This window comes from Ptychodera flava, chromosome 12, assembly GCF_041260155.1.
Source record: "Ptychodera flava strain L36383 chromosome 12, AS_Pfla_20210202, whole genome shotgun sequence".
NCBI classification, from domain to species: Eukaryota; Metazoa; Hemichordata; class Enteropneusta; family Ptychoderidae; genus Ptychodera; species Ptychodera flava.
Window position 1 is genome coordinate 14,859,377 of NC_091939.1, and position 111,096 is coordinate 14,970,472.

Consider the following 111,096-nt stretch of genomic DNA (forward strand, 5'->3'; position numbering starts at 1 on the left):
GTTGTACAACCAAATTACATCGAACAGCGTGAAATCGTGCAGGAAGGTCATCGATCAGAAGAGGCCATCGTCCGAGTGGTTTCAAGCTCACCGTTGATGTTTGAGACACGAGGAAACCACCAAGCATCCACTGACAACATCAATGTTATTGGTACGGGTTCTCTGATCTATCAGGCATATCCCACTACGAGGTAAACAGCTCTGTGAAGTTTACATATTGTGAATATCTGTGAGAAGAAATATGTCATGTATCCACTCATTAGTATAGAACCATAGTCATTTGAAAACGGTACATTGTTAATGCACAAATGGCTGGCACAGTTTAGATTAAATGAGCACGACCGTTTCGTCATCGTTAGTTTAAGACATATGTGAGGACCAAGCGATTTACTTAAAATGTGATGTTATTTGGAATCCAAAGCACCAAGTACCAATTTTCGTATGTACGAGGTCTATGTGTACAGAAATGCATACGAAATTTCTCTCATTCTATAATTAGAACCCTGTGACCATGTTTCTTCCGGGCTCGATCACATATCAGCTCATAAAGTGGTGCGAAACACGCGCACAAGCTACGAATTCCTTGCAGCTGACAGTAGCATTCGTATTTCCTCACCATTATGGCTGTGAACGAGGCTGGGCTTTATGATACATGTAATGATATTTTGTCATATGTGTAAAAGCACTTTATAATATACACTGAAGTGCTGTTATGAGAATTGCAAAATACTGGTTTCATTGTGTAAGAATTGTTTTCAGTAAACACATGAAACTGCATATGTTTTAATTTTTCAGATGTAAATTAGCATTTCCTGAAAAGTCGTGAAACGCAACGACGTGATCTTGTGGTATATAACAAGGTGTTGAACTGCATTAACTGTTTAATGGGAAAATACTAAGATAGCGAATCCCTCCAAGTTTAACCTGTATGAGGCAGTGGCGTATTGACAATGAAAATCGTTACGAGAAACTAAATTGATGCGTTTATTTTCGAAGAAAACAACCGTTACAACGCTTGTGTGTGTATTTGGTTGGCAGAAAATAATTTGCTTGCTATAAGATTGTCCAGGCATCCCTTTAAAGTGTGACAATTTTTGAAAAATATTAAAGCAAAGCGAGTTATTTCAATAATATTTACATATCTGGTTTGCTATATATCGGAAACGTACCAGAGACAGAGTTGTGTTTTCATTTACTTATTACTCTAGAGACAATTTTCTATGATATATAAATTTACATCGAGGACTCGAATTAGTATAATTACACCCATGTAAACCAGTGCTGGTAATTTACTGTGTAGGGACAGTGCAGTGGTTGCGAGTTTCAATTCGCGGAAGTAACTCTAGGTTCAATTGTATCACAGTAATGTGTATAACAAGAGAATATTACATTGTTGACAACAGTTAATAAGTGTACTGGGTTACAAGATGGTTCTAATTTTCATAGTCTAGGGGATATAAATTCACATTATATCATGCATTCGTTCTGACTGACAAAATATGTATTCACTTCTCATACATCAACCCTTGTGGAAGGCGCTTATGCTTGATAGTATCATTCCATGTCTAGAGACATAGAACAGAGAGGTTGAAAAGTGTAACAAGATGACATGGAACTTATACTGAAAATGAACCAATAATAAATTTTAGCAGCAACGACTTAGAGCTCTATTTGTTAAAATATACCAAATTCATACGAAATGGTGTCGAAAATCAAATTCATTATTTTCTAATCGAACTGAGACTTAAAGGTATTACAGTCATATATTTACTGTCATCATGTAGCTTTTAGAACGGAGTATAAGACGTACTCTATTTGAGAAATGTCCTACAATGTAAAATACCACAGTACTATAAAAACAAATATTACTTTTAGTGAATCTTCAAGGCAAATGATCGGAGTTATCAAATATACATGTACTCCTTAATTTGTTATGTGTAGCTTTAGAAAACAAAAATGTTGGGTTGATTTTGCCTATCTTTACATCATTACTTTCCTATTAAGTTTTGTCGGTGTGTATGTCAGCCAAGCTCTCAAGTTTCGAAATCGTCGGCGTAAAAAGGTGAAACGCGCCTTGTCACAGGCAAATAGCCTTGCTATGTATCTCAGTAGCATTTGGACACTGCTTAGTCGTATCGCAAAATCTGCCAAATGATGATGCATTTCAATCAATGAAACTTTTGTCTTCAAACGACGTGATTTTGCAGCTTAGAATAGCCTCCACTGAAGCATTTTAGCAGAGTAACCAGAGCTCGCTTTAACAAACATACTTTTGCGTGTTTTCTCAAATTTTTATCGAGGGCGTGCTCGAGTTCTTTCCAGAATTTCTCTTCTTCCTTGATTGACCCATTTTCCGGCCACTGGATGTATGTGATAAATTTGACGATGCGGTTGATCACTTGGGAATGGTTTGCCTGGTCAATGTTCCCTTTGACGATTGGAATGAGTTTCTGTCTTCTGTTGATCCAGTTGTCAAGGGCGATTCTGGCTTCATGTTCACACATGCCACTCTCCAGGAAATTCGGAGAAATCACCAACATTGAGGTACGGCTGACATCAAAGGAGTCTTCTATGTTGTCAAGAATAGCTGTTAAATGCGAAGGAGAAAACAATAAGAATAATGAATAAAAAACGTTTGACAATTAAAGAAACACAAAAAGTACTGGTAACAGTAATCTGGTTTAAAGTTTGCAAGTTTGTTCAAAACATGAAAAATGCTCCTATCTAATAATTCAATAACATCGACATAACAGTTTTCCTTTTATCATGGTTGAGGTAAAAGGTTACATAAAACTATTTTGATACAAATATGCATTTCTCTACTTCAACACGAAAATTCAGTAAAATCTCGATCGGATTCGAACTCACAAAGTTGCCATCTATTAACCCAGTGAATATATCAACAGTCAAAACCGCTTAGCTTAATCCCAAACTCTGAAAAGGTGATTCGATAACTGGGCTAAATTGCTGCAATTTTCTGACCACCACCGCGCCTCACATCGTATAACTCATAAGGCATCTGCTCATGCGTATTCGCTAATCGTACATAGCACAAACTTAAACAACACAATTAATACATCGCTAGATTGGGCTTCAGATAACCTGAGGGACAAGCCTGCCTGGCGCCAACCAGCAAAACTTAACGCATGCGCAGGGTATAAAATTTAGCACAATTCCTGATCGAATTTGCACATGCCATTGCCAATTTACGGCACACTATTCACCAAGTAATGAATGACATCTGCAGTCAAATGCGCTTGGCTAAATCCCCACAAATCATCATCGTTGGAGATGTAATGAATTTACATATCTCAAATAGTCATCTTCCGTACTTTTTCCAGCTGTAAAATTTCGATGATGCAACAAAAGTCTGTAGTTCCCAGTCTTTTCAAGATGCTGTATAATGGCTTCGGCGAAGTCTTCATCCCTGCTGCTGAACACAACAAAGGCGTCGTATTCCCTGTCATCTGTAAAAAATTAGCCTTGACAATAAGTTTCCTCGGATACTGTACGTTCTGATTACTTTGTCGTCAGTGTGTCGTTAGTCAACATGAGGAAGTTTTCGGTAATCATAGTTCATCGATCAATTGATTGACTGCTCGATTGATCGATCGATCGATAGTTTGATCTATTGATCCCAAATAGCCCGAGGAACAATTGTCTTTCTGAAGGGCATGTCGCTATGGTCGCGTTTCCAAGTCCCTATTCTCTGACTGTGAGCTAACTAACAATGCGATACACTTGTTTCAAATTTACCATCCTTCGAAGGTGAGTCCAAACCCTACCCGCCATGCATTTGTACTTCAGCTTGGTAGGGGTAGGCTGGCAGTTTTTCCTGTCACCTCACTAGCAAAGAGGTTGTCCCCTCACCCATCCAAGGGTTTTACTGACTTCTTTTACAGTCTGAGAGTAACTAAACCGAACAGACGGTGAAAAAGAAAGCCCGCAGACCACACAAGCATGATATCCTGCCCCCTCATTGGATATGCCATTATACATTATAATCTGATTTGTATTGACTTTACACCATCAACAGTCGAGAAACCTGACATTATCGCTCCACGAACATCGTGGGTTACATAGCTTACTCTGTTGACAGATCATATAGGAGATTCATCTCACCGACAGAAAACGTCTTCAAGAAGATGTGCTAAAGATACAGACCAAAAGACGCCTATAATAATGTAACATGTAATTACCAATAAGTAAGCTACCTTCCGCCAAATAGGAAAGTAATGCGATTCCAAATTGCACATAACTGTAACTTCATTATTCTTAATCGTTGGTGCGGTGCAGTGCAGTGTAGGTGCGTGGCTTTCAATGTGCTGCTACAAAAATCAATATTAATCATATCTTACCATCATAATGATCAATATCCATATCAGTCGACATTAATAGGTACAATTGTAGCCTGTAGCGGTATCCAAGATAGAAAAATAATGGAAGGAGAAGAAGCAAACACGCAGTAGTTACCCCAATAATGAGACCTACGGGCAACTTGCTTGGATCTGTACGATGAGGAAAATAAGAGAAAATGTAACAGTTAACAACTAAAGTCATGTATAAGTATACTTTTACCCAAACGGGTGTACAAGCATGGTTGCAGGCAGGTAGGTACGCATATCGATAGATACATTGATATATACTTGATCATATAATCACAACATGCTCATTTCATGTCACCATTCACCAGAACACGTCACGTGATGAGAAAACAGTTACGTCTAGTCGCTAATTTTTCGAAATAGTGACGTCATATGGTGTTTTTTTCAAATTGTGTTTACCCTAGGGGAATCTTCTTTGATAAAGTGACAACAGCTTAGAATCGTTTGCAGCTTGAAACAATAACGGGTGATTGCAGAATAATGACCGCCCAGGATGAGCGACAAGCCTCTAACTAAATCCAAAACATATTTCATTCCAACTGCGCAGCAATTTAAAGCAATCTTGCAGCACGCTATAGGGAGACAGCAAGAAACTGTATTTGATACATTGCATAGAAATATTGAAAAAAATATCAACAGTTGCAGCTTCTGTCCCGTTACAAGGTCTGCTTGTTGTTGTTGCAATGAAAATTCAAATATATTCATAGATTATTTTTTCAAAATAAAGGTCATGAAATGCATCAAAATGGTTCTAGAATTTGTTCAATTATTACTAACGTTTGAACCTTTTGATGACATTAACATGTTATTCAGTTATCATTGAATTACCTATCCAACTATGGAATCTGAAAATGTAAAAAATAAGAACTAAAACATTTTCTGGTCTCCCGCCGTATACGCTGAACAAAACTTTCAGGTCCCCCTCTACTACCCCCCCCCAAAGAATTGTGAAGTCCCCCTGAATTTCTCTTGCCCGACCCCTCTCAGTATTTGTGAATGCAGTTTTATTGCCAAAGAAAAACCAAGGATGTTACACGGTATACTTTGAACTGTTTTGCCTATGTTTGTGAAGGAATTTGCACTATTGTTGCTACTGTGGAAAATCACTTTGTATGAATCAGTATAATGTATTGTTGCAGTGCCTATACATCAAAGCGCTTTAAAACAATTGCATAGAACAGCATGAGCATGTGATGTCTCAAAAAACACCCATAATCTAGGCTTTATTCAGGCTGTAGCACCCGTTTATCCCCCCTCAAGTCCCTTGTTACCTAAACTGTTACGACATAACAGCAATAAACTGCTTCAGCATCGTTATACAACTAGGTTTTGACAGGTCAATTCGTACAAACACTCGCTGCAACTCGTGCACGTATGTTGTAAACTGGTCTAAATCTCATTGTATACCCATAACTAAGCGGCATTTAATGACTAAACATATTGACACATGCAAAGATACATAGAACCGTATATGGATACATACACAGATGGATGATAGATATACATACATACATACATACATACATACATACATACATACATACATACATACATACATACATACATACATACATACATACATACATACATACATACATACATACATACATACATACATAAATACATACATGCATGCATGCATGCATTCATACATACATACATACATACATACATACATACATACATAAATACATCATGCATGCATCAGCATGCATGCATACATACATACATACATACATACATACATACATACATACATACATACATACATACATGCATGCATGCATGCATGCATGCATGCATGCATGCATACATGCATGCATGCAGGCAGGCAGGCAGGCAGGCAGGCAGGCATGTAGGCAGGCATGTAGGCAGACAGGCATACAGAGAGACAGACAGGTATACAGAGAGACAGACATACATACATGCGTACATACATAAGTACGTACATATATACAATAAAAAGGTTACATACTCATGACTCTTATTCTAAACCTGCAATGGACAGTATTGTTGGCCAAGTCCGTGGCTGTGTATTGGACAAATGTTGTCCCTATGACGAAAATAGTGCCTGGTGCATGATTGCTGTATAAAGTGACGTTTTCTGAGTTGTCCTTCACCGTGGGTTCTAGCCACGTCACATTGGTTTTTGTCTCTCCATTCGTGACAACTTTTGTTATTTCTTCAGGACATCCTTTTAACGTGGGTGGAATTGTGTCTACGAATCCGAAAGTCAAGGCGAAGGATTTCAATTTCTGTTAGTAATACCTATCCTTGAGACGAACAGATTGCCAGATATTTATTTGTAAGTCAACAAACTTAGATGGAATCTTCCCTTGGAAATAAGGGGTTCAAATTCTGAGCAAAACGATTGAGGGACTCATTGCAAAACTCAAATAGCAGCTATGTAGACTCCCTCTCACAAAAAAGTTCTCAGTTTGCATGAAAAAGTATGTGTCCATTTCCAAAAGCAAATTCCAAAAGGGAACAAAACGTCAAGCGTTGGGAGGAGGGAGGGAGTGGTTCTTCTCAAAGATAAGTATGTATTGCTTCTGATTTTCTAAAAGATAAGTATTCCTAACACAAATGAAGTCTTTGAAAGCATTTTCTATTTCTATCGCACAACACTGATCTTTAAGTAAGACGGATACCCAAATCAGAGTCCAAATATCAATAGAGCTGGAAATGACAACAAACAATTGGAATCTGTGTTGACATAGATCAATTTTGTACCAACGCAAAGCTTGCCTCCCTACTACTGTGATGACAAAGCAGTTTCTCATAACAGTTTCAAGGGGTTCAAGTTTGAACCTAAGTTGTGACCTTGTCAATGTACTGCTTTACCAAGGAAACAAATGACAATTTGCAGAACAGCTCATTCTCTGGTCTGTCAACATGAGTTGAAGAGGCTGTAAGAGGGTCCTTTAAAGTCGCCTCTGGCTTAGTGGGTACACATTACTCAGACATTTCTGAGCTGTAGTCGCTATGCAACTTGCCTGTAAATCAGCCTTCGTCCACATACTAGATGCTCGGGACGAAGATAAAACAGGCAAAGGAGATGAGGAGGGAACCAAAAAGGTCATCCTACATTCGAGACATCATTAAAGTTAAAACTAACTCCTTGTACAGAAGAAGCGTAGTATCAGAAAAATAGTTGCTTACAGAAGTAACATGCTGCCAACCCAGAGAAAATGCTAGAAAATGCTACAAGTACTATCTTCTGACACCAACAGAACAGGAGAAGATGAAGCTAACCCTGAAACTTTCCTATGGAAAATAAGAGTCTCCAAACTGGTTTAAAGCCATGCTTAGTGGCAAGGAAATTCAAAAAAATTATAATTTACATGCAACCTAAAGACAATGAGACAATAGGCTGACATCCGTTGCAAAAAAAAAATAATCACGATCCATTAAAAGAAAAACAGCTCGAAAACCGCACTGAAGAACTAAAAAAAAGCAGTGACATACATAGGAAAAGTAATGAGGACTTTTCTGTACAAGAAAGCTTAGTAGCAAAATTCCTGGAGTTCATTCACAACAAGAAACCTCTAAGAAGAATGGCTACATACAACAGAAATTGTTCTGTAGAGTGATACAAAGAGTCAGCTGTTTTTTAAAAAGGAGTCCCTACGCACTTGTTCACGAAATTGTTACCCCTTATTTAAAGGAAAGGTTCAAGCTAGGTTCATTAATTTACATAATATTATGTATACCTGGCAATCCGTGTTTGTCAAAGGTCGACAGTATTACGTATTAGAAACATAAGTGCACTTCTGTTCGTAATGTTAATAGTTTGTGTGAACTAACATTTCCCGAGGAAAATAAGAATTAACGACAAGATTTGCAAATGTGAAAGGTCGCTAGCTAACATTTTATAGTGTCAATCAAAGGCATATTCCAAGATAAAAAAGTCGCCTGCTTTTAAACAAAACTAACTATTGTTTGAAACTGTACCTATATGACAGTGTCTCCCAGTCCAGCCAGAAGTGCACAAACAACCATAGAATCGGTCACAGGAAGTAGATGAACCAGCTTCACAGTCACATGACATATTACACTTTTGTCCATAAAGATTTTCAGGACACTCTGTTACATAAAAAGAGGTAGACGAATTTAATCGTTCAGAGATTCACATCACCATAATTTTGTAAACCTAGCATAACATAAATCATACTCTCCTTATCCGTCATTATTCAAGAAAGCCAAATAGCACAACTACAAGCGCTGTAGTTTTCTTGTAATTTGAGATTCGTTGCAAAATATCGATAGGAGAATATTCCGTGAGTAATGTACTGCTTTGAAAACACCAGCGCTATTTTGCACGAATCAAACGTGCATGTTTGTCTGAAGAGGTTTCATCATAAGACTACATACATAACGTATTTTCAAAATCATGAACTTAAGCTACACTTATGCAGCTCGAACTTATGTAGCTACACTTATGTAGCTGGAACTTAAGCTACACTTACGTAGATCGGTTATTGAACCAATCTATTTTGAGATTGGGGATTTGGCCGAGCGGTTTTGTCTCTGACTTCTCCACTAGGTGACTTGGTACCGTACGTTGTGAGTTCGAACCCGATTGAAACCACCGTATTATGTACAAATGAAGTCAACATTAACGAGAACGGCGGAACCAGGTTCTACATAAAAACAACAACAATAGACGAAAAAGTAGCTCGATTGGCTAGATTCAAGATGTGCGAAGGAAATCTAACAAAATAATTGTTTGCCTTTGCATTCCAAATATAGAATGTACACCATAGTGCTTTTTACTGTTCCTAATTTACAATAATTTGTAGTTTTATGATAGTCAATTTAGTAGTCCTGGGGGGGGGGAGACAAACCCTTGCTATCGACGTGGTAAGGCCCTGTGACTGCAGATTTTAAGATACAGAGTGTCACCACAGCAGGAAAAAAAGGTCGTGGTCAGAATGCTTGCAGTTCCAAATAGCAAAAAATAAATTCCAGAAAAAAATAGCAAGAAATTCCTTGCCGTAGAAGAAAAAGTAGAGAAGGAATTGGACCAACTGAAGTGTGGGGTGTTTTGTCCTAAGTAAGACATGGTAAAATGGGTAACACCGATTGTACCAGATGCAATGAATTCAGGTGCAGTACGCGTATATTTGAAGACTACAGTCAACCCAGTACTGGAGGTAGATCGTTACCAACTACCACTACCAAGTATTGAAGATACCTTTGCAGACCAAGCAGGTGCAAAACAATTGATCTGCATCATTATGCATCACGCCTATCATCTGATGGAGATGGATTAATTCTCAAAAAAGTATCTCACCATCAATACAGAAAAGGGGTTATACTGATGCTTTTGATTAACATTAGGCATTACCTCCGCACTTGTAATATGACAATGGTCCATGAATCAGGTACCGCAAGGAGCTATCGCGCTAAGTGCATCATAGATGACATGATCATCAAATGAGGAACTGACAACATTTATATCAGTCAATATTCAAGAAGCATTGAAACTTGGAGAACTGTGAATTCTTCAAAGATGAAACCGCATTCTGTTCTCATTTTATTGACATACACGAGCTTCACATAGCAAAAGAGCACATGAAAGCCGTGACTGATGCAACAAACCAAAACGATGTCAGCCAAGTTCGCTCTTTTCTGGAGCGGAATTGATAAATTGATAATTACTATCACGATAAAAATTTCTCCCGGATCAAGCAACTATTTTGCATCTACTGAACGAAAACGGATTTGCAGAGAAATCTGTAAAATCTTAAGAACCAAAATCCGTCATGAAGGGATAAAATAGAATAGTACAGAAGAAAGTAGAAAGACACTTGATGTCTATATAGAACAACATAATATTCTACCATTGGAGAAACCCCATCAACGTTATTCTTTAGCAGACGAATTTCTCCTGAAATCAGATCTAATCAAAATGTGCAAAAAAAAACAAGTAGCAACGAGACAGACTGCACATGATAGTCTACTTGACAATAGGAAAGAGTTTATGTCATTCAGAAGCAACAGCGAAAATGTAAAGTGGATACCAAAAGTAGTCACTGAGAAAGAAGAACCTGTATCATTCAAAGTTAAGACAGCTCTGAATGACATTGTATGATGTCATGTCGATCAACTTGATCGACCTCAGGTTCCCATCACAATAGACTACAACACGGACATTCTTGGACAAATCCTCCTGCTGCTGTCACCAACCCCATTGTATCAGGGGAAATGAAATAACTGAATGCATCGAAAACATTGGATGGCACGGCATCAGCAGGAATGACACCGGGAAGAGCTACAGTGAAGATGGATCCAGCAGCGATTGTTCCGTCACCATCCAAATCGATAAAAGGGGGACATCCCTTAAGTTATAGAAAACTTCAAGATCAGTACTTTCCAAATTTGATATATTTTACTGTCACAACGCTAGAATAATTCATCCAATCAATCAGGCATGCGAGTAGTCATGTTCAAATTCTATTCTGGTATATTACATTGCATTGTATCTTAAAAATGACGTATAGGTCACTCTTATAATAATGATAATGAAGGTAAGTTCTTAGTTTAACCAGTTGCGTGTTTCGTGGTCTTGTCGAAAAGTACACAAAAATACAAGAGAATTATGTTATACATACTTGTGATGATGTTTACTGAAGCATTGTATATGTTACCATCTTGATCTTTTGCTTCACATGTATAGATCCCTGCCATATCATCAGTAATTCCTCTGATGCTTTGAAGGGCTGAGATTCTAGGGAAAACATAAGATAAATGCAGCACAAAGAAAACTCAACTGATGTACCAGAGAATGAGTGTTATTGATATACAGAACAGGCAATAATTAATTAAATAAATGGATTAGACAAGGCACGAATGATTGAAAACAATAACTGAAAGGCATCAAATACTAAGAAAAAGGCCCCATCAATATGGATTTGTAGTATAATCGAAGTTTTTGACTCTGCAACAAAGCTTCAAGGTGAAAACCCAAATAAAGGTATATTACAGACGGATAATATACTTTTGTAAATCAAGTTGGGAAATGGTGCTCGTTTTTGTAATGACTGGTATTTGTAAAAAAATATATAACAATCATAAAAAGCTGAATTTGTATGTGTCATCTGACAGTTTCTTTCAGAGGGATTGAATAAACAGTAGGGTATGAAGTAAACAGTGAAATTAACGATTTGATTAAACAAACTTTGAAGTTTTTGAATTCGTAAATGTTAATTTCAAAATAGTGACTTGAAACCTTTGGAACAGAAAGTTTTCTAAATGAGGGACATTTGTAACAATGCGTCAGCAGAACAATCTCCGTGATACAATGGCATTCGGACAGATCCACAAGGATTGAGAATCTGGCGATGGTTATAATACACATAGTGAAAAGAATGCCAGCCGTAACATTTAGGTAAAGTGAATATATCTGCCATAGATCTTTTTAATTGCTCCATATATATATATATATATATATATATATATATATATATATATATATATATATATATATATATATATATATATATATATATATATATATATATATATATATATATATATATATATATATATATCGCACAAGCATAAATACCCAACGGTCTGATACCTTATGAAGTATCCCATCTTGGTAACTTTCGAGTAACTGTGATTAAAATACTCGCCATTGAAAGACCATAAAATCATTTTCTTCCACTCATCATTCTTCTCTGGCAATTTAATATTCTTAGTCGTACACTTAAAAAACAGCATCACAGCATATTCAATTTCTTCTTTTTCTTTTGAGAAATTTCAACTATCGGTTTGGCTAAATTAGAATATCAACAACAATAATGACACCTGATTACTAATAATAAAACGATTATAACGAATATATATACGGATAGTTTTCAATCGGATTCGAACCCACAACACACGGCATATATATATATATATATATATATATATATATATATATATATATATATATATATATATCTCGAAGTATACAGATGTCGTCGTGGGAAATTACTTTGCTCGACGCGGAGAGCAGAGCGTTATAAATAGTAAAACAGCTTTTCGGAGATACAAAGATTGCATCGCTTGCTTTTGTTAAAGTAGCTCGATGCTTTGTCAATAATTAACCACGAATGTCAAAGACTTGGTCCTTGCTTTTTAAGTTCCATACAAAACTTTGACAATTCTGTACTATTTTTGTATTTCTCGTTACGGAACGATTGCATGTGGTTAGTGAAGCGCGTCTTGAAGGTGTTATCAGTGAGACCGATGTAAACCTTCTCCGTGTTGTCCTCCGTTGATACTTTGGCCTTGTAAACCACACCTTTGACTTGACAGTTACCCTTCAAGGGGCATGTAGATTTGTCCCGGCAATTACAATCAGCTGGTTGACCCTTACGCTGATCTCCGGTGATTACCCTTTTATCATGCGATTTGATTATACTTGCCATATTCTTTATACAGCTGTAACTCACTTTAATTGATTGTGTTCCATTTGAAGATCTTGTGAAGTTTAGACCACTTTGGACAGTGTTTGTCATCGAATTTGAATACATTTCTTGCCGATATTACTTTCCATATTCTTGCTTAAAAGGTGGTTGGTGTGACGTTTCCTGTTATTGGTTCTCCTCGCTGATTGGTTGGTCTAGACTTATTCATTTTGTTCGGTGTATCCGCTCGTCTTCAGCGCCGTATTGTAGTGGCTTTTGTATTTACCAAAGTTTCCCTTATATCTGGATATTGTTGAGAGACGTTTGCTTATTGCGTCATGTATGTGTTTACTGCTTGTGGACATACATTGTTTGTGCGTTTGGTTTGCGATACGGATATAACTTGCCGTCATTCACATTAAATGTCACATCCAAGAAGTTTGTTATTTTCCGGTATGGCTCAATTGTGATCTTAAGGTCAATGTCACGAAACACCTTTATGATTTCCTTTTTGATCTTCTCTACCTTGCTGGCCGTGGTATTCTTGAGTAAACCAAGCCCGTCATCCCGGTATAAGCCGATTGGATCTTTATTATTCTTCTTGACAAGTGTGCTAAGGATATACAGACCAACCAGCTCGCATATATATATATATATATATAATATATATATATATATATATATATATATATATATATATAATATATATATATATATATATATATATATATATATATATATATATATATATATATATATAATCATGTATTCACCGGATTGGCATCATGCAGTTAATGGGGTGTATACAATACATGTATTTGCTGCACATAAAACAACAACCCTTTCTTTGAATCTAAGGTCTGTATTGAGTAAAATAATGATATGGCAATGAAATTCATGGTAGTTTAACGGTAAGAATTCATGATACAACGTAAAAAACTGTTAGCTACAAACAATAATCCCGTGCATGAAATGGTAGCACACACATCGTGGATCAGCTTGCAGCATGCAGCAAAGCAATATGGCGGTCATTGTGGACTATTCTATTATATTGAGCAGGGGCCACAGAAGGTTAACAATGGAATGTTACAGAAATAAAAGTACAAGGACAAAATTTAGTTTTGCCTGCCGTTCCAGTAAATGAATGTCGATGTCACATCATTTTAGCATCTTTAATGATTTTTTGCTCTTCAAGGAAATTGTAAACGCTACATAATTTACAACACTATGCTTATGCTTACACACCAAGCCTAATAAATAGTATCTCCATTACAGCTCTTCATTGGCTCAAACTATAGGAAAGTGCACTAAAGTCCGCCCCCAGGTGTCTTTTCTCAGGACAAGATTCTTCTTGCTATGGTTTATTTTATTTTAATACGTTTAACTATGATATATATTGCCAATAACGATTTATACTTAGTACCAACCTTTTTGCAGCTTTGGTGTCTTTGTCTTATGTTAGCGCTGGTTTTTATAACGAGTTCTTTTTTCGTATTTGTCCTTTGACAATCTTTAGCGAAGTTTTGTCACTGTGTTGCATCTATTATCTGACCAGTTTGATTGCCTAATTCGCCAAGCAAGCAAGGGTAGTAATTTAGTCTATTATCTGATGAGTTTGTGTGCCTAATTTGCCAAAATAAGCAAGGGTAAATTACTAATCTGTGGACGCTATCACCAGATTATCACCGGATTAACTCTGACAAAGTCAACAACGAGTGCACCAGCAAGTTATAACAGGAGGAAGGGCCGACATTCTCAAAAGCCGTGTCCAAAGAAACCTATTTTATAATAATCACTCCCCAATTTTACGAACGCCAACAGTTTTCTGACATGTTCAAATTGGGACAGACCAATTTATGACTTCGCCGGTTGCTTCTTTGAGCTGTAGAACACTAATCAAAGCCGTGGAGTCAGTGTCCCGATGTGGTCCGTCAGACCGGAAGCCGGAACTAGAAACCTTTGACCTTGAGAGAGTTGAATTAAAGCCCACATGATCGACAAGAGTAAACAAAATCCCCAAGATACTTTGGGATGTGCGATTCGAAAGTCAAGCTCATCGGTGTTTATAAACACGGACATGACAATCTATGTGCTTTTGACGACAGCCGGTCATCGTTTGAGGGAAGAAACTCACCGCTTGTTGCATAAAAGCTGACTAGTCGGCAAAAGTATTTTCATGCCTAATATCCTCATTGGTTTCAAGACGAGATGTTTTGTAAAACTGCGAAGACACATTGGAAGCACAGTAATACTCAACCAGGTTGATCTATACGTTGGGGAGATATTGATTCCACAGTCTTTACGAACGAAAACGGGAATGTTTAGGTCATAGCAAAGACGATAAATCTGTCAGCTGAATAAAACGAATGTTTTAGACATCATATGTTAGTTTTGAACATGCGTGCAACCCTGCGTAACAATGTAATAACTATCTACAAACAAAACCTTTTGGACATATCTTTTTATGTCAACGTTTGGACACGCTTTAAAAATGCATGATATAGCATACTGTATGTCTGACTGTCGGGGAAACACTTCTTGCGCCGCTGTCGGACTCAGTCGCGCGATCGCGGTGTCTTTCCCTCGCACGTTCGCTTTCCCAAAAATGTGTTTTTTGTATAAAAACCCCAGCTTTACAGTGAAGGATGTTAGACTTCGAAGTTTATGCAATCCATCATCATCTAGCCACTGGCTCGCCTTTATATACGGGACTGTGCTCGGAGTTCAATACAATTTGACGAAGGGTTCTTCGATTGAGAAACTGTATCACACAGATGTGTACATCGGACACAAATGCGAATGCACTGTTTTTTTTCGCCCGCGTCGGACCTAGTCGCTGTCTTTCCCTTGCACGTCAGCTTTCCCGACAATGTGTTTTTGTATAAAAACAACTTTACAGTCTAGGATGTGAACCCTCGAAGTTACTAATACACTTGTCGATTTGATATGCGAAGACACACTGATGACCAGTTATTTATTAGGGAGCTTTCAGTAATTACAGGGGGTGGCCGGGGTAATTTGGGCGAGTGTCACTTTTTAGAAAACAGTTCAAGGGGGAGGGTCACTTTTTATAAACCTATCTTGGGGGAGGGTCACTTTTGACAGAAACTGATTTTATGGCCAAAACTTTGATTGTCCGTGTGATATTTCCTGAATAGGAAATCACCAACAAAATACGTAAACATTATCCACAAGTTTCACAAGCAAAGAAGATGCAGTGGTATCCTACATTAAACACCTTGAACAGTTAAAACTGATAAAAGACAAGAGACAAAAACATATGCAACAGGTGGAAAAGTGTATATCAATTATCAAATGTACATAAATGCAAAGATATTGTCAGTTTTATATTTGAAAAAAAATTGTGCATAGTTCTCTCATAGACCACCATGTACAGTAAATCAACTTTTCAGTGAAATTCCAAAATCAAATTTCTTGCACAACCATGGACTTATAACCACTCTAGTTTAATCAAAAACATTAATATAAATAATCAAGCGCACATACATGCACAGATTTACCTAGTTGTGTATTGGAAAAAAATTATTCATAGTTTCATCATAGACCCCCATGCATAGTGAATCAACATTTCGGTGAAATTCCAAAATCAAATTTCTTGCACAACCATGGACTGGGAGGTCCTCTTTTCCGACCTGTTCGTTTACAAATGAATATTCAAGTTTGTTTTGCCTCCTGATTGTTTATGAATACATAATATAAAGTGTCCACTAGTTTTGCGGAGCACATCTGGACACGGCTTTTGAGAGTTTCTCCCCTTCCTTTAGTTATACCTTGCTGGCGCGTTCGTTGTTGACTTTGTCAAAGTTAATCCGGTGATAATCTGGTGACAGCGTCCACAGATTAGTAATTTACCTTGCTTACTTTAGCAAATTAGGCACTCAAACTCTTCAGACTAAATTACTACCCTTGCTTGCTTTGGGGAATTAGGCAATCAAACTAGTAAGATAATAGACGCAACACAGTGACAAAACTTCGCTTAAGATTGTCAAAGGACAAATACGAAAAAAGAACTCGTTACAAAACCAGCTCTAACATAAGACAAAGACACCAAAGCTGCAAAGAAAGGTTGGTAGTATAAATCTTTATTGGCAATATATATCATAGTCAAACGTATTAAAATAAAATAAACCATAGCAAGAAGAACCTTGTCCTGAGAAAAGACACCCCACCCCTGGGGACGGACTCTGGTGCAATTACCTAATAGATACTCAAACATAGACCAAACGACCTTGAAAGTGTCAATGTGTGGTCAGCAACATCAGCTGTTTTTCGTAAATGTGCAGGCCAAGGTTCTTCTAAATCTTCGGTTCGTCAGTCAGCAACAACTTCGTATTAGTGATCGTTGAAGTCATGAGTTGAGACTTGTTGGCTTTGTGAAGTTAAAGGTGCCCTTCTAAATCCCAGTTCTTGCATTAGCGAATGTGAATAGCCCATTAACAGTTTGTCATTTTTTGTTTTACATTGAATATTTCATCAAGTTACTAATATATATATTAGATAAATCTGATAATTGAGTGGGGGCTTTAACTACGGAGGGTCTTATACAAGGATGTATAGCACTTTTGAAAATCCTCTAAAAATGGGGGGTCTTATACTCGAGCAGGATCTTACAATCTAACGAATACGGTATATATATATATATATATATATATATATATATATATATATATATATATATGTTATGCGTCTGAGGTTCAATATCGCATCAAAGCTAAATAGACTACTACTATTGCGAGTATTCACCAGTTTACATACTATGAATTCGTTTCTTATAGTCAGCAAGGCTGGCTACACTTGTCGGATGGTGGTGTAAGACTGATTAAATTTAAGGCACGAGCTTGCATATGACACGTTGAAAGAAGTACATACGTGTGTGAATACATGAGTTATTAAATAGTTCAGCTCTAGTTATTCGTAGAAAGAGAAAACATATGATATTATATCACATGACGTGTTTGGCATGCGTACATTGAAGAAAGGGTCCTCTCTCCTGATACCCATCCTAAATGGTAATATTGATTTCAAGAAATGTCGCATGCATACCAGCGATTCGGGAGAAATATTAAAGAGAGACCTACCGAACACAACGCAATCCTTTAAACAACATACTTGCAATAAAGATATTAAATACTTGCTATATGGATACACTTGTATACACAACACTTAAAATGCATATTTCAAAAGTTTAAAAGAGACCTACTGTTAAATATAGCTACCTAATAAATAGATAGAAGTAGAAAGAGCTTACGGATGTCACAGGCAGGTCCCAACCATCCACGTTTACACTTACATGCACCATTAAAAACATGACAAACTGCATCATTTTCGCAAATGCAGTGCTTTTCACATTTCTCGCCATACGTCCCCTTTGGACAACCTTTGAAATAAAACATTAAAAAACTATTTAACTGTTGTTAATACACAGTTTTATTTAGTAATGGTCCGTACGTTAGTAAAACCTACTTCTTCTTCGTGTAAACTCAATGTCAAGATGAAACTTCTACTAGTACTAGCCAATAGTATATCTATAACACTTTTAAGACGACCTAGGTTTACCAACTATATTAATGGCGTCTTTCGTTTGTTGTAAGTGTGTTCTTTTGGAGTATCGATTTAACTTATAGCGGACAACATATACCAGACTAACACGTGGTATTCAAAACTGGATTAAGTGGAGATCACATGAGGTCGACGATATTTTTTAGATTATACCTTACCTACGTACTCTATCATGAAGTCGACAGACTTCTCTGGTTCATTTTCAACATGTAATGCCCCATGAAAATTTGAATTTGAAGGTAATCTGGTGTCGAGGTTTTTGACCACTATTTTGAGCAATGCTAGCGGGCCTTCATAGCCATCGTAATCGACGCCATTGAACCACGCCTCTTCAAACAAAGAATCTGCCGGAAATTCTTCCTGTTCCATGCATTTAATGTCACAGTATACATACAAAGGAAAAGAGGGTGATTCAATTAAAGTATCAAATTATAAAATATAAATTTTAGGAGAAGAATGAATGTGAAGATTTTACTGCTGCCTACCTCTGGTATTGAGATATCTTTGCGATTAATCAGGCACTATTTTGGGTTTAATGTAAAGTTGCAGCAAATGATCAAAACTTCACATTCTAAATGTCCCCCTTTATTGTACTTCCGTAACCTGTTGAGGTAAACAGATGAAACGATATGACACAGTTTACTTACTAGTGAAAGGTTATTTGTCTACACTTACATGACCGAATAATGATTTACTTACGATGGAAATATCTAACCAGATATGAACTGAAAATGCTCACGTGTTTCATACAGTTATGTGTAAATTTGAACCTTTGCCACATGTTTGCAACTTCATTGAAAGTATTATGATCAACATAATGAACAATAATCACCACTGATTAATTCTCAAAGGTCATGAAGTATACAAATATGTAATTAGCTGAAATAAAAATATTAAAGTTCTTTGACTGCTGTCATTTATATAGCAAGTGTAATTACCGTTGGCCAAGTCCTTCAAGCCATATATGCCGAGCTGTGAAAGCTCATTAGATATGCAAATTGTAAATTAGCTGACATGAAATGTGAAATGACTTTCGATATTGTTTTAACCAGGTATAATCATCAATGTTGTCATGTTTTGCCAACTTTGATCAAGTAAATCCCAGTATATATCCCTAATAAGCAAAGTTCATTAAATATGTAAATTAGGAATTGACTTAAGTAAAATGCTTAATGATTGTCAATAATGTTGTATCATGGTATCTGCAATATATGTAGCAAGTTTTGTCAACTTTGGTCAAGTCAATTCAGATATATATCTCTAATTAGGAAAGTTCATTAACATGCAAATTAGGAATTTGCTGAAGAGAAAATGATTAATGACTTTCAATAATATTGTATTACAGTGTCTGAAATGTACATAGCAAGTTACATCAATTTTGATCAAGTCAATTCAGATGAATATCCCTAAGTATGAAAATTCATTTAATATGCAAATTAGGAATTGGCTGAAGTAAAAATAGCGTCAATGACACTGTAGCTCCCATCCTGGACTATTTAGTGTTTGTTCTCGTTCAGATATTTGAACATGTGTGAAAGGGATAAAGTGCATGAAGTGAAAATACTTAAATGAAATGTACTGGAGACAGTGAAATATGTTTAATGTAATTATTCAGAATATAAAATGGAAAAAATACAGAATTAGATATATCGAATACTGTGATACAACCATTAACTCAACAAGTCATTTACAATGACATAGTCCCCACTTGTAATAGGAGTACTAGTCTTGATAGGGCAGGAAAATGTGGTCATTAAGAAGTATCATTGGAGTGTATATGTTGAGATCTATGGGCACATAGGTCTATGTCGTTGTTCCCAATTTGAAACACATGAGGCATGTCTAAGTTACGGTTCTAAATCGGAAAAAAGATCAGACCTCTAGCAGTATTGGCCAGCCAAGAAATACATATGCGCATTATAAATGAGGTACAAGATGTGACATCTTAAGGTCTAATATCCTATCAAAATTGGAGGGTATAGAACTTGTGGTTACTGAAATATGCATATATATGTATGATCAAGGTCAAAGGTCATCAAGGTCACATGACATTTTCAAAAAAAATATATTCCTAATTAATCCCTATATGCCAAAAAATCAGATCTCTAGCTCTATTCGCTTGCCCAGAATTAGATGTGTACATAATTAATGAGGTAAAGCGTGTGTTGTCATAAGGTCTCCCATCCTACTAAATACAAAGGACATAGCACTTGTGGTTACTTATTTATTGACATAAACATATATTTTAGGTAAAAGGTCATCGAGGTCACATGACATTTGGTCAAAAAAATTTCTCTCCTATAGTTATCCCTATATACCAAAAATCAGACATCCAGCTCTATTGGCTCACTCAGAATGAGATATGCGCATAATTATTGAGGTACAGTATGTGGCGTCATAACGTGTCCCATCATACCAAACATGAAGGGTGTAGCACTTGTGGTTACCGAGTTATGGAAAAATATGTATATTGGAGGTCAAAGGTCACCGAGGTCACGTGACATTTTGTCAAAAAAATTGTATTGCTAAGTTATCCCTATATACCAAAAATCAGACCTCTAGCTCTATTGGCTCGCTCAAAATTAGATATGCGCATAATTAATGAGGTACAATGTGGCGTCATAAGGTGTTTCATCATACCATACATGAAGGCTGTAGCACTTGTGATTACTGAGTTATGGACAAATATGTATATTTGAGGTCAAAGGTCACCGAGGTCACGTGACATTTTGTCAAAAAAATTGTATTGCTAAGTTATCCCTATATACCAAAATCAGACCTCTAGCTCTATTGGCTCGCTCAGAATGAGATATGCGCATAATTAATGAGGTACAATATGTGGCGTCATAAGCTGTCCCATCATACCATACATGAAGGCTGTAGCACTTGTGGTTACTGAGTTATGGACAAATATGTATATTTGAGGTCAAAGGTCACCGAGGTCACGAGACATTTTGTTAAAAAAAATTGTATTGCTAAGTTATCCCTATATACCAAAAATCAGACCTCTAGCTCTATTGGCTCGCTCAAAATTAGATATGCGCATAATTAATGAGGTACAATATGTGGCGTCATAAGGTGTTTCATCATACCATACATGAAGGCTGTAGCACTTGTGGTTACTGAGTTATGGACAAATATGTATATTTGAGGTCAAAGGTCACCGAGGTCACGTGACATTTTGTCAAAAAAATTGTATTGCTAAGTTATCCCTATATACCAAAATCAGACCTCTAGCTCTATTGGCGCGCTCAAAATTAGATATGCGCATAATTAATGAGGTACAATATGTGGCGTCATAAGCTGTCCCATCATACCATACATGAAGGCTGTAGCACTTGTGGTTACTGAGTTATGGACAAATATGTATATTTAACCCCTTGACTACCAAGGCCAATGTATTCCTACATACCAGGCCCCTTATGTAAATATTGATAAAATCTGGGTGTGGTCATTGCATGAACACTGCTTAGAGTAAAAATTAAGTAAGTACCTATAAACCATATATTTTCTGAATCAGCATGAAATTTCCACTTTTTCATACATAAATTTTGTATTTCCAGGTCACGTGACTGATCACATGACACGTCATGTGACCAGAGTTGGCAAAGAATATGAATATTTGAAGCAACAGGAGGTGTTTTGCATCCATAAAATGATGCAAATTTGAATACAGTTGCAATTTTCATGGCATTGTCTATACATATATGTAATAATAACTGCCCTTTACTTTATTTATAGATGTATCTATTTAAGATTTTTCTCACAAAAGGCAGAGTAAATGAACCATAAACATCAGCATCAGACATGATTCTGTATTTGAAAATCAACACATTTTATATTTGTAAACACCTGCTTTAAGTCTTCCTTGCAGAAACATGCATCTAAAATGGTTATGATTTATCAAAAAATATTTCACAATATTTAAAAATATATTTAGGGAACAACATATCACATGACCAAACACATGACCAGTCATGTAACCAGTCATATTGATAATATGGCTGCTATAAAATTTCCCTGGTTCATAGTAAAACACTGTATTTCCTCTAGTTTCATTCACGATTATTGCTGTTAATAGAACATATTTACATATAAATCATTTGTTTTCAATAAATAAACATTTCATTTCATTAAAAAAAACCCAATAAACATCTTCGCGATCGTCCGTACTTCTGAAAACTGTAAACAATCAGCGCGACGCTTCAGTGATCAGCCTGACCTTTCAGGGTCGAGGTCATGGGTCACGACATTTGCTTCCGGATTTTGGCCATATTCGGACGTACGGGGGCGCAATCACATTCAGGCCAGATCGGAATACATCAATCTTAGTTGCGCTGCGTGCAGGCGCCGAAATTACGGATTTTTAGCGACAAAAACAAAGCAAATACGCCTATTTAACTGTGCCGGATATTTCCGGCACTCAAGGTATATGGTAATTCAATATGGCGCCGGAAATATCCGGCGCCATAGGTAGTCAAGGGGTTAAGGTCAAGGTCACCGAGGTCACGTGACATTTTGTCAAAAAAATTGTATTGCTAAGTTATCCCTATATACCAAAAATCAGACCTCTAGCTCTATTGGCTGGCTCAGAATTAGATATGCGCATAATTAATGAGGTACAGGATGTGGTGTCATAAGGTCTCCCATCATACCAAATATGAAGGGTGTAGCACTTGGGGTTACTTAGTTATGGCCATATATGTATATTTGAGGTCAAAGGTCATTGGGGTCACATGACATTTTGTCAAAAAAATTGTATTGCTAAGTTATACCTATATACCAAAAATCAGACCTCTAGCTCTATTTGCTGGCTAAGAATTAGATATGCACATAATTAATAAGGTACAGGATGTGATGTCATAAGGTCTCCCATCATACCAAATATGAAGGGTGTAGCACTTGTGGTTACTGAGTTATGGACATATACTCATATTTAAGGTCAAAGGTCATCGAGATCACATGACATTTTGTCAAAAAATTTGTATTGCTAAGTTATCCCTATATACTGATTTTCACTTTGTTTAGTGTGATTAGATATTATTTTAGCTGAAAAAAGGGTCCAGGGAAAGTAAGGAAAATCCAGTATTCCACATGCAGTGTAACAATTGGCTGAAAATATAAAATTTCTTTCAGTCTCTAGAATCCGAAACCGAATCCGAAACCGAATCCGAAACCGAGTCTAATTTCAGCATCGTCTAGCCAGAGTGTAACGTGGGGATAGAGCCCTCAAACCACAGATACCGGCTTCCCATAGACTACCATGTATCAGAAAAATTAAAACTGTGATAACTTCATTAATATGCAAGCCACGCTCACCAAAACCTTTTCAGTTCTAGCCATTTGAATTCTGAAGATGTCTACCAAATTTGACTGAAATACGTTCAGCCGTTTTTGAGAAAATGGACCAACAGACAGACAGACAGACAGACAGACAGACACACAGACAGACAGACAGACAGACATCGCTACGACATATGCCCACGTGTGTGAACACGTGAGCAAAAAATGGTGTATAGGAAGGCCAACGCCATAAGTTCCAGTAAGCGTTGTCTTGCGACATATTGCCAGCGAAACAACAATACAAACCATATGGCAAGTTTAATCATTTCAGCTGAATATCACAGCTTGTGGGTTTTTAACACAAAAAATTATAACCTTTTACCTTCCCCTATTACGGATATTATTCTGTCGATGCATCGTCGTATCCAATATAAATGTGCCTCCGATAGAAGCATTTCAGTTTAATTGATTGCCAGTACTTTTGATAATGAATATGAAAGAAATGGAACAAATTTGGGGAACAATATATATATTTGTAGGACCGTATCTTGAATTCCACACTTCATTCAATGTCTATGGAATTACTTAATCAGACGTACTAAGTTGGCTTTTCATGATTCTCCAATAATACTTGATACGTACGAATCATTCTTAAAAGTCAATACTATAAGTGTGCGGCACGATTTTGCGAGAGGTCTTGAAGGGCAGGAGGATTATTAGGCGCCTTCGACTTAAGGGTTCTATTGACGACAAGATATTTCTGATGGTTATTAACATCTGTGGATCAGAAATTTGTACACCCATGGGGATTCTTTTTGATAGATAAGCTTACATGACTGATCAAGTTCAATGTAGCTTGATTATTTAATCATTGTTTTTAAGGATGTGGGTGCCGTACGTTGTGAGTTCGAATCAGATCGAGAATTTACTGAATTTTCTGCAATGGTTGGATTGTACTGAAGGTGGACAGAATTGTCCCGAAGGCTGTTTGAGGCTAAGATTACAGTATAAACAATGGACGTCATTAATTGCCATCTGTACATAACTGGGGAGATTTTTAGAATTTAGTTCCATAAGTTGAGTTTCCGTTATATCTTGAATACATTTTTCAATGCATGCAAATCTTATAAGAAGGTAAACCGTTGATCAATTCTCGCTCAGACCACAAGGTGAGTTCTGTCACATATATTATCTGTCATAAGATATATGGACAATTGATTCATCGTCATATACCAAAGCTTGCACACCTAACAATGGAAATTGGGTCTGCAAATGCGATATATAGTCATATATTACCCACAAATTCTTGTTCTGCCACTGAATGCCAGTACTTCTTGCAGAGCCATATAATTGCAAACCCATACATAACATTTGCGATCCTATCAACCATGCAATGATATGTATGTCAGACATGAGTAATTCAATCTCGACGAAAAAACGTACCGTTTCTAGGTAAAAGCTGTAATTAATTTCCATGCTTCCTAAGGTGTCCACTGTTACCTTGAAATTAGAGCTCTTCAGATCAAGGTTTATGAGCCGATAAGACTCCCGAATGGGAAAAAATAATGTCGCCATACCTGCAAAATTAAAGTATTTATTCAATAAATGTGCGTTTGTGGCTTAGGGATCTGATGTGTTGACAATTAAAATTTTTCACAGTTATCAAAAGCACGATTCCGAAATTGTGTACTTAAGCAATGGTGCAACTTCCTTTAATGGTTGCATCTATCCTTTTATTCATTGGTTGACATGTTCGGTTTACGCTTAGGGCTAAGAACTATATTTCACTTAAACTTGTGGCGCAAAGTTATTGAATTAGTATTTCTTTGTAAGTGACTATGAAAGCAGAGAACGACTACTAGAATTTAATAATAGTCCATGCTGCGCTCTCCTAACACCTGAAAATCGATATCATGAACAATGATGTTGGCGATAATCTTAACAGCATTATGTGTGCTAATGGCCATGTGAGGGATGAATTTATTTTTAACGAGCTGAAAGTGGTATGAATGGAGCTTATCGGACATAGACATCTTTTTGTATTGAATGCTTGTAACTGCGGGAATCAGTAGTGTTAGGGTTAGGGATAATTTTCATAGCTGAAGACTCCAAAGAATGTCCTTCTGGTTCGTTTAGAAACGTCTGTGTCACATATTAATCCTCACTCATACCTTGAAACTAAAGTCTCACAGATTTTTGAAATAGCAATTTATTTTAAATATGCAAATAAGTAGTGTTAAATAAACACAACAACGAGCTTGAATGAGATGAACTCAATTTGTTTTTTTTCTGATAAATTTACTCTTCACACTCACTAAATGTGAAGAGATTGTATCGTTCAATCAAGTGTTGTTCAAATTAAAGCCGTGCTTTCATTGCTTACATTTCTCATTGTCGATGTCCCCTTTAAAACTTTTACCGGTATGCTCTGCTGCCATATCGTTCGTTGACAATTTCGAAGGCCCAAAGTAGACTACAACCGGTGTGTGCTATGGAATAATAATAATTATTACATATGTACCACAGATTACTTGCATCGAAGCGCGCGCGTACTACCGGTATTTGCACTGCAGTGCAATACCAAAAACATTATGCCATTCCTTTATGTTAATGAGTATTTACCAATTTTGACCCGGAACTATTTTTGTTTGTAAACACAAAAATGTCGTCTACAAGATTTCATTTCACTTTGGTTCGATGCTAGTTATAGTAAAATGCATGGCATTACCGATTAAAAACTACGACAAAGAAAATTGTCTGTACTTATTATAGTGTGAGGATGATTTTTATTATCCGGAAGAGCAGTTTGTTTGTCAGCGAAGCAAAAACATTGACAACTGGCGACGTCTGTTTCTAGCCATGGATACACGGTGGCCGCCGTACCACGCCACGGCGGCCATCATACATCGAAACACACGTAACTGCGGACGCAGCGGAGCCAATTAAACAGTTAACATTTTCAGAGACGTTTTTGCCAGTAGTTTTCTCACCGGACATTCCCTGTTTACAATAGAAAGTCACCTTTGCATGCAGTTTACTCTGTGCTTGTGAGTCCTACACGCTAATGATAACAGTGATCGCTGTGCAAGGTAGCCCCGGGAAGGTAGCCTAAACACTGAAATTTGATCGTTCGACAAGTTACGTTTGCCGTATCTTACTCTTAAATTTCCCGTAAAAATCTTCGAACTGTTATTTGTATCGATCATTTAGAAGAATTTCAAGCTCAAAATGTGAAAAAATCAAAAGCGTTCCATATTCAAAGTTCTCTTCGTTTGGCTATCTGTGGCTACGTATGTATGTGTGAGCGATCGCAAGCAGAGTTCGAGCCCTCCAACGTTCCTCTTACGTCATCCTTGATAAACAAGTAAACAATAGTTTAGCCAATCAAAATAGAGGGTGTGGCGGCGCTGACCAAAAATTAAAGCTGATTCGATGCCTCATTACAGTGATGTCAATGTTATATAACTCCGCAGGGTCGCCCTGAAGCTTTGACAGACAAGTAGTACGCACGACTAATCGTCGATTCTCTCGATAAATGATGCAAATAAAAGACAGAACATATGTAATAATAACAGAACCCCATGGCCGGTGAGTGCAAGCGCGCCGTACTAGCGGTATTTGCACTTGTGCTGCGGTGTATTCGGCTGTCCTTTCACTCCGCTTCGCTCGTGAAAGGACTGCCGCCGAATACACCGCAGCACTCGTGCAAATACAGCTAGTACGGCACGCTTGCACTCACCGCCATGGGGTTGTGTCATATTATTATTGTTATATAAAGAATAACATGATAATCATAACCCGAATAATATTATAAAGGGCTCGGCCCTTGGTGTCGCGCCAGGGGTTTTAAGATTAGAAATTTTATTTCCGCCTGAAGATGCGCAGTCGACACTTACATTGTCAATAACACTATTGATTCCAGTTAAGTGTAAGAAAGAATAAAATAATTAATTGTTACTTGCTTTATCCATTAGTAGGACCATCACACATTGCGTAAACAGTAACTTGAAACACCAAAACTACTTGGTCATTCACTGATGTGCACAGTTCGCTTTGTCAGACCCAGACCAGGGCAGATATAAATTTTCTGTTTAATTTGTCAAAAAGTTAGACATAAATGGCAATTTTTGTACATAACATTTGCATTTATCATGATAACAATCCACTGTGTTCAAAAAGGGACGTATTATGCCGTCATTATCTTTGCCGTAGAATTGTACTACCCAACGTTCAGTTTAGCAAGCTGAAAAACCTTTCTGCATGAAAACTGTCTAATTATTGACACAGAAGGCGCTTTTCTAAATATGAGTTTCATCCAAGCCTTCTTAGCGTGAGTCCTCGTTCATATGCAGGACAGATTTTTCTCTTTTTCTTTTTTTTAATCGTGATGGTAACGATATTTTGTATCAATAACAAGGTGGAAAATATTTAGTGGGTAATTGCAGCGATATGTTTCATTGATGGCAAGTGAAAAACTCATACTTTGCACGTTTGTCTCTTTAGGACCCGTGGATGCGGTTTGCAATAGACTCTGCCTAATGAACGTGTCTAACCAAAAGTGTTATGGTCAATATTGGAAAGGTCCTTATTCATTCAGCTGATTGAAGTTTATCCAACGCACGTGTTTTCATGGCATTGAGCCACAGTACAAAAACTTTCCGCTGACTTCTAACACAGAAATGATAACTATGTAGAAAACAAACATTAAAAACATATTAACATTTCTTCCTGCCAACACATGCTCATGGTTGCAATTAAGCTGGATTTTGTTGTCCTTATATTATGCCCAAAGGATCATCCTACTCAAAGCCATGTCGAAACTCTACTAAATCAATAAACCATACTGAAACATGGTGCCGCTGGTAAGAAGGAAGTAATGTACACATTGAAACGTGGATGCATTTGACAAGCTAAATTACAACCTGAACAATCTCTACTAAGAATAGGAAGCGCTGACAAACCAACATACGTGTTTGAACGAATCAAAAGATGGTCGAGTACTCATTATTTAATGCACATAACTTGTTCTATATGTTTAAGATTGTACTTACCACTCTTTCGTTTTATGTCTTACGGATAACTATTTATCTTTTAGCATGTTTTTACTCAATTACAGTCATAGCGGTAGACAATGCAAGAATCCAAATCTTCAGCGTCCACGTCGATCGCGACGTTAACGATGAAAATCACAAATCAAGTTGTATCAGTCTACATTCCAGAACAAATGGACGGAAACACTCTGTATCCGCTAGTTGGAATATCTTGGATACAGAAAGTCCAATCGTTGAATATCTGTGGGCAATTGGAATTGTCAAAGGTGACGTAATCATTAAGACTTATTCTAGCAAGGAGAAGAATCCCATTACAGTTAAAACTAACAATTTCATTCTGAATTACTGAAGCTGAGTTGAACGACTCCCTATAACTGTGTAACAGTAGAGTATGACCTAGACATCTTAGTAATTCCACAATCGAAAACATAAAAATAAACTTTTATTTACGTATCAATCAATCCATCATTTCTACAACACTTTCTATAATAGTCTCTTTCATATCATTGATCTAAGTGTCATCTAACAGAAAAGAAGATGATGTTTGAGAACAGCAAACTTTGCGTAACATATACATAGTGATATTCTGAGGTACATTTTTTTAATTTAATTGGTCGCTTGTGCTGTCTTCTTCCAAATTCCTATAGGTGGTACGCAAATGCAGTCATTCAAGTCTGTCGGTCGTTCGTCCCATGCCTTCGCGGACGATCTGCCACTCAGCCATGGAATACCTATACATGTGACGGTCACTGCACAAATGCCGCTGATCTCCGTTCAGCGTTCTATTCACAGCCGATGATAGTAGATGTGACACCACCAAATATCTGTTGTATAAAGGTACACTTGGAATAGCCTATTTCTGAATAACACTTTATCTTGGTAACATTGACGGTCACAATAAAAGTTTATTATTTGTTATAATCCGATAAGTGAAACAATAACGTGCTCATGTGTACCTTAAAACTGTTATTACATCATTTTCATTTAAATGTGATGGCTATGTTTTTAAATTAATTATTTCCTCAGGCTGTTTGGGATATTTTTCAAATTTTACACCTCACTCTGCCTGTCGGCCGAAGAAGACCAACTCCCATTTCCTCAAACCATTCCTTGATGTATATTCGTTTCCACACGTTTGTTGGTATATGTGACAAATGTGGTATAGCTTCTACGGAAAAGCATACACAGTGCACTTTCCGCCGCGAAGTGCATCATGTAATTGTTGTGAGATTTTGATCGACTGGGGAGGAACGGAATTGAATATTGCATTTTTTGTTGTGGATGTATTCAAGTACTTCTACAATTCCTTCGTTTTCTTTTAGAATGGCTCACAGCTAGGAAAGGATTTGACTTATCAGACTTCATCAGTCATTGCTGTTCAGTGGAATGTTTCTGATCCCGAAAGTAATGTTGAATTTTGTGAATTGGCCCTGGGTAGGTAGTCCAATGACTTCGATGATTTGAATTTCTTATTGGTTTACGTTGATTTATTTGATCAGGGGGTATTATCCCCGTGTTTTTATTTCAGGATCTAGTCAGGGTTTCGGAACATTGACACCGTTTACTGTGACAAATGACCCATCGTTCACGGAGGAAAGCGTCGCGGGAGTGCTCAACCACAGACAGAAAATATTTGCTACGGTTCGTTGTAAGAACTTTGCTGGGTTGTACAACCAAATTACATCGAACGGCGTGACAATCGTGCAGGAAGGTCATCGATCAGAAGAGGCCATCGTCCGAGTGGTTTCAAGCTCACCGTCGATGTTTGAGACACGAGGAAACCACCAAGCATCCACTGACAACATCAATGTTATTTGGAACAGGTTCTCTGATCTATCAGGCATATCCCACTACGAGGTAAACAGCTCTGTGAAGTTTACATATTTTGAATATCTGTGAGAAGAAATATGTCATGTATCCACTCATTAGTATAGAACCATAATCATTTGAAAACGGTACATTGTTAATGCAACAAATGGCTGGCACAGTTTAGATTAAATGAGCACGACCGTTTCGTCATCGTTAGTTTAAGACATGTGTGAGCACTAAGCTATTTACTTAAAATGTGATGTTATTTGGAATTCAAAGCACCAAGTACCAAGTATGTACAAGGTCTATGTGTACAGAAATGCATATGAAAATTCTCTCATTCTATAATTAGTACCCTGTGACCATGTTTCTTCCGGGCTCGATCACATGTCAGCTCATCAAGTGGTATGAAACACGCGGCACAAGCTACGAATTCCTTGCAGCTGACAAGTCGCATTCGTATATCCTCACCATTATGGCTGTGAACGAGGCTGGGCTTTATGATACATGTAATGATATTTTGTCATATGTGTAAAAGCACTTTATAATATACACTGAAGTGCTATTATGAGAATTTATTGTGTAAGAATTTTTTCAGTAAACGCATGAATCTGCATATTTTATAATTTTTCAGATTGTAAATTAGCAATTTCTGAAAAGTCGTCAAACGCAACGACGTGATCTTGTGCATTTTAACAAGGGTATTGAACTGCATTATCTTTTTAATGAGAAAATTAATAAGATGGCGAATCCCTCCAAGTTTAGCATGTATAAGGCAGTGGCGTATTGACAATGAAAATCGTTACGAGAAACTAAATTGATGTGTTTATTTTCGAAGAAAACAACCGTTACAACGCTTGTGTGTGTATTTGGTTGGCAGAAAATAATTTGCTTGCTATAAGATTGTCCAGGCATCCCTTTAAAGTGTGACAATTTTTGAAACTATTAGAGCAAAGCGAGTTATTTCAATAATATTTACATATCTGGTTTGCTATATATCGGAAACGTACCAGAGACAAGAGTTGTGTTTCCATTTAGTTATTACTCTGGAGACAATTTTCTAAGATACATAAATTTACACCGAGGACTCGAATTAGTATAATGACGCAGCCATGTAAACCAGTGCTGGTAATTTACTGTGTAGGCACAGTGCAGTGGTTGCGAGCTTCAATTCGCCGGCAGTAACTCTAGGTTCAATTGTATCACAGTAATGTGTATACAAAGGAAATATTACATTGTTGACAACAGTTAATAAGTGTACTGGGTTACAAGATGGTTCTAAATTTTCATAGTCTAGGGTAATAAATTCACATTATATCATGCATTCGTTCTGACTGACAAAATATGTATTCACTTCTCATACATCAACCCTTGTGGCAGGCGCTTATGCTTGATAGTATCATTCCATGTCTAGGGACATGGAACAGAGAGGTTGACAAGTGTAAAAAGATGACATGGAAACTGAAAATGAACCAATAATAAATTTTAGCAGCAACGACTTAGAGCTCTATTTGTTAAAATATACCAAATTCATACGCAATGGTGTCGAAAATCAAATTCATTATTTTGTAATCGAACTGAGACTTAAAGGTATTACAGTCATATATTTACTGTCATCATGTAGCTTTTAGAACGGAGTATAAGACGTACTCTATTTGAGAAATGTCCTACAATGTAAAATACCACAGTACTATAAAAACAAATATTACTTTTAGTGAATCTTCAAGGCAAATGATCGGAGTTATCAAATATACATGTACTCCTTAATTTGTTATGTGTAGCTTTAGAAAACAAAAATGTTGGGTTGATTTTGCCTATCTTTACATCATTACTTTCCTATTAAGTTTTGTCGGTGTGTATGTCAGCCAAGCTCTCAAGTTTCGAAATCACAGGCAAATAGCCTTGCTATGTATGTCAGTAGCATTTGGACACTGCTTAGTCGTATCGTAGAGTTATATCGCAAAATCTGCCAAATGATGATGCATTTCAATCAATGAAACTTTTGTCTTCAAACGACGTGATTTTGCAGCTTAGAATAGCCTCCACTGAAGCATTTTAGCAGAGTAACCAGAGCTCGCTTTAACAAACATACTTTTGCGTGTTTTCTCAAATTTTTATCGAGGGCGTGCTCGAGTTCTTTCCAGAATTTCTCTTCTTCCTTGATTGACCCATTTTCCGGCCACTGGATGTATGTGATAAATTTGACGATGCGCTTGATCACTTGGGAATGGTTTGCCTGTTGAATGTTCCCTTTGAGGATCGGAATGAGTTTCTGTCTTCTGTTGATCAAGTTGTCAAGGGCGATTCTGGCTTCATGTTCACACATGCCACTCTCCAGGAAATGTGGAGAAATCACTAACATTGAGGTACGGCTGACATCAAAGGAGTCTTCAATGTTGTCAAGAATAGCTGTTAAATGCGATAGAGAAAACAATAAGAATAATGAATAAAAAACGTTTGACAATTAAAGAAACACCAAAATTACTCGGAACAGTACCCTGGTTTCAAGTTTGCGAGATTGTTCACAACTTGAAAAATCCTCCTATCTAATAATTCAATAACATCGACATAACTGTTTTCCTTTTATCATGGTTGAGGTAAAAGGTTACATAAAACTATTTTGATACAAATATGCATTTCTCTACTTCAACATGAAAATTCAGTAAAAACCCGATCGGATTCGAACTCACAAAGTTGCCATCTATTAACCCAGTGAATACATCAACAGTCAAAACCACTTAGCTTAATCCCAAACTCTGAAGAAGGTGATTCGATAACTGGGCTAAATAGCTGCAATTTTCTGGCCACCACCGCGCCTCACATCGTATAATTCATAAAGCATCTGCTCATGCGTATTCGCTAATCGTACATCGCAAAACTTAAACAACACAATTAATACATCGCTAAACTGGGCTTCAGATAACCTCAGGGACAAGCCTGCCTGGCGCCAACCAGCAGAACTATTAACGCATGCGCAGGGTATAAAATTTAGCACAATTCCTGATCGAATTTGCACATGCCATTGCCAATGTACGGCACACTATTCACCAAGTAATGACATCGGCAGTCAAATGCACTTGGCTAAATCCCCACAAATCATCATCGTTAGTGATGCAATGAATTTACATATCTCAAATAGTCATCTTCCGTACTTTTTCCAGCTGTAAAATTTCGATGATGCAACAAAAGTCTGTAGTTCCCAGTCTTTTCAAGATGCTGTATAATGGCTTCGGCGAAGTCTTCATCCCTGCTGCTGTACACAACAAAGGCGTCGTATTCCCTGTCATCTGTAAAAAATTAGACTTGACAATAAGGTTTCCTCGGATACTGTACGTTCTCATGACCTTGTCTTCAGTGTGTCGTTAGTTAACATAAGGAAGTTTTCGGTAATCATAGTTCATCAATCAATTGATTGACTGCTTGATTGATAGACCCATAGATTTTTCGATCTATTGATTTTTCCATTTTAACAAATTTTTAACACGAGCAAATGTGGTAATTCTTATCCATTCAAAGAGAAGAGGGAAAATTGTCTTTCTCAAGGGCATGTCGCTACGGTCGGGTTTCCAAGTCCTTATCCTCTGACAGTGAGCAAACTACCATAGGCGATACACTTGTTTCAAATTTACCATCCTCCGAAGGTGAGTCCAAACCCTACCCGCTATGCATTTGTACTTCAGGTTGGTCGGGGTAGGCTGGCAATTTTTCCTATCTCTACACTAGCAAAAAAGTTGTCCCATCATCCATCCAAAAGTTTTCTGACTTCTTTTACAAAGTAAACTAACCGGTGAAAAAGAAAGTCTGCAGACCACTCTGGCGATATGTGTCCTACCCTCTCATTGGATATGCAATTATACAATATAGTCTTATTTGTATTAACTTTTCACCAACGAGAGATAAACAACCTGAAATAATTGCTCCACGAACATTGTAGGTTACATTGCTTACTCTATATACAGATCATAGGAGATTCATCTCACCGAAAAGAAACTGTGACACTGTCCTTGTTTAAGAAGATGTTCTAAAGATATAGACTAAGAATACCTCTTTAGTAGCATTCGCTTCATTTTGTGCGTAAATCAAACTATGTAACAAAGCAACGGCTAGACAAAAAAGACGCCTATAATAATATAAAATGTAATTACCAATAATTAAGCTTCATTCAGCCTAATAGAAACGTACTGCGATTCCAAATTGCATCCAGTATCTGCCATTACTGTAACTTCATTATTCTCAATCGTTGGTGCAGTGCAGTGTAGGTGCGTGGCTTTCAATGTCGCTGCTACAAATATTAATATTAATCATATCTTACCATCATAATAATCAATATCCATATCAGCCGACAATAATAAGTACAATTGTAGCCTGTAGCGGTATCCAAGATAGAAAAATAATGGCAGGAGAAGAAGCAAACACGCAGTAGTTATCCCTATAATGAGACCTACGGGCAACTTGCTTGGATCTGTACGATGTGGAAAATAATAGAAAATGTAACAGTTAACGATTATAAAAGTCATTTATAAGTATACTTTTACCCAGACGGGTATACAAGCATGGTTGCAGGCAGGAACGCACATCGATAGATACATTGATGTATAGTACATCATATAAACACCACGTGTTCATTTCATGTCACAATTCACCAGAACACGTCATGTGACGGGAAAACATTTACGTGTAGTCCCTTTATGTTCGAAATAGTGACCTCATATGGTTTTTTTTCAAATCATGTTTACCCTAGGGAAATATTCTTTGATAAAGTGACAAAAGCTTAGAATCGTCTGCAGCTTGAAACAATAGCGGGTGATTAGAGGATAATGACAACAACAGCATAGCAATTTAAAGCAATTTTGCAGCACTCTTTAAGGTTCCAAGACAAGAAATTGACCTCTTTAATCTAACAATTCTCTGTTGGTTAATAAGCTCAGACCCCCGTAAGTAGTAAGGAAGTATTGGAAACTGAGACGAAAAATCTACAAGGAGGGTAGGAAAACCCTCACACCTCCCTTCCCCAGAACTACTCGTTGCTCCAATATGCGGTAACCGTGGAGCAACCCCCCTGCCGGAACGGGCTTTGTCATTGATATGGCTAACAGATGGTTATCTAAAAATAATCCAGTGTGGTATGTATAGACATGAAAGCTGCTGGTAGGTCCCCTACATGAAGTGAGGGTGACCTCTGCAACAGCTAGCGCTGACGTCACCGCAGATTACTCAGCCTACAGGAAACTGACGTCAGTGTTTTTCCTGGTATTTCAACATCTGTACAGAAAGAAATAGCCACATTTCAATAATGGACGGAGACTGGCACTTTCAAGCTCTACAGACGGAGTCCAGCAGCTCTGAATGAGCGAATTAGGCGTGTGTGATATAGTTATTGGAACCAACACTGAAAGAACCGGGAGAATTTGAATGGTTGTTATATTTGATGACCAGTGGACCCATCCTCTACAGTGCGCAGCTACTTACCCTGCTGGAACCGTAGGGATGTTGCACAATACCTTTTCCAGTATGACTTTCGCAATACCGTTCCGGTTGCTTAGCAACTTGTGATGTCATGACTGAGATGTAACATTCTACAGTTTTCAGAAAAATCGTTCCGATAGGTTTCTACAGAATTTTTTCTGAACGATCTCGTTAACTAACTTTCATATCCATTTAATCCATAATGTCGTAGGTATCGTTCCAGCGGCGGACTAAATCCTTCTTGTTTTTGTATTTCTAGTGCCTGCTTGAAAATGTCCTGAATAAGTTCTGAGGCGTTTTCTGTTGTTGCGCCTTTTTCTTGTATTTGTGTAAGCAGCTGTTTATATTGAACGTAATAATGTTTATATTTCTCTCGTCTCTTTGCTACACCCGTTTTCCTTGTATCACATCAATAATAACACCTGGTATAGGAGTTAAAGCTAAAAGAACTGGAACTGTCGGAATTGCTGCTATGACAGCAGAACTTACAAGAATTCCCTTAGTCACATTAAGAGCCATATCAATTCGACCCATCAATTTGTAACTTCGTCGATATGCAGCGCTAGTTCTTTCGATATAGTCGGCCAATTGTTCAACGCTTTCAACAACTGAGACGTGCATTTTTTTTACTGTATATGTAAGGGATGATAAAAAATAATTGTAGTAATATAGAAAGACAATATGGCAGAAGGAGGAGAAGATATAGAATTCGAGAATTTAGGTGAAACAAATTTGGATGATGATGATGCTGCTACTGCTGAAACATCTTTTACCGATGATGCCTTTGCAAACACCGACCCTTTAGTGTATAGCCCAATGGTGGATAGTTTGATTGGAAAGAGAATGGAAATTACAAAAGATATGGCTGAAGGACTCTTAGACAAATATAGGATTACTAATCCGGTTGCACGAACCGAATTGATTTTAAATGCTAAGATTATTGGTGGTGAACTGTATTATAAAGAAATCAGAGTTACAACAGATAAAGGAAGTAGATTTTTAGAGAAATCTACGTTAAAAAAGAGGAAAGGAGGACCTGAATTTATAAATAAAGTATACACATGGAGTGGAGTCGAATATCACTCTAGCGCAGAGCCCGAATTTGTAAGTTCAACATTGTATTCTGAAGATGTGAAAAATGATAAAATACCGGCTGAGAAGATGACGCCAGAAGACATGGGTGTATACAAAGATGAACTGACATTCTTACGGCAAGATGCTTCTGGTAATGCAGATAAAATACAAGCTTTTGAAAATAAAATCGAACAATGGAACAATCTAAACCCTGAATATAGAGCTATTAATGATGAATTAAGGATTGCGAATATGCGTCTTGGCGAGCTTAACAACGAAAAAGTTAAAATAAGGCTAGAGAAAAGAGAAGTTGAAAAACAGTTAGAGGAAATTCCTGTAGAACGGGCCCAAGCAAAAGAAAAAGCTGAAAAACTACTAGCTGAACTTATAACAAGAGAAGCTAAAATTGACAATCGAATTGAATATGAAAATGGTAAGATTAGCGGGGCACGTGAAAGTCTCGCTACGACTAGGTCTCTTCGTGATGTAATTTCCGATCCAGATTTGTCACTTAGGTTGAAACTGACAGAGTTATTTAAGCGGAACGGTATTACAATAGCGGCATTACTTACTGCCCTTGGAATGACAATATCAACGATTGCCCTAGCTGTAACTAAAGGAGGAGGAGGAACTGGAGCAAACACAGGTGGTTCAGGTCCGCCCAAAGGCTCAAGCGATAGCTACACAAAAGCGAAAGAAATTGTAAAGCAATTTGGTGAATGGTTAAAAACATTGGCCGCAAAAAGTGCTGCTGCAATACCAGGTTTAATTGGTTCACTTGTCAGTTTTCTATTAAAAACAGCGGGATCGGTGGTCGGATTTGTTGGAGAACAGCTATGGATATTTTTAACTGGATTAACATTAGTCATTATAAATAAAATTATGTATTAATATATGGCCTCGCATGTTTGGTGAAAAGAATATTGCAAAGTTTCTTTCTAAAAATAAAGACCTGTTTGGTTTCTCTGTCGAATTGGAATGGTGTAAACTTCGGCGGGTAAATCGACATATCCTTCGGGCAAATCCAGGTGTCCGACTCAAAGATGATAATCTATATCATAACATATTAGCTTTCATTAAGGAATGTCAAAAGACTAACTTCTTTAAGCGACTAGACTAATTCATAAACGTCTTTCAGGAGATTGACAATGATGAAATGGAAGTCCAACATTTACAAGAATATTGGGTTCTTCGATTGATTCGCGACACAGGCAATCGATTTATCTTTCAGTCAGACGGAAATATTTATGTAAAGATGTGATTTATTTTCTTTTTTCTTCTACTATATACATTACACGAAAATGGGGTACGATAGTTCATTATTACCAAATTTCACCAACCGAATACCAAATGGAACGAAGTCAGAAAGAACTCATCATGTGATTGCTCATAATCCAAGTGAGGCAGATCCAGGCCAGACACTTATCATACGATGTCCGAAGTTAGAAAGCGGAGTAGTACTAGTTCCAGATACTTTCGACCTGGTTTTTGATCTCGAAGTAACGGGACATGAAGATAACCGAGTAGTACAAAATGTTGCAAAAAATTTGGTGGAGCGTATGGTTCTCACATTTGAGGGGCAGGCACTTTTCAATTTGAATAAATATAACCTTATTGAATGTTATCGCGATCTCTTCAAACATAAAAAGGAGAGAACGAACATGACACTGTACGGAATTCAGAACGAAAATCTAAGAAAATTGAGAAGTGGCGCGACCGATGCAAATGACGACAGGCTTTCAAAATGGGACGATATTTTACTTTTCGACGCGTATAAAACAAAATATGCTATTCGTCTGTCCCATCCCCTCATAACAGGCCATGGAGTTGCATATCCAAAAGAGTTAGGGAGTCATATTGAATGGGAAATTACGTTGGCGCCCACCTCCCAATTACTTGTCAGTAATAATGTTGTTACACCCAATTATAAATACAAAAACATTCAAATGGAATACGAAACATTAAGTGATCCCGTACTCGCGAGAGATACTGCTGGTTATTACAACAGTGGGAAAAGTTTTCTCTACGAGCATATACATTATTTTAGAACAATCCCATTCAAAGAATCAACCACGGTTATCAATGAAAATATAAATGTACCACGACGTAGCATTAGAGGTATCGCTATACTCTTCACTAAAAATCAGAATCAGACAGAACTGAACAGTGAACTTTTCTTTAACCCATCCATTGAATCTGTGTCTGTATCAATCGAAGGCATTGCAAATAAAGTGTACGCTCAGAAGATGATACCAAGACAATTTTGGCGAGAGGCACGACGGTATTTTGCTGAAGATAAAGATTGGTGTGAAATTGATATAGATGAAGTCGATTATTTGAAGAATAAATTCTGTCTGTTTATCGATCTGCGTAGTTTTAAAGATATTGAGTTTCATGGAAATGGTCTTAGAGTAATGAACACAAAGGATGGAATTCAACTTGAGATAATAAAAATGGACACTTCAGTAAAAGTTGGCGACGACGCTCGAGATGATAATATATTTGCCCACGTTTATGTTATTAGTGATGCAATGGTCAACGTTAAGAATAGTAAATTAGATTCTTTACAATTTTAACCATGACCCGTCCTATCGGCCATGTTTCTGCCAGCCATTCGCCCGTGTCCAGATTATATAACTGCACACGTTTGATATCATTTAGCGCCATCATGATTTTATTACAGTCTTCGCTCCTAATCTCACCGGCTTTCCGCACAAATTGTGTAAACTGTGCCTGCTCGGGCTCCTTCCCAGTTTCAAACAGATCCTTATAGTCTTCAAAGTTCAAATGTTTTCTAACACAAACATCTTTTATCCCTTTATTTTTTTCGTCTCCGAAGTTGGAGTCCGAAAAGCATACACTTTCGAGCGTATGCCGACAAAATCAAGAATAGGTTCTCCATTCAACTCATCTTTAAATTTACCTATCACCTTTTTATTAATCTTCGGAAAATCGGGGCCGCTCATACCACTAGTATCATATATAGACTCATTACCATTCTATTCTACATCTTCCTTAACTATATCATTGAAAGTTGTGTCTGGGGAAGGAAGAGGCACACTGTAAACAAAACTGTCAGTATCTATGTAGGCTAATCGTATTCCAGGGAACTGCTTTCGAAAGTAATTGTAATGCATATCATACATTAGCAGCTTAGAAAGTTCGAGTACTGCTGCGCCAATGAAAACTGGCTTTTTATATTCATATTGATCCCTTTTCAGTTCCAGTAGGACACTGTCGCAGGAATCGCCATCCTCTTCCCTAGATATAAAAGTTCTATACTTCATATTTGGTATATACTTTTGGTATTTATCAGAACTGCCCGAAACAAATTTAAAATTTCTGTACTTTCGAACGTCTTCTATTGTCTTACCGAACATCGCGTTATTCATCAGCTTATAGAAATTCTTTTCAAAATCTGTCTTTCCCTTTGCCCTCATTTTAGTGTTAAAGTCAATATATTCCGCAAGACACGGCGCCTCTTCAAAAGCAAGCGCCCGATAAACCTTTTTCAGATGCATTCCCATCCGAAGATAGAATTCAAGCAACTTGTAGTGTAAGACGTATCTCTCTCTGTCCAGGAAACTCGTAATCAGTCGAGTACCGTGGCCCGGAAAATCGAAGTGATGCGGCGCGAGTGGTAGATCAGAATGTTCTTCATGTAATTCGGCTGGATATTCTAGATCTACTTCTAGAAAACTTGGAGGAAAGGTAGCGCCGGGTCCCCAATCAAATCCTGCTCCGCCATTCTGAGCAGACCATTCTAACAATTCTTCCATCGTCATCCAATGAAGTCCACCCGTTGGCATTGGTTGACTCATTGCCCAACCATAAAGATTATTAGCATCGAGATATTTTATTTCGGTTAACGGTTTCTCCGGATCGTAATCCCCGCCAGCAAAGGCCGGATGATTTGTCTGTAAATAATGAATATTACACTGGCTGATACCACCTCTAATTCCCCGTTGTACGAAAGTCATCTGCTCAGCATCTTGAATGAGTTTAAATTTATTACCCGTGTAAAGTAACATAGCATCCCATGTCAAGCCGGGCGCTGACATATAGTGGGCTGGATCTAACTTATATATGTCTAAACATGTGTTTCGGAAATTTTCGAATATATTTGCAAGAAGGAGAACGTCCGTCTCACAATAGAATTCCATATAATCTTTAATCGTCTGACATCCCACTTCATCCCACACCTTCAATGCGTGTTCGTGGTCAGACTCTGAAATCCCCTCTTCCTTTAGTTTGCTATGAAAATTTTTTCTCTCCGGGAGCTGGTCCTCTTCTAGTCTGTCAACCGAGTCTAAATATTCGTAGGGGAAGAAAACTTTTGCCCGCTAAATCTCTTTGTACGGAAGTGGTATCATCCATCCATCCTCTGGCACTGTCTTTGCCAACTTATCCAACGGATCTTTCATTAGTTGTAAACTATCCATAAACTTTATCGAAAAGAAACGTTTCACTGTCTTCCTCTTTCGGTTCGGCCACTCTCTGCCGACAACAATTGAAGCACTAAAGATAAATGTTTTCATAAGACCCATGATTCCATTGGCAGTTTTAGCTATTATTTTCGGCTCTGGGCCGCCGGTATCGAATTCGTGTAACTTTTTTATAATAAAACTGCTATCATACCCCTTGAAGTTGTGAAAGTAGATAGGAATGGTTCTCGACGGACGACACTCTTCACAATAAAAACTCGTTCCGATAGGATTTTCTGCTCCTACCCGGTGTGTGGCATTCTTGTCACATGCAATGCAAGTCTGGTGCTTCGCCTCTTTCATCGGTTTTATTTTACAATAATATATTCCCGAATAATACCCAGCCATTTCCTTCATTTCCTTGAGAAATTCTGTAACACAATCTGTACCTGTGAATGTTTTTTTATCAAAAATTTCCGGCTCGCCTTCGGGGCCCCATCGTTCAATAATAACATACGAAAGACAAATTGGAATGTGCAGGCCGGTATCCTTCTCAATAATTGCCTCAGTATCTGCATACACGACGTAGGGGCAAGGAACCTTCTTCTTATGTCCTTCGAATTGACACACTTCCTGAGGAAAAACTGCCTTAGCCATGTCTGTTCCACAATACATCTGGTGTATTTCCAATTCTTCTTTCTCTGCAAACCCTTTCCCACAACTTAAACAACTACACTTCCGTCTGTGCTCATTCTTACGATCATTACGAGAATTAAGAAGACGATTTAATGAAGTAATTGGCACGAAGTGACCGTCTCCGCCCGCGGCACTTACTATTAGTAAGATATTGGCTATTTGCGCCTTTTCGGAACATGCATCATTGTTACCATGATATATGATTGGTATGTCGCGCGATTCAGTATCATTTTCGTGAATCAACCATACTTGTAACTTAACTCTTGGATTTTGCCGCTCGAACTTCTCGAATATGGATATATCTTCTATAGGTGTAGGAAATGGAATACCATCCCAACAGTAATCAGTAATAAACTTGGTGTACGTATTCCAGTTATTTCTTACCTGACCTCCCTTCTTCTTGCAAAACTCCTTGTCACCTAACTTTATACTTGCTACAACTGAGTATTGGAAGCAGCGGCCGGTGTCACTACCATCAGGGCCATAAGGAAGAATCAGATTACTGACACAATGCTTATTTTTTAACCATTCAGGCAGTTGAATCGGGCTATCGCGTGTCGAAGGGATGCCGGCCCCCAGTCGAAGTTTTAACAGAATTACTTTAAAATTAAGGATCTTATCGAGAACTAGACCAGAACCCTCAACATCTTCAATATTTTCAATCAAACTTTCGTAACGAATTATTAATTCTTGTTTCATCTTAATAGTCTCCCGTTCGCCGTATTTTGAGTATATAACAGGCAATTTACGAATTTGTGGCTTTCTTTTCTCGTCTTTGGGATCTAATAAACTGACTTCCATCATTGTTAAAACTCGATACATCTTTCCTTCTCAGCCATACCTTCGATATCAATCTTAGCGATGTCCTTGACTCGCTCGACTTCAGGAAAATCTTTTTCTAAATCTCCCTGTCGAATGCTACACGTAAGCGGTGCTGCTTTTTATGATAATAAGTTGTAAGCTTCCGAAGAAAATCGGAATGGCCCCCTTTAGCCTTCCATTTCTTTATTAATATATCTCTGATACCATTGAAATCTATCCTCTGTTCTCCATCAAGGGATATTCCATAAGGAAATGTTTCCCGCCGAATCTGTTATCTCTGATCGATACATAGTGTATAGGTAATTCTGAGTATCTAGCCTCTATTTAAATCGAGTTTAAGTATATCGGATAATTGACTTATCTTATATTCATTCACGACTGGCTCCATTGTACTGGTCTTATATACTATACTAAAATTTTCTTAAAGAAAATATTCTACGATGTGTCATCAAAATCCACTATAATATTTTTGGCAGCATTTATTTGTTTATATATCTCGCCTAATCTTTCTAAGTCGACTAGTTCTTCCGCATCTTGAATTTCTGGTTTATTAGCCGCGGCACAAAATAACCTCTCAACAGTGAAAGAAAGAGCACGTTTATTTAAGCGCGGTTTAAATGCTAAGAATTCTATCTTACTACCTTTCCTGATATTACGAGGTACAATAGCAGGATTTTCTAGGACTGGCAATGGACTCACTGCTTTAAAACCGCAGTCAATTTCTTGAACCATATCAATACATGTAGCGAAATCGTGAGCCCCTTTTACTTTATCTGTGCCTCGCTCCCTCGCTTCTGATACACTTTAGATGGATTGTAAAATCCGGTAGTATTCTTGGAGTGAGCGGCCAGGCTTGCAGCATAACTTTTAGCGGTGGATGCATCGAAACTTTCACCTAAGGTACGGAATACTATTAAATCGGTAAACTTTTGAAGACTCGGTAGCCAACGGACACACATTTCATCGCATGTAGCGGATCTTTAGAACCGTATTTAGGTCCGATATTGAAAACCACTTCTAGCTCACTGTCTACATATATAATAGGATCTACCAAAGATTCACCAAATATGAGTTTGCCGTCACTGATTTGAATATTGTCTTCTCCGGTTTCAAGTATTTTTATATATTGCATCTGAAATAGAAAGGATTGCCATTGTATTATCGTATATCTTTATTAAAAAAATTTTTCTATTTTATATATATATATAGCATAAAATGTCATACATATTCATAAATGGACCAACTGGAAGTGGTAAGAGTTACGATGCAGTAAATTTGGCGGCGTCTCACGTACCAGAATTTGACACTAGTTTTTCTAGCAACATTGCCGACTTTTATAATGGGCGTGTCGTTTCGATTGCCGATTTTCAGAATCAGTTTATAGAACATACTCTTAGTTTACAATGTCAGGCTGGGAGGGCCTCCCCTTCAGAACGCTACATTATTTGTGACTCTTCCATAATTCAACATCTAACTTTTTCTAGAATCCGGGGCGTTTCCGTGGCAGCGGAAGAAAAAAAGATTGTTTCTAGAGCATTTGACCATTTACATAGTTTCATTATCATATTCAAAGATATGCCTTGGGATTATTGCAGGCGGAATGTGTTGACTCGAGCCAGACAATATGAAATAGCTGCCTTAGAAGAACTAGAAGAGATTCATAACAAGTTCAAACAGACTTTCTTAGAAATTTGTAATGACTACAGACTTCCATGTTTGGTAATTCATCAATCTCTTACGCCTGCCCTTCTCAAGAATATACTTAATCCAACAATTGATACCGAGACAGTCGGACCAGTAGAAGAATCTCCACGAGCTTTTGACTTTGGAATTGCATGGAGCGGCGGCAGCCAGGGATTTTTAATAGACGGTTTCGGCAAGGAGGAACTTGAAAAAGCTTACTATCCACCTGGACAAGAACAACTAGAACAACCTCGAGTCTCACTCAAGAACCTACACAAACTTCTTAATGCTTGTGAAACAGTGTGTGCTTATAATGCTCCGTTTGACTTACGGGCACTTGATATGATGAAAAGGCAAGACTTTGAAGTTACTTGTCTATGGCTCATGTCAGTTGTGTACATTATACTTCAACCAGAACTTATAGATAAAGCTGAAAAGGGGGGACTCGAAAGAACGGATAAGGGCAACATGCACAGTCGCTTTGAAGATCTTGCAAACTTAATATGTTCAGGATCCTCCCCTGTACCACCTCATCCACATACGGCCGAAAAAGATGCAGTAAGTGAACATTACTTACGACAGTACATGATAAATACTTGGCCAGGTGGTTGGAAGCGGGGTGGTAAACTGACACTTTCGGCTTTCAAGAAATTAAGACTTTTTCCATGGTACTTATTGAATAACTTTCGTAAATACTTACGTTAGTACTTACGTTAGTACTTGCGTTAGTACTTGACAAGTACCAGCACAGGAACTTACGAAGTTCTAATAACATTTTCCTCTGGCTCCCAACTATTGAAACTTTCCGGATAACCTTTCCATTTTATCAGATAATATTTCTTTCCTCTAATTTTTTTCGTCTTCAAAATTCGTTCTACTCTGTACAGCTCGTCGGCACGTTCCGAAAGGGCACTCTGCAGTTCATCAGAATAGAAAGTGCCGAGTATTTCCTCTCCATTCAGATCTTTTATTTTGTAAACTGGTGGCGTTCCCAAGCCAGCTGCGTACACAACTTTTGAAACCACGAAAATCTCCTCTGTCCAATTTGGTAAATATCCTTTCTTGAAAGTGGTCTTGTATTTTGTAATTCGGACCCGTTCTCCCGTTCAGGGTTAACTCCCATGGCTGCCAACTCAGGGTAAAGTGTATAAAATGCCTGCCAATCGTTGTCCTCTGTTACGTCGACAGGTTTCATTTTGATACTTCCGTGTACGGTGTTATTGTAATTCTCAAGAAGTTCTGGTAGAATGGAGAGCCAGGAACGTGTCTGTCTGTATGTAAAGTATTTCCACATCATCGTCTTAAGGGTCCGATTAAAACGTTCAACAACGCTAGCTTTTTTGTCACTGTAGGTGTGAAACCAGTGAATGCCTGACTCCTCCAACCACCCCTGCATTTTTCGGTTCGTAAATTCCCGCCCCTCATCTGTCTGAAGTTTGTCGGGTTGCCTCCCGGATTTCTTAATCACGTCTTGTAGCGCCTGTAACGTGTGCGAATGCTGCAGGGAATTCCACGAGATCAGCTTGCCAAAACTCGTCTATCGATGTTACGAAAACGCGCCGGCCCCTTCGGAACGCGCCACGAGTACAAGGTACCGGTTTATGAAGATTATAAGTTAGCTGATTATAAGTTATAAGATTATTAGTTAGTCCTGTACCTCTTTCTTAGTGACGTGGAGTCCGCTGGGCGTGCTGCGTCATATAATTTTTGTACACCTCCAAATCCAGTTTTCGGGTTGTAATATAATTCTCTAAGAGTGCCTTCGGTGTTGTCGCCTTCGGGGGTGTCGCCTTCCATGATTAGCTATATTATACGAAAAATTTTATGTCGTACGGATGCCGTAAATGAAATACTAGTTTACTGAATGTGTATTTTTTAATTGTCTGACCAAGTCCGTGGCCTCCCGTTCTGACACCTCCATTCCATATTCTTTAATAATAGTTTTGTTGTCTGTCTTGCTCGGTGTGTAAAATAGTACTAACATCTGTATGTTTTCCCTAAATGGTTTACTAATACTAGTATATTGTTGAGTCAGAACCCAGACAGATAGTCCGTCGTGTCTTGCGCTGAAACCAAGTTTGACTAAAACGTCACTGCGCTTCTTCATATCTTTGGACGAGGCGCAGTCGTCGAGGATTATTAAAGTGTTCGTGCCGGCCCATTCCTTATGTACGAAGGCTAGTGTATCATCCACAGCATCGAGTCCGACCGGAAACACAAACACATTGTCATCGGTGAAAATGAATCTTTTATTATACGTTTTATTGTTCATGAATGTCGGACAAATGAAAACTATATATTCAAATTTCCTTAAGTACGGACCGGTGAGGAGATCCATTACATATTCAGTTTTACCTGAATTTGTCGGTCCAGTTATAATCATGTTGAATGGTACAGTTGCATACATCGGATCTATATACTGTACATAAATGTAATGAATATTGCTAAAGATAACAAACCAATTTTGCCGTATTCGTGAATAGGGTCTGCGCCGGTCACAGATGCTGCCCGTTCCGATAGGGGAGGCCCCCGACTCGTATCATTGTGAGTCGGCCCGGAGGGCTCGTCCTGCCACTTCACGGGATCCTCTTCCCCTTCCATCTCATGTATAGCACTTTCTCGAACTTCCGTGTTTATATCACCATTCACCCCGAAGACCATAGATTCAGTTGCGTATTGCAATTCATTATTATAACCCGAGATTGCCGGGCCCGAAAGAATGACCATTTCAGACGGTAAAGAAAGTAAATTGGGCGAGACTGCCATATCAAGTTTGACACCAGTATTCATTATTGTGTCTTGATATCGCCTATAACTAATTACTTTGTCAGTATTGCGAATTTCATCTTCGAGGAGAACGCCGAATTCTTTTCTTACTTGCTCTGCACTGCCAGTATCGCCCACAATGGTACTGCGAATATTAGCTTGTGCACCGAGTATGCAATATACGTAGGCTTCAAGGCTTTCATTGAGGCAGGCGAGACCGGCCTTTGTTAGTCCCGAGTCTCCCTTCAGAGGGATGAAACTATTATATTGTCCCTCCGATCCATCATTTCGGAAGAAATAATAGTGTGGTCGGTCTTTGTCGGACAGTACATGTTTTTTCTTTCCAAAAATTGTATGTGTATAGAAAACGCCTCCGTCGTAAGAGAGGAAAAGTCTGACCGTTGTATATCGCTTGGCTGTCGAACGGGGCCACGGTTAGTGTAATATTCATAACCATAACCAAGACCTGAGTTTTGGCCTTTGCGATATCGAAAGTCGGACTTCGTGGGACTTCCAAATTCTGTACATAGAAGTTCATATTGGACGAGATTGTATGGATTGTCGCCGGCTTTGAAGGTGGGGGTATCGGCTGGAAGTGCAACGCCCATTTCATGAAGAATACGACGTATTGTAAAATATACATGAAAACGACAGAATGATCGTATTTGTGGTGGCCCTTCGGAACCGAAGAGATGGTCAAATGATATACCACAACCAGTAGTGCTGCATCATACAGCGAAATTTAATCGTTGGTCCCAATATTTCATATGCGGACCGCCTAGCCATATATTACTTTCTTTTGCTGATCGATGAGTGATTACATTATCTTTAAATATATCCCGAGGATGAAAAGTAAATTTATCTGTCAGCGTTACATATATTTCTAAGTCCATGAGAATAGGTTTTATTCCCCCATTCGGTTTGGGAGGAATATCAGCATGCTGTACTGTCGGTACGCTCGTCTTATTCAATTGAAAAGCAACTGGGAATGCGTCTGTACTCATAATTCGTGTTTCTATATACAGATAGATTTAAATGGAGGAGAATTTCCAGGAATCCCTGTTGGAATCATTCTAACATTCCAGACTATGTTAATACTTTATTTCAGATTCAGGTTTAAACGAATTTTTTATTTTTTACTAAGAATAGATAACATACTGCAAACAATGGAGAATTTAATAAAGACATCGGCAGCGACAAATACGCGTTCCGAAGGGCCTTCGGTGCCTTCGGACGCTCGATCCATAATAGAGACGAAACGTGAAAAAATACTCTGTGTCATCGCAAGTGGTCAAAGTAAGTTATTTTTTGGTAAGGAGATTTCAGTTGCTGACGTAGAAAAATGGGGAGATGAAACGGTGAATAAAGCTTTTAAAGTCTATGAAGCGAAATACAGTTCTCTTATAAGTGATAATATCACTCAAAGTTTCATAGATCTAGGAGCCCGTGCAATAAGTCAGGTAGTTCCAATCGATGACCGAGATAACTATGCCACTGATCTTAAAAAGGATTTTATTCTAAACAGTGAAATAAAACGATTATCAGGACGGATAGCCTACACATGGGGGCCCGTGATTGCTCTAGTTTCCACCGGTTTAATTACGGGTAAACATTTAAATTTTAAAAAAATCGGGCTTAATATAATACCCGAAATAAATGGATTCAACTTCGCAAGCACCGACTCAGCAAACGCTTCCGCCAGGGACTCCGTCAGGGGCCCCGCCGACTCCGTCACTGACACCGACACCTCCTACGCCACAGCGCAACATAGAGAAAATTACATTACCGACGAAGCATCCAGGGAGAGTGGAAGCCGGGAAGAGATTAGCGGAATGGAACAGGCAAAACAAACAGAAGAAACGAAAAGCAATGACTAATGATAGCTCGGCGATAGCGACTGAAGCAAACTGTATAGGCCTACCGCCTACAACGAAAGAACAGTGTGATGGCTCACGCAATAGCTGGTATAATAAATGTTATCTTGTTTTAGGAATTGTGGCGGTTTCATTGACTGCATTAGGGCTATATTGGGGGCGTGCTCGGCTAATTGTCCCATTCGGCCTCCCCAGAAAGCGAAAAAAACAGAGCCCGTAGCGGCTCCCTCCAGAACCCCTACCGGAACGGTTCCGAGGGGAGGGGAACCCAGCTCCTCTACATTGCATGAGATGGATTAACTCCCCCATATTTTTTATTTTTATTTTTCTATTTTATATACTTGTCAGCAATCATGGATACTAAAACAGTTGTAAACACAATGTACGATGGTATTGTAATCGCAGGACTAGCGATGGGATATCTAATGATCTCCAGCAAATTTCTGAAAATAGATATGGGCGATCCAAGTCGACCAAATTTGACTCGATTGGCAAAATTAGGTGGTGCGACTGCTGCCGCGGTTGCGACTAAAGATCTTCTTGAACAGAAAAATATTATTCCTGCAGAACCTTATACTTTGTAATGTATATACAGTAAGTATGATCATTTGGATCGACAGCAAAACAGGCAAACCGGTTACTGTTAATTTTGACCCTTGCATTGACATGACACAGTTTACGAAGATAAGACTTTTACAGTGTTCACTTTTTAATTCATGGTATAACATAACGAGGTCAAATATGATATTAAAATATCAAGAAAATGGGCAAGCGAAGAAGACTAAATCAATACGTCCAGGTAACTACAATATTGATACACTCAATAAAGAAATCGGGTTGCAGCCGAAAATCAAATTTGAAAAACATCTTCCAACAAACCGCGTTCTTCTAACTTTGGCTAAAGATGTTAGAGTATTTTTTAATGCTACGGGTAGCTTTGCTAACCTCGTCGGCTTTTCAGATAAAAATGAGGACAACCCCGTGGAAAAAAGTACTATGAGTCCGAAGACAGCAAATTTCTTAACAGTTACTAAATACATAGTTCATTCAGATGTCGTTGATGTTACTGGAAATTATGTTTCATTTGGCTCTGGCGAATACATACAGGGAAAAGTATCGGACTGTTTACAAATACTTCCCATCCAGGATACAAAAGAAATAAGTGAAAAGGTCACCTATGATTTTAAAAACGGAGCACTTTCCATGCCATTGAGAAAAGGTTCAGACCATATGAGTTCAATGCGTATTTGGATAACAGATCAGGATGGAAACATGATCAATTTCAATAACTGGCCAACTAGCTTTTGTATTGAATTATTGTAGTTAACGGTGTAACATAAACCATCCCACGACCAATCCTCCAGCAATATAAATCATTTCATATTTCTTTTGCTCAGGACTGGGCTGATAATAATCTGAGAATTGAACTGCCCCTTCGGAACGGTCTGACGTAGAGTTGGCAACCGCTTCTGCTTCTTCCAGGATTTCTTCATCTGTATCTCTTAATTCAACTGCAGCATGCGCGTCCTTTGCTTGATTTTCTCTTTCCCAGTCAGCCTGTAGTAATCTTTTTTCTGACCAGACGTTGCGATCATGTTCAAATTTTTCTAATGCTTTATCATGTCGGACTTTCTCTTCAATAAGAGCGTCACCATTCCCAGAAAGCTTTTGTCCGATAATATTTCCCCCTGTGAATGCAGTTGCATTTAATACAGCACCGAGAACTGTCATTCCTATAGCTGAAGCCATGGTTGTGTATATTACAAGGTATTATTTTAATTTTCACTGTATATAGGTCCCTACGGAGTATGTCTGGTCCAAGTAACTTCGGTCTAGGTGCAATTCACGTACAAAATCTTGAGCTTGAAGATTTAAGTGATGTTAAAGTTAACAATAATACTAAGATAGCAGGTAATCATAATAAGGATTACGTCCTTCGTTATAAGGACCGCGAGAAACAATTCGTGTTATCGCCAGCGACAGCACAGAAACATGAACATGCTGTAGAATTTTCCGAACTTAAAGACATTGATGAGTCCATAATAGACGCTACAAAGGCTGCAAATGATCCTACTCCTTTTGCTCTGACATGGGATGGGGATAGTCAGAAATTCATGCCTTATAATGTACCGCGTAACATCTTAGATATATTGGATAGTGAAATTGTAGGTGGGGTTGATGAACTGCCTGGGACTCCGAATGTCATTTATTTTGATAGCAATGTAAACAAATATAAATTGTCCGATTTTCGCCTTTATCTTAAGCCTAATAACCCATACATTACACTACTCGGTATACCGGTTCACCTTAAAATTAGTCCTCTTAATACAATAATGAAGGCAGATAATACACTGCGAAGGTGGATAAACGAGGGGGAGAATTATTGTTCATATACAGCTAGCAGGGTTCCAGTAAGATTATTTTGGGACACCACTTTAAAGAAACTGGGTTTGAAAAGTGTGGGGGAGGAGACAGCTGAATTAACTTTACAGACAGCCAATCAACAGATGACTGATAATATGAAAATAATTGAGCATGGTACAGTTGTTATCAAATGTATAAAATTAGGTACAGGAGACGAGTTTGATGATTTAGTTGGAAATATTGCTTTAAAAACAGATTCAAGAACGAGTTGCACTATTTTCATAACTATTGATAAAGATCGAAAAGATTTAGATATTTTTACTCATACTCAGGAAGAAAGTAGTTCCAACAACATTTCATTTGTTAAAAAAGATACAACTACTTACACTTTAGATATCAGTACCATTTATCTAAAACGTCTCATATTGTTTGAAGTAATGGTCTTCCGACATATTTTAAGTTCAGAGGAAAATTCTAAAATTTTATCTATCGTGTGAACAGTTCGTACCGATAAGTAGCCATATCAATGACAAAGCCCGTTCCGCAGGGGGGTTGCTCCACGGTTACCGCGGAGCAACGAGTAGTTCTGGGGAGGGAGGTGTGAGGTTTTCCTACCCTCCTTGTAGATTTTTTTGTCTCAGTTTCCAATACTTCCTTACTACTCCCGTACATTATTCATTTTCTGAAAGCCTAGATATAGGGGAAGTTTCTGGTAATCACAGTGTCACCATTGTTTACATAACTATCACGAGACAGATAATTTGTATAACCTTTCAAAATCGGTTTTCCCAATGTTTTGTCTAAATACTTCAAAATATCTGACTCAAACTTGCTGGAATGCAAGCTGTCTCAACGCTCTTCAATAGTGTGTCTCAGATTTTTTACATCTTGCTTAGTATTTATTGAGCACAATTTTAAAGAAATCAACTAGGGTTAAATTGACCACTCTGGACATTTTTCAGGCATAAAAATTGTTTAAGGTTTAAAAAAATTCTGAGACATACTTTGGAAGATCCTGTAGATAGCTTGCACTCACACAAATTTCAGCCACATATTTCAAAGCATTGAAAAAAAAACATAGAAGAAAACCGATTTTTGAAAGGCTATGCAAATTGCCTGTCACGGATAGTTATGTAAATAATGGTGACACTATTGTAACCAAATGTTCCCCTATATCTAGGCTTTCCAAAATATATAATTATAATTGCTAGAAAATTGTTGGCTTAAAAAGGTCAATCTCTTGTCTTGGAACCTTAAGGAGACGGCTAGAAACTCTATTTGATATATTGCATAGAAATATTGAAAAAAATATGAACAGTTGCAACTTCTGTCCCGTTACAAGGTCTGCTTGTTGTTGTTTTTATGAAATTTCAAATTTATTCATACATTTTTTTTATTTTCAAAGTAAAGGTCATGAAATGAAACAAAATGGTACTAGAGTTTGTTCAACTATTATCATTAACGTTAGAACCATTGGATGACAAAAAATGTTGTTCAGTTATCATTGAATTACCTATCCAACTATGCAATCTAAAAATGTAAAAAATAAGAACCAAAACATTTTCAGGTCCCCTGCCGTATATGCTGAGCTAAACTTTCAAGTCCCCTCTACTACCCGTAGAATTGTTAAGTGTCCCTGAATTTCTCTACCCCCCTACCATTGTTTGTTAATGAAGTTTATAGCCAAAAAGAAACCAAGGACGTTACACAGTATACTGGGAATTGTTTTGCTAATGTGTTTGTGAAGAAATTTGCACTATTGTTGCTGCTATGAAAAATCGCTCAGTATGAACCGGCATAATGTATTGTTGCAGTACTTATACATCATATACATCATAAAATATAGAACAGAATGAGCATGTGGTGTCTTATAAGACACCAAAAATCTAATCTTTTTTCACCCGCTGTAGCACCCGTTTATCACCCCTCATGTCACTGTGTTACCTAAACTGTTATGACATAACAGTAATAAACTGCTTCAGCATCGTTATACAACTCGGTTTTGACCGGTTAACTCATACAAAAACTCTCTGTCACTTGTGCACCGATTTAAATCAGTGATTAAAATCTAATTGCATACCCAACACTAAGCGGCATTTATAACTAAATAAATTGACACATTCATAGATACATAGAACATAGAATATATGACATAACAGTAATAAACTGCTTCAGCATCGTTATACCACTCGGTTTTGACAGGTTATTGTAAACTGGTTTAAATCTCATTGTATACCGATAACTGAGCAACATTTAATGACTAAACAAAGTGACACATTCATAGATACATAGAACCATATATAGATACATACAAAGATGGATGGAATGACATACATACATACATACATACATACATACATACATACATACATACATACATACATACATACATACATACATACATACATACATACATAAATACATACATACATACATATATGCATGCATGCATGCAGGCAGGCAGGAAGGCAGACAGGTATACAGAGAGACAGACATATATACATGCGTACATACATACGTAGGTACATATATACAATAAAAAAGTTACATACTCATGACTCTTATTCTAAATCTGCAATGGGCAGTATTGTTGGCCAAGTCCGTGGCTGTGTATTGGACAAATGTTGTCCCTATGTAGAACATAGTGCCTGGCGCATGACTGCTGTATAAAGTGACGTTTTCTGAATTGTCCTTCACCGTTGGTTCTTGCCATGTCACATTGGTTTTTGTCTCTCCATTCATTACAACTTTTGTTAGTTCTTCAGGACATCCTTTTAACATTGGTGGAATTGTGTCTACGAATCCGAAAGTCAAGGCGAAGGATTTCAATTTCTGTTAGTAATACCTACCCTTGAGACGAACAGATTGCCAGATATTTATTTGTAAGTAAACAAACCTAGATGGAATCTTCCCTTGAAATTAGGGGTTCAAGTTCTGAGCAAAACGGTTAAGAGACTCATTGCAAAACTCAAATAGCAGCTATGTAGACTCCCTCCCACAAAAAAGTTCTCAGTTTGCATGAAAAAGTTCGTGTCTATTTCCAAAAGCAAATTCCAAAAGGGAACAAAACGTCAAGCGTTGGGAGGAGGGAGGGCGTGGTTCTTCTCAAAGATAAGTATGTATTGCTTCTGATTTTCTAAAAGATAAGTATACCTAACAGAAATGAAGTCTTTTAAAGCATTTTCTATTTCTATCGCACAACACTGATCTTTAAGTAAGACGGATAGCCAAATAAGAGTCCAAATATCAATAGAGCTGGAAATGACAACAAACAATTGGGATCTGTGTTGACAGAGATCAATTTTGTACGTACACAAAGCTTGCCTCCCTTCTACTATGATGACAAAGCAGTTTCTCATAGCAGTTTCAATAGGTTCAAGTCTGAACCTAAGTTGTGATCTGGTCAATGTACTGCTTTACCAAGGAAACAAATGACAATTTGCAGAACAGCTCATTCTCTGGTCGAGGTATGTAAGGGTGCCGGAAATCGACAAGTGCGGGGCCAAAGTGAGGGCCAGCACAATCAAAGTGCGAGCGAATGTGAGGGCTTGAAGTGAGGGCTCTCACAATCGAAGTGCGAGCGAATGTGAGGGCTTGAAGTGAGGGCTCTCACAATCGAAGTGCGAGCAAATTTGAGGGCTTGAAGTGAGGCTCTCACAATCGAAGTGCGAGCGAATGTGAGGGCTTGAAGTGAGGGGCGCCTTGAACCGATCAAATTCGGGCTCAGACATACGAAAAATGAGAGTCAAAGTCGTTTTCAACGTTGAATAAAAACTTACTATCTCCAGAACAAGGTCGCGGCGCGGCACAGCTCTGTGAACAGTTGAACGGCTGAGCGCGGAACGAGTACACAATGACCTGCGTACAGATCATGACCCATTACATCACTTCCGTCTTTTTCGTTAACCTTTTCGTGTTTGTTAGTCATTGCATTTCAAATATCACAGATATCCTTTTTATTATAAATAGGCCTACCTGCAACTCAAGCGAGCGATACTTCTTCTGGTACCATTGTAAGCTTACGACTATAGCGCGACTGATAAATGTGACTTCAGTTAAACCAGTTCACGACCTGGGCACGTGAACTCTGATACTGATCCGACATGACGTCGTATGCGGAGTTTTTGCCGGAGAATTTTCGAAGAAAGAGGAAACTTTTTTGAAGAAATTTTAGAGTGGCTTGTTGTTCACCAGATAAAGTAAGATCATGGGAAAATGTATTTTTGGAGACTTGTCTGGTTCTCTATGATTGATTTTTTGAGGATAAAAAAAATTCAATAGCTACTAAAACTGAGAAATCAGACAACAGCAAATGACAAATTCTTTTTTACGTTTGTACTGACAGTATGCTTTTTATTTTCTCTGTACACAAAGTTTGATAATCATTTCAAAAGATCAATTTCATCAGAATATCAGGGGTCATGAATGCTTGTAACCTTTACATTTTGTTAACAATGATGGATATTTTACCTCAATAAAGAATGCCATTTTGGTCAACGAGCCCTTGAATATTGTTCACTGAATCAATCCCATGGTCAATTATATTGTCACAGAAATCATAGCTATCTCTGTGTAGTCAGCGATTGACCAGTCATTAGATAGAAATTTGACTGTCTCCTTTGTTTCATACTATATAATCAGAAAGCTCTGCGACCTGAATTGCATCACATTCATACGTTGATTGTCTGTAGCGGAAATGATTGTGCCGTCTCTGGCTCTGAAACTTTTAAGCCAACGACTTGATGATTAGAACAAGCAATCTATCGGCGAGCAACACATCGCGACCGAATCACTTGCTGTAAAACGAATATGCATCACCGTCCTATGCATGCATCGTGAATCAGCCTTGAGATAAACATAAACTCTGTGACAGGCATGTAGGATGCCAAAGACATTTTGTGCATTTACGTTTACAACAACCTAGACTTAGTCGATCGTAAGGAAGGTGGTGTTGAAACATATTTCAACTGAATGCAGTGGCTATTTCCCAGTAAAATACGTAACATTCTCTCTCTCTCTCTCTCTCTCTCTCTCTCTCTCTCTCTCTCTCTCTCTCTCTCTCTCTCTCTCTCTCTCTCTCTCTCTCATGTGTCAATATCGGGTGTGGTCGAAATGATCATTGCAGTTTAATCTTGAAATTGGTCAAACGTCATAACTAGACACTTAATTAATTATTGTCATGGTCTGGAGCAAGTTATCAGCTTGTATAAAAGTCGGAAGTTTTTGCTTCCGAAGGGGCGCACGCGTAAAATACTGAACGTGTAACTAAAACTCACCGTTGAAAATTTTCAGACATTCAAAATTAAGCCGGTTGTACTGTCAAGACAGAGCAATACTGCCGACCTCAAAGACTCCGCGTATTTTTTCAACCTTACCAATGCAGCAATGGCGAGAGTATGAGTCTAAAAATATTACATCACGGTATTTTCGGCTTGAACATGCCATCGACCCGATGAACACGTTAAATTCGGACACCTGAACCCTGACGCTACCCTGACGCAAACCTGTAAGGTGGTGAAATCTCCGATATATATCGGATATTTACTTGCGATTTGACAAAATCTAGTATCGTCTAGTATCGAAGCTAGAGTCATTTCTCAGAAGTCGGGTTTGACCAGAACTGTAAGGTGGTAAAATCTCAGATATGTATCGGATATTTACTTGCGATTTGACAGAATCTAGTATTGTCTAGTATCGAAGCTAGAGTCAGTCCTTGGAAGTCGGGTTTGACCAGAACTGTAAGGTGATGAAATCTCTGATATCTATTTACTTGCGATTTGACAAAATCTAGTATCATCTAGTATCGAAGCTAGAGTCAGTCCTTGGAAGTCGGGTTTGGCAAGAAGTGTGAGGTGGTGAAATCTCTGATACATTCGGATATTTACTTGCGATTTGACAGAATCCAGTATCGTCTAGTATCGAAGCTAGAGTCAGTCCTTTGAAGTCGGGTTTGGCCAGAACTGTAAGGCACAGGGCAAGTCTAGTATCGTTTAGTATCGATATTTGTGGCGAAGGGAAATTCGTCTTGGTGTGACTGATGGACAGACAAGCAGACACGATGTGTTCTGTAATTCTGCTACAACACACATTTTATTCCGTGGTTCAACTTCTAAGCTTATATATACACCAAACCATAGACCCTCGAGAAAAACGGGACAGGCAACTGCTGTTTTTTTTTTGTGCGATCTATCTTGGAATATATTACGTTTATTTGCCAAGCGGTCCCCGACAACAATACTTCGTACTTAACACTGAATCTCATTAACGATCAAACTGACGTTCTGAATATGTACACTTTGCTCTTGCAAGCACGTTCCGAGTAATGACACACAGAATTTTGAGGGTTTTTTTATACCAGTCATGGTGAATGTTCTGGTAACGATGAAGATCACAGTTTTCTCGAGGGTCTACGACCAAAGTTAAATGTCAAAGTCGACATAAAAAAAAACAACGGAAAGGTCAGATTTGCATGTTATGGCTTCATTTAACTAACAAATAAACTAATAGATAAACTGACGCTGTGAAATCGTCATTAGTATGTGTACAGAACCCTGGATAATAAACAGGAAATATATTATCTGTTTTGCATTATTTCTGTCGGATTTCCATTCCCGACAATATTAGAGTCCCCAAATCGCCGAAAAATATAGGGTAAATATCGGAGATTTCACAGATCCGGCATGCCGAGGCACAGGGCAAGTCATTCAAGTATCGTCTAATATCGATATTAGAATCCCCAAATCGCCGATAAATATCTGGTAAATATCGTCGATTTAACAGACCGGGCGTGCCATGGCTCCAAGCAATTTATTCTGGTATCGTGTAGTATCGATATTACAGTCCCTAAAAACGCCGGTGAACATCGGCGGTTACACAGACGCGGCTTCCCATGGGACAACCGCAGTTCATTCTAGTATCGTCTAGTATCGATTCTATAGTCCCAAAATTGTCGATATGTCAAACTTCGATACTAGATTATAAATACCCGTTATTTAAAAATTGTGCAAAGTCGCGCCTTCATGAGTGTCGAGAGACACTTGAGATTTTGAACGACGTGATCAGTCGTGTGTCATTATTGTCATGGCATTAATTTCAATAACGATAATCCTCCGATGGGCTTATCTTAAGTTTAAAAGCTTTACAAGAAAGTGTTTTTCAGTCCTGACAGTGTATAACCTAATCATGGCGATGACTGATGTTTTAATATTTCTGCCTGTCGCACATATAGCGTTTGATTTCACTTTGACAAGCACTTTGAATGTGCGATCCCTGCTCGATCAGTCAGTCGCCGATTTTAAAAATCAGCCAGACATTATATTCTTAAAGAAACTCAACGATGTAAAGATAACAAAATGCCTCATTCATATTTTTACGGTGTTTGACAGTTTTTTCCGTCAGGGACGTCATGTACTTTATTAGCCGTTCGCTCATATCGTGAAGCTTCGATCGATGCTGTAGCTCCATGCATGCTCATACACAGGGCTGCGCCGTTTACACTCAAGTGGAGATCGTATCGTGCTTTAAGCAGTGACTTTGATCACAAATCTTCATTCGATCAAGGTGAATTTAGTACTGATTTTCGTAAGTCTCAACCCTCAAATACGCTCTCACTTTGATTGTGAGAGCCCTCACTTCAAGCCCTCACATTTGCTCGCACTTCGATTGTGAGAGCCCTCACTTCAAGCCCTCACATTCGCTCGCACTTTGATTGTGCTGGCCCTCACTTTGGCCCGCACTTGTCGATTTCCGGCACCCTTACATACCTGTCTGGTCTGTCAACATGAGTTGAAGAGGCTGTAAGAGGGTCCTTTAAAGTCGCCTCTGGCAGACATTCCTCAGACATTTCTGAGCTGCTGTAGTCGCTATGCAACTTGCCTGTACATCAGCCTTCGTCCACATACCAGATGCTCAGGACGAAGATAAAACAGGCAAAGGAGATAAAGAGGGAACCAAAAAAGTCATCCTACGTTCGAGACATCATTAAAGTTAAAACTAACTCCTAGTACAGATGAAGCGTAGTATCAGAAAAATAGTTGCTTACAGAAGTAACATGCTGCCAACCTAGAGAAAATGCTAGAAAATGCTAGAAGTACTATATTCTGACGCGGACAGAATAGGAGAAGATGAAGCTGACCCTAAAACTTTCCTATAAAAAGTAATAGTCTCCAAACTGGTTTCAAGCCATGAAAACCGCCAAGAAAATTCCAAAAAATTATAATTTACATGCAACGTAAAGACAATGAGATAATAGGCTGACACCCATTGCAAAAAAAATAATCACGATCCATTAAAAGAAAAACTGCTCGAAAACCGCACTAAAGAACACAAAAGAGCAGTGACATACATAGGAAAAGTAATGAGGACTTTTCTGTACAAAAGAGCTTAGTAGAAACATTCCTGGAGTTCATGCACAACAAGAAACCACTCAGAAGAATGGCTACATACAACAGAAATTGTTCTGTCGAGCTACACACAGAGTCAGCTGTTTTAAACAAGGAGTCCCTACGCACTTGTTCCCGGAATTGTTACCCCTTATTTCAAGGAAAGGTTCAAGCTAGGTTCGTTAATTTACATATGTATATCTGCAAATTCGTGTTTGTCAAAGGTCAGTATTACGTATCAGAAACATAAGTGCACTTCTGTTCGTAATGTTAACAGTTTTTGTGAACTAAGATTTCCTGAGGAAAATAAGAATTAACGACAAGATTGGCAAATGTAAAAGGTCGCTAGCTAACATTTCATAGTGTCAATCAAAGGCATATTCCAAGATAAAAATGTCGTCCGCTTTTAAACAAAACTAACTATTGTTTGAAACTGTACCTATATGACAGTGTCTCCCAGTCCAGCCAGAAGTGCACACACAACCATAGAATCGGTCACAGGAAGTAGATGAACCAGCTTCACAGTCACATGACATATCACAGTTTTGTCCATATAGATTTTCAGGACACTCTGTTACATAAAAAGAGGTAGGCGAATTTAATCATTCAGAGATTGACATCACCATAGTTTGATAATTTTGTAAACCTAACATAACATAAATCATACTCTCCTTATCCGTCATCCTTTAAGAAAGCCAAATAGCACAATTAAAAGGTGCTGTAGTTTTCTTGTAATTTGAGATACGTTGCGAAATATCGATAGGAGAATATTCCGTGAGTAATGTACTGCTTTGAAAACACGAGCGCTATTTTGCACGAATCAAACGTGCATGTTTGTTTGAAGAGGTTTCATCATAAGACTACATACATAACGTATTTTCAAAATCATGAACTGGAGCTACAATTATGTACAAACGAAGTGAACATTAATGAGAAGACCGGAATCAAGTTGTACATAAACAATAACAACAATAGACGAAAAAGTAGCCCGATTGTCTAGATTAAATGTGTGCGGAGGAAATCTACCAAAATAATTGTTTGCTTTTGCATTCAAAATATAGAAACTTGCCGATTAAGAATGTACAGTGTAGTGCTTTTTATAGTTTGTAGTTTACAATTTTAGTTTTGTGATGGTCAATTTAGTAGTCCTCAGGGTAAGACAAAACCTTGCTATCGACGTGGTAAGGCCCTGTGACTGCATATTTAAAGATGCAGAGTGTCATCACAGCAAGAAAAGAGGTCGTGGTCAGAATACTTGCAGTTCCAAATGAAGAAAGGGAGAAAGCAAAAAAAGAAAAGCAGAAGCAAGAAGGTCCTTGCTGTAGAAGAAAAAGTGGAGAAGGAATTGGACCAACTGAAGAGTGGGGTGTTTTGTCCTGAGTAAGACATAGTAAAATGGGTAACACCGATTATCACAGATGCAAAGAATTCAGGTGCACTATACACGTATATGGAGATTTGAAGACTACAGTCAACCCAGTACTAGAGGTAGATTGGTATTAACTACTTCTACCAAGTATTGAAGATACCTTTGCACGCCAAAAAGGTGCAAAACATTGATCTGCATCATTATGCATCATGCCTATCATCCGATGCAGATGGATTAATTTTCAAAAAATTATCTCACCATCAATACAGAAAAGGGGTTATACTGATACTAATGATTGACATTGGGAATTACGTCCGCACTTCTAAAATGACAATTATCCATGGATCAGGTACCGCAAGGAGCTACCGCACTATCTGCATCATAGATGATATGATCATCAAATGAGGAACTGACAACAATTATATCAGTCAATATTCAAGAAGTATTGAAACTTGGAGAACTCTGAATTCTTCAAAGATGAAACTGCATTCTGTTCTCATTCTATTGACATACACGAGCTTCACATAGCAAAAGAGAAAATAAAAGCCGTGACTGATGCAAAAAACCAAAAAGACGTCAGCCAAGTTCGCTCGTTTCTTGGGCGGTATTGATAAATTACCATCACGGTCGAATTTCCCCCCGATCAAAAAACTATATCGTATCCACTCAACAAAAACGGATTTGCAGAGAAATCTATACAATCTTTAAGAACTCAAATCCGCCATGATTCAAATTCAAATTCTACCATTGGAGAAACCCCATCAACGTTATTCTTTGGGAGATGAATTTCACCTGAAATCAGATCTAGTCAACATGTGCAACAAAAACAAATAGATCAAGCAGCAACGAGATAGGCTGCACATGATAGTCAACTTGACATTAGGAAACGAGTTTTTATGTCATGCAAAAACTACTCATATAATAATGATAATGAAGGTGGTTCTTAGTTACACCAGTTGTGTGTCTCTTGCTCTTTTCGAAAATTACACAAAAACACAAGAGGATCATGTGATACATACTTGCAATGATGCTTACTGAAGCACTGTATAAATTGCTATCTTTATCTTTTACTTCACATGTATAGATCCCTGTCATATCATCAGTAATTCCCCTGGGGCTTCGAAGGACTGAGATTCTAAGAAAAAATAAGATTATAATGCAGCACAAAGAAAAATCAACTGATTTACCATAGGATGAGTGTAATTGATACATGTATATAAAACAAGCAATAGTTAATTAAACAAATGGATTAGACCAAGCATGAACGGTTAAAGAAAATAACTTCAAGGTATCAAATACTAAGCGAAAAAAGCCCCATCAATAAAAAAGTTTTCTTGGTTAGGTACATTGTACTGGATTTAACAATGCGTCAGCAGATTATTCTCTGTGATACAATAGGATTCGGGCAGATACACAGGGAATGATAATTGGTTATAATACATATAGTGAAAAGAATGCCAGCCGTAACATTTAGTTACAGTGATTCAATCTGTCTTAAATATTTTAATTGTTCTTTCCCTCTCTGTATGTGTGTGTGCGTGTGTGTGTGCGTTTGTCTTAGAACCATACATACCCAACGGTCTGGTAACTTATGAAGAATAATATCTTGGTAGCTTTCAAATCATTGTGATTTAAATATTCGCCATTGAAAGACCATGAAATCATCTTCTTCCACTCGTCATTCTTCTCGGGAAATTTAATATTCTTAGTCGTACACTTTAAAAACAGCAACGCACCATATTCGATTTCTTCTTTTTCTTTTGAAGAAATTTCAACCATTGGTTTGGCTAAAATAAAATGACAACAATAGCAATAATAATTATATTTATGTAAAAATGAAAAAAATTATTCTAATGAATATATTACTGTAATAATTATATATATATATATATATATATATATATATATATATATATATATATATATATTAGTACTAACATTGCATAATTATATATTATATAGAATTATATATGTCTCATATAGAGCGCGCCAGTGAGTGTGAAGCCTTTCACAACTAGCAAACTAGCACAGTAATGCATTATATTAAAGTGGCACTCCCACTTGGTAACATTTTTAAAACATATGTTCTTGAATGTCAACGGTCGATATTTGACGTGGCAACTGCGCGCGGATCGCGAGATATTGATAAACACATGTAATTTCCCGAACGTATTTTTAACATCCCGAAGTTTTACCATCGTTCCTGATTATGACACGAAATCCTGCGAAGGTTTGTTGTTGTACTGATTGACGATATTCTAGGGAGTCCATAATAAGTTCGAACGACGCAATTAATTTACCTCCCACTGCGAAGATTTTATATACAGCAGTATGCCTTTACCTCAGGTAAGTTTTTTTAAACTTCTCCTTAGTTTTTGTCGTTTTCATTATTCCAAACTTAAACTTAAACTTAGTTTTTGACGTTTTCATTATTCCAAATCAGTTGCATTATATTTTTAACCAATACCACATAGATATAATATTTTTAGGTGTAAAACGTTATCCGCCTCTGATCGGACTACATTTTGTCGTCTTCCAGATATCGCGCCAGCAGACAAACAGACAGACAGATAGACATCGCTGCGACATAAGTGCACGTGTGTGAATACATGAGCTAAATAGTTCCGCTTAAGCTATTCGTGGAAAGAGAAAATACATGATGGTATATTACCAGAAGTGTTTGGCATGCGTACATTAAAGAAAGGAAAGCATTCTCTCTTGATACCCATCCTTAATGGTAATGTTAATCTCAACAAATCGGGCATGCATACCAGCGATTCGGGAGAAATATTAAAGAGAGGCCTACCGAACTCACCGCAATCGTTCAAAGAACATACTTGTAATAAAGATATTAAATATTTGCCATATGGATACACTTGTAATGCAGATACCCAACACTTATAATGCATATTTCAAAAGTTTAAAAGAGACCTACTTTTAAATATAGATACCACATAAATAGACAGAAGTAGAAAGAGCTTACGGATGTCACAGGCAGGTCCCAACCATCCACGTTTACACTTACATGCTCCATTAAAAACATGACAAACTGCATCATTTTCGCAAATGCAATGCTTGTCACATTTCACGCCATACCTTCCCTTTGGACAACCTTTGAAATAGAACATAAAAACTCTTTTAACTGATTGCAATAAACAGTTTTATTTAGCTGGGGTCTGTACGTTAGTAATACCTATTTCTTCTAAGTGTAAAGTCAATATAAAGGTGAAACAACTAGCCTACATAAATTCTATGACACTTCTATGACGATCTAGCTGTACCATCTATTAATGATGGCCTTCGTTTATTGTAAACGCGTTCTTTTGGAGTATCGATTGTAGTTTATAGCGGACAATATATACTATAGTTACACGTGGTATACAATACGGATTGAAGGGACATAAGCTCTAACTTGTGGCAAGTTTTTCAGTATTCAGCTTCTGTATATCAACTACCTATGATGGTGTCTGACCCTAATCCGTTTGTCATGCTGAAATTCGAGTATTTTTTGGTCAACACAGCTAATATGTGTGTAGTGATCATTGTTTATTTTTACAAATGAATGCTAGTCCAGACTTGAATACAATATTCAACAATTACAATGTAGATTATACTCATATGGGTTGTGTTGATATGCTAAATACTTGGCATTAAATTACAGCTCAGGGATTCAAGGCAGAAAGTGTAGGGCTACCACAAAACAAAAGTTCTGAAAAAATAGCCAAAAGATACAGCTTATGGAGCTTTAAACGGGAAGTTACATGAGCCTGGGCGCACAATAGGGGGATTACTGATGACACAGCCATTTGCATGCACTTGGCTGAATTTTTTAATTCTGATAGAATCGCTTTGAATAATCATGATGGGCACTTCGTGACATATGCAAAGAGGGGTCAAATGGTCGTACAGGGAACACATTTTGAAACGTATGCGTTCGACGACGAAAAACAGAACATATTTCAGTTTATTTTCGACTCAAGGTTAGTCGCTATATATATTCATAGACACCATATGCAAGATTCAATGACAATGGATGACTGAAACATGGCAACATTGTGGGATTCTGGGACCAAACGCAGGACGTCCGATCTGTAGCGTGACTTTCTTATATTACACTTGCACAGATTTACGATAATCCAGCTTACAGGGGAAATTCAGTTTAAAAGGAGATCATATGAGGTCAACGATATTTATTGGATTATACCTTACCTACGTAGTCTATCAAGAAGTCGGCAGAATTCTCGGGTTGATTTCCAACACGTAATGTCACATGAAAATTTGAATTCGAGGGTAATCTGGTGTCGATGTTTTTGACCGCCATTTTGAGCAATGCCAGCGGACCTTCATAGCCATCATAATCTAAGCCATTGAACCACGCCTCTTCAAACATAGAATCTGCCGGAAATTCTTCCTGTTCAATTCATTTAATGTCACAGTATACATACAAAGGAAAGGAGGATTATTCAATTAAAGTATGAAATTATAAGGAGGATTATTCAATTAAAGTATGAAATTATAAATATAAACTTTAGGAGAAGAATAAATGTGAAGATTTTACTGCTTCCCACTTCCGGTATTAAGATATCTTTGCGATTTATCAGGCACTATTTTTGTTTTATGTAAAGTTGCACAAAATGATCTTCATTGTATTTGCGTAAACTGCTGAATGTGTACAATAAGAGATAATTGTACTCTCAGGGTAAACAGATGAAACGATACGACACATTTTACTTGCCAGTGAAAAATTATTTGCCTACATCTACATGACCAAATAATGATTTACGTACGATGGAAATACCTAATACGAAGGGGAACGGCATAAGTTCCGCCAAGCGTTGCCCATTCGACACTGTGTGAGAAGAGCCTTCGGCTCAACAGTCTATCGAGTTTAAATAAAGTCTAATAATAATAATAATAATAATAATAATATTAGGTGTCTTGCGACATATTGCTAGCGAAACAACAATACACACTCATTTCAGCTGAATATCACAGCTCAAGGTTTTTTCACACAAAAATCATAACCTTTTATTTTCCCCTATTGTGTCACAGATATTATTCTGCCGATGCATCGTTGTATCCAATGTAAATGTACATCGGATAGAAACATTTCAGTTTAATTGATTGCCAGTACTTTTGATAATGAATATTTAGAAACAAATTTGAGGAATATTTGAAGAATCGTATCTTGAATTCCAGAACTTATTCAATCTCTATGAAATTACTTAATCAGACGTACTAAGGTGGCTTCTCATGATTTTTTCGAAAATATATGACAGGTACGAATCATTATTAAGCGTCTAAACTAGTTCAGAACTTAGTAACAAAAACAACGTCATAAGTATGCGGCACGATTTTGCAAGAGGTCTTGAAGAACAGGATCATTAAGTGCCTTTGACTTAATGTTTCAATTTGCGACAAGATATTCCAAAAAGTTATTAAATGTGTAAACTCGTGAGGATTTTATTGGATAGACAAGCTTACTTGACTGATCATTTTCAAGGCAGCTAGGTTATTGCTATCACACTTTTAAGGGTGTAGGTGCCGTACGTTGAGAGTTCGAATCCGATTGAGAATTTACAGAATCTTCTAAAATGGTTTGATTGTACTGAAGGTGGACAGAATTGTCCAAAAGGCTATTTGACGCCGAGATTAGAGTATAAACTTTATTTCTCACTCCATGCAAATCTTACAAGTTGGTAAATCGTTGATCAATTCTCGCTCAGACCACAAGGTGACTTCTGTCACATATCATATCTTCTGTATAATATGTGAACAATGGATTCATCGTCATATACCAAAGCTTGCACACTAAACAATGGAAACTGGGTCTGCAAATGTGATATATATGGTCATATATTGTCACAAAATTTCTTTTTCGGACATTGGATGCCAGTACCTCTTGCAAAATCATACAATTGCAAACCAAAATATAAATTTATGATCCTATAATATATACGTATGCTCAGATATGTGTAACCGTATCTCGACTAAAAACTTACCTTTTCTAAGTAGAAGCTGTAATTTATTTCCATGCTACCTGAGCTGTCCACCGTAAGCTTGAAATTAGAGCTCTTTAGATCAAAGTTTACATACTGATAATACTGTCGGATAGGGAAGAAGAGTGTCACCATACCTTCAAAAGTTAAAGTAATAATTAAATAAATTAGCATCCTTGGCTAAGGGATCCGATGTGTTTACAGTTTGATCAAGTCTGTGATTTGTGAACCTTTGAGTGGGATGAACGCATTTATTTGTGTTCTATTTTCACGTGAAACGCGTGAGTAGGGTGAACGCGATGGGTGGGCTGAACGCTATACAGGGGAGTTTCTCCCGGAATCACAGACTTGGCTTTCTTGAACGATCTGCCTTGCTATAAATTATTGATGAGATGACCTTCCTATTTACTAATCTATTGATAAGTCTGTGTCAACTAATCCTGACCAATACCTTGAAAGTGAAGGCTCACAGATTGTTGTAAGAACAATTTATTTCAAGGGGGCGCTGCACCAAACACAGCGTATTTTGCTCAAAATAACCTTTTTTCCAAATGTTCGTATAATTTCAATTAATTTGTTAACTCGAGATTAAAATATTTGTAGGGTCACCTTTTAGCTTGTCAAGCAGTCGTAAGGTGCGTAATGAAGAAGTTTTAGTTCATGAAAATGTATGCAAATCATCTATTCCTGGCTTCTCTTTTCTCAAAATTTCAAGATTTCCAAAGAATTTAACTCCATTTTGTCAGGGTCAAATTTTCTGAAATTTTCATATTATCTTCTTTGAATGCTATATCACTAAATGACTATTATGTTTGGCAATAAAGTTCTTACATTTTGAATAAGAGGCATTTTAATTTAATTTTGTTAATCATGTTTTTAATCACTATTTTGACTGCCAGTCTTTCAACCCATGACATTTTAGAATGAGGATAGGTAATGCATAATAAAATAGTCTTTTTTCTACATGTACTCTTGTTTCAAGTGAAATAAAAAATTAATATACACCCCTTCAACCTTCGAGTAAACTATTGCTATCATACTTAACTTATGGTGGAGCTGCATCTTGCCAATACAGTTTTTTAAAGGAATATTACTTATCAAAAATGACAAGGCAACCCCCTCATACTACATATTTTCAAAAAGCAGAGACTGTAAAGTTTAGTATGGTAGCAGCAATTTACTCAAAGGATGAAGTAGGTGTATATTTAAATTAAAAAACCTTAGTTTTGGTATTCACGATAAAAATTAATTTAATTCAAAAACTTGACACTAATTTTTAAAATGTAATATTTCACTTGAAAGAAGAGTATATCATTATCTATCCTCATTCAAAAATTTCATGGGTTGAAAACTGACCCTCAAAAAAGTTATTAAAATCATGATTAGCAAAATGAAAATGCCTTATATTCAAAATGTAGGAACTTTAATGCCAAACGCAATAGTCGTTTTGTGATATAGCTTGAAAATTTCAGAACATTTGACCAGGCCAGAGTGGAATTAAATTCTTTGGAAATCTTGAAATTGGGAGAAGAAAGAAGCCAGGAATACGGGTTATTTGCATACATTTGCATAAATTAACACTTCTTTATCACACAACTTATGACTGCTTAACAAGCTAAAATGTGAACCTAATCAATATTCTTATCTTGGGGTAACAAATTAATTAAAATTGAATGAAAATTTTCAAAAAAGTGATTTTTGAGTACACTACGCTGTTGGGTGCAACGCCCCCTTAAGATTCTCTGCTTTTTGAAAATAAATAGTATGAGGCGGTTTCCTTGTCATCTAAGATGAGAAATGTACCTTTAAAAATCTGTGTTTTTCGATAAATTTAAATTTACCATTCACACTCATCAAATATAAAAAGATTGTACTATCAATTAAAGTGTTGTTCACATTTAAGCCATGCTTTCATTGCTTACATTTCTCATTGTCGATGTCCCCTTTAAAACTTTTACCGGTATGCTCTGATGCCATATCGAACACTGGCAGTTTCGAAGGCCAAAAGAAGACCACAACCGGTGTGTTCTATGGAATAATAATAATTATCATTGTTACCCATAATCTGATGAAAATAAGTCCGATTTGCACGAAAATGTTAGTGTATAAGTATTTTGAGTTGAACGTAATAAAAGTGACAATATATAATTTACGGGGGTTCTGAGCTTATTAACCACTAGAAAACTGTTGGCTTAAATAGGTCAATTTCTTGTCTTGGAACCTTAAGGTGTGCTGACTGGACAATGAGAGAGTAAGGAGCCGATGGAGTTGTCAATGGATACATGAGGTTTGGTGCCTATAGACACCAATAAATAGTTTCTAGGGACTTGCCAGTTTCTTCAGCCTGAGAGAGCGGGAGCGGTGTATTATTATTTTTTGCCGACGCCAATAAGTGACTGAAACTCCTCCCCATTCCAACTTTCGAAAACAGAGTTACTCCTATTCCAACTTTCAACTTTCGAAAACAGGGTGACCCTCTATTCCAACTTTCAACTTCCGAAAACAGGGTAATCCCCACGACAAAGTAAAACAAAAGGTTGAGAGAGAGAGGTATGTTGTAAATATTCAGCCGTTCTGTTTTAATGAAATTATTGACATATCAGATGTAAGATAGGAATTTCAAATTTTCAATCTTAAAGTTTGAACACAGTGTTTTGAATGAGCTGTGAGTGTATTTCACTTACCAGAGCTACAGTTGCGTAATATACATTCAAGAAACGGGAAAACATACTTTAAAGAAAGGAGAATACATACGAGTCCTGTTTGTGGTTCCTTCGTTGGCATCTCACAAGTTTCATTGTAATAGGGTGGCCATCCATCAACATCTTCAAGTGTTATGTCGACAATGCACGTCAAGTAACTTGTGTTCTTCATTCATGCGCGCAAAGGAACAATCCCGTAACAACAAAAGAGAATAGGATATGTTACTCATTCAGCTATTTGTAAAATTTAATCGTCCACCTTCCAGCACGAAATCGCTGTCATGAAATGTTGTTGAGAAGTTGTATAAGGTATGCTTTATACAGCATATGTCTTCTTTGCGTCCTTCCTTCCTTTATCGCTAGGGTTCAAGTAGCTTATATACGTCATGCTATTACACTCCAAAATTGCAACGTAACATTTAGAAATGTACATACCAATATACTTCCACAGTGAAAATGCAAAGTGTCAGTATAAGGTATTTAGTATTCATTCAATTGATGATATTAGCAAAACCATAATCTTTGTTTGCCTGATGAACATCACAGTATTCACAGAATGTCTATTCTATGGCCACATAGGATGTAGCCTTACTCTGTGGTGAAAACGCCGAGGATGTTTTCCGATCTAACTGAAAAGTTTACCCGCTCTATGAAAAATCAACCATAAGAAAATCACTCCTTATGACTCATCGACAATACTTGCCTGGTTGTTTTTGAGTAGAATTGCTAGGGTGTATTCTGGCTCTATGATTTGATCAAGGTACCTCTTAATGGAAATATCACCTGTTTCCGAATCCAGTTGGAATCGATCATTCTGTTGCGATACAAAAACGTTATCATTCGTTACCAGATTATCCTAATCAGTAAGGAAGAAAAATTTATTATATCAATCCCATCCGTTCGTCTCGAAACGCCATGCTTACAAACATGTATGCATGTATCCTTCTATCCAGCGATCCAATCATTTGCCCGATATTGGACTTGATTTGTTATGGGAAAATATTTTGACGCAGCGGCAAGTAGCAGAATGGCCATGGTGAAACTCTTTTGCTGCCTGTCGGGTCCATTTTGGAAGTTTCCTGCAATTACTTAGTTCATCTGTAGAAACCTGTATAACAAATTTCAAAGCTATAAGACCAGTACTTTTTGAGAAACACATTTTGACCAAAAATGGCAAAAATTGCCCGAAAAATACAAAATTGCAGATTTCATCAGAAATTCAATATATATTACTTAGTTCATCTGTAGAAACCTTTTTACCAAATTTCAAAGCTATCAGAACAGTACTTTTGGAGACACACATTTTTTGACAAAAAATGGCAAAAATTGCCTTAAAATGCAAATTTTAATATTCCTGCACAATTTGAACAAATCTGAAATAGATCATCCCTAAGTATCAAAGCTATCAAAGCTATCTGACTGGTAGTTTTGAAGAAGAAGATTTTTAAAGATGTTTTTACCAAAAACGACAAAAATTGCCTTAAAACTACTAATATGCAAATTTCACCACGATTTGAACAAATCTAACTGACGTCACCCTAAGTAAACTGCATATCAAATTTCAAAGCAATCGGACAAGCGGTTTTAGAGAAGAAGATTTTTTTACCAAAACCAGCAAAAAATGCTCCAAAAATAGAAATATGCCAATTTCACCCAGAGTGACCTGCATATAAACTTTCAAAGCAATCAGACTTGCGGTTTGAGAGGAAAGGGCAATTGTTGACGGACGACGGACGACGAGGGACGACGACGGAAAATCAACCTATTTGATAACCTCCGCGTTGCTGACAGCGGAGCTAAAACACAAACATTCATATACGGTAGGTAGCTGGGTAGGTAGGTAGGTAGGTAGGTAGGTAGGTAGGTAGAGAGGTAGAGAGGTAGAGAGGTAGAGTTATGGACACATAAGTGTATGGGTACATGGCAATACACTTTTGAATAATGACATGACATGATACAGTTATCTCACCTTATTTCCGTCCACTATACTCAAAAATTTATAATCAGAAAATGTGGTAACATTATCCATAGTAATTGGAGTTCCAGAGGTTGCATGACTTGTTATGTTTAAAGTCTGTAAAATTTTCAAAAACATTTCATAAACGATCTCAGAAATTGATTTCCCATAATATCACACATTTAAAACATATCGGGGCTGCTTAAGTTCCTGTGATAGAGAAAACAGAAGTTGCTGTTCGCTGAAGCTTATCGGCTGTCAAGTTTTCACAACTTCCTTATTACATGATAAATCTTCATGTTTATGTTCGAGCACCAGAATCTTTCAAAATAGTTGTGTTTTTTCCTTGTTACCTTCCTTCGATCAACACTTCGCAGATATTTTAACTTATAATAATTAAACGGAGTTCAAAATTAAGACAAGACCCTAAATCAGACACAAGCGCGTTCAGAATAAACGATTGCATTAACAGTACCTCACAATATTCTCGTTATATTTTACACTTCATGGAAGTTGTGTCTCACACTTGCGATGGCTATTCTTGACAAGGAAACAATCTTTTCCTTAGCGCCCATGTGACTTATTCTCAAGGGGATTCACACCGGAGTGCTACACAGTTAGTGTCATTTCGAATTTTTCATAAGTTAAAATTCGTGCTTGTCGCACTGTCAGTTTGCTCGCTTTATATTATTCACGTTTTTGGAGTCTAAATCCATAAAAATCTCTACATAAATATTATAGCTACATCTTGCGCATTATTATTTGCTCGAAGAATAATGGATGTTATGCCATATAAAAAGATTCAGTTTGAGGTGTATGAACACTTAACTTTGTTACCTGGTTACGAGGAAAGGTAAAGACAACTTGGTTGACAGTAGTGTTCTGAAACGATACAATGCAATCATTAAATAAAACAGACAAAGATAAACGGAAACGGAAAAAAAAATGACAGAGAGAGACACACAGTCACAGATACAGGTTGAATCCATCTGACGATTGCCATAGATCTCAATCGATGTTAAGCATCATATTTCCTGTCTACTGCCTGCCACGGAACAATGCTTGTTATATTTTATCCAATTTGTTTCCTAAACTTGTGGACACAGAACCAAGAATCATTGGTATTGAATACGTTTACCTTGCACCAACGATAAAAAAGACTGATTCAGAAAACATTCAATGCGTTCAAAAAAATAAATTTGTCTAAAATGCAACGCTTGTCTGAAAGGTTACTCTTAAAGTTACAGGACCCTGGGCGCACAATAGGGGACGCGGCCAGTTGCATACACTGGGCGGAAGTTTTTGAATTCTCATAGTATCGTTATGACCGTATAATAAATTGGAATAATCATGATTAGCACTTTCATGGTCATATATTCACAGACATCATATGCAATACGGCTAGTTTTCAATCGGGTTCTAACCCACAACATACGGGCATCAGTCGCCTAGCGGAGAGGCAACAGAGAGAACCGCTCGGCCAAATTCCCACTCTCAATAAACAATGAACATCTAAAACATGGCAAAATTATGGGATTCTTGAACTAAACACGGCACGTCTGATCAGTAGCGTGGCTTTTTGACATTTGCATAGATTTACGATAATCCAGCTTTTATAGGGAAGTTCTTGTTTAAGCTCTATAGAATAGTACACAAACAATACATCTTTCTAAGTACACCCATAGGTTTTTTTAGAGGGTCTATGGTACACCTTACCTCAGGCACAAGGATGCCAAACGAACATGGCAATGTTGAAAAACGATCGCCATAAGAGCCCCTGAAGTCTGAACCTAGAATAGCACGAATATATTTATGAAAATGTATCTAATTAACATTTTTAAACATTAAATGGCGGTTAATAGAGTTCGTGAGATGGTCAGGTCACATTTCTTGTATATTAGGGATAGCAAGACCTGTACATGATCATGATATCACGGATACATGGAACACGCATTCATGGCATAAAAGTGCAAAACATTTCAAAGAATAACCTGAAAACGCTGACATTTCTCTCAAACCGAACAAAAATTATCACCGTAAGAAACAGCATAATGGATAACATTATTCTTAAAGAACATACCTGTTTTTAGAAGAAGGAACAGTATTAAATTTTGTGTAATAGAAGTACTTCTTAACACCATGATGGCGAGCAATGTCAATGAGGATATTAAGAAAAGATACGCGCATGCGTGCGCTTGTTTTGGCAACATTTCACAACTGAGATTGCGCAATACAGAATGCATGATTATTCTCCACTGATATGGGCCATCCTCATTTGCATGATTAACTCATTTTACAATTTGCATGGATAACATTGTACCATCGAAGTTTTAGCATTACATAAAGTAGAGATAGGAACCTCATGTAAAGTACTGTCTAAGCCATGTTTAAGTGGCAAATTTTCCGGAATCGCACGAGAGTACCATTGGCTTCATGTCGACAGCACCAGAGCCGAAATAGCTTATGGAAATACCAATACGTCATGTGAGCTTAATTTATGATGTATATATTACTCTCGTTAGCCCTTGCAACGACAACCCACTATAGCAAATACTATGTCAGTATTGCATGATTGCCGATCGCGTATACTTTTGCCAGGTGATTTAAATAATTTGTTTAATCACATGTGCAAATACCGTCGCCCCCATGAAGAAAACTTTGGATTGCTTGAATCGTTTCCTCGTATCTACCTTGTTGCACACAAGCATAAGGCCCTACAGGAAACCATAAGGTCTATGATACAAGTAACAGGGACTCTGGGAGTTTACTTGCTCTACTTTGACAGGTGCTGCTGCATGGAGGGTAGACTTTGTACACTCGTGATCGTGGATATACAAGAAAATATGTAGTTCCGTATGAATTTTATAATCGTTACTGTGAGCGGGGGCAACAGTATGAGGGCAATGCCTGTGATGTCTGTCATGAAAAATAACACAACATTGATATGAGTTTCGCTACTTGACATTTGGGAGCATATAAAGCCATTTCAATGCTTTCGGTACACATGTTCTCACCGCTGTCGCGCCTATGACAGAAAAGCTGATTATCTATAAGTACACCATGGTTTTATGAAGAAAAAGTGTAGTAAAGTGTAGCCTATTTTGGAGATGTTTTCGTCTGAAAGATACCGAAGATCTGTCAACTGGGGGTTTTAAAAAACGCCAAAAGATGCCTATGGCCTGGTTCCCGCAAAATCGTACTTTCACTTCCACATTTACCCAATTTGAATATTCATGAAAAATGCCCTTCTGCGATTGGCCAATACAAGGGTCAGAACTTCAGCAAACGTCTCTAATTTTAGATTGTACACGCACTGGAGATGGCGTACTGACATCGTTGGTGACTCACGTGCTAGCTTAGACTAACAATTTCATGTACCAGTTGTATAGGTAAGAAAAGTTCTTCCAATAAGATGAGCAGTTGAAATGTTCATAATGTCATTATTGTTCACACAGCATGAGTACATGCGTTTTGAAAGTACACGTGGCATTGCCGTTACACGTACAGGCTGAACCTAATTACATTGTGTCATTCCTTGAAATTCATAAAAAGGCTACTTGCTAAAGTTGCCGTGAAAAACGTATGCATAGGCTCGAAAATCACATCGCTAGTACGAGCGCACCCGGAGCATGTAATGTGGGTGCAAACCTGTCATAGGTGCCATTGCGGCATATGCCCTTTGTGGTTACGTCTGTTGACCTAGGTAATTATAATAAGTTGTGGAAATTATGGACCATGGCATGCATAATTAATTATGAAATGCAATGAAAGGGCTTTTTAAAGACAGGATGTGATTGGCTAATTTTGACCTATATCGCGTAATTTTTCTTGTAATCCATGTGGGTTCATACTCCCAATAGAAATAGACATAGAATTGCTACAAATTGCATTGAAATAGCTTCTTTTACACATGAAAAACAAATTTGTCATTTTTTGGTGTAATGGTGCACTTTGTAAACATTGCATGTGGGCCTCAAATACAGTAGAAGTGGGCGGAGGCCGAGTGACTTTTACGAACTTATGACCAAAAGTGTTGTGATAACAACCGTAAAAGCACCGTTACTCATGCGATAACCTACATTATATCATACAAGTATCTTGATGGTACAAATACTACGATCTGATTGGTCGAGACGCGAAAAGAACCGTGGTATATTGGCGATATACCACGGATGCCATAGCGCGAGCTCTCAGCTTGAGTAAAAATTCGTTTATGACGTTCCACGCCAAAATTTTAATATACTGTTAGGATGTAATAGCAATAAATCACACCCAGCGACGGTATACCACTCGATTTTGACCAGTTCACTTCATATATGCACTCGCTATGGCTCGTGCATATTTGTCGTGCGTGAACTGGTCAAAATCTCGTGGTATACCGTCGCTTGGTGTGCTTTATTGCTTAACTAATCATTGGTGTAATGGTTGTCACATTAACATATTTCTAATATCAGAGCTTGTAGTTCAAAGGTTACGCACAAAGCGCAGAGGTAATTGAAGGTGATTGGCAAAAGTTGGTTCCTTTGACTGTTATGCCGTGTTCAGCTCTCCGTGGATGTTGGACCTAACTATACATGTATGGTAGAGCAAGCTTATCGGACGCTGAAGGTTTCGAAGCACGTATAGAGAGAGATAAGTGTGCTGCTGTAGTGCAAATTGTTTTCAATCAGGCAGTGAGGTGAGACGTCAATATTACAAATTTTGACTCTGTCAGGTGATTGGGTACACATCTTTGTACAACGTCACATCAATTTCTAATTTTCTCGGACACATCATCATGCATGAAGTAGCAACGTGTTCAATCTAGGGGGAATACATTCAAAAGCTTTGAGTACTGCCGTAAACCCTTCACCCACAGACTATGCAGCAAATAAATTCAATCGATTACTGTTTACATGGTAGTGCGCACAACTTATTGCAGGAGAGGGCGTGACGTGACACCTCAATGTGAAACCAGACAAAATTACGCAGTATGGAATTCCATTTCAGCTTTTCAGTAGCGTTGCTCAATGTTAATAATGTTATAGGTAAAAAACGTGAAGCAGAATGCTTGAGCAAAGCAAATGACCTCCCTTCTTCTGTTAATTCAACATGACAGCAATATTAATAAACATCCAGTACGTGACAGCGATTGTTCAAAGTTCAAACTAAGGTAGAACGCGCCTCGAGGACAGATTTTCGGACTCTGAAATTTTTACAATTCTTATCTTATCTACCGCTTAAGGGGGCTCATTTTAAAGGTCTTTGAATAAAATCGACTTCCGTCAAGCAGGCAAATTGGACCATCAGTTTCGGGACAAAGCATTGAATTTCCCCGTCACCTTTGGCAACGCTGGTAATCTCGCCGTCAATTGTGTAATTTTATATTATTCATACAATGCTCGTGCCAATCATCAATATACAAAAGCTATTGGCACGATCATATCGTGGCAGTAGAGTAGAGAGGTGTATAGTGTCAATAATCACTACACACTTCAACCCTGAGGAGTGCTCGAATTGTCAACAATGCCGTTATTGATACAATGTTCCAAATTCTGCTGTCAAACTTTGCTTCTAGCATCCATGGAGACAAATATATTATCGGCTATTCTTTTGAGTGCGCACACTCCACGTCGTGCATGTCAACGAAGCAGAATGAAAGGCCATATTTTATCTTTCGGATATGTTGTATCTAGTAATATCACTCATTCGCAAAAGATAATTTATCTTTTGCGAATGAGTGATATTACCAGACACAACAATATATCCAAATTGCCAGCAATGAAATACCCATCAATTAGCCAAAAATCATGGTTCAAGGTCGTATTACATAGTTATTGTATAGATAAATGATTTACAGCACAGCAAGAATATGAACAAAGTACATGTACACATAACATAGTCAAAGTCGTGACAAAAATATTTATGGACCTCCAGTAAAACAACCGATAAGTGATGTCAGGTGTCCCGAAAGGGTAAGCGCATTCTGCACTACATGTGGCACCCGCCAGATCTTAATATTTAAGCCAAATAGGAGGTACATGGTCACAGTGTGTAGACTGATATCATTGATGCTATCAGTTATCATCTGTCTGAGAGATACATTATAATTGTCAAAAAGCCCATGACACCTGCCAAAAACGTTTTGAATATAGAGACAGCCTTAGTCTTGTGTATTCTTGAGTTAAAAGTTTGCAAGTGAGTTGGCCATTTCTTCGCCGTGGGTAAATTTTTCAGGGAAGTGATCGCTTGAAATCAATTTGTTTCAAATCAGATGAAGAGATGGCGGCGTTTCCATTATTTGTTGTTCACGTTGGCTGATGGTTGCCCAATTGCCTCAAGATTAAATTAGAATTTTGCAAAATCCGATATGGCGGCCAAATCACGTGACCGATCCAAATGCCTTTGCAAACTTGAAAGAGATATTTTGTCAAAACATTTAGTCTATAGTTATCCCTATTTACCGAAAATCAGACCTCTATCTCTATTGGCAAGCCAATACTTAGATATGCGCATATTTAATGAGAAACGGGATGTGCCATCATAAAATCTCCAATCATACCAAATATGAAGCGGGTGGCACTTGTGGTTACTGAGTTATGGATATGTATATTTGAGGTCAAAGGTCATCATGGTCATGTGACATTTTGTCAAAAAAATTGTATTCCATAGTTATCCCTATGTACCGAAAAATCAGACCTCTATCTCTATTGGTCAGCCCAGAATTAGATATGTGCATAATCAATAAGGTACAGGATATCTATCATTAAGTCTCCCATCATACGAAATATGAAGCAGGTAGCGCTTGTGGTTACTGAGTTATGGACATATTAAGTATATTTGAGGTCAAAGGTCATCGGGTCATGTGACATTGTGTTAGAAAAATTGTAATCCATAGTTATCCCTATGTACTAAAAATTAGACCTCCAGCTCCATTTGGAAGCTTATTATTAGATATATGCATAATAAATGGTAGAGTATTTTGCCAGGGTCAGAATAAGCCATTGCCATAGCTAAGCTGCATAGGTATAGCACAGGTCAAAGGTCATTGAAAAATGTGAAAATCAATTCTTTAAAAATCTTCTTCTCTAAATCGAAACGGCCTGTGATCTTGAAATTTGGCAAATATGAGCCTTGACCTATGGTCTACAAATGTTGCTCACAGTACTTTGATTGGTTAATTTGCATGCAAATGAGATAAATTTAAAAGTTTCAGTGGAAGATAACTGCTGCGTCATATGACCAGTCGTCATGGTAACAAAGTAAATAAATACTGTCTTTGAGTTTTACCTGTGTGTAAATTGCAAGTCATTTGGTGCAACGGCTTTTAATTGGAGCCATGATATGTGAAAGTAGGTCAAAGGTCATTCAAGGTCATCCAAAAATTGATAAAGTTTTTTTGGTCCGGTACTTACCCCTACGAACCAAGAACCAAAGAAGAAGAACATTGTACTCGATTAAAACCAATAGGGACCCAGCCGGTAGGCTTGGGCCCCTAATAAATTGAAGAAATGAACTTCAGCAGACTGTATATCCTCTACTCCGTTTTCTTATCAACCATTTGTTTTGTATTTTTCCCTGAAAATTTTGTGGTTATTTCCGGGGCAAATCCAAAACAATAATAATGGACATTGCTGATATTGATTAGGAAAATCTAATCAAATCTAATCTAATCTTATAGCAAAAAGTCATGAATCTTCCTCTGATTCAGCCTCTCGCTTTCTTTTATCATTGTTTTCATGTATCAAGTCTTTTTAAAGGGAATATAGAAAAACAGTTATTTTCGACAAACATTTCATACTTTTACTAAGATCAGAAAATCCCAAAACAGATCAGCATGTGTAATACATGATGTTACAGTCCAAAAGAAAGAGTTTTGCATGTTTGTTTTTGTTTGCTTTCAACGCGTTTGTAGATTGAAATAATCTTTGTAGATTGAACAAGGCTAAAACTGAGAGGTCACATAGACTACAAGCCAAATAATCATCATGACATGACACGAATATTGTTTTACACAATGGGTATACTTTATAATTCAGGATCATTCATTTCAGAAGATGCCACCGAAGAAGCCTAAAGATTCTGGAAAGAAAAATAAGAATCCCCAGAGAAGCGGGAGACAAGGTAAATGTGAGTTTTTGGGCATGCGATCGTGAGGACTACACATTGATGCTTTAGATTAATGTACATGATACATGTTTAAGGAAAATTAATAAAAGTTATCTCACTTTTTCTTCCCACCTGCACATTTTGAACTTGCTGAAATATTTTTCTAAATAATTACATTACAAGATCCAAAAGGCACAAATCGCTAGTAACGTATTGAAATCACTTGACTCACACGTTTCTGTGCAGTGATAAATAACTGCTCTACTATAAAGAGGAACTCAAGAACACTCTTCATTTCACACTTTCAAAATAGACTTATCGTGTCTTTGACGGAATAGTTTCTGACTTTGATCGACGATGTTTACCTATTTGAAACACACTTTACGTTTCGTCTGTACAAAATGTGGTAAGATAGTCAAGTGTGATAAGAAATAAATACACACTTAAAATGCGAAACTGGTATTTCTCTTACTCAGTTCAAAGGACAATTGTACTAGGCTGACCTATCCGACATACGCTTAACCACCAACAGCTATTCAGTTTTTAAGGGTGTTGTTTGTTGTTGTTGTGCTTTGCTTGTTTTTGCATCGGATAGATTCTGTTTATATATTTGTCTTATGTACGTCAATATTTGCGTCTTTGAATGACGTTGGTTTTTTTTTCCAAACACATTTTAGGTTCCGTGTGTACAAAATGTGACAAGATATGCAAAAGTGATAAGGCATTACATTACCACTTCAGGGCAATGCACGAGAAGAAAACCGGACAACTACAAAACAGGCCTCATGGTAAGAAATACTCACTTTAAAATGCGAATCTGGTATTTCTCTTACTTAGTTCATTATGACAATTGTACTACTTTTGAGTTGCGAGCTGACCTATCCGACATACACTTAACCACCAACAGACATTTTGTTTTTAGGGGTGTTTTTGAAGTTTTTCTTGTTTCTTGTTTGTTTTTTGCATCGGATAGATTCTGTTTATATTTGTTTACGTTCGTCAATACTACACGTAGTACACATGCTCTTCGTTAATTTTCGGCAAATTCGCTCTTTACATTCCGAGATGTTCCTGTTAAAACATGTTAATGTAAACAGTATGCCCATGCACAAGCACTATTGATAATGTATCAATTGGCATTTCCATTACGTTTGAAGTAAACGTAAGCGGTAGTGCTACCTCAACTATCAAAATTACGGTTCAGGTCCGGTAGTCACGCAGGGATTTAGGTAGGAAGTCACTTTACAACCATTCGAATACGGTTGCATGTAAGAGCGACTCATTATCTTGTTGATAGAGATGTTACGAAAGTGCATCAAGTGCTGATTATCGGCTTTATGATTTTTGATCGTGTTAACGATATTCAAGACTTCTTTATGGTGCCGCCACATTTGACATCCAATACAGAGTTGCAACAGAATATGTCGACTCCTTCAGCTCCACCCTCTCCCTTTTTTAACCAGAGGTGCACATAGTATCATGAACACGTTCGTTTTACTTCGTGTGTGTGAGTTTCTTGAATTTGTTATCATATAAGTACTAAACAATTTTTGGTATTTTTAGTACCTTGTCTGACGGCTAGGTCATTTTAAAGGAATTATGTTTTACTTGATCAACAATTTACCTTTTCGAACCGTATTTTAATTTTCTGACCACTTCAAGAACAATATTTCATAAGTATTGAAGTCATTCGATAAATAACTGCTATAGATACTCATACTATAAAGAGCAACTCAAGAAAACCTATCCATTTTATACCCATACAATAACATTATATTGTCTTGAGTGTACAGTATTTCAAAGGAACTATTTGCGTCTTTGATCGACGATGTTTTCCTTTTCTAAATACATTTTAGATTTCGGCTGTAATAAATGTGGCAAGATATGCAAAAGTGATAAGGCATTATTTGACCACTTCAGGGCAATGCACGAGAAGAAAACTGGACAAAGAAAAAACAAGCCTCATGGTAAGGAGTACACACTTATAAATGCGAATCTGGTATTTCTCTCACTCAACACGAAGAATAACTGTGTACTACAGCTCTTTTGAGATGACAGCTTGCAAGCAGGCTGACCAATCCGACTTTCACAACCATCATTAGATGATTTTTGTAGTATATAGATTAGTGTCTAAGTTAAATTTAGTTCTTCAACACGATATGTATATAGTCAACTTCCTCATTATAATTCCCGAGATACTACTATAGAAATAACGGGCGACGCGCTGACCATTAACGTTTATTTGTGGGCAAGGGCGAGAGGAAAGCCAAAAATTAATTAACGGGCGAGGCTTGCCGAGCCCGTTAATTTGGCTTTCCTCGAGCCCGCGCCCACAAATAAACGTTAATGGTCAGCGCGTCGCCCGTTATTTCAATTATATTATCAGCGAACCCAAGAAAACCGTCAAAATTTCCGAAATTTTCAGGAGTGAACGACAACTGGGCCCAAGAAACTGAACAATGCGCGACGCACTGTCACGCGCGCTGTAAATAATTGGCAAATCCGTTGATGTTTTCAGAAAAAAAAGCATCACAACTTGACCTACAAGTGCTCCATTTTATTTTGTGATTGGTTATGATTTACGTTTGAGCTGTAAAGTTACGATACTTTGAGATGTTAATCTTATTATTCATATTCACGGGCATGTAAACAAACCATTACTGTGCATTTGTGGTCAGTCACGTGGTTCAGCTCGACCAATGAAAATGTGACGGACAGGGCATGGTAATATAATTGCATACAAATCTGGGTCATATGATTGAATTGGGTCTACGTCGGTAAATACGCTAAACCCACTAAAACAAGTATTGGCAAACTCCCATTCTGAGAATTTGTTTTCCATTAAAAACTATTAAGGATGTCCTACATTGCAACAAAGGTTAGGGAGCCTTCAGTAATTACAAGGGGTTGGCCGGGGACATTGGGGAGGGTCACTTCTTAGAAAACTGTCCAAGGGGGAGGATCACTTTTTAAGAACCTATCTTAGGGGGAGGGTCACTTTTAAAAGATGATTTTACGGTCAAATCTTTGAATGTCCATTAGATAATTCCTGAATAGGACATTTCCGACAAAATACATTGATTCTTTTAAATACATACACATTATCGACAAGTCACAGGCAAATAAGATGCAGAGGTATCCTATATTAAACATCCACTTGAAGAAATAAAACTGACGAAAGACGAGAGACAAAAACATGGGACAGATGGCAAAGTGTACATCAATTATCAAATGTCTATAAATGCACAGATAATGTCAGTAATATGTCTTATATTGGCAAAAATTGATCATAGTTCTCTCATAGACTGCCATGTATAGTAAATCAACATTGCGGTGAAAGTCCAAAATCCAATTTCTTGTACACACATCCATTTGTAACCACCCTAGTCTAATCAAGTACATTCATATAAATAATCAAGCATACATAAATGCATAAATTTACCCATTTTTGTAGTGGAAAAATATTTATAGTTTCGTCATAGACTACAATGTATAGTGAATCAACATTTTAGTGAAATTCCAAAATCCAATTTCTTGCACACACATCCATTTGAAACCACGCTTATCTAATCAAGAACATTAATATAAATAATCAAGCGTACATAAATACCATACAAACATTTACCTATTTTGGTATTGGAAACAAATGATTAGAGTTTCATCACAGACTAGCATGTAAAGTGAATCAACATTTCAGTAAAATTCCAAAGTTCCATTTCTTGCACACAAATCCATTTGTAACCAACCACTCTAGTCTAATCAAATACACTAATATCAATAATCAAGCATACATAAATACACAGATTTACCTAATTTTGTATTTTGGAAAAAATTATTAATAGTTTCCTCATAGATTACCATGTATAGTAAATCAACATTTTCGATGAAATCCAAATATCCAATTTCTTGTACAAACATGCAAGTTTTACTTCCCACTTCAAGCAAAGTATATTTACACACATTATCAACCATATATAAATATACAGATATTGCTTGTTGTGTCGAGAAAAACTGTCAATAGTTTGCCTGATAGACTCCTATGTATTATGATTTAACCACTTTATTAACAAGATTTATGATTAACCACTATATAAGCCACATCATGCCGCCTTATAGTTGCGCAAAATATGGTGACCTTCCCGCAAATGCATGAGCCTACAAAAATGCTTGTGTGATAAATTGCAACCCTCCCTCCCAAAGGTCAGCCCCCCTGTAATTAAACTAATTGTTATATAAATTAGGTGATACTTTTTTTAGTTATTCCTGGGGAGAATACTTCAGTGATTAGGTGGAGGGTAAAGTTTTAGAATGCCTGATAAGTGGGAGGGTCACATTTTACAGTACAGGTGAGTACGAAATTCCCCCGTCCCACCCCCTGTAATTACTAGAGGCTCCCTTAACTAACATAGAATGGGGCCCTGCCTTACACAACACTTAGTATGCCACTGCATAATGTTCACAACACTAAGTATGTCATGCACAATCAAGTACTGCTGGTAAGCCATATACTAGCATTTTCATCATGCAAACTCCGTTATACTTTTTAAACGTTCAACATAATAATAATAATAATAATTAATACAAGGCAGTATTGCTTAAGGCAATGAGTACTTGGGCGTGATAGAGTAATTTTGAGGACAATATATACAACTATTCAAATATGGTCTTGAATTCCTCCTGTCAATTAGGCATTTGATTAACTGGTTATTAAACGAAGCAATGACATGACAACGGCAAAATATGTCTAGCAACTTTTGTGGAGTTTGAGGCAGGGGTTCTTTATTTATAGTGGAAATTGCTTAAACTCCTTAAATATTCAAATTACAGCAAATTTCTTTTGTTCTCGATGGTAGATGTCTAATATTTAGATGGGCATATTTAGATTTTTACCCTATAGTTATCCCTATATACCAAAGTCGGACATCCAGCTCAGATTAGATATGCGCATAATTGATGAGGTACAATATGTGGTGTACATAAGGTGTCCCATCATACCATATATGAAGGGTGTAGCACTTGTGGTTACTGAGTTGTGGACAAATATATATATATATATTGAGGTCAAAGGTCATTGAGGTCACGTGACATTTTGTCAAAATAATTGTATTGCTAAGTTATTCCTATATACCAAAAATCAGACCTCTGACTCTATTGTCTCGCTCAAAATTAGATATGCGCATAATTAATGAGGTACAATATGTGGTGTCATAAGGTGTCTTATCATACCAAATATGAAGAATGTAGCACTTGTGGTTACTGAGTTGGGGACAAATATATATATTTGAGGTCAAAGGTCATTGAGGTCACGTCACATTTTGTCATAATTGTATTGCTAAGTTATTCCTATATACCAAAAATCAGACCTCTAGCTCTATTTTGTCAATCAAATTCAGTAAATTTACCTTACCTAGATGAAATTTTGTCTATAGGCTGAAATTTCGCCGAAGTTTGACAAAATTGCATCGATTTTTCAGGTTCATATCCGACATTTTTGAGTTTGAGTGCAGACAGAAATAAGTTTTGAGGCAGCATGGCTGCGACCCCATGTTGACCCCTACCTGCGTACGATGCTATGTGCTACAGCTAACACACAGCATCGCACGCAGGGCTAGCGATAGCCCTGCGTACGATGCTGTGTGTTCCGCTACAGCTAATAGCCCCGCTCACCACAGCCCTGCAAAGACCCGTACGTAGAGTTGGTGACTTCAAATCCATTTTTGGACTTGACGTAAAAGCCAAATTACTGCCGAAATTCAGCGTTCTTGGGCCCAAGTCGTATCCCTGCCTACCTCAGCTACTCGATCGCTTCCAAAAATGCCAGTCTTTTATTCTTTTTTCGTAAATAACCGTCGATGTCGGCAACTCTCTCGCTAGCCCTGCGTACGTACGCAGTGTACGCTGTGCATTCCCTGTGTGCGTTCCTAACACACAGCGTACACTGTGTACGTACGCAGGGCTAGCGAGAGAGTTGCCGACATCGACGGTTATTTACGAAAAAAGATAAAAGACTGGAACGTAGAGTTCAGCTCGCTTAGAGTATCATAACATTCTTCGGCCTTCGTTTAGATCGACCCTAATCTCTCCCATTTAGGAAATAAATACACAAGCTACCTTGACAAAACTTCGTGCACCATCGATCCAGGACCAAACGCACTACAAATCTGTCTTGACGTCATCATTTCCTTACATGGTAATCGGCATGCCGTATTTTTTAGCAAAGGAGACACAGAATACGTCGGAGTATTCAGTTTCAAAACGTATTACATTGTGTGATGTTGTCAAAAAAGGTAATGTTACTGCAGTAGTATAAATTACAAAACACAAAAGTTCAAATCAGTTTATTTGGACTGGCTTTACCCAACATTTCATATTGTTTCTTATGCCAGATTTGACCACGTGCTTACTGGCGACCCCTTTACATGCAAATTTGTGTCAAATGGTGTGCTCTCCTGGAAAAACAAACGTACGATTTCTATATGAAGGAGGCGAAATTTGCCCTCAAAACTCGAAACCACCCCTTTATGGGTGTACCTAGCTATTTTGAACGAGCTTCTCGAATCTGCAGCTCTATTCGAAATGACGGTCTGGTTTTCTCAGCTCAAGGATAAGTGTTCTCCATCGCTGTGGGCATTACTATTCTCAACTAGGGGTGCAGTTTCCAGTCGTAATGTTTTTCATTGTATCCGGGATATAAAACCTTTCGTTTTCACAATTTTAGTTTGATTAAAACTAGTCCACATCTTGTCAGTGATTAAACATGTTTCAAGTTTAAATGTTAAATTCTGGTCTCGAGCCCTCTTGTTCGACCAAACTGAATTACCCCTCCCACTTTGGCTCGTCCAGTGGGTGTAGCAAGGGTCGTGCCATCGCCTAGGAAACGGAGGGTGCATTAATTGTTGCATTTCGATGCACATTTTGATTATATTCAGAAGATTTTGTGGCAAAAACTCAGATAGAGAAGCATTAATATTCACATCTCACTTATTCAAGACTGGCTGAGAGCAGCACTTCCACTCAGTTAACATCATTACGCCATTTATTATGCCAAGAAAGATGAAGCCAAGACATTTTGCCCTCCCTGGTCTCAGCCAGAAATGGTTATACCTTACAGAGTTTTTTCCCACGGAATGAAAACAAATGTACTTGGGCTGAGGCCCAAGTACAATAAGTATTATATAGAAATAATAACGCGAATAATAATAGGTTCAATTTCCGTGAAAATTTCACCATAAGGGTATTTTGGGTCGAAAAGACCAAATATGATATCGATTTCACTGCCCCATGTTTCCATGGTAACCATTTTAGGGGTTGAAAATTTCAGTTTTTCTAATATCCCATGAAAAGTTACTTTGATTGATATGAAAATTACCTAGTGGGGGAGATCGGGTCAGAGAACACAAAAACCAGACTTATCTTAATGTTTTGAATTTCCATGGTAACTATTTTGGGATTGAAAATGTTACTTTTTCCCTAATTCCTGTTAAAGAACGATTGATTGATGTAAAAATATTGATAATAAGAGAGGGTTTTTTTAGCACACCAAACAAATCACACTCATTTTAATGTGAGATAAAATCCAGTAACCAACAGAATATGTTATATCAAAGGGATATTTGGGTTAGCAAGACCAAATATCCAGTGTAAAAATCCAGTAATCAACAGAAATATTATACCAAAGGGTTATTTTGGGTTAGAAAGACAAAACATGATATCCATTTTTACTGCCCTGTGTTTCCATAGTAACCTATTTGCGTTTTAAAATTTCAAAGTTTTTCCAAATTCCATTAAAAGTAATCCCAGTTACTATGCAAATGCTCTCCTCAGTGTATTTATCACAGCATGAACTCCATGTCCATTTTGTTTTATGTTGCCTTGTTAACCATTTAGGTAACCACAATTTTTTTATTTAAAACCATGCATATTTTGGATCAGGGGTATCTTTTTCGTTAACCAGACAAGAAAAGGCTATTTTACGAGATTCTGCTAATGAAGTGAATTTTCTAGTCTTTTGATGTGTACACTTGCACACCTTTTATACCCAAGGAAACAGGTATAATGGACGACAGTGGGACTCAAATGTTTTGTAACCTATTAACAACCCGTTTCACTCTCAGAGTTGTATGCAAATTTTAAAAGTCGCCATGACAACCTGAAAACAACATGGCCTTTTCAGCACTTATACATACTGTAGCAGAGCTAAAAATCGGCCATTGGCCATCGTTTCCTTTGCCTGTCTTTCAAGTACGTCAGTTCAGATATTGAAACTTTGTTGCAAAGTTCCACCGCACGGCCGGTCGTCTTCGTAATTTCCAGAACAAAGTCACATTATGTGTCCAGACTGCATTTGTCTACCTCGTCCTTACGTGACGAACGGATCTTTCGACCTTTCGGCTTGGTGGAAAACGCATTTATTGATTCGCCAAAGGCCTGTGGATTCGCTTATTTTTGTACAAGTGCTACATGGACATAGGAAAAAGTTCGACTCACCCTAGCCCTCTCTATTGTTGAACACAACCACCGTCCATGATGAGATTTCTCGAATCAAAAAGTGTAGCCGTGCTCGAATACAAATGTCTTCTCATTAAATTACGTCATTCTTGATATACAAGAGTTAGCATTCCAAATCTGTCACCCTGTTTTTTTTCAAAGTTTGGAGAAGGGCGGCATTTCCATCTGAATGATTGAACGACGTGAAACGCAAAATTCCATCGCATATTATCCGGCAATATGTACACTGTACAGTAGAAATACTGTATACGCTCCAGGTACGTATAACAGTATATAAGCTTATACTCCACAAAATGGCCACAGGCGGCGTGAACTTTCTGAAAGGATTTCCTAATTCTAAACGTCCTACTTGTTACCTTAGAGACTCACATGTGATGTCCTGAAAATTATTCTCTGCAGTAATTCCAGTTTCTGTCAACATGCAAAGCTGAACGACATGATTATAGCACGAGACGTAGTGTACAGACTACACATTCACGCGCACGTTCACTCAATTGCGCATGCTCATATTGGCAGACTACACTGGCAAAAGAGTGCGTATGCGTAAAGTTATATTTGTAGCACAGATCTCGCGGAAACTCATGCCTTTGCTCTATTCCATCCAAAACTTCCTTGATTACTTACATTAATGCACATGAACAAAATAAAACCAACAACGTCAGCATAGGGAGAGAGTTTATGGTTTTCGCCACAACTACAAATGCCACGCTGAAGATACGTTTACAAGGCCAATTACACTGGCATAGACTCTCCACAGTCGCTGTGCCTTGTTTTGTGCACGCCCATGACTGCCATGCCACGATGGGCCTGCATTCGAAGGCTACGCTGTGCAGCTCAGCAGCTGTGAGCACGCGCTGTCAGACACAGCGACTGTCAGTTTTTGCAAGTATATGAATATTCATAAGGGTAGTGATGTCAAAAGGAACACCTAACTGGGCGGAGAGAATATACGTACGACAATTAGAAGTCACCCCTATTGACAAAATTAAAATAAACAACACCTCTTTTCAGAATTCTAACAGCTTCAATGAACTGTTATTAGATTTCTATATAATACTTATAGCCCCTAAACTTGTAATAATAATAATAATAATAATAATAATAATAATAATAATAATAATTTATTTTTCTAAAGCGATTTCCATCAATAAAATATCAAACCGCTTTACAATAAAATACAAGATGAAAATACAATTATAATAAAAGTACCATAAAATGCTCTGGTTAAAATACAACAAGTACATTAAAATACTCCGTTAAAAATACAAACTCTACAATGCAACATGATACGAACATCAAAACGATGACTTAATCATAGTACTTTCTGAAGAGATATGTTTTCAGAGATGTTTTAAAAGAGGCAACAGATGGTGACAATCTAATTTCTTTTGGTAAGGCATTCCATAAAGTGGGAGCAGCATTAGAAAAAGAACGATAACCAAAGTGTTTCTGTTCCCAGTTCACCGGCTCCAAAATTGGTGTGAACGCTGAGCGTGTAAACCGTTTAGGAACGTGAACTGTGATAAGATCAGAAAGATAAGCAGGTGCTTGATCGTGCAAAATTTTATACACAAAAAGAAGAATTTTGAAATTAATTCTAGCATGGATAGGCAACCAGTGAAGCTCACGCCTCACTGGTGTGATGTGTTCATGCATTTTTGTGCGTGTAACTAGACGAGCAGCAGAATTTTGAAGTAACTGACGTTTACAGAGGTATTTGTCTTCGATACCGAACAGCAAGCTGTTGTACCTGTTGCAGTAATCGAGACGTGATGTTACAAAAGCGTGCACAAGTCTTTCAGTGTTTGTACGATCTAAAACATTTCTAATACGACCAATTCTATGTAGAGCGAACGATGCACACTGACATAATTTCAAAGTTTGAGTACTCATATCTGCACAGCAATTTAAATAAACACCAAGATCACGTAACATAACATATTTAGGTTTGTTCAAAGCTTGGATCCAGCAGGTGAAAAGCCATTAAAAGCTTATGAATGTAGGTTGTTTGACCAAATGGCTCCAGTGTCTAAGGAATGAAAGGTATGAGAAACATTCATCAACTGTTATATATTATTGACTGAATACACGGGTTTATGTACCCGAGAGCAGGTGACAATTTGTCCTCCTGGCGTCGGACAAATTGTCTCCTGCTGGGAGGGCACATAAACCCATGTATTCAGGCAATGATATTTTTATTACATGCCTCTTCACAGTTAACGCTACATGACTTTAGTTACATGAAGGGCATTCCCTTGTTATCTCTAGGTACACTTTTGATAAGTATTATAATCATCAGTCAGTGTGATAAACAACTGTGTTAAATATATGCTTATCTCTATAAATCAAAAAAAACCCTATAAATGAACAGCGTTACGTTCCACACTTCATCTTATATGGATGCTAGAATTACTTTGGCGTTGATCAACGACGTTTACATGTACATATTTGAATCGTATTTTAGATTTCGTCTGTACTAAATGTGGCAGGATTTGCAGGAATGAAAAGGCATTATGGGGTCACATCAAGATCTGCAAGCACTTGAAGAAAACTATACCAGAAGAAAACAGGCCTCAAGGTAAGCAATATACACTTACAGATAAGGGGTCTGGTATTTCTCTCGCTCAACCAGAAGGACAAATGTTAAGCGTGACGCCTTTATCAACCATCAGCAAATGTTCTGTGTTCCTTCATCTCTGTCGCTAAATGGTGATCCATAAATGATTATGCGTGCCGTCAATCGATAATAAAAGCTAATTACAATTTAATATATTAACAAACCTAATGTACGACTTCCTTTTCTTTACGAAATGATGCAGATCCAATTATGAAAAAGTCTTTCATAAAATACAGGAACATTCGTCCACCAAAGCCGATATTCGATTATAAAGGTAAATTACAGATTATTCTAACAAGCTCGAATTTAATCTTATCTTATCGTATAATATTTCGGAAGCTTTAGGGATGTACTGTCACTTTCAAAGTGTTTGAGTATTATAAAGAAGAGGTACAAATATGTTTGTAATCCCATCTGTATGTTTTTAGCTGTATCTAAGTGGCACGTTGATAGTAAAAAACTTTGTAGATGCCAAGAAGTTTAGATATATGCAGTTCTTACTCTTGAATACAAGTCAATTGGACTAGTAGAGGTTATAGCAACTGAAACATTTCGTGTGTCTTGTTTCAATGAGACATTCTCTATTTCAAAGCTTTTTTCGAACGACAGAAATTCACGGAAAACTAATATCGTCTTTCCAAACTTATTTTGTAAATAAATTTTTATACATATTGGAAATAATTACACCAGGTAACCCTTTGAGTGCTGTAATTGTTCTCACCAAAATTTTAGTGCAACATTTTTACCAATCTGTATGAATTTTTCTGTAAATGTTTGATAATTTTGGACCAAATGGACATCACATTTCATTGGCTACAGTTTGTTATCAAAATTTTGACAAAAATCTGAAAAAAAAATTGATTGAAGTATATTTTCTAAAGGTGACAAAAATTGACTTTGGCGCACAAAGGGTTAATACCCCTTAATAATGTGATCTCAATTTAGCCTTTGATCCGTTAATTATAGTTCTAGCCAAGAAGAAACGAGAGAAGAAAGAAGAATGGAAAACTATTTCGAAAGAAAGAAAAGGCAAGTGCAGTAGGCTCTGTTTGTAATGCAGTGTTCATAACACGATTTGAACTAATTTGAGATAATTGGATGATGATGAAGTAATGTCTGTTTAATCTGTAAATGTAAGCTGATCTGCTTTTTTTTTTTAGTCATACACTTATTTTTATGAGTAATTTGTAAAATTGAAATATTTAGCTATAGGGCACCTAATTTGTTTGGAAAAAATGAAGATCCAATTATCCCAAATTAGTTCCAATCGTGTTAATTTTAAAAGTGGGACATTTTCAAACATTTTGAATAATCCAAGCATGGGCATGTCGATTTTAACATCAACTAATCTGAAGTTCACCCACTGTCCGTTTGATAAATTCCATGAGAATGGAGGAAGTTGGGAAATAATGAAATGAATTGGTGCTCATCAAATTAGGATTAGGCGATATATACTACATTTACCATGCTGAAACGACCTTTTCACTTCCATAGAGTAATATGACTTTACGGCTCTGATATGGGTTCAGGCCCGTAAAGATTAATATTTGTGTGTGTACATGCACACATCTCAGTGTGTATACTTGTATCACATGGATAATATAAAAATTCTGTCGCTCTAAATAGGCCAAACTTTCGCTACTTTGCTCCGAATCATGTAAGATTGAGAAATATTATTGAACTTATACATCTACTTTTAATCTAGAAAAGAAGAACAAATACGATGAAAAGCCAAGAAGAGACTATGCGTTCTCAGAGGGGCCAATCACAGGTATATTCGCTTATCATATACGTCTAAATATTCATGGACACGATACAAAAATCATGTGGCCAACAGAACACATGTTTATACCACTGGTCGTTCTATAAATCGATTAGCTCCTGGAGCTCTATTGAACAGGTTGTAATCTGTAAGGTCAGTCATGTATAATGTACATGTAGTAATTCCTACTCTTTGAATGAAAAGAAAGTATTACGAATTTTAACAATAACTCCAATAATCAGCTAATTTTCTACTACAGTTTAGGCGTATTATTAACGTCCTCATTAGCGCTCCTCAGACAACTGAGTCACCCTGTAATATGTACAATTGTCATTTATTTAGACTTGGGATTGTTCAACATTAGCGACTGTAGAAAGCTCTCGGCCAACTTGTTCAAAAGGCGTCGTCAGAAAGACAAAGGAGACTGGCAAATAGATTACAGGGGAAGTACGTATCTCCTGGTCAGTATAACTAATTTAATTTTACATCAGTTGGCACTTCCAAAACTATACGCTGAAGAATGTTGGCTCATTAAAAGTAAGAATGTCGTACAACGAGTTGAAAAATACATATGGTGAGAATAACTAATATTACCGCCTAACTTTTTTCAATTCCATCGCATGAAAATATACTCAACAAATTGATTTTGTGCAGCTCATATTGCTTCTGAAAAATATCAGTCTTCATAGATGTAGAGAGTTCATTAAGACTGAAATATTGTCAGTGCTTATCTGCCTAGATTTCTAAACCTTCCTCTTTAAATAATCTTCAAATATATGGAAGAACAATGGGTTACCGATCAAGCAATGAGGATGCATACAATTGTATTCATCACGAGCACTTGGAAACCATGACATTCTTGTTGACCAGTGGCAATATTCCTCACCTATTGACTGTTTGAGAAGAGTTTCGCCATTGTTCGTAAATTTTGTACGACTCTGAAATTACAGGTCTAATCAAAATTTGGCCATCAAACCACGAGGCATACTGAAATACATGTTGCTAACTTTCGAGTATTCTGACTAATGACGATACACAAAAACTTACAGGGTCAGCGTTATTACTTGAGATGTAGATGTTTGAATATGATGTCTCGATTATTGAAGGTTTATCGCAAATGCTAATAAGGTAGCCTAACATCAAACCGATTGAAGTGTTTTTGCAAACTAGCAAATACTCTCTCTATTGATTACGAGAAGGAGATTTTTGAACACCTTCTTATTGGCATAGGTGTTTCGTATATTGATAGTCATTACAAAACTGCAACACTGACGGTCCGTTAGTTGGGTTAAATGGAAATGTTCCAAAATCAAAGATGTCAACTTAATCGGTCCTGTGGTTCTTGAGACCGGATATTTACTATTGTCGCCTGGTCACATGGCCGTTTCAACGTTCATGTGTACATTCATATAGGCCCTGAACCCTGAGCAAAGAGGCTTACATGGGATGGTTTGCAGTTTCAGATTTACCAATAATTAGTAGAAGAAGAAAGAAAAGAAATGGGATTACTGGAGGTCAACAAATAGAGGCCAACGCAGAGTATAATGTGACCCCTAACAATGAAGGTTGTCTGTTCTTTTTATATAATTTTATTAACATTGTTTTCCTGCGTGAAGTCTTCTCCACATTATCAGATGACGATCATGCCATGAACTGATGACTGAGTAAGATCTCTTTGTGGAAGAACTCGGACAACTGTTTTGATATCTGTGATTTGATGCATTTTATCTTTTTATTACATAAATCTATTGTCATGTTAAAGTCACACCTAAAAAGTGTTGTTTATAAAAATCATGCTTCAGCAATATCAGCCACGTTTCACGCAGACATCGACCAAGACCGACATCGAGTCTCACGTGCCGTTTTTTCTTTTATTTTGCCTGTTTATCGTTAAATGTAGCAAGGTGTAAACGGTTTTTTAAATATTCAAAATAATACTTTTCTAACTGTATCTTTGGGAAGTTTCAAGAAGAGGAAGATATTACAATGACATAATTTTGCATCTCTACTCTTAAAACAAATTGAATCGGTTGTTCTTTACCTTAACGTATATTTCTCTCTCGTGTTAATCATCATTCTCTGACCGACCCATTACTCGTGAGCCAATCGATCTTATGACAACACATTCATGTAACTGGATTTCTGGCTTTGTAGATGTTAGTAGTATATCTTTAAATTGACTTGAAGTATTTGTATTTGCATTCCTTGAAAAGCAGATAAAAGATAAATTAAAGAAAGTTTTTCGTCAGTTTACGAGCTAACCCTCATTTTTAAATTCTTGTTGATTTTAAGGCTTAAATTATGTCAACTTCTGAGATGACACCGTCTTGCGAAGATTAAGAAATGTGGTCATCTCAATTTCTGGCGATAAGTCCAAAATTTTTAGTTGCAGGGATTTATGCAAAAAACAGTTTCGACAAATCGTGTTGTGTTACCTATATTCCATATAATAAAGCAACATGGCGGACGAACTCTTCCGGCCTTACTTTGATAGATGCAAATTTCTATTATTGTCTTACTGACTGTAAAATATGACCATCTTCTTAAGTTATTTAATAATCAAGCTTTACCGGCTTGGAAATCAGTATACACGACGTACAAGGCTCAAAAGTGCTCCGATCTAGGGCCAAGCATGCAATCGAATACTCATTCCTTACAGCTAATGCCACATTATAGGTTGCTAGGTCTAAATGCACAAGAAACTATATTATATAAATAGAGCAGCTTTTACCGAATAATTGATCTAAAGTAATAGCGAATAGAGCTTTCACCTCCCTTACGCTCAACTTCTCTCCTTTTCCTCTTTTCTTACTGACAAAGATTTAATTATTAGAAAGTCTTCCACAAAACGCAGGAATATTGGTCCACCACCAGATCCAATTCATGATATTAAAGGTAACTAGAGAAATTTTATGGAGGTTAACATTATATAGGATCTGCTTCTGAGATAAGAAATACCTTCGACGATGACACAGTCGTTGCCGATGATCTACGATCAGTGTTTTTTTTTTAAAACTAGTTCAAATGGCGCATAAAATGACTTTACATAGCCTGGCCACCGTATATCTCGTATGTCTCAAAGTTCTGACGAGAAAACAACCGATCACCAAAACTGGTTTGATTAACTTAATAGTTATATGACATGTAAGCACTTAAAGCAAACTTCACAGCAAAATATATTCGGTGTTTTTATCACCCTTAGCTTGTCTGGTATGTGATGGGTTGTGCTATTGCCGGAGAAATTTGGCACCTTACGCCATTGTTGGAGACCCAAGACGTTTTGATACTCAGGGGCCAAAGAATCGACAGTACCGATGTCGAGATGACTTTCTCAGGAAAGCATATGTAGGGGAAAGATTAAGCAACTCTGGTGAGTAAATTATATAATTTAAAAATTTCTTCAACTAATATACTTTATTCATTTTTATTCCACAAAAACATCATGAGCATGAAATCCACTTCAAAATTAAGAGGACGCCTGCTAAGAAAGGGGTGACGGGTAGGGACATATTAGGTGTTTTGGACTTGATCGACCTCATCCAGTTTCATATTGCCCTGTCAGGGTGACGTTTGCAGTAAATTTAAATATGAGCATTTATATTTATCGTCAAATGTCTAGCCATCACGGTGCCCGTCAAAAGTCGACTGCTCTTGGTTGTTCGCCAAATATACTTGCGGCATGCGAAGTAAACATAAAACATGGCTTTCCACTCTTCGCTAACGATATTGCCGATGGCTCGGATAAGGAGGGCTTTGAGGAAATCGGATATCTTTGTCAGCCAGTCATAATGGAATTCTACCTTCTACCTTCAAGTATAATCTTCAGCAAAAACCTGAAAGTATGCAAAATTCGAGCTCTCAGCTTAAGCAAAAATCCGTTTTTGACGTTCCGCACTAGAATTTCAATATACTGTTATGATATAATAGCAATAAATCACACCCAGCAACTGTATACCACTCGATTTTGACCAGTTTACTCCATATATGCACTCGCTATCGCTCGTGCATATATGTCGTCAACCGGTCAAAATATCGTGGTATACCGTCGTAGGGTGTGCTTTATTGCTTAAATATCACTATGCGTATGCAAGCGTCAATGCTGTCATACAGAAAAGTAATTCACAAGGCCATAAAATACACAAAACTGCTTACAGCCCTTTCCAGAAACTTTGATCAGAGATAGTGCCATTTTCACTTAATTTTGAACTAAGAGAGCTTTACAATATTTCGTACAAAGAGCAGTTTATCGTTATATATTGTAGGATGCAACTATTAATCGCTTAGAAAAAACATTTCTTAACAGAATGGGTTTAAATGTCCGTTAAGCCGTTAGGTAAAATGATTAATTCGAACGTCGAAGGCAGTCAGCAACATGCTGAAAAGTGATGCGACAAAACTGTCAATACAAATTTTTGTTAAGTTTTTCCCGACAAGCCTAACTTTCATTTCCTTTGACTATAAAGAGTTTGTTGACAGTATTTTACTAATATAATATCAATTCGGTTATCAAGTGTTATGCTTCTTAAGGACAGCCTCCAATGCAAGAAACGTTGTAAAGATATTATTTGCATCAGCATCGTACAATAATGCATGCTAGATTATTTAGTGTTCTCCGTCATTTTTCTTGTGTACAATTCTATGTCATACAATGTTAAAATAATCTATAACTCAATGACTTTTGAATGATCATTCAAGAACGTTCCCAGGATCTATAAAGAGCAGCATCAATCTACCTGTTAAATTACATAGTGCGATCGTGTACTTTTTGAATTGTACGCGACGCGTGATTACATAGGCCACACAGTTTACATAGAAAACATCCGATTAGGAGTAAAACCGAGAAATTCAGAGTAATAAATTCAAATACAATTAGAAATACTGCATTAAAATACTGAGACGCAGGTGTCTTTATGGTAAATAAACACGAAGGCATACACATCAAAAAAGAAGTGGGAAAAGTTCAATGGATAAATATTTCTGTGGGATTCAAAAGTAAAGCAGGCTGGTTGATAAAGGAAAAACAATGCTAATTGATAACCATTGAATGGAAAATTGACCATAATGAATACTGTAGACGGATATAAAAATGAGAATTATAGAAAGCGGGAAAGCATTGACTAACCTCGGACGGAGCAGAAAAAGTCCCTTTTAGGTTGAGGTGCTGGAAAGGAGTGTGACAAAAGACGTGAGAACGCGCCCTTTAGGTAAACGGACATTGTGTAAATCAGAGGGCACCCTAGTCGGAGTGAAGAAGTGAAATACAATGAAAACAAAACACTAGCAAGGGAGAGGGACAACGGGTGCATGAGGGGTATCAACTATCTCTTACGATAATACCTTTCGGTTGTTAGTGTTATAAGATATGTTACCGATGACATCATGTGTTTGGCCAGTAGGGGTGCTCGCATAAGTACAGTTTAGATGATAAAGTGACAGTGATTGCAGTTACCGCAGCGCTCAGTATGACTTGGTTTTGTAATTAAATGGTTTATTAAGGCTATCTTTGACAAGAAGGTTTGGAGGTGGGCGGATTGTCTGAAAGAAGTTATTTGAATTTCCCGTATGGATTTCTTGGTTTTATTGTCTTTGGTATTGTCCTAGCTCAACTAACCGAGAAATAACTGACCGTTTTCTTTCTTTACCCACAGCTTTCTAGTTTCTCTACACCATCTTTTACTATAATTTGTTATTTTTATTTATTTTACCAATTAAGCTTGTCCAACGTATAAAAAGTTGTGGATTGTTGACCGGCATTTGGCAGAACGTCTAGGAGCGCCTCACAATACATCTCATGACAGGTCAACAAAGAGGAATAGACCTCGTTTTAAGCACATTGTTTGTCTTAGTGACTTTCCTATCTTCAGGGAACGCTTATCAAGAAATAATCGTAAGTAATAAACTTCATTTACGTCGAATATACTTCAAATATCTTCTCCTATGAAACTTCTACGAAGCTCATGGCATTGCATGAAATTTGCTTTACGTCCCGAGGTATGACTAAAATGTCTGCCTTATGTAAAAATATTGTGTAAGACATGTTTGATGTGTGTTGTTTTTAGTGTTTTTAATATGCCGCAATGTTGCGTTAAGGAGCAGTGCTCACAATTTGCAGTTAGCTTAACTTAGTTGCACAAGCGGTACGTATATGGGAGGCTATTAAGATCATCTACCGCATGCCCGGATATTTGTATTTATGGCCTGCTATAGAGCTATCTTGAACAGATGCACATAGGCCTATTATCATTAAATTTGGTATGAAGGAATGCAAGGATATATTGGAAGGACGTTTTTGTTTTTGCTGGAGTGATATAAATACGAATAAGGGCTTCAAAATTCGAAATTATGAAATTATTGTCACACACCATTTATATTTTTCAGGTCCTCAAATATAGCCGCATTCACGTTTGTTCAAATTAGCATAAATTTTGCGGATGCAAAGTCATGCGTTCTTCATTTACGTCGAATATACCTCAAATATCTTCTCCTATGAAACTTCTACGAAGCTCATGGCATTGCATAAAATTTGCTTTAGGTCCCGATGTATGACTAAATGCATGCCGGAAAATGCCGAGAGAGTTTGACCGGTTAAGAAGGGCTTGACTACGCAGTTTCTGCGTAGTGAAGCTTCATTACGTATTCATGGTGACCCCTGGCCAGCTGTCAATAACTTTGGGGGCTTTTGTCTTTTGGCCTGCTTTGCATATGCGTCGTTGGACACGACCTGCCAATCACCCAGGTAGTCAATTAAACTATTAGTTGACTGTTTACCGACCCAATTAACACTATCCAGCAGTATCAGTCATATTTTAATCGCGTGGCCCGGGTGGGCACAACGTAGGAACGCGTGTATTTCTATGTGTACGTTTCACTTGTGGTGTTGTTTGTACCATGGAGGTAGGAATGTTTGTACCATCGTGCGTTTGAAGTAAGCTTATTTGTTTCACCTACAGCATTACCTTCAAGGTGACAGGCTAACTATTAATGTTCAGTATCATTGCACCGAGTTCTGCCCACGGTGAAAACCACCTGTTTTGCCACGGTCCCTCTGTGGAGGGACCGTGGTTTTGCCTACTAATTACTGCCCGTCGCTGCCCGTCCTGAATGTAGCCTATCTATAGCTACAGTAATCAGTCAATATATAATACCCCGCGCCTTATAATTTTTATATAAACCACAGTCTCTCTATCCACGAGGGACTGTGTATAAACTTATAAAATCATAGTCCGTGCCGTAAAATTGTTGACTTTCGATGCGATATAGAGGTTGATCGTTGAATCGCACCGGCGCATCCATATTACTTGCCCCATAAGCTTACTACTCTGTAGAGGGTGGGTAGATGGAATTCCTGGGCCAAAAATGAACACCGGGGCGAAACTTTTTGTGAACCCATGTGAAAACATAAATCATTTATCAGTTTTGATATATACTCCTAAATTGTAAGTTTGATCATGGAGGTACCTCCATGGTTTGATCAAAATCGAGACCACATTCAAGGGCTATGCAGACTGTCCATGTACGCACACACAGTGACAAGAAGGCGGCAAACACCTACTTACCAAGCACATCGAATCGGCGAAAAGAAGCATAAAAAAGCTATAGGCTCATCGCCAAAACAAACGCGCCAAGCGCTAACAAAAACCCATACCAAGCGGCCCTTTTCAGGGCCACCAAACACTCCAAAAAGAGAACTACCCAAAAAACCATAAAATGACATAGAACACACAAACACTTAAAAGAAATAACAAAAATCGTACACATAAAAATAACGTGACAGAAAAAATGGCCGTGGAAATAAATCAGCTATTTCCAAAGAAAAGCCGACAACAACATGAAATTCAACAACAACCTATCATCGCTCAAACTATGAAACTCCGAAAATAGTACTAGGCAAAGGCCTTAAAATTAATTCGGACGCCAACAAAACCAAACAGAATAAAACCACCTCAGGATTTCAACAAATAAAGTCGTAAAATGTGACTACGCTACATCGTGAGACACAAACAATCGCAACAACACAAATTCAAAGAAAAGTCAAATTGGGCTCCACAAACAACAAACACCAAAAACTTGAAAGCTATCTGAAGCTGCTAAACTCGCACTTCTAGAGATACCCTTTCAAACAAGGAAACAAAACATGTCGCGTGCTAAAAGAATCGCGATAAACCAGCTTGCAAACAATAGACAAATTTCGGGGAAAAAACCCTCGACAAGGGTCGGGTTTTCGTCATTGTCAACACAAACGATTACGTACTCGAATGCGAAAGGCAATTACGCAACACTCAGTATTATACACAACAAGCCAGAACAAACAGTAAACAAAGTAAACGAACTATGAATCAAAATGTACGAGAACAAGCACATCAACCAGGATACTTGTGAGTATCTTGATCCAATAAACATAAAATCCGTACCCCAGTGGTACTTATTGCCTAAAAATTCACAAACCTCCGCAAAAATCTAAAAGACACACCAGTCAAAACAAAATTTACCGAAGTAAAGAAACATAGAACAAACAAACCGAACCACCAAACGGACTCACAACGTGACCAAAAATTAATATACTTGCCTCGCTAATCGAAAAGCAAGACCACTAAAATGCATTAAAATAAATTTTCACAAACACAAACTAAGGAAAGAATCTACACCGCGACTGATGAGAAACCACAACCGGGTTTCGAAACGCAAGCGTCAAAGGGCGACTCTATCAACTTTTGTAACAACATAGGTCCGGCTGCGTCTCGCCACAAGCTTTCCCCAACACAACATTCCCCACACAAACAAAACATTACCGTACACACTATCCAAACTTCTCTACAAATATCCAAAGCGAAACAAACATTTTTATTAACACACACAATCGGATAAGAATGTAGGAACACATTTTCGAAACGAATCAAACACAAACTCGACACAAAAACATTTAGGATAGTTAGATGGGGAGCCTCTTTCACATTTTTTACATCTCGCTATACTGTCTATGATTCTAAAAATAAAGTCATCTGCCACTTTTTCTGTATACGCGGTTTGGCAAAACTCATCTCTTCAATCGAAAGTCGGGCGATTTCATGGTTCTTTGGGGTACGTCGAGCTTAAGGAATGTGGTTATATTCGCGATGTTTTATTCGAAATTATTTATTTCTTCTAGGGCAAATGCACGTAATTCATGCTGTTGGAAATACTGGCCGCTCATAAACAAGACAATAAACTCGATATCTGTGCATCTTTACTTTTATTGTCAAAGTACCATCGACACCCCCCAAAAAAACAAATGGTTCAGTCCACGCGTGGGTTCAGTCCAGGTATTTGCAACGCAAGTCACCTAGGCGACGGTAATCCGCACCACTTATCACCATCGGGAAGGTACTCCTCCCCCTATACCACTGGCGATCCCACCCTCAAGGCACTGCGTCATTCGACCAAGCATTGTTATTGTAATTTCCTTCATAAATTAACAGCGAGGTCAACCGGTCAAACTCTCTCGGCATTTTCTCTCATGGTAAATTAAGGAACAGTTCTGCCCAGTTTTGGCCAAAGAACATTTTGCCTCCCTAAGTAAAGGTCACATAGCTTTCTCAATTTATGATGTAGGTTCCCGGGGCTGACTTACTATTTTACAAATTGATGGTGAAATCACCGAACGTAAATAGGTTAATTCCTTATTCAATTTTGACTCTTTAGGCAAACACCTTTTCCTCTGAAACCATTTGTCTGGTAGATTCACGTTTAGGTTTGTCCTAAAATGACTTACTGTATTTTCTATGAATGATCGTAAAATGAGCATTTATGAGAGTATTTTAGTCAGTATTGATATATTGTAAACAATTTTTTCTCAAAAATGCAGAGATGTACAATATTTGCAAGATCCTTGAGCGATTTCATTCCATTTGAGTAAATGATTGTGATATTTGCATAAATTTTCAAAACCAATTTCTCAGTATCTCACAAACTTCATATCTGATAGGATCGTACATTGTTATTGACGCTATTGTTAACCAATAACATGGGTTTGAAATATTACTTTGCATGAATTCATCATAAAATAATACGTTTCGCCAATCTACATATTATAAGCAGAATTATATCACGCGATCTTTAAGCGGTTCAACGTAATTGACTTAAGTTAATAGATGCTTTGTGTCAAAATAACCAAACTAAAGTATATGTTCCGCAGTGTTTTCATATTTGCCAGATTAATACGCATGTCATTCCAGTCTACACATCGAGGATAGCAAGCAATATTTGCAAAATAACCTTACGATCAAAATTTATATGTTTCTCTTTTACTGAAGGCCTACGTTCTATCTTAAAGGTATACTGTCACCTGTTTTGATTTTGCCACAATTACCATGGAAAGAGAAAATGTAACCCATCACAGATTTTAAGCGGGTGGCCGCTTTTAAAAAACAGCGCCCTCACATGGGCATTTTGAATACCAAGGAACGCCCCTTTGACCATATATGGGCACATTTAGATTACAGGTGACTCTATACCTTTAAGACCTACACGCATCTTCATGCGAATTAACTGAATGTTTCCCTGAATTTATCCACTTATGTAGACCAAGCAGGAGCAACATGTACGTATTGCGGCAAGGTGTTTATCGGGCATGTGGAAGCTCAAGACCATCTTCAAATTACTCATACGCAGAAACGACCTAAACAAAGATGTAAGTATCAATCTTAACGTTGTACTTATAGTATGACGATGCCAAAATGAAAATTTCATCCAATGACTTGTTTAAATGTGGTGGAACGGTCACTTGAGCAAATATCTCCAATTAATTGTTGGCTTTTTGATCAAGTCATTTTAAAGCCACTCGCTTTCTTGGCCGAGCTCAGTATTTTCAACTTTTCCTCAAAACCATTGATTTGATCACTTTGAGGGTTAGTATGGATGTTCCTTGAGAAATGGAATCAGAATTGCTGTTATTTTGTGGCGATACATGCTTTGTATTATATTTAAAATTTTCTTCATTCAAATATAATTAGGGACACAAACCAACCGGGCGCTGGCCCCTATTGGTTTCGTTCGAAATCTTCTGCTTCTCCTTCATGGGAATGACAGAGACCTTAGTCGGTACTTAAGAAGACTCTTTGCTAGCACCGTAGGTTGTTCATACTGGTCTTAATCTCATAGGCGATCAGGTGGAATTTTATGTAAAACGTGAGGTCTTTTATTTTCAATGACCTATATAACTTTTTTCAAATAACTCTTTGTCCTCTGTTTTGGTTTCGCAAACTTTGTTACTGCTTTCTTCTTTTCATCGGAGAATTTCTATACAATTTGCATCTTGCCTTATTTAACATCGTGTTTTCTTTCAGACACCACTGATATTTTACTCATTTCCAGCTGTCTTCTCCATTCATCAGTTACTTCTGTCTCGTCATGGCTTTATACCATCGCTTTTGCAGTTTTCTTTCAAGTTCTTGCTGATCATTACCTTAAATTTCCCGCTGCTGTTCCAGTACATCACGGATCAATTTATAGATATTACAGTCCATTTCTTATTTTAAGTTTCATCGTTTTTTCAGTTCAACATTTATTTATTATATCTGTATTTCTTTTTGTTTTATTTTATTCAACAGTGGCAACCACTTACAGACAAGTGAAAAAAAATACAAAATACAAATCTAATCAAGACAAAATTGAAAATGAAGAACTACATATACAAGGGACATGCAACAGATTAAAATCACATAGACAAGACTGCAAAGACATTTGTTTCGTAAAGTTGAAATGAATTGCAAAATACATCAATATTACTTTTACTATTAAGCGAAAAACGGGAAATGCGACAAATGAATCCGCTCTTTGTAGCATCGACTCTATTATTGGGTATGTAAATCAGGCCCCTTCTTCTGGCACTTAAACGATGAACGTTGAAGCCAAAGAAAGAGACACTATCTATCTGTACATTTAAAAATGACAGAAGACTTATTCGCAGCACTACACAGTCAAAAATATCCCTACGAAGATGTAAATGTGAAATATTATAAAAGTGCAGAGTAAATCACAGTCACAATTATACAATACACTGCTGTCCTTATGAAAGCGTTTTAAGAAAGCGTTTTTGGATTGATTCAATTCTCATTGCTTGGTGCACTGTGATAGAATCAAAAATAACACAAGTAATCTTTAATAATAATAATAATAATAATATTTATTTCTTATAGAGCGCATTACATTTTAAAAATCTCAATGCGCTTTACACAACACTAAAAAAAGAGGTAAATTATAAATAAAAATTACGAGAAAACACCAATAAAATGCAAAGAGGTAAAATTTTAAAAAGTGTCTAGGAATAAAATGATCTAAAAAGATAAGTTTTTAACTGACTTCTAAAATTGTTAAAAGAATTAGCAAGCCTTATCTCAAATGGTAAAGCATTCCACAAATGGGGAGCACATACAGAAAAGGCTCTATTGCCATAAAAAGCCGTGTTGCAAACAGGCTGATGCAAAATGATCGCACCACTAGACTGGGACCAAGTGTACGACCAGTATGAACTGACTGTAAGCATTTCTGCTAGATAGTCGGGGGCTTGGCTGTAAGAATTTTGTAAGTGAAACAAAGAATTTTAAAATCAATTCGTTTCTGGACTGGAAGCCAATGTAAATTTTGTAGTACTGGTGTTATGTGGTCCCTTTTCTTCTTTCTGCTAACAAGCCGGGCGGCTGAATTTTGAATAGCCTGGAGTTTACGTATTCAAAATTCGGAAGACCAAAAAGAAGACTGTTGCAGTAATCCAAACGTGATGTAATGAAGGCATGAACAAGTTTCTCCGTGGTACGTTGGTCGAGAAGATCACGAATCTTTCCTAACCTCCAAATCGCATGTGATGCTGATCTACAAATATTTGTAACATGGTCTTTACCCTCTGTTGGTCAAATAACTATGAAACCACTTTGACAGATCCTCATGAAAACAGTAACACTGTAACTTATGAAGAAACGTGATTTACTTCATCAAATGCTCTGCTGAAATCAGTGTAAATAAGCCATTACTATTCGTCTCAATATTTTCAGCATTTTGTCTGATCTCATTTTTTGCCAACTCTTCTTTTGATTTGATGTGTAAGCTTACTTTCCTGTACAACAGATTGATTTTAATATTAAACGTTCGTATGGAAAATTAAAATCTTTTTCAATTCTTCTTCCGTACTTTTTTGTCGCTCCTAATCACAGAAACTGCTGCAAGAATATTTACGAAACTTTACACCTTATTCGGGGTAGGGAGGACTAGTGCAATGGAACACTTGCACTTCAATTGGTCACATGACCTTGGCGGCCATATTGTTAAACCATACCTTGAGGTTGCGTGTCGTACCTACACCTACATTCTACAACAGTATTCTGTCTTGAGATGGTTCTGCATGTTTCATTCAGATTTCTTTGGCAACATAGGCGGCAAGCGAAATGCCTTACCAATCAAACACAATTATTCTGTGACAATAAAGGCTTGGTAAATATATATCCATGGAAGGAAACAATAATAAATACGTTTGTAATGAAGTTACAACTTTACTGTAAGATTGTGCATTTATTTAAAGGTAAACTCAGTATGGTGTTAATGATCGGGTACCAACGATGAGTCAATTGTAGAATCTACATAATGCATTGAATAAGATGACTTACACTACACAATATTTAAATGAATGAGGGTGACGTGCGAGTATACACACAACTGAGATGATCTCGATTAGTGATCTATAGCCACAAATCACCTCTTTCCCTGTAAATGCGGACTCTGTCCCAAGGTGTAAATTGTTATGACTGAATGGCGTCCTCTAATACACAATATATAAGTATTCTGACGTTATTTTAGTTTCCGTAAAACAATAATCTTTACAATTCTTACATTCATCGTAAAAAAATAACAAAAACAATATGTTGTTTGCATCTTGTGATGAAGAGGGTTTAATGAGGTTGTCTTTCCGTTTCAGCCTGTGGTGATATTCCTTTTTAGTGACGGGAACCCCGAGGAGGGATGTTCGCTTCAGGCAGTACACGTAGTGGTTCATTCAGTGTTTCCTTGGCGAGTTCTGCTACATGTTCCAACGCTTCTCTGTCGTTTACTTACAACACATTAAAGGTTGGGTCTGCCGGATCCAGCAGAATCGGTCTGCAAACAGAGAGGAAGGATGATCGCTTAATTGCAGAATACTTTGACATCGGACATTTTGTTTAGCTATGTCATTGCCGCGATTGATATGCTAGCTTCATCACGTACAATAATTTCTTGTTCATAACCAGCATGCCGTAGAAAAGATGTGATCGTATATTTGCAGAGATCCTAAGCATGCTTGCAATAAAGGATTCGAATAAAATTCGCCCCTCTTATCAAAGTATTGAAAGACTTACATGCCATCTTCAATGCTGCTGTCGATGTCCAGGCATGTGGCATGCGTACCCGATGATCACATTTTAAATCAATGGCTTTTTCGTAAAAATTTAAGCGAGTCCTGCTAAAATCGTCTCACTCATTCAAACAGCATGCCATAAAAGAACATGTAGCAACCATATTCCCTACGCTTCTGCACCTGTCCATGAATTAACTCCCACCCCATAAGAAAACTAGCTTTCACACTTATACAAGTAGACATTAGCCCAAAGAGTGCCAGATATATGTACAACACACAGTATGTGATCACGCACAACGACTAATACATGCTAAGCAATATATGTGAACGTAAGCGGCTACAACTACATACCTACACGCTCACACACGCATTTTGAGTGCAGATGATCAAATTATCATAAAACTACATATACCTTTGCATGCCTTTCTTTCCTTCGGCTGCAATTTCCTGATCATAATTACAGTACCATACGACATCAATGTGCTTGTAGGCGACTAAATTTTGCATCACAGCTTTGAAGGCAGACACGATGTCAAGCCCGTCTGTGTAACCAATTTCCTCACAGACGTGAATGGTGATCAGCTCAAGTGAGTATAAACTCGGATAATATAAAGCAGGTGTTCTCTCCTTGATCTGAGGGATAACAACTCTCTTATTCCAAGACTTCACAATCTTTCTTATCGTCTTCAATTTCTTATGTCGTATATAAACAAAGTTAATTCGAAGTTTGCGAATATAATTGTAGAAAACGCTGCGATCGCCCGGAGAGGATGTCAACATGTGCCAGAATAATTGACGTTTCCACTCTGTACAAAGGTAAAAAGGTAATCACTTGTCACACGCGCATCAAGACATAATCGAGATAATTGAGTCCTGCAAGATGACTTATTATCGTATATTTAGAAACGTTGCAGCTTCGATTCGCCAAAGCAGTCATGGGTACGTATATTTTGCCGTAACAGAAGCCCAACTATGTCCTCATTTAGACGAGTTGAGCTACCTTGATTAATAAATGAAATATTTTTTCTCACTTTGCTAGCACCGGAGCTTGTTCATACTGGTCTTAATCTCATAGGCGATCAGGTGGAATTTTATGTAAAACGTGAGGTCTTTTATTTTCAATGACCTATATAACTTTTTTCAAATAACTCTTTGTCCTCTGTTTTGGTTTCGCAAACTTTGTTACTGCTTTCTTCTTTTCATCGGAGAATTTCTATACAATTTGCATCTTGCCTTATTTAACATTGTGTTTTCTTTCAGACACCACTGATATTTTACTCATTTCCAGCTGTCTTCTCCATTCATCAGTTACCCCCTGTCTCGTCATGGCTTTTATACCATCGCTTTTGCAGTTTTCTTTCCAGTTCTTGCAGATCATTGCCTCAAATTTCCCGTTGCTGTTCCAGTACATCACGGATCAATTTATAGATATTATAGTCCATTTCTTATTTTAAGTTTCATCGTTTTTTCAGTTCAACATTTATTTATTATATTTATATTTCTTTTTGTTTTATTTTATTCTCGTCAACAGTGGCAGCCACTTACAGACAAGCAAAAAAAAAGAAATATAAAATACAAATCTAATCAAGACAAAATTGAAAATGAAGAACTACATATACAAGGGACATGCAACAGATTAAAATCACATAGACAAGACTGCAAAGACATTTGTTTCGTAAAGTTGAAATGAATGGCAAAATACATCAATATTACTATTACTATTAAGCGAAAAACGGGAAATGCGACAAATGAATCCGCTCTTTGTAGCATCGACTCTATTATTGGGTATGTAAATCAGGCCCCTTCTTCTGGCACTGAAACGATGAACGTTGAAGCCAAAGAAAGAGACACTATATGTACATTTAAAATATGACAGAAGACTTATTCGCAGCACTACACAGTCAAAAATATCCCTACGAAGATGTAAATGTGAAATATTATAAAAGTGCAGAGTAAATCACAGTCACAATTATACAAGACACTGCTGTCCTTATGAAAGCGTTTTAAGAAAGCGTTTTTGGATTGATTCAATTCTCATTGCTTGGTGCACTGTGATAGAATCAAAAATAACACAAGTAATCTTTACCCTCTGTTGGTCAAGTAACTATGAAACCACCTTGACAGATCCTCATGAAAACAGTAACACTGTAACTTATGAAGAAACGTGATTTACTTCATCAAATGCTCTGCTGAAATCAGTGTAAATAAGCCATTACTATTCGTCTCAATATTTTCAGCATTTTGTCTGATCTCATTTTTTGCCAACTCTTCTTTTGATTTGATGTGTAAGCTTACTTTCCTGTACAACAGATTGATTTTAATATTAAACGTTCGTATGGAAAATTAAAATCTTTTTCAATTCTTCTTCCGTACTTTTTTGTCGCTCCTAATCACAGAAACTGCTGCAAGAATATTTACGAAACTTTACACCTTATTCGGGGTAGGGAGGACTAGTGCAATGGAACACTTGCACTTCAATTGGTCACATGACCTTGGCGGCCATATTGTTAAACCATACCTTGAGGTTGCGTGTCGTACCTACACCTACATTCTACAACAGTATTCTGTCTTGAGATGGTTCTGCATGTTTCGTTCAGATTTCTTTGGCAACATAGGCGGCAAGCGAAATGCCTTACCAATCAAACACAATTATTCTGTGATAATAAAGGCTTGGTAAATATATATCCATGGAAAGAAACAATAATAAATACGTTTGTAATGAAGTTACAACTTTTACTGAAAGATTGTGCATTTATTTAAAGGTAAACTAGAAGTATGGTGTTAATGATCGGGTACCAACGATGAGTCAATTGTAGAATCTACATAATGCATTGAATAAGATGACTTACACTACACAATATTTTAATGAATGAGGGTGACGTGCGAGTATACACACAACTGAGATGATCTCGATTAGTGATCTATAGCCACAAATCACCTCTTTCCCTGTAAATGCGGACTCTGTCCCAAGGTGTAAACTCGCTTAAATTTTTACGAAAAAGCTATTGATCATTGGGTACGCATGCCACACGCCTGGACATCAAAACTTTGATAAGAGGGGCGAATTTTATTCGAATCCTTCATTGCAAGCATGCTTAGGATCTCTGCAAATATACCATCATATCTTTTCTACGGCATGCTGTTGTGAACAAGAAATTATTGTACATAATGACGATAGCATATCAATCTCGGCAATGACATAGCTAAACAAAATGTCAGATGTCAAAGTATTCTGCAATTAAGCGATCATCCGTTCTCTCTGTTTGCAGACCGATTCTGCTGGATCCGGCAATAGCTTTTTCGTAAAAATTTAAGCGAGTCCTGCTAAAATCGTCTCAATCATTCAAACGGCATGATGCCATAAAAGAACATGTAGCAACCATATCACTCCCTACGCTTCTGCACCTGTCCATGAATTAACTCCCCACCCCAATAAAAAAAAACTAGCTTTCACATTTATACAAGTAGACATTAGCCCAAAAGAGTGCCAGATATATGTACAACACACAGTATGTGATCACGCACAACGACTAATACATGCTAAGCAATATAAGTGAACGTAAGCGGCTACAACTACATACCTACACGCTCTCACACGCATTTTGAGTGCAGATGATCAAATTATCATAAAACTACATGTATACCTTTGCATGCCTTTCTTTCCTTCGGCTG

General features: G+C 37.4%; 3 protein-coding genes and 1 long non-coding RNA gene across 6 annotated transcripts; 1 reads left to right on the forward strand and 3 right to left on the reverse strand.

Moving 5' to 3' along the window:
• Positions 1 to 2,134: 2,134 nt before the first annotated feature.
• LOC139145103 (uncharacterized) lies at positions 2,135 to 12,130 on the reverse strand. Its single transcript, XM_070716053.1, has 7 exons — positions 11,959 to 12,130; positions 11,003 to 11,118; positions 8,340 to 8,471; positions 6,361 to 6,603; positions 4,359 to 4,508; positions 3,333 to 3,467; positions 2,135 to 2,587 (listed from the first exon to the last, which is right to left on the reverse strand). Exons 1-7 carry the CDS (start codon positions 12,114 to 12,116, stop codon positions 2,187 to 2,189), a joined length of 1,335 nt encoding a protein of 444 aa, XP_070572154.1. The 5' UTR covers positions 12,117 to 12,130; the 3' UTR covers positions 2,135 to 2,186.
• A 5,372-nt stretch (positions 12,131 to 17,502) lies between these two features.
• Positions 17,503 to 26,140, reverse strand: LOC139145105 (uncharacterized). 2 transcript variants are annotated; one of them, XR_011554894.1, is made up of 3 exons: positions 26,037 to 26,140; positions 25,097 to 25,230; positions 17,503 to 18,188 (listed from the first exon to the last, which is right to left on the reverse strand). It is a non-coding gene; the product is annotated as an uncharacterized lncRNA (long non-coding RNA). The 2 variants fall into 2 exon arrangements; XR_011554893.1 differs by lacking the exon at positions 17,503 to 18,188 and adding an exon at positions 18,641 to 18,730.
• A 5,175-nt stretch (positions 26,141 to 31,315) lies between these two features.
• Positions 31,316 to 74,249, reverse strand: LOC139145102 (uncharacterized). Its single transcript, XM_070716052.1, has 17 exons — positions 74,171 to 74,249; positions 73,807 to 73,880; positions 72,928 to 72,972; positions 72,103 to 72,207; positions 70,837 to 70,947; positions 70,186 to 70,299; positions 69,354 to 69,459; positions 67,435 to 67,568; positions 65,642 to 65,843; positions 64,416 to 64,544; positions 63,006 to 63,219; positions 62,452 to 62,567; positions 60,503 to 60,634; positions 54,235 to 54,477; positions 34,826 to 34,975; positions 33,666 to 33,800; positions 31,316 to 32,922 (listed from the first exon to the last, which is right to left on the reverse strand). Exons 1-17 carry the CDS (start codon positions 74,229 to 74,231, stop codon positions 32,522 to 32,524), a joined length of 2,472 nt encoding a protein of 823 aa, XP_070572153.1. The 5' UTR covers positions 74,232 to 74,249; the 3' UTR covers positions 31,316 to 32,521.
• Positions 74,250 to 76,567: 2,318 nt separating this feature from the next.
• Positions 76,568 to 109,497, forward strand: LOC139145107 (uncharacterized). Of its 2 annotated transcripts, XR_011554895.1 has the most exons (16): positions 76,568 to 76,768; positions 80,124 to 80,193; positions 80,856 to 80,966; positions 82,035 to 82,145; positions 91,151 to 91,264; positions 91,506 to 91,577; positions 92,270 to 92,332; positions 93,009 to 93,074; positions 93,408 to 93,512; positions 94,523 to 94,630; positions 95,886 to 95,960; positions 96,268 to 96,435; positions 98,779 to 98,952; positions 103,624 to 103,731; positions 104,651 to 104,913; positions 109,223 to 109,497. XR_011554895.1 is itself a non-coding variant. In XM_070716056.1 (15 exons), exons 2-15 carry the CDS (start codon positions 80,127 to 80,129, stop codon positions 109,006 to 109,008), a joined length of 1,395 nt encoding a protein of 464 aa, XP_070572157.1. In that variant the 5' UTR covers positions 76,568 to 76,768; positions 80,124 to 80,126; the 3' UTR covers positions 109,009 to 109,142. The 2 variants fall into 2 exon arrangements, 1 of the variants encoding a protein (XP_070572157.1); XM_070716056.1 differs by lacking the exons at positions 104,651 to 104,913; positions 109,223 to 109,497 and adding an exon at positions 108,956 to 109,142.
• The last annotated feature ends 1,599 nt before the right edge of the window (positions 109,498 to 111,096 follow it).

Coding starts and splice junctions, on each gene's coding strand:
- LOC139145103 (XM_070716053.1), bottom strand. CDS start 12,116: ATGCTGTTTTTTAAGTGTACGACTAAGAATATTAAATTGCCAGAGAAG. Junction 6,604..8,339: donor TGGGAGACACTGTCATATAG/GTACAGTTTCAA, acceptor TCGGATTCGTAG/ACACAATTCCACCCACGTTA. Junction 3,468..4,358: donor GGATATTGATCATTATGATG/GTAAGATATGAT, acceptor AATTTTTTACAG/ATGACAGGGAATACGACGCC.
- LOC139145102 (XM_070716052.1), bottom strand. CDS start 74,231: ATGGTGTTAAGAAGTACTTCTATTACACAAAATTTAATACTGTTCCTT. Junction 70,948..72,102: donor GTATAGTGGACGGAAATAAG/GTGAGATAACTG, acceptor GTATCGCAACAG/AATGATCGATTCCAACTGGA. Junction 67,569..69,353: donor GGACATCGACAATGAGAAAT/GTAAGCAATGAA, acceptor TAACTTTTGAAG/GTATGGTGACACTCTTCTTC.
- LOC139145107 (XM_070716056.1), top strand. CDS start 80,127: ATGCCACCGAAGAAGCCTAAAGATTCTGGAAAGAAAAATAAGAATCCC. Junction 93,075..93,407: donor CTCAGAGGGGCCAATCACAG/GTATATTCGCTT, acceptor TCATTTATTTAG/ACTTGGGATTGTTCAACATT. Junction 98,953..103,623: donor ACGCTTATCAAGAAATAATC/GTAAGTAATAAA, acceptor CCACTTATGTAG/ACCAAGCAGGAGCAACATGT.